This window comes from Aotus nancymaae, unplaced genomic scaffold, assembly GCF_030222135.1.
Source record: "Aotus nancymaae isolate 86718 unplaced genomic scaffold, 86718_ANA_hifiasm-v0.15.2.pri h1tg000040l, whole genome shotgun sequence".
Classification (NCBI taxonomy): Eukaryota; Metazoa; Chordata; class Mammalia; order Primates; family Aotidae; genus Aotus; species Aotus nancymaae.
The window spans coordinates 22,029,841-22,174,019 of record NW_026988454.1 but is presented as its reverse complement, the minus strand read 5'-3'; the positions used below and the strand labels follow the sequence as shown (position 1 = coordinate 22,174,019).

At 37.6% G+C, this 144,179-nt stretch overlaps 1 protein-coding gene and 1 pseudogene across 3 annotated transcripts; one reads left to right on the top strand and one right to left on the bottom strand.

Moving 5' to 3' along the window:
• Positions 1-14,330: 14,330 nt before the first annotated feature.
• Positions 14,331-15,085, top strand: LOC135268288 (rho-related GTP-binding protein RhoV-like; annotated as a pseudogene).
• A 38,760-nt stretch (positions 15,086-53,845) lies between these two features.
• EPM2A (EPM2A glucan phosphatase, laforin) lies at positions 53,846-140,635 on the bottom strand. Of its 3 annotated transcripts, none has more exons than XM_012452848.3 (4): positions 140,335-140,635; positions 101,927-102,101; positions 62,906-63,147; positions 53,846-56,249 (listed from the first exon to the last, which is right to left on the bottom strand). In XM_012452848.3, exons 1-4 carry the CDS (start codon positions 140,633-140,635, stop codon positions 55,972-55,974), a joined length of 996 nt encoding a protein of 331 aa, XP_012308271.3. In that variant the 3' UTR covers positions 53,846-55,971. The 3 variants fall into 3 exon arrangements, with proteins under 3 accessions (XP_012308271.3, XP_064216668.1, XP_064216667.1); XM_064360598.1 differs by having other exon boundaries at positions 140,382-140,400; XM_064360597.1 differs by lacking the exon at positions 62,906-63,147.
• Positions 140,636-144,179: the final 3,544 nt, after the last annotated feature.

Sequence of the window (144,179 nt, the reverse complement as noted above, 5' to 3'; positions counted from 1 at the left end):
GATAGTCCTTTACCCTTTGTTGCTGTCAAATAGTAAAAAAAAAAAAATTATATCAAGTAATAATAACATTGGCTTAGAAATTCACATTGACATAGGCACAAGTAATCTGACTTTCAGGTATATGCAATCTATGTTTGCTTATAAACAACTGTACAAAAATGATATGTTTTACTATATAACTCATAGTTTGAGTAAGACCTCATGTTTGTATAATGCTTTACAGTTGTCAAAGCACCTTACCATAAATATTTTGTTCCAAATTCTAAGGAAAATATATGTTCAGCAATGCTATGTAACAAGCTGGATGCTGGGGACACAAAAGTTCTTGACTTCTTGAGCTTATAGCTTAGTAGGAGAAATAAAAACATCCACTAATGATGGAAGTACAGAATGACACTTTCTATGATCAATACTAAGGGAAGTAGTATGATGTAGTAGTGGGCCTGAGACCCAGAAAAACCTGAGTTTTCTGTTCTTGTTCAGCAATGTACCGGATATCTAAACTAAAACTCTGTATTAGTAAGGATTTTCCAAAAAAACAGAACCATCAGATGGATGGATAAATAGATAGATAATAGATAGATAGATAGACAGATAGATAGATAGATAGATAGATAGATGATAGCTAGCTAGCTAGATAGATAGACAGATACATAGATTTTAAGGAATTGGTATCCTAGTTCATATTCTGTTGCTACAACAGAATACCACAGACTGGATAAATAATAAATAGAAATTTTTCAGTTCATGGTTCTGGAGGCTAGGAAGACCAATACCAAGGAACCAGTTCTGGCAAGATCTTCCTTGCTTTCTCATGATATAGCAGAAGGCATCAAACGGTGAGAGAGGAAAAGTGTGCTCCTTATATAGCCACCAGTTTCATCAGGCGGTCTACTTGGATGACATTATCTAATCCTAATTACCTAAGACCTCACCTACAATCAGCATATGTCTTGGGGGACTCATTAAAACCATAGCTCGTATGATCGTAGAAGCTGGCAAGTCTGAAATTTAAATTCTGTTAGAAAGCAATTATGCCGTTTGGGTTCCAAAGGCAGCCTCAAGGCAGAATTCCTTCTTCATCTAAGGACTTCAGTCAGGCTTTATTCTTAAGCCCTTCACCTGATTTGATGAAGACCACCCACCTATGGAAGGTAATCTGCTTTACTCAAAATCTAATCATTTACATGTAAATTGCATCAACTTACCACCATAGCCTATCTAAGTTGACACATAAAATTAACCATCACAGGCTCACTTCTTCATCAGTAAATGGGAATAATATCTGCTTCATAGGATCCCTGTATGATTTTAATGGGATCATTCTTTTAGTGTTTGGCACAGTGTCTACAAGAAAGCCCGTGTTAGCAGTCATCATGTTAGCATCACTGGTGTTAGTTCATCCTCTGCTACTGTCCCTGGTAACTCTGGACCAGCTCCAAGGCAGGGGTTTAGGCCGTGCACAAACTTCCCCTTCTCTCAGCCTTTGAGCATATGGCTTCCTATGCCCAGAACATTTAAGCCAGTCTTTTACATGAACTAGGTAATCTAAATCTAGCATGACTCATAAATTAGGTTGAGCCAGGAAAAATTGGAAATCTTTGACCATCTTTGACATGAAAATCAGCAATTTTATATGGTTCAGCTTAATAAAATTAAGCTACTTTGTAATACCATCAGTGTGTATTAAAATGAAACTCTAGGCCAAAATCCAAAAATAATTGAAAGTAAATAGGGAAATTAAATGTTAATGTGCAAACAAAATCTCTAAAATTCCTTAAATTCCTTTCTTTCTTTGTCTCTCTCACACACACACACACACACACACACACACACTTACAAATAGTTGCACGTGTGTGAATTTTTCTATTTAGACAATATATAATAGATACGTATATGTATTTATGTATCACATGAAACAAGGCCAGTAGCCCAATCTGTTCCTCTAATCTAACTTGGCTTGGCTCTCTCATCTGTTTTCCCCCTCCTACCTTCTGGTTTTATTCCTTTGTTTTTCCTTAAGTAGTTCCCTGACATTTCTGAGGAAAACAACTCAAACTTGTTGTGCCTACCTAAGGCACATCCTAGCAAAGAGGACAGCTCTATAATAGAGGGAATTAATTAAGATACACATTAACCTTTTCTTTTTGCCGTTATAGCATTTTATGCACATATATAGTCTATTTCCAGATTCCACTACTTTTGTATCTGCTTATATTTGTGTTCTACAATTACAGCCACTCTATTAAATGAAAATAAAAACGAATTTTTACACATGAGATTTTTGTCCCATGACTGTATTTTTAAGAAATAATGCTTGTTGTGAATAGCACATACAATAAAAGCATGCCAAGATTCCCTAGGCCTCAAACTGTGCCTGTGGAGATCCCTTCAGCTGACAAGTTAGAGAATACACTTTGATTCATCTAGTGGGAAGAAGAATTAACCACTATTGAAGTAATTTTAGTTTTTTTATTTCCTTGTGCAAAGCCAGCAGGTACAAATTTATTTCTGATGAGCAGACAACTTGCAAAGGTTACTTGACCCTGATGTAATAGAATTTTCTGAGCTCAGAAGACAAATAGCTTGTCTAAATTCCCCTGCTGGCCTCACCATGGCTTTAAGGTTAATAAGGAAGTATTTAGAAGGCAGAAAGTATTTAGAGCTCTGGGAAGTGAGGTAACAAGAGAAGGGGGAGAAACACTTATAAACATAAAGTAATACTGTACAGGTAATGAGAGCGTTCCCATTAGACTTGAGAGCAGTCTTTGGCATCAAGCTCTATGAAGGCTTCCTGGAAAACTTTGAGAAGCAGACAACCCTGAAGTGTGCAACTCATCTTATTATATTCCCAAGGTAGTACTCTCCTTGGAGTGACCATCACCTGTTTGCCGAGAAAAGCTTATCTTCCTCTCATTAAAAATATATGCAGCCATATCACATAACAGCTGTGTCTCTGATTTCCATTCTCTCTTTAAACATATTTGAAGTATTTACAATGATAGTGTGTTTGTAGTTTCATTTATTTGCAACAATTATTTAAGAAGGTCTGGTGATGTATATATGGAAATAAAATACACAATTATGGAAAAAAACAAATCAGACGACCTTCAGCCCATAGCAAATTATGTTATATATAAGATCTATTCTATCTATAGTGAAACAATGCATTCATATCAAGACAGAAAATAAAAGCAGAGCAATTTTAACAGATTGTCCGTGCATACTTCACTATATACACACAAAAGATCTCTAAATATGCAAGCATCATATCTTTGCAATAGTGTTTTATTCAGTATTTCTATTCATAAATTATATATTTAGAGAGTAACTTCTCAATTCACTTTCTGACAGAAGTTCCTTAGAACCACTGGCTGAAATATAAGCTCAACTGCATCGTAATAGCAAGAATCAGAGGGTGAGGGATGAACCTACTGGGTACAATGTACACTATTTGCATGATAGTTACACTAAAAGACCAGACCACCACTATGCAATATATCCATTTAACCAAACTCCGCTTGTACCCTCTAAAGCTATAAAAATAGAGAAAAATATAAAAATGTCAAAATTTTACAAAGGAAGCAGTAAAGAAAAGGTAAGAGCAAACAGGTAAAATCTCAAGGGTAAAGGGTCATGTTACCTTCTATTTTACCAAAATTGTGTTCTGCATGTTGGTAAAGAGAAAAACGTACTAGGCTACATGAACAAATTTGGATTTTTTCTTTTATTTATTATTTTATTTTTTAATTGACAAATAGAAATTGCATACATTTACTGTGCACCGCATGTCATTTTGAAATATGTATACATTGCAGCATGGTTAACCCAAGGTAATTTGCATCTGTATTACCTCACATACTCATTTGATTGTGAGAACACTTCAACCTACTCTACTCTCTCAGCAGTTTTCAAGAACACAATATGTTGTTATTAACTATAGTCATCATATTGTACAATAGATCTGTTGAACTCGTTCCTCCTAACTAAACTTTTATATCCTTTGACCAACATCCCAAACCCTCCTTGCCTCTCCAGCCCCTGGTAACCACCAGGGTTTTTATTCCTTTGTTTTTCCTTAAGTAGCTCCCTGATCTTTTCTCTATTTTTATGAGTTCAATGCTTTCAGATTCCATATATAAGTGAGATCATGCAGTATTTGTCTTTCTGTGCCTAGCTTATTTCAATTAACATAATGTTCTCCAGGTTCATCTATGTTGTCACAAATGACAGGATTTCCTTCTTTATTAAGCCTGAATAGTATTCTATTGTTTATATATACTACATTTTCTTTATTCATTTACAAATAGAAGCTTAGATTGGGTTCATATGTTGGGTATAGATCTCATGAGATCTTATTCTCTTATTCACTACCACGAGAACAGTTTGGGGGCGGGACTGTGAGGCCTCCCTAGATACATAGAGCTGTGAGTCCATTAAACTTCCTTTTCTTTATAAATTATCCAGTCTCTGGTATGTCTTTATCAGCAGCATGAAAACTGACTAATACAGGTATTGAAAATAATACTGCAATGAACATAGGAATGCAGATATCTGTTTGACATAATGATTGCATCTCTTTTGGATATATACCCAGAAGTAAAATTGTTAGATCATATGGTAGTTCTATTTCTAATCTCTTGAGGAACCCCCATACTGTTTTACATAATGGCTATACTAATTTATACTCCAACCAATAGTCCCCCACCTCTACTCCTCTATTATGTTTTTATAAGGCTGGCAGGCTGGTGCATCAATTTCCATCATTACAACTCTATTACTGGTAAAATGGATTTACTAGAGAGGAGAGATGGTCATTATTTGTCCAGTGTATATGTCTGTGAGCCAGGAGCTGTCTGAAGGCAGAGATGTTGCCTTAATTTTTACAATCCAGAGGTAGGCAAAATAGTTTAGTAAAAAGAGATCATCAATAAATTTGTATAATACATAGAAGTGCATCAATCCCAGTTAGTCCCAGGGTGATTTTGTTTATCTCATCCCTCACAATCAGCAATCTATCTGGAGGGTGATTATGATGGGAAATAGAGAGAAGGTGGACAGGCAATGCATAGAGCCTAGGGCATTATCCAAACAGACCAGAACTGAGTAGAGTGTAGGTCCTGGAAAGCCAATAATCAACAGAGCAGAGGATTTTAAATAAATAAATAAACCCTGATTTATTCCAGTTTTCACTTCTTGACTATGTGATTTCAGCCAATTCCCTTTCTTACCCTTGGTTTCTATTATCAAAATTACAGATTGTGTAAAAATTAAAGATAGCATAAGCCTGTATGAGACTAACAAATAACAGATAGAGATTAAATTGTAAGAATTTGAAATTATTTATAATTATTATTACAGTTGTCTTTAATATCATTAATGTCAATAAACAATTACCCCCAGGAAAGATAGTTTTTTTTTAAGTGACAGTAAAAAGGGAGACAAAGAGAAAATTCTTCTTCACATTTTGCCTGTGGATGGCTCCTTTCCAATAATACTTTCTCCTTTAAAAAAAAAAAAAAAAGGTGCTATTAACAAGTAAACACCAAATCACTAAGGTAAATTAATTGATACCAACTTTGTAAGATGCTAATTCCTACCCTCCCCACCCTCCCAAATTATCTGAGACTGATTTCCCCAACAATTACTGTAAACACATTCTGCTTTCTGTGGTCACATAACCCAAACTCTTCAGATGCATAATTCATAAAGCCAGGATTAGTTTTTTACTCTAAGTCATTATGATATAATTAAACAAAAAAAAGATAGGCTTCATTCAATTTTTTCAGTGAGAGGTTCAAAGGCACCATAAGCCGTTGTAGTTGAACATGCAATAATAAGAAGGCCAGTCCTGGAATGTTAAAGTACATTCAGCCAGGTTCTTCTTCACATGAAGTACTTGGACAAGCAGTGGCAAGATGCTGTGGGTAGACCTTGGCCTCAGAAATCACCAAGAAGGGCAACAGTTAGGACAGCAGCAAAATCCAAGTAGAATGAACAATTTGCCTCAATGATAACTCTCCTCTCAGTAAATCATTTCTGCTTAGGCTATATTCCACCAATTTTAGAGTCTTTTTGATGCAGTCCACACTTTTCTAGGAAATGCAATCATCAGAAATGTCTCAAAACATGAGTCATAGAGCATTTATCATATAATAAACTGGAACTTATTTTTCCAGTTAATGAGAAACTATTCAAATCAATTTGTAAATCAGGGTTGAACAAATTTCTACTGTAAAGGGCCAGAGAGCAAATATTTTAGGTTCTGCAAGCCAGATTAACTCAACTCTGCTTTCACAGGACAAAAGCAATATGTAAATAAATGAGTGTTGGAAACAGGTTTATAACTTCAGGAAAAATCCACACTAAGACAATGGATCACTCAGCAAGGCTAGTTTACTTCCTGCAGGAAGGGTGCAACTTGCCAGCAGTCTTGCCATGAGAGCACACCCGAACAAAGGAGACAGGGACATTTATAACTTTCATAACCTGAAGCAATCGCCCTATTGCAGTGTTCAGTTTCCATTGGCCGGAACAGGATCTCACATCTATGCTTGACCTGATTGGCTAAAACCTTGGAAATTTCCTGAATAGACAAGGGGGAAAGAAGACAAGGAAGAAGAGGAAGCTAGACAGGAGAAGGTCAGGAGGATTTCCAAACAAGCAATGGCATGCACCAGGGTTTGGAGCTTGCCCGGTTGTGTTCAGACATACCAGAGTGAGTCAAAGTAGCTGATTTAAGACATAGCTGATTTAAAGAATATATATACATGGGTATATGTTTATGCTAATAGAGGATAATGGCCATACAGCAAGAGTTTGTAATTCCTTATCATGTAGTCTAAGATATAAACTTTGAAGAACTTTCCCGTCTCTCACAGTGGGCATGGCTACATATTAACCAAAATAGGTGAAGGGCAGGATTTAGGCCACAGGCCGTAGTTTGCTGACCCTTGCAAAATCCATATCAACATCTAAATCGTGCTATAAAAATTAATTACCAGTTAATCAGTATCTGGTTGGAAACTTTATGAAACAAGTATGGATTTTTCACCATCTCCAACTTACTTTAGCAATTTACTAATTTCATTACTATGAGTATATGAGGTACTCGTTTGCTTAATGAATAAAGGAATGTGAAGCATCAAAAAGCAATACTTCAGACATGCTATGCATCTCCCTATCCTGTAAAGTTTCTAAACTCTGTGAAGCACATCTGCCACCATATTACATGGACACTTTATTATTTAATTATTTTAATAACCAATTTTATTATTGTTGTGTGTTGATTAGTGTTTTTATTGTTACCATAAAACTAGTTCATTTAACAAAATTTACAGGGTGCATAATTGCTTATCCAGAAAATCTTAAGGACCAATTTATTCTGTAATTTGGCATTTTTTACATTTTACAAAATTTATATAGTATATATACTGTAGTATATGTTCCCACACCCCAAATTGTGCGGGGCAGTACAATGTAATAAAAAAACTAGTATTTCTTCAGTGAAATATATCAATATTTATATTAAGTAAAATAAATAAAAGTTGTAGTACTCTGATCATTCTAAAAGCATGATTTGAGAATCCCTAGAGATCCCTAAGACCTTTCTGAGTCTGTGAAGTCACTATTACTTTTACAGAAATATTAAGACATTTACTTTTTTACTCTCATTATCTCATGAGTGTGCAGCAAAGTTTTCAAGTGGCTAAATTGCCAAGTTTGACCCGCAGACTCTGGCCAAGCAGCAGATGACGGAAGTACACATATAAAGGTGTTCTTCCTGTGAGAGCACAGCTAGAGAATCCCACAGCTTACAGACCCTGAAGAGGGGGTCTGGCCATGAAGCCCTGATATGCCAGAGACACTTGCATTTATTTTAGAACAGATTTAATACAAAGGTCTCCAGCAAACACCACCTGTGGGTAATTAACATTGCCAACCCCCTAAGTAGAGATCAGTCATGCACACAGATGATCAAAGGTTGGTTTCTGGGGGAAATAGGTAAACAAGCTACTTAAATAAACTTCTCTACATTCCCTTGTTATATGCTCTTTGCTATTAGCTCAAAGTAAGAGGATTAGGCTGCCATCAGCCATAACCTTTCCACAAAGCTTTTGCGAAAACTTCCAGCCTTCCAAGAAGCTTTACGTCTTTCTTACAATTTTTCCCACCATCCTGACTCATCTCCAACACTAAATGACATGTGATATCACAGCAGATTGAATGTAGAAGCACATTCAAAAATCCGGCTGCCTTCTGTTAAGCAAGAACATAAAGAGACTTGCAAGATTATAAAATGTCAGCTTACGCCTGTAATCCCAGCACTTTGAGAGGCTGAGATGGGTGGATCACAAGGTCAAGAGATCGAGACCATCCTGGCCAACATGGTGAAACCCCATCTCTACTAAAAATACAAAAAAATTAGCTGGGCGTGGTGGTGCACACCTGTAGTCCCAGCTACTCGGGAGGCTGAGGCAGGAGAATTGCTTGAACCTGGGAGGCAGAGGTTGCAGTGAGCCAAGGTCGTGCCATTGCACTCCAGTCTGGTGCCTGGTGATGCAGTGAGACTCTGTCTCAAAAAAAAAAAGTCATTCTTCTTATTAAAATTTTGGTTTGGGAAAGCATAATTATTAAAAGTAATGGCAAAGCTGCAATTATTTTTGAAACAGCCTAATAGTTCCTTAAAATGTCATTTACCTCAATGTGTAATGGATGTATTATTTCTCTCTCTCTGTCTCTCTCTCTCTCACTCTCTGAGACAGAGTCTCACTTGGTCACCCAGGCTGGAGTGCAGTGGAGTGATCTCAGCTTACTGCAACCTCCACCTCCCAGGTTCAAGGAATTCTCATGCCTGAGTTTCCCGAGTAGCTGGGATTACAGGCTCACATCACATGCCTGGCAATTTTTGTATTTTTAGTAGAGACAGAGTTTCACCACGTTGCCCAGGCTGGTCTCAAACTCCCGGCCTCAAGTGATCTGGCCACCTTGTATCCAAAGTACTGGAATTAAAGTCTGTGCACCTAGCCTGGACTTTTTATATTTGAACAAACTTATACATAAATATTTTTAACTTTCCAATTTTCTCCACCATGCCTGAATACTGAGAGAAAACACAATCTTTCCATTTTAATTTTTAATATGATAGCAAAGGATAGACATTATTTACATGAGTAAAAGATCTTTAAGATCCTCAATAATTTTTAAGAATGACAGAAGTCCTGAGATTAAAATATTTATTAACTGCTATAACAATGTAAGGTCAGTTTGGCTGAAGTTTAGCTACCAAATTAGATCTGAAAAAACTTGATTTTCAGAGCATTCAGAGGTCACAATTATAAATCTAGGCTTTTTAGGATATTTGATGAAGAAGACTGCCCGATGTTTTTCTTTCTTTGTTTTTATTATACTTTAAGTTCTGGGGTACATGTGCAGATCTTGCAGGATTTTTACATAGGTATACACATGCCATGGTGGTTTGCTGCCTCCATTCCCCCTTCACCTACATTAGGTATTTCTCCTAATGTTATCCCTCCCCAGTCTCCCCACCCCCTGCTTTTCCTCCCCTAGCCCCACAACCCCCAACAGACCCCAGTGTGTGATGCTCCCTTCCCTGTGTCTATGTGTTCTCATTGTTCAACTCCCACTTATGAGTGAAAACATGCGTGTTTGGTTTGGTTTTCTGTTCTTGTGTCAGTTTGCTGAGAATGGTGATTTCCAGATTCATCCATGTCCCTGCAAAGGACATGAACTCATCCTTTTTTATGGCTGTGTATTATTCCATGGTGTATATGTGCCACATTTTCTAAATCCAGTCTATCTTTGATGGGCATTTGGGTTGGTTCCAAGTCTTTGCTATTGGAAACAGTGCCACAATGAATGTACATGCACATGTGTCTTTATAATTGAATAATTTATAATCCTTTGGGCATATACCCAGTAATGGGATTGCTGGGTCAAATGGTATTTCTATTTCTAGATCCTTGAGGAATCACCACACAGTCTTCCACAATTGTTGCATTAATTTACACTCCCACCAACAGTGTGAAAGTGTTCCTATTTCTCCACATCCTCTCCAACATCTTTTGTCTCCAAATTTTTTAATGATTGCCATTCTAACTAGAATGAGATGGTATCTCAATGTGGTTTTAATTTGTATTTCTCTAATGACCAGTGATGATGAGCATTTTTTCATATGTTTGTTGGCCACATAACTGTCTTCTTTTGAAAAGTGCCTGTTCATATCCTTTGCCCTCTTTTTGATAGAGTTGTTTTTTTCTTGTAAATTTGTTTAAGTTCTTTGTAGCTTCTGAATATTAGCCCTTTGTCAGATGGGTAGCTTGCAAAATTTTTTTCCCATTCTGCTGGTTGTCGGTTCACTCTAATGATTTTTTCTTTTGCTGTGCAGAAGCTCTTAAGTTTAATTACATTCCATTTGTCTACTTTGACATTTGTTACCATTGCTTTTGCTGTTTTAGTCATGAAGTCCTTGCCTAAGATGATAAGCAACTTCAGCAAAGTCTCAGGATATAAAATCAGTGTGAAAAATTCACAACCATTCCTACACACCAATAACAGACAAACAGAGAGCCAAATCATGAATGAACTCCCATTTACAATTGCTACAAAGAGAATAAAATACCTAGGAATACAACTAACACAGGACGTCAAGGACCTCTTCAAGAAGAACTATAAACTACTGCACAAAGAAATAAGAGAGGACACAAACAGATGGAAAAGCACTCTGCACTCACGGTTAGGAAGAATCAATGTCATGAAAATGACCACACTGCCCAAAGTAATTTATAGATTCAATGCTATACCCATCAAGCTATCATTGACCTTCTTCACAGAACTGGAAAAAAACACCTTAAACTTCATATGGAACCAAAAAGGAGCCCACATAGCCAAGACAATCCTAAGCCAAAAGAACAAAACTGGAGGCATCATGCTACCTGATTTCAAACTATACTACAAGACTACAGTAATCAAAACAGCATGGTACAGGTACCAAAGCAAAGATATAGACCAATGGAACAGAACAGAGGTCTCAGAAGTAACACCACACAGCTACAACCATCTGATCTTTGACAAACCTGACAAAAACAAGCAATGGAGAAAGGATTCTCTGTTTAATAAATGGTGTTGGGAAAACTGGCTATGTGCAGAAAGCTGAAACTGGACCCATTCCTTACACCTTATACAAAAATTATGTTTAATTCCAGATGGATTAAAGATTTAAACATAAGACCTAACACCATAAAAACCCTAGAAGAAAACCTAGGCAATATCATTCAGGACATAGGCATATGCCTGTTGTTTTCCTAAAGCAAAGTCCCAATCCTTGATATATTGAATTTAGAGGCCTTTCATAGACTGCAAATACAAATGTCTACAGGTAAAAAGAAGATGAATTAATTACATAAACAAGGCAAGCAGGGACAGATGAGGTCATGCAAGGACTGTACCATTTTACCAAATCTTGGAATTCAAGAGAAATTCGAATCTAGAGTTTTATGTAAAATCTCCTGATTGCATTTAAAATGTAAATAAGGTTTTTTTTGTTTTTTTTTGTAACAAACAAGACACTTAGCAAATAAATCAAATACATCTGTCTTCATTCATATCACACTCAGGCACACAGAGAGGACCCAGGCACATCTTAGGGCTACTGCCTGCCCTGAAAAGATGTTGACTAAATGTTAGTTCCTTTCTCTTCTCAAGGCCATGGACAGGGGGAACTGTTTGCCAGATTTGGAAGCAAGTGGTATGAGGTAGCTGCATGATTGACTGTATTATTAATGCTTGCTCAACACTAAAACCAAACATTTTAAAGGTCAGCTTTGTGAAATATTTTAATTGCCCATAGATTTCATTTTGAAGTAATCACACTGAATTTTCTCTTTATATATTTGTTCCAGGGATATAAGCAAATTGCTTTACCTTCTAAACATCAATGATATTGATTTATAAAATTGATTTCAGTAATACAGTTCAGAAAATGTTTTACTAAAAATATTCTGAAGAACACAGGTCATGGGATGTCAATAATTGCTCATACACAATTGTATGGTTGTTTCCTTCCTAGGTTCCTATCAGGTGAAAAAATACTGTGTTAATTGTTATATATAAAGCATTGTTTAATAATAATATGTCTTACCTACCTGTTTGTTTGCCTTTTAAATAATTGAAGCAGTTAGTATTTTCTAATTATTAAAAAATGCATGTTCATTGCTGAAATTTTAAAAAATGTGAAAAATTCATAAACAAAAAAAGTCATCAGAGATCTTACTATCCAGAGGTAACCAGGATTAAAGTTTACAAATATAGATGTAGATAAATGTATTTACATGCATGCACACATATTGTGTGTGTTCACCAAATGTATACATAAACCGATATACAAACACAAAATTTTATTCATGTGCCCCATAATGAGGTTTCAGTGAATGATGGACTGCATATACTAAGGTGATCCCATAAGATTATAATGGAGCTGAAACATTCCTACTGCCTAGTGACATCGTAGCTTGTAGTAGAATTTATTACATGTGGTGATGCTGATGTAAAACAAACTTACTGCGCTGCCAGTCATATAAAAGTATAGCACATACAATTATTTAAGTACATAATTCTTGATAATGATAATAAGCAACTATGTTACTGGTTTATGAATTCACTAAACTGGACTTTTTAGCATTATTTTAGAGTGTACTCTTTCTACTTATAAAAAAGAAATCAACAACACACGTTAACTATAAAACATCATCAGCAGGTCCTTCAGAAAGTGTTCTAGAAGGCAGCATTGATACCATAGGAGATGACAGCTCTGTGCGTGTTATTGCCCCTGAAGACTTTCCAATGGGACAAGATGTGGAGGTGGAAGACATGATATTGACGATCCTGACCCTAAGATAATGTGTGTGCTTACGCCTTCATTTTCAACAAAAGTCTAAAAAGTAAAAATACCTTAAACATAGAAAAGAGCTTATAGAATAAGGATGCAAAGAAAGTAAATATTTTTGTACAATGGTACAATGTGCGTATTTCAATTTAAATTTTATTATAAAAACAGTCAAAAAGTTAAAAAATGTTAAAGTTTATAAAGTAAAAATGTTACAGTAAGCTAAGGTTAATTTATTACTGAAAAAAGAAAAATGTTTTAAAAATCGAATGTAGCCTACGCATGCAGTGTTTATAAAGTCTACAGTGGTGTATGGTCATGTCCTAGGCCTTGACATTCACTTAATACTCACTGACTCACCCAGAGCAACTTCCTGTCCTCAAGTTCCGTTTATGGTATCCTGTAGAAATGTAACCATTTTTTATCTTTTATATCTTTTTTTACTGTAACTTCTCTATGTTTAGATACACAAATACCAATTGTGTTTCAATTGCCTACAATATTCAGTACAGTTATATGACGCGCAGGTTTGTAGCCTAGGAGCCATACCCTACAACATATAGCCTATGTGTGTAGTAGGCTATACCATTCAGTATTGTGTAAGTACACTCTATGATGTTTACACAGTGACAGAATAGCCTAACGGCACATTCTCAGAAGACATCCCCATTTCTAAGTAGCTTGTGACTGTACAATAATCTTCTATATTTATTCAGTTTTGGCTCCTGTCTTATTAATGAATACTTTTGTATATTCGAATTTGAAATGGCATTTCTCATTTTCTAACATACAGCACTGAAACCAAACAAGGGGAGACTGTAGCAGAGCCCTACCTATCAAGTATACACAAATGGTAACTATTCTTACAAATGACAGCCATGAGTCAGGCAACCCCTAACAACAGACCCACTGTTTTTCTCCCATTCCGTGACATGTATCTTCTCTTGTTTGTGTAACTGTTGCGTGACTGAATGCATGAACTACTTCCCAGCACATAAATCAATTGTGAGGACCATAAGAACCATGAGATGAATCAGTCTTTATATCAGACAGTGTCTCATGTTTTTCTGTACGCAGAAACCCAGTTGTTGTTTACATGTAGCAAATTCTATTATGATCTGAAATTACACAGTTCTAATGAGAACACATGGACACAGGGAGGTGAACAACACACACCGGGGCCAGCTGGGAAGTTGGAGGGCCAGGGGAGGGAGAGCATTAGGAGAAACACCTAATGCATATGGGACATAAAACCTAGAAGATGGGTTGACAGGTGCAGCAAATCACCATGGCACATGTATACCTATGTAACAAACCTGCACATTCTCCACATGTATCCAGGAACGTAAAGTAAAATTGAAATTAAAAAAAAAACTAGGACACGCTCAGTCAGAGGCAGCCAGTGGAACCTACTTTCTCAAGCGCAACGAAGCCGGGTCCCGGGCTGGCCCCTCTGCTGCCCCCGGAGCGGGCTATGCCGCCGCGGGAGCTGAGTGAGGCTGAGCCTCCCCCGCTCCGGGCCCCGACCCCTCCCCCGCGGCGGCGTAGCGCGCCCCCAGAGCTGGGCATAAAGTGCGTGCTGGTGGGCGACGGCGCCGTGGGCAAGAGCAGCCTTATCGTCAGCTACACCTGCAATGGGTACCCCGCGCGCTACCGGCCCACGGCGCTGGACACCTTCTCCGTGCAAGTCCTGGTGGATGGAGCTCCGGTGCGCATTGAGCTCTGGGACACGGCGGGATAGGAGGATTTTGACCGACTTCGTTCCCTCTGCTACCCGGATACGGATGTCTTCCTGGCATGCTTCAGCGTGGTGCAGCCCAGCTCCTTTCAAAACATCACAGAGAAATGGCTGCCCGAGATTCGCACGTACAACCCCCAGGCGCCTGTGCTGCTGGTGGGCACCCAGGCCGACCTGAGGGACGATGTCAACGTACTGATTCAGCTGGACCAGGGGGACCGGGAGGGCCCAGTGCCTCAACCCCAGGCTCAGGGTCTGGCCGAGAAGATCCGAGCCTGCTGCTACCTGGAGTGCTCAGCCTTGACGCAGAAGAACTTGAAGTATTTGACTCGGCCATTCTCAGTGCCATTGAGCACAAAGCCCGGCTGGAGAAGAAACTGAATGCCAAAGGTGTGCGCACCCTCTCCCGCTGCCGCTGGAAGAAGTTCTTCTGCTTCATTTGAGCAGCTATGGCTGCATAGCAAGTGGTAGGCAGGAGGCCAGAGACTTCTGGGACCTGGGGCACCAGGGCCTTTGCGGGAGCTACTGGCAGGTCCTGGCCGCCTCATGGGACTCAGTTCCCTTCCGTACAGTCAGGGGACATGGGCCTGTAACTGCCCACTATGATATGCCCCGGTGAGCCTAGGAGGGAAGGCTGTGATTTGGATTTCTCCAGTCAAAGCTCACAGAAAAAGCCTGGCACTTTGATTTTCATGGGATGGTCCTAACAGAGTCAGTCACCTCCTAGCAGTTTGGGATCCAGTTCCCAGTTTCTTATCCTGGGCCCTCAGGTCAGCCGGTCTGAATTAGGACTCTTCCTTGGCTCAGGGGTGAGGAAGAGCTTGGGAAATGCCTGGCATCGTGGAGGGCTGGAAGGGGTTCAGCCCTGATTTGGAGAGAAGTTTGGGATGGGGTGGGCGAGAGATTGAGAAGACAGAGCAGGAAGGGACGCCTTGGAACCGTGGGACTGATGGTGGATTAGGGCTGGGCCTGGAAGGAAGATGACAAAGAAGAGGAGAGAGGGAAGTGGGGCAGATGAGGAGCAGGCTGACACCTGGGCCACCCTCAACCCCCAAGGCCAGGGAGGGCGGGACTGGCCCTGGGAAGAACTGGGTCTCTGGGCTCCCTAGGCACTGCCCAAACTGGCTGGGCCAGGAGTGGGGCAGGAAATGAGAGTCAAGACCCAGCAAAAGGAAGGGGAGGAGCTGCAAATTAGAGCCTGAAGGAGGATGGAGTTCGGGAGCATCCCTTTCCTCAAGGGCACACAGCCTAGAAGCAACAGCAGTTCAGAGTCTGCAAATAAAACCTTAAGTCTGTGGAAAAAAAAAAAAAAAAAAAAAACTATACATTTTTAAAGAAAAAAATACAAAAAAAAAAGCTTTCTTTTGATTAAAAAAAGTAAAAAAAAAAAAGACAAAAAGGAAATATCTATACATAATTAACATACCCATTACCCCATATACTTATCCTTTTTTTGTAGTGAGAACACCTAAAATCTACTCTTTTAGCAATTTTCAAGTATGCAATGTATTGTTGTTTGCTTTTTTGTTGTAAAATGTCTTTTTGGAAACATTTTATTTACCTAGAAAGGTAAGCAGACATGTTACACCAAAAAAAAAAAAAGTTCTTTGGGAGCCTTTGGTAAAGCTGGGGTGAGATAAAACAAATACCAAAGGATGAATAACAGCATTGAGTATCATGCCCATTTGATGAATTAAATAAATCACTAGAGTGGCAAGTATTAAATACTAGTCTACAACCTCAAGTGTACAAGAAATAGCACATATATTTCTTTTCTAGATCAACTTAATTCAGGACCAGACTGAAAGGAAATTCAGCTTGAGTCATGTGGAAGGCTTGAGTTGATGCAGCATTCAGGTCTGGGGAGGCCACCAGTCCCCTGCCCACATGAGTTATTCTGTGACACTATTGTCCAGTCTCCATGATCTCTTTAGACCCAAGGATTCTGCTGCTTTAAAGTTTTTCTTAGAGTTTTACACTCCATGCAAAGGCTGAGTGCTGGCACATTAAAGTGTTAAAGCCTTTTTTGAAGGCTATAATGTGGAAAATGATGATGAGATAGAAAAATATGAGCAAAGTTCTAGGTTGATTGGTAGAGAAGGCCTGTCTGAGGGGGTGTGTCTTCTGCTTGCCCCATAGAAGGTGAGATCAAATGTCCCACTCAAAATTGGTTCCAATGAGGATGAAGCCACATGGGCACTGAGAGTGTTGAAAAGGTTTATTTATTCACATAATGAGGCTTTCTGTGGAAAACAAGGCAGACATTCAAGTTGGTCTGACGTGGCTTGAGAAAAGGAAGAAGCATGTGGCTTGATTTTGTGTTACACTTAGAGGGTGGGGCCGAGGCAAGGTTCCCCAGGTGTATGGGGTTGTGTGGTTCAACCTTTCCCCTGTACCTGTGTGGAGTGAATGTGCTGGTTTTCTTATTGGCTTGCCCAGAGGAGTGGGTTTGGAAGCTGTCCCTGGTTAAAGACAAAAAAAAATGGAGCTCGACTCCTTATTCCAAGGAGGCATGTTAGTTGAGACCGAAGGATGAAAGAACTGGAGTAAGAGCATCCCAGACAAAAGGAATGCCCGCAAAAGCCCATGGCAGTGAAAGTCCTTGAACGTTGGAGAAACAGAAAGAGGCCAGAGTGGCTGGAATCTGACAAGCAGAGGAAGACAAGGTTAGAGAGGCCAGAGCATGCAGGGCTCCCTGAGTCATGGCTGTGAGTTTGGATTTCAGAGTAAGTGCAATAGAAAGCCATTAAAATCTGGTAGCTTGATGTGAAATCAGGATTTTATTGCAAGCTTGATAAAACCTGATATCTACATATAGTGAAAAAGGAAGCAAGGACAAATCAATGGAAAGTCTCTAACATTATCTTATTTATTTTAAGATTATGTACGCAGATAAACCTAACTCTCTTGTGCCAAAAAGTTTGGCCTAAAGTTAAGGACAGGCTTTGAATTTCTTGGCCTCCTGCTTATTTAATTCAACTTGCATGCAGATATATATGAATATATACATACACAAATGTGGGGGGTGCAGGGGGTATGGAGGAAGCTTGGAAGTAGACACTGAGATAAACTAACATCAGAACCAGGGCTTACATTCAACTGGAAGGGGATCCAGCTAACCTGTAGCACCTTAAATTTTCCTGATGCTCATTTCTGTTTGTACCACTGCTCCTGTACCACAAGACTTGAGCAGTTCTCAGCATCATCCTCTGTCAGTGGGCATCTCTGAAGAGGCCTCCCTGATAAAGACAGCATTAGAGCACCAAATCTGTGCAGCTCATGGGTGACTCTGCCCCTCTTCTTCCTTCTCTGTCACATCTAAACTTTGACTTCTCTGTTTGCAGCCTTTCATCTGTTTCATGGAGTGTCTCTTCCCTCTCTCTGCTTGACATATTCAGACTGGCCATCCTTTATTAGAATGCCCATTCTATGATCCCAAAAGGTAAAGCCCTTGGTTTTTTATCTTACCTGCCATTTGACTCTGCCCAGAAAGTGACACATTCCCATCACATGACACTAACAACTGTTAATGGCAACATGACCTCATGTGATGTACCAGGTGCAAATGAGAGGTCACAGCAGGGCACCCGTGCAGCTGTATCTTCACCTATGAGCTCAAATGAGGCAGGTCTTTATGAAGCAGTGGGGAAAAAAATCTTTAGGTAGTAAAAAATAACATGAATTAAACTTTAGATTCAAACTGGAACTCTGGAAACCCTGTGATCCTAAAACATGTACTTGCTTATGTGCCTCACAGCACCAGGCCATCTGCCAACCTCCTTCCTAAGCAGAGCAGCTGCCAGGGCCAAGACCAAGAAACTTCACAGTAATTTATTTGCTTTCTGAGCCAGACAGAATCCAGGGACCCAGAAAGGAAAGTCCTGAGTGAAGACGAGAGCACTGCTTTTTTTGGAAAGAGCTTGGAACTCTAAGATCCACATAATCCTGGAAAAAAGGTGGGTATCAAATGGTCCTGGGATGACTGTGCATCTTCCTTATCCCTGAGAGACTCTGGAAGATCAGGGTGGGTGAACTGAATTTTCTCTGTGATGAGGCAAATAGAGCAGAATTAACCTTTGCACCTAAAGAAACAGAAATCAGGAATGGGTGCACACTGTGGACCACTGCTGCATAAGATATGAGCCCCATAAAACACTGGTGTGCTTCTTCAGGAAAACAAAATATGGAAATTTCTCCTCTAAGGCAACATCTGGGTCAGTGAGTACTATTTCCATATAAGAATGATGTTCTTTGAAATTAGGAACAAGAATGAATGAATGAATGAATGAATGAATGAATGCAGTAGTAACTCTATAATCCAAGTCAGCCTCTTCTTGGGTGAATGATTTACCAAAATTATCTGCATAGTACATCTCCAAGGAACACATTAGTGGAATAATACAAAAGGCAATGACAGAAATTTGGGAGGCTCAATTGTTAGTCCTAGATCTGTCATTAATTCTGTGACATTAAGAGAATCCCTTCATATATTTGCGAATTTTCAAACTTCTGAAATTTGAGAAATTTGGACTAAAAGAGCTCTAAGCCTCTTCTGTCACTAATATTATATTCTATTCCTTTCTGAAGAATTGTTTTGGTTTATGCCAGAAAATGCTAACTGCCCCTCTGGACAGTTCCTGGATTGTGGCCAGTTTTCTTATTCAGATAAGTTATGTTTGCACACCACCTGTATCTTGAATTTTCTCCACCTCAGCGTTCTGCTCTGAGTCTGTTCTGTCACCTGTATAGTGACCCTAACACCTTATTCAAGGTGAGAGCAGTAGTCTCAATTATCTGCCAAGTGATGATCATTTTGACTACCATGTCAATTCCTTTTCTAAGCATTAACCAGTGAAAGTTATTGAAGGTGAGCTGCTTTTTTGTGGCATAAGCTTAAGAGAGCAAAAAGCCATTACCAACACCCTAAACAGCCAAGAACATTCTGAAATTATCTAGGGCTACCTTACCAAATGCCAGTAAATCTTTTGTTCTTAATAGGGGTCAAAAGAAGCTACTGATGTTTTACTTTTTTAAAAGATGGGATACTCTGCAGTGTTTTAGATTAAGAGTTTTAGGCTGCTGCCTGGCAACAACTCTAGAGACAAGAGTAGCTTAGGATCTAAAAAAATCTAGTAAATTAAAAAAGAAAATTGTCCAATGCCTGTGTCAAATTCATTCTGGTTTAGTAGTTCTATGAAAGGACAATGAGTATTTTCTTTCTTAGAAATTACAGAAAGAGTAAGTTAACTTTGGTAAAGGAGAAACATGCGTGATGCACTTGCCATAAACTCATCGTTTACAAGTTAACACTCTTTTACATTCATGTAGCCTTTCCTACACTCCATCCTATTGACTCTCCTCAAAATCTAGGGAAGTAGGTGCAGCAGGAAGACATTCAGCAGTTATTACACAGTATCCCTTTTACACAAGTTTTTCTTAAACACTGCAGTGACCCAGAGCTCACTACTCATTAGATAGATCAATACTTTTTTTTCCAAACTATTATATATTTGAAAAGTTTTTAATGATAAAGGGGATATCACCACCGATTCCACAGAAATACAATCTACCATCAGAGATTACTACAAACAACTCTACGCACATAACCAGTAAACCTGGAAGAAATGGATAAATTCCTGGACACTTGCACCCTCCCAAGATTAAGCCAGGAAGAAGTTGAAACCCTGAATAGACCAATAACAAGGTCTGAAGTTGAGGCAGCAATGAACAGCCTACCAACCAAAAAAAGCCCCGGTCCAGATGGGTTCACAGCCGAATTCTACCAGACATACAAAGAGGAGCTGGTACCACTCTTTCCAAAACTATTCCAAATACAAAAAGAGGGAATCCTTCCCAGATCATTTTATGAGACCAACATCATCCTGATACCAAAACCCGGCAGAGACTGAACAGGAAAAGAAAACTTCAGGCCAATATCCATGATGAACATAGAAGCAGAAATAGTCAATAAAATACTGGCAAACCAATTGCACAGCACATCAAAAAGCTTATCCATCACAATCAAGCAGGCTTCATCCTGGGGATGCAAGGCTGGTTCAACATAGACTCGTTTATTACATACAAGTCTATAAACGTAATCCACCACATAAACAGAACTGAACACAAAAACCACATGATTATCTCAATAGATGCAGAGAAGGCCTTCACACCAATTCAACAGCCCTTTATGCTAAAAACTCTCAATAAACTAGGTATCAATGGAATGTATCTCAAAATAATAAAAGCTATTTAACAACAAACCCACAGCTAATATCATACTGAATGGGCAAAAACTGGGAGCATTCCCTTTGAAAACTGGCACTAGACAAGGATGCCCTCTCTCACCACTCCTATTCAATATAGTATTGGAAGTTCTAGCCAGAGCAATCAGGCAAGAAAAAGAAATAAAGGGTACTCAATTAGGAAAGGAGGAAGTCAAATTGTCTCTATTTGCAGAAGACATGATTGAATATTTAGAAGGCCCTAACATCGCAGCCCAAAAACTCCTGAAACTAATAAGCAACTTCAGTACTCAGGATACAAAACCAATGTGCAGACATCACAAGCATTCCTATACACCAATCACAGACTAAAAGAGAGCCAAATCAAGAGCAAACTCCCATTTACAACTGCTACAAAGAGAATGAAATACCTAGGAATACAACTAACAAAGGATGTAAAGGACATCTTCAAGGAGAACTACAAACCACTGCTCAAGGAAATAAGAGAGGACAAAAACAGATGGAAAAATATCCCATGCTCATGGTTAGGAAGAATCAATATTGTGAAAATGGCCATACGGCCCAGAGCAATTTATAGATTCAACACTGAATCTGGAAACCAACGTTGTCAGAAAACTGACACAAGAACAGAACATCAAACACTGCATGTTCTCACTCATAGGCAGGTGTTAAACAATGAGAACACATGGACACAGGTAGGGGAGCATCACACACTGGGGTCTATTGGGGGGGACTAGGGGAGGGACAGAAGGGGGTAGGGAGGTTGGGGAGGGATAACATGGGGAGAAATGCCAGACATAGGTGATGGGGGGAGGAAGGCAGCAAACCACATTGCCATGTATGTACCTATGCAACAATCCTGCATGATCTGCACATGTACCCCAGAACCTAAAGTGCAATAATATATATATATATATATAATTTAAAAATAATAGTAATAATAAATTAATTTTAAAAAGAACTGAATTTTTCTCTAGGTCACTTTCAAATGCTGCTCCTCAATCTTCCATATTTTTTATACAGTCTTAGCTGGGAAAATGAACACTAGCTACTGCCACACACAAGGCTCAAATTCTGAGTGGCCTAAAGCAACAAAAGTTTCTTTCTTGCTCAAGTCAAGTGCAATTTAGGTTGGAAAGCCAGCTCTATCGTGTAGCTTCATCACCTGGAACATGTTACCACAGCAGGCTAAAAGAAATTTGGTAGAGGTGGATTGGTTCTTTTTGCATCAGTCCATAAGTAGTACCAACACATCTGCTCCTAGCCAGTTGGCCAGAACTAGCCACAAGGCCCCAGCCTAACTGTAGGGATCCTGGGAAATGTAAGAAAACACACAGAATTTAGCGGATGTTAATTGTATCTATGAAACTATTTCCCCAACCAAGCACACTGATTGGAAGGATGAGGCAGGTACTAAGATTTGAGGCATCAAATTTATATTGAATTCTGGAGCCAGATCATGTCAAAGAAAAGCTAGTGCTTCGTGCTCTGATCATGCAGAGAGAGCTCAGCCATCACTCTCTCAGAGTCTGACATCCAGCTCTGCTGTCTTTGCGCAGTGCCCAGACTAAGATGGTCAGCAGAGGATTTATATACTTCCTACTTCACTTCTTTACTGACTTTTCTCCAGCACAGGCTGGGTGTATAGAGGGCCTTGTAGTCCAGTCATTTACATTTGCTGTTACCTCGGAGCATTTCATCCTCCTATTTTCAGACATCAAGAAATTGACAGCATGAACGAAGGATGCCACATAACTAATGTCACTTATGTTAACTAAAATCATGTTAATTAAATGTATTATTATAGCTCTACAATAAGTGTACTGTTTTGTATTTCTGGTATTCCCAAGGGACTGAGCATGAGATTATATTTAGGGAATAGATGTAAGACTTCTTCACTAGGCCAATGAAACTCTCAGTTTCAAGAGAAACTGAATCTCAGAGAGATTGAATGATTTATCCATATTTGCATAACCTGTAATGTAAATGATAAAACCAGAACAGGAAACCAGGATATGTGACTTTTTTTTTAGATGGAGTCTTGCTCTGTTGCCCAGGTTGGAGTGCAATGGCATGATCTCAGCTCACTGCAGCCTCTGCCTCCCGGGTTCCAGAGATTCTCCTGCCTCAGCCTCCCTGGTAGCTGGGATTACAGGCATGCACCACCACCATGCCTGGCTAATTTTTGTATTTTTAGTAGAGATGGGGGTTTTACCAAGTTGGCCAGGCTGGTCCCAAACTCCTGACCTCAGATGACCCACCCGCCTTGGTCTCCCAAAGTGCTAGTATTACAAGCATAAGCCACCACACCCAGCCCGGGATATGTGACTTCTAATCCAGTGCAAGGTGCTTTGCTAAAGGCATGCCAAGAACTAGATTCCAGTCACCTCTGTGCTATCCCTTTTCAAATGTTGAGATGCCAACCTGACTCTTCAGAGAAGAAAAGGAGAGACGCCAGGCCCACTCTGATAATAGAAACTGTGGTGTTAGCAGCAAGCCAATAATAGGCAGAGGCAAATGTACATTTACATTATGCAGAAATTAGTAGCATGATGAGGACAATAAGAGGCCTTGGTTGGAATTAATTGCTTCCCTGTAGGGTGTTCAAGCCACTCTAGTTTGCCGGTGCCGAGACTATAAATGAATTTGCACTGGAGGTGTGACTGCAGCCAACACAACAGAATTGAAAGGGGAGGAGGCAGCCATAGGCATGGAGTTTTCAAAACCAAATAATATGTTAATTGTTGAAATGCTGTTCAGGAAAATTCACACCACTTTAAAATCTTGAGACTCAGAGAGAGAAAAAAGCAAAATAGCACTATGGCATGGATTCTGTCCTGACTCCTGCAAATTGTGAGTAGTCAACATCCACTTTTGTAATAGCAGCCTGATGGGTATATCAAAAGCCCTTGTTAAGCAGCTGTCAATTCTGTAAACATGTTTTACTCTTTCACTGGTACTACCATCATTACAAAATAGTAACTGGGCAGTCCATTTTGATGTGGGGTACAATTACTGATGAGAGAGTACATTCATTACAGTACATTCAGATGACCTCATATGCCCCCAGCATGCTATCCCATGGCAGAATCAGGCATCAGATTACAAAAAGCTTTGGATAAAACCAGAAAATTCATGAGACCTCAGTGGCAATGGCAAATGCATCATAGGTAAGAAATGAATTAATTTTCACCTACGGCATTTGTATGGTAATCTTGTAATCTCACCTAGTTCTTGATCATTCTGGAAGGCAAAGCAATCTCATTTGTCCCCATCTAAATGCATTGTTTAAAAGCATTGATTGATATAGTCCCTGCCTTCGATTTATATAGTCCCTGCTTTTTTATGTATAGCAATAATTGCTATGAGTTTTTGCATGAATATGGCCAGATTTTAACAATGTATTATTTGAGACTTTAGGGTATTTGTAAAGGAGGCTAGAGAGATAATATTATCCTCATATTTTAAAATGAGGAAATGAAATGTGAGAGTCAGTAAAGTTAGGTACTTTGCTCAGTGTATTATTCAGGGTTATCTATCTATCTGTCAATCTAGGAGTTTATTATATATCTATATCTACAGACATATCTATAGATACATATAACTAAATATCTATATCTATGTATCTATATATGTAGCTAAATATCTATAGATATCTATATAGATACATATAGCTAAATATCTATATAGATATAGATAGTTTATTAAGTGTTAACTCACATGATCACAAGGTCTCACAATAGGCTGTCTGCAGGCGAGGAGCAAGGAGGTCCAGTCCGAGTCCCAGAACTGACGTACTTGGAGTCCAGTGTTCAAGGGCAGGAAGCATCCAGCATGGGAGAAAGATGTAGGCTGGGAGACTAAGCCAGTCTCTCTTTTCACATTTTTCTGCCTGCTTATATTCTAGGCACTGGCAGCTGAATAGATTGTGCCCACCAGATTAAGGGTGGATCTGCCTTTCCCAGCCCACTGACTCAAATGTTAATCTCCTTTGGCAACACCCTCACAGATACTCCTAGGATCAATACTTTGTATCCTTCAGTCCAATCAAGTCAATACTCAGTATTAATCATCACAAGTCCAACTCTTGTCAACTTGAATCCACACACATCTCCTGAGATCATATATAATCTTCAAATAAAGACAATAAGGTCATAATAATTGTGCCTAACATAATACAACTATCCTTCATACAAGCAGAAATGCACCAATCCCCAACCCAAAGTTATTACATAAAGTTAACAACACTTAAATGCTAATCTGAAGTCAATAAATCTTATGCCACATGGTAAAGGAGAAAGGACATAAAATGAAGATATTTTCTTAGTACAAGTGTATACATACGCAAACATGTTTTTAACAAAAGAAGGAGGAAATACTCATGACAACTACAGTCCTCATTTCTGCAGCTGGTCATGTGGTTGTAGCTGGTATTGATGACTGCCGCCTTCTACCACCCATTCTGTATTCCCTTTGCCTTCAGCAAGCACCTCAGCAGGTCATAGTATTTTTCCGGGTGGAGTGACCCAAACCTTCATTCCTGAAGGGTCTGGGTCATTTGTAGTCCTGCCTGGATTGGGCTATTATAGTTTCCCATTGACCTTAATTACAGGGCATGGTAAAACTAAGAGATGCCCTAATGGATGTCCTGTATTCCATGCATACTCTTCCTCACCTCTGTTGTGGAGTAGTAGACTGATTTCGTCTGATAGTTTGGGTCAGTCACCCCAGCCAACACTGTAACTCCCTCCTTAGCCTGTTGACTTAAAGGTAGGAGGAGTCCAAAGTGTCCATGTGGCAATCTTAACTTTCAGTTTAACGCAATTATTGTTGTATCTCCTGGTGGCAGCATTCCATCATCTGGAACTAAGACCTCTAGGCCAGCAGAACATAATGTCACAGGAATAAGAAGCAGACATTTTGTTAGCGGACCACTAGGGGTGATAGTGAATGGTGTCACTTCCACTTCCACTCCTTGACTCTTGGACCCATGAATCCTGGCTACAAGAGAAACAGTACCATATACTGGACTCTGATTCAGAGCATACATGGTGTGATCATTGATATGCTTAAGTATCGCACGTTGCTATTTGATTTTGGGTTTTATTTGTTTGTATGTCTCAGTGTTTTTTTTTCTCTTTTACCTCTTCTGTCTTTTGGATTAATTGAATTTTATTTGCATTCTGTTTTCTCCTCTTCGTTGGCTTGTCAGCTAATTCTGTACTGTTACTTTATTGGTTGCTATAGGTTTATATTAGCTATCTCTAACTTGTAACGATCTATATTCAAGTGATATTATAATTATTAACACATAATATGCTAACATTGTAATAGTATACTTTCATTTTTGTTATGTTATCTTAAAGCTTTGTACATTGCCATAGATTATAAGCTGCAGACTACATTGTTAAAATATTTTTAAAGATTCAATTATGTTTTAAAATATTTATATAATAAGAAAAAGTTCTTATAGATTTACCAAAGGAGTTATCATTTTAAATATTTCTTGTTTCTCTCATTAGATTCATGCTTTGATCTGGTATCACTGACCTTCTGCCTGAAGGGCTTCCTCCAAAATCTCATGTACTATAAGGCGCCAGAGATGAATTCTTTCAGATTTTCTTTTTGCTTTTATATAAAACAAGTACAATTTATGATTTATAATTTATTAAATGATAGCATTTGAAATACAGCTTAAAATATTTAAAACAATAAAGAAATATAACTGTAACCTTGAATAACACGATGATTGGGATGTCTCAGTCTGATATACTCTTGTATTCACATTTAATTGGCTGCTACATTTAAGAATGGCATTTTATTTTTACTATATCTGAATTCATATAAGAGAAAGTTATATTGTTCTTTAATTAAATTTTATTTTATTTTTTTAACTTTTATTTTCATTTCAAGGGTGCATGCACAGGTTTGTCATATAGGTAAACTGCAAATCAAGAGGGTTTGGTGTACAAATTATTTCATCATCCAGATAATAAGCCTAATACCCAATAGGTAGTTTTTCAATCCTCACCCTCCTCACATGCTCTACCCTCAAGTGGGCCCAGTGTCTATTGTTCTCTTCTTTGTGTCTATGTAGACTCAATGTTTAGCTGCCATATATAAATGAGATCATGTTGTATTTGGTTTTCTGCTCCTGTGGCAATTCACTTAGGATAATGACCTGTATCTCCATTTATGTTGCTGCAAAGGATATGATCTCATTCTTTTCTATGGCTGCATAATATTCCATCATGTATACGTACCATATTTTCTTTATCCAGACTACCATTGATGGGTACTTAGGTGGATTCCATGTCTTTGCTATTATGAATAGTGCTTTGATGAACATAGGCATGCATATGTCTTTATGGCAGAATGATTTATATTCCTTTGGGTATACACCCAACAATAGGAACGCTGGGTAAAATGTTAATTCTGTTTTAACTTCTTTAAGTAACCACCAAGCTGCTGAACTAATTTACATTCCTACTAGTAGTGTGTAACTGTTGTCTTTCACTGCAACCTCATTAACATCTGTTTTTTTTTTTTTACTTTTTAGTAATAGCCATTCTGACTACTGTGAGATGGTATATCTGTGCGGTTTTAATTTGCATTTCTCTAATGATTAGTGATGTGGAGGATTTTTCATGTTTGTTGGCTGCGTGTATGTCTTTTTTTAAAAAGTGCCCTTTATGTCTTTTGCCTGTTTTTAATGGGGTTGTCTTTTGCTTATTACTTTAAGTTAATTGTAGATCCTGAATATTAGACCATTGTCAGATACAACATTTGCAAATATTTTCTTCCATTCTGTGGGTTGTGTGTTTAATCGGTTGATAGTTTATTTTGCTGTGCAGAAGCTCTTTAGTTTAATTAGGTCTAATTTGTCAATTTTTGTTTATGTTGCAATTGCTTTTGGCATCTTTGTCATAAAATCTTTGCCAGGGCCTATGTCCAAAATGGTTTTTCCAAGATTTTCTTCTACTGCTAATACAGTTTTAGGCTTTACATTTAAGTCTTTAATCCATTTTGAGTTGATATTTGTATATGATGTAACGAAGGGGTCCAGTTTCATTCTTCTGCTTACAACTGGCCAGTTATCCCAACACCATTTATTGAATAGGGCACCCTTTCCTCATTACTTATTTTTGTAAACTTTGTCAAAAATCAGATGGCTGTAGATGTGCAGGCTTTTCTCTGGGCTCTGTATTCTATTCCATTGGTCTATGTGTCCATTTTTCTACAAGTATTATACTGTTTTGATAACTGCAGGCTTGTAGCATAGTTTGAAGTCAGGTAATGGGATACCTCCAGCTTTATTATTTTTCCTTAAGATTGCCTTGGCTATTTGGGTGTAAAGTTGCTCATAACAGACTCTTATGTTTTGTTTCTTTTTTTTTCTTTTTTTTTTTTTTGTATTTCTGTGGGGTCAGTGGTAAGCTGCTTCTATGTGTGATGTTAGGTTGTAAATTTGAGATCTTTCTAACTTTTCCATGTGGGTGTTTGGCACTATAAACTTTCCTCTTAACATTGCTTTAGCTGTGTCTGAGGTTCTGGTTTGTTGTATCCTTGTTCTCATTAGATTAAAAAAAAATTCTTGATTTCTGCCTTAATTTCATTGTTTACCCAGAAATCATTCAGGAACAGTTTGTTTAACTTCCATGTGATTGTATAATTTTTTAGCAATCTTCTTAGTATTCATTTCTATTTATATTTTGCCATTGTACAAGAGTATGGTTGGTATAATTTTGTTTTCTTTTAAATTTGCTGAGAATTGTCTTATGGCTGATTACGTAGTCAATTTTAGAGAATGTGCCATGTACAGAGGAGAAGTCGGCACATTCTACTGTTTTGGGATGAAGAGTTCTGTAGATGTCTGTTAGGTCCATTTGGTCAAGTGTCTAGTTCAGGTCCCAAATATCTTCTGACTTGTAGAATTTCTGCTAAATGGTCCACTTTAGCCTAACAGGGTTCCCTTTGTAGGTGACCTGTCCCTTCTCTCTAGCTGCCTTTAATGTTTTTTCATGTTGACCTTAGAGAATCTAAAGACTGTATGTCTTGAGGATGATTGTCTTGTATATTATCTCTCAGAGGTTCTCTGGGTTTCCTGAATTTGAATGTAGGTTTCTGTGGTGATATTGCAGACATTTTTGTGGATGATATCTTCCAATATATTTTACAAGTTGCTTGCTTCCTCTCTCCTTCAGGCACACCAGTGATTCATAGATTTGATCTGTTTGCATAATCTCATATGTCTCAGAGGTTTTGCTAATTCTTTTTTATTCTTTTTCTTTATTTTTGTCTGCCTAAGTTAACTTGGAGAACCAGTATTCGAGCTCTGAGATTCCTTCCTCACCTTGGTCTATTCTGTTGTTAATTCTTATAATTGTATTACAAAATTCTTATAGTGTGTTTTCCAGCTCAATTAGATCAGTTTGATTATTTCTTCAAATGGCCACTTTGTCTTTCATTTCCTGTATTGTTTTATTGTATTTTTTAGAATCCTTGGATTGGATTTCAACTTTCTCCTGAATCTCGATTATCTTTGTTCCTATTCATCTTCTGAATTCTATGTCCACCACTTCAGCCATTTCAGCCTAGTTAAGAGCCATTGCTGGGGAACTAGTTTGGCATTTGGAGGCAAGAAGACACTCTGGCTTTTTCAGTTGCCATATTTCTTGGAATAGTTCTTTCTTCTTCGTATGGGCTGATGTTCTTTCAATCTTTAAAGTTGATGGTTTTTGGATGGGTTTTTTTTTCTTTTATTTTCTTTGATGCCCTTGGGGTTTTAATTGTGATATAAAGTGGGTTCAGCCACTAGCTTTAATTCTGGAAGATTTCAGGAGTTCTTGGCTCAGCTCAGCACTCCTGTACTGTGTTTTCTAACTCTGTGCCAGTAGGTTCCTGGCTTTGTTCTCTGCCCCCTCAAGGTTAGAAACCTGTTGCACTGAAGGGGCTGAGTTGTTCCCAGTCCACTGGCCTCAACGTTCCAATGGGGGGTTGCCAGCCAAAGCACTTTGTAGGAGGAGTGGGAGGGGATCCATGCTTGCTCACATGTGACAGCAGCCATGGTGGCACAGTGGGTTGCATACAAGTCAGCTGAGCCAGTGCACTGGCAGGAGTGGGACAGAGGCATTTATGCATGCATTCACAGTGGTGATGATATGGCAGGGTGTCCACATGTCAGTGGGGCCACAACAGGGATGCCTGTATGTGTGCACACACTTGCAGTGGCAACGCAGCAGGGGTGGGACATTAGTGTAAGCAGGAGCACTGGCATCCATGCTCATACTCGCCCTGGTGGTGGCAGTGCTGGTGGAGTGCAGGCAGGGTGGTGATGGGGGCGAGGTTCAATGTCTGTGGAGTCTGTGGATGTACTTGTGCCAGCAGAGGCAGCAACTGTGCGGTTTGCTAGCAGGAGTGGGTAGGGCAGTATACTGTGCTTGTGGTCCTTTTAGCAGTAGTACCATGGTGTATCTGAACACATGTCCTATCAGGGAAGAAGTGGGAAGGCCCACTCATGTGCATATATCAGCAAAGCAATGGGGGGTGGCTATGGTAGAGTGCATTAAACAAAGTGTCATAGGGAGGATGAAGTGATGGGGGGAAGCTACAGGTGAGGTTGTTGTGTCAGTGGGGTCCAGTCTGCTGGAGCTCTCCAATGGTTAGGTGTGGTCTGCCAGCAAAGGAGGTATGATGAAGGTGGCCCCTGGGAACCACCCTGATTGGGCTTCCAAGGCTGTACTGCAAATGGGTGTGGCCAGACTGGGGACTTGGAACAGGCTGGTAGACAGAGGTGAGCTCAGATGGAACTGGCCCCATCCCACAGGCAAGATTGCCCTGCTCTGTACAGTCTTCCAAAGGCTAAAGCCACATAGAGAAGCTTGGCCAGTCTTGGGGATGGCCATCACTGGCCATGCTCCACTGTATCCATTCTTATGCCAAAACCTCTGGACTTTCTAAGAAATTGTCTCTGCTAGCTCAAGTGTCCCCAGGGGTCATAGGTTCTCCTGCAGCTAGGATTCCATAGGTCTGTGGCAAGAGTGAACCACTCTTTGACTGTTCAACTTACTCCACCCCCATGAGTCACAGAGGGCCAGGAGAAGGTCCTGGTGTTCAGTAGCCCCACACAAGGTTCCCAGCTCCCTCCCACTTCAGTCCAATGTCTACATCCTCCATCCATTTTCAATGCCTTCCCTCTAAAGATCTGCTAGGAATGTGCCAGTCTTCCCAACATCCTGTCCTTCAGTAGGAGATGTTCCTCCAGGCTGTATCTAATTGCTTTCTTGGCTCTCTCTCTTTCAGACTTTTTCTATCAAAAATATCTTCATTTTTGCCTTTATTTTAAGGATATTTTATAGGATATACATTTCCTTGGTTGATTATTTTCTTTCACTAAATATATTGTTCTACTGTCCTTTTAATTACATAGCTGATAAAAAATATTCATCATTCTTTTCATTTTCTAAATATAATGTACTGTTCTTCTCTGAGTGCTTTTAAGATTTTTTTTCTTTACCACTGATTTCTTGTTGTCACTGATTTCTTTAACACTTTCTCTTCATCATAAGACGACTATGATGTACCTTGGTATTCTTTTGTTTGTGTTCATTTTGTTTAGAGTTGATGGAGTTTCTTGGATCTGTAGACTTATAGTTTTCATCACCTTTGGAAAAAGTTTGGTCATTATTTCCTCAAATAATTTTTTTACTCTTCTAAGAGAGTAAAAACTTACCAGCATATTAAGCTTCTTGAAGTTTTCTCACAGCTCAATAATGTTCTTTTCATTGTTTTTCAATTTCTTTTTTCTGTCTGAGTTTTATTTTAGAAAGTTTGTATGATCAAGTTCACTAGTCTTTTTTCTGCAATGTCAAATACCATTCATTGTATTTTTCATTTCACACATTATAATTTTCATTTCTGGAAGTCTATCTAGATTCTTTCTTACGTTTTCCTTCTCTCAACTTTTCTAATATCCTTGTCGACTCAACCTAATATTATGAAGTCTTATTTATGGGTTATAATTTTCCGTTTCCTTGTATATCTGATAGATTTTAATTGTATATCAGATATTGTAAATTTTTTCTTTGGGTGCTAGATATTTTTGTGCATTTATAAATATTTTTGAGTTTTGGTTTGTATACAATTAAGTTACTTGGAAACAGTTTGATCTTTTGGGCTGTTGTGTTTAAAATATATAAAGCAAAATTGCAACTGTTTTTAGTTTATGTCTAATTTTGCCTTATTCCTGATGCAAAACCCTTCTAAGGATTTATCCAATTTTTCACGAATTATTAGGTTTTCCAATCTGGTTTCTAGGAACAGGAACTATTCCCAGCCTTGTAACCAGAAATTTTCACATCTAGTTTTTATCTCTCACTATAGTCTTACCTTTCTAGTCCACTGCCCCACAAACTCTAGCTGTTTTAGTCAACCCACACCCTCAGTTTCATCTCCTCAACTCAAGGAGCACTTTGAAGTAGAACCTGGCTTCACCTGGGTTCTACCTTCTTGGGTTACATGTAAGCCTAGATACTCCTGTAAGTGCTAAACTGCAGTAGTCACTGGGCTCAAGTCACTTGTTTCTCATCACTTAGGGGATTACTGGTTGATGTAATATCTTGAAAATCATTTTTCCATATATTTTGTCTAGTGTTTTGCTTGTTTAATTTAAGATTATATTTTTCCTGTTATACTATCTTCACAGTTCTTTTATAAAAAAGAATTTAAAGTCTTTTTTTATTATTAAGACTTTAGAGATTGTATTCTTTCAACCATCTGAGATAAGCTTTGGTGCTCAGAATAGGTGGCTTGCCCTCAGGCAATAAAGTAAGCAGCACACAGGTTTAATAGCAGGATACCGTCAATATCAAAATATCTTTTTAGAACTGTTTATCCTTTTAAGTTATATTAATTTTCTCTGTCATTGCCTCTATAGTTCAGGTATCTATTTTTTTGAGCATCATTAAAATGAAAGAAGAGAGTAGTGAATGCCACTATATTTGAAGGTAAAGTGATATGGTTAAGTTATATGCAAACTCAAAGATGCATGCTTTTATTTAGATCTTTACTGTGTTCCCCAATATGATCCTTCCTATTTAGTTAATAGTAGTTTCCAAGCATCCTCCATAACCCTAGCCTAACTTACAAACAGATACTTTTAGAAATTAAAAAAGGGATAATTCTAGATATACCTTCAACCCTGCCCCCCCAAAATGCATTCTGCTTACTCTACCTAAAACAAACCTGACATGAGTTCTGATGGTCCTTACTGCCAATCTTCTTTAAAAAGTAATTGATAATCAATTCTTATTCCTCATAGTATAGCTACCAACCTGATGGCAATGTCACCCAAATCTCCTAATTGCCAAATCCAATGACTGTTGTTAGATTTTTTTCATTTCCTTTTATATATGACCTCACTAAAATATTTGAAACCCCTGAAAACTCTTATACTCTTGAAATATTTTTATTCCATTCACTGCTCCTCAGGTTCACTCATCATATCTCACCTAGACTGTTACAATAGCCATGTAATTATAGAAGGCATTCAGTAATTGGTAATAACATAATGTAACAGAACATTAAAAACGGTCAAATTGGAGATGCCTCATATGAAAGAAGTATTGTCATCCTAACGTGTTGGGATTTTTTTTGATTAATTAGAAAAGTAAATCCAAACCTGTTTCTATTTTGCACTCATTTTATTCAATAGAGAACCCTGTTGCAAATGGTTCAGAATATACGAATTACTAATATGTCTTTAAGTGTTATTCCTCATTCAGGGAGAGGAAGAGTAATGGCCTGATGTTTACTCTCACATACACACTTTATAATCCACAACAGAGGACGAAATATTGAGAAACAAGTTGCACAAGAGTGAAAAATATTCTTTGCCCAGACTGCTGTGTTTATTCTCCTGCTGTGATCCATTAGTAAACAGCTGTTCCTTGACTTCTGGAGATAAGATTTCTCTCAGTACAGCAGAAAGAAGGGACCCATTTTTTCGAACAGCTGAAGGCAGGGCCAAAACATGATTTATAATTCCTTGCAGTGTATCACACAAATTATATAACCAATTCATATATTCCAATTTTCATTAAGCAGAATTTTCACTTAATCTAATTTGCCTATCTTTTCCAAAAGGTGAAAAAACAAGAATTTGAGTTAAAGAAACTTTTAGTGATGTATGAAACATAACAAAATATATAAAACCTTAAAGGGCAAGCCATTTTTCTTAAATAAATTTATCCTATTCTCAATAACTCAACCGATGAAATTTGGAAATGAAGATTTTATGTTGGTGAAACCTTATAAACAAAACACCTGAACTAATATTATACATGTACAAATCAGAGAGTAGTGTGTTTGGAAAAGCACTTACAGATTCAATACTCTTTCATTCTTTTGCAAAATTTATAAAGGACACACCTATTAATTGTGGACAATGAATACCAGAAACCTCAGAGTAACTGTCTCTGATGAACTAGAATGAATTAAATAGATGCCTGGAATATCCTAATGATATGCCTTTATTGCCAAATACAGGATTTTGTAAAACTCATTGAATATGGTATTGATATGTTTATCTTCTGGGAAAAAATATAATCTTGTGGTTTAACATTCTTTAATATTGGAAAGAACCTAATGAAAACCATGAGTACTGTAGAGAAATAAATTAGTTTTACTTTAGAGGCCTATTTATTCTTCATTTAACAAGAATGAGCAAATCATGCAATTTATGGATTAATTCATTAGAGAAGAAAATTGAAATTCTTCATTTGGAACATGTTTAATTTGGGAGAATTAAGTCATTTTTGAGAAATGTCCTTCAGAAAACTTTATTCCAATTTTCATTACTGATCCAAAAAGTAATTCAAAAGTAATTGAAATTTGGGAAAAGTGTTAAGAAAAATGTTAAAGTATGAAAGTTTAGGGAAAATGACATTAATTAGCACTCACTGTTCTATGTTATTTTTTTCCTTTGGACCATAAATGTATTGTATATAAACACTCCCATTTTGTCAATATAAAAATCATCATCACTATTCATTCATTCATTCAAACTACTTTTGATCACTTATTAGAGCCCAAGAACAGTGCAAGATGTTAAAGAGTTTAAAATGATTAAAGTATAGTTTGTGACTTATGTTTTACAGCCTATAAAGTTAAAATTTCACTATAAAAGGGAAACAGGTGAAGAGTCAGGAAAAATATATTGTGCCAAATAAATCAAGCCTATCAGGATGAAGAAAACACATGGTTATTTGAGCAGGGGAACTTTACTATAAGGAGTTGTTAACTAGTAGAAGGTAATAAACTACTATAAGGTATGGAAGAGGATTCTAAGAAGTCCAGGCATCGCACAAGCAACAGAGAAGCTATTACCCCTAGGCTGAGGAAAAGGGGAAAGCAAAGGAACTAATAACTAGGAGAAGACACTGCCCCAATCCTGGCTGCAATCTAGATCTCTTCCAAAATAACTATCTATGACAGGAACACAAAGCTTACTGGTGACAAATAATCTTGCCAGAGAGAAAGGGACAGTGCTGTTCTCTAAAAACAGCCCAAGTTGCTGGAGTGTCTGAACCATCTGGAGCTGATTTATAGAAGCAGTTCACCATTGCCAAAGAGTGTGAATGGATTAGAGCTACTTGGAAGAGGTTGTTCATGAGGAAAGTATGGCCTGTTTATTTATAAAATTCCATTTTTATTAAAAGGGGGCTGAGTATCATTGCTGGGGAATGTGCACAGAGTATATTGGGGATGGTAAAGAAGTAGATAATCTGAAGTAGGAATCAGGCAGAGGGACTTTGTGAAAGACATATTTAATGAGAATTTGTCTGAAGACATGGTGTGTAGTGTGTCACTGTGGTCTTTCCAATGCCTCTATAAATCTTAAGTAGAGACTACAAAACTAACAAAAGGAAAAGAATAATAAAATGATCAGTTAAATTAGATTTCATTTTTAAACTAGTGAAGGGTCTGAGTTTTACCAACTGTTTAATGTTAGGCCAGAAGAGGATCAAGTGTATGAATGAAAAGATCAATAATATCTGGGCTTTTTAACCAATGCATGGTCGCTGTACAATTCAATTATTTTTTTACAATGACAAAATAAAACTTTTAAAAAGCATCCTCAACATCCAGTTTCAGTTCTGACATATAGAAGAACACTCCTATCCTTAAGATAAGAATTTTAAAAACCTAAACAATCTGAAAATCAACAATCTCATCAGAGAATCAAGGTTATATGGCAAGCCACCACACAAAATCTAGAAAGACAGCAGAATACAGAGAAACATTGCGAAGCTCTATTTACCCAGAGCACGGGTTTCTGGAGCTATAAATTATAGAAATACTTAAATGGTAATATTGACAACTTGCTGTAGCCTAATTATAGACAAACTTGAGAATGAGAAACTCCTACAAGCCACAGTCTTAGGAAAATCTTCAGGCTTTTGTGGGTTTTACCTCTAGGAATCTCAACAGGTTCTCATGGTCAAGAGCCAAGAGGAAACCCCCCTCACAGTTCTGTGAGAGGAAGAGGGGAGTAGCCACTTTTAAATATACCAACTGTTCTATATAACAAGAAAGAGATTTTACCAGAACCTAATACATCTGGGGAAAAGGAATTTATTCTTCTCCAGCACCCTCTAGCCTTCCTATCTCACTTACGTGGAGGACAAAAACTGAAAAAAAAAATCGTGGCATTCACAAGCCAAGAATAAAGGCCCACAGGCCCACTAAAAGACTGAAATTTAACCATAAGATTATAGATGACATCCCCTTCCCCATAACTAACCACCACATCTATGGGGTCCCTATATAATAATAATAGATTACACATTAAAGGGCTACAAGGCACTGACTTAAGAACTTCTTAGGGAATTCTGAAGATAACAGGAGAGACCAGAACAAGGATGTTAGAGGAATTTGAAGTCTCTGGCACCTACAACAAACATGAAACACGAAACACATCCTACCTCCTGGTCAGATTAATATAAAACCTCACACTAAAGGCCCATTTACCACAGTTCATTTTGCCCAATACATCATGCTCAGCTTCAATAAATCATAATAATAACAGGCATACTAAAAGACAAAAAAGAAAACACAGTATAAAAAGTTCAACCTAGCATCAAAGCCAGGCTCAGATATGGCACAAATTACTAACATACATTTTTAATTAAATGACTTTTTGTCATACCTGTATAAATGCACTCTTTCCCATGTTATATGAATTCTCTGTGCCTCTTCCTAGGAACATAATTACTTTCTTATTTTCTATTTAAAAATTAAAATTTATTTTAGTTTTCCCATTGATAAGTTTGATCAATATTTGTTTTTTTTTTTTTATTTTGGATGTATACAACAACATTCACACACAAATGTGCTTGCTGTTTGTAGTACTGCTATAGGTCATCTTTATTAAGATTTATTAATCTTAATACATTCTAGTTCATGGATTCCCATCAATACAGGAAAAATGTATTTGGTACATTGACAATTATACATGCCGCATGATCCAGTACACATCTAATAAGGGAAAACTTTCCTTTTGACTTGACACTGATGATAACCAGGTCATCTGCTTACAATATTACAGATCTGATGATTGGAAGAATTTGCCCCAGACTAGCTTCCTATTCTATACCTTTCAAACCTTGTTCTCCTCCATGACCCACACACCTATGGTGCTGCCCCTGCAAGATACATTCATATTGTACGACCTCTGGCCCTGCAGCTTTGTGTCGTAATGTCAGATGAGTCAGCACTCAGTACCATAGGCAACAGGAATTTTTCTGGAAGCCATTCCTGTACTAGGATGGTTGTCAATAGTTTAGTTTAATTTTTCCAGAGTCTCAAAACTACATAAATATATTCTATTAAATGCAAAGTAAATAACCCAATTTCATTTACTGTTAGATAGATTTCAAAAATTCTTGGAGCCACTTCAAAACCATCTGACACAGGAAAAAGTTTTATGGAGGGGAAATTGAAGTAGAAGAAAACAGCCGTCTTAACTTATTGAGATTGGAATACCTGACTTTTCCAAATTTGACAAAAATATGTGACTCAAAGGAATACATTGCTTGAAACATATCTTAGGTTTTGGAAGGAACCCACACAAGTCAGCATAAGCCTCAGTAGCTTCATGGAATCCTGCCTCTGTTCATGAGACCAATTTTGGAAGACAGCTATATATAGAATTCATGTCAATGAAGTGGGCAGAGACATCCCAAGTCCAGAGACAGAATGACAGAATTCTTTGTGCTGGCATCTCCACCCAGGTTGGCAGGGCACTCTGAAATGTCTGCATTTGGCAGTGGAAATGACAGCATCTGCTGAGGTCACCCAATGTTGCAACTTGGGCATAATTTCTGGCTGTGACGTTCCCAAACTTATGAAATTCTTTATCTGCACAAACTAAACTGCTTAGAAGAGAATCTGTTATTTCTAAATTAAGGGGAAAAAAACCTTAACTGTTAAAGTAAATGAGCCTGACCCCTTCAACCTGCAGATTGTCAATGGAATTGGATAAGAAGTTATTCTTTTCTGAACCCGGAGCTCATCAGGCTCTTTTCTATGTACTCTTGAACTGTATTCTTTCTTTCAAAGCACTCATTTCAGTTTTACTGCACATTTTTATGTGATTAATTGATAGCTGTCTTCCAACATATTAAGAATCCTGAAATCAGGAACTATGTCTATTTTAGTTTCTGGTACTTATCTCCTGGCATGTAGCAGGTGTTCAATAAATGTCAACTGAAAGAAAATGAAAAGTGCTTATTAAATAAATCCACTTTCCTCTTTTATATTTATGTTATGCACTTAACCATTATTACCACATTTAACACATTCTATTGAAATTGTCTGTTTATGCATCTGCATATTCTATTAGATAAGCTCTTAGAAGGCCAATATTATTTCCCATCTAAAAATCTCCAGTAAGTACTCAACGTATGTTTATTGAACTGATCTATGCCATCAACTGGAAATTAGTATCTCTGTCATGAATTTCAAATGGCTTAATTAACTTCTTCAAGAGTCCACACTTTTTTTATTTGTAGAGTGAAGAAGCTATTCTTGAGATGATCTCTTAGAATATTTTTGAGTAACATGTAAGCTATATGACTCTAAATACAAAATACATTCTCATATTTCAAAACACTAACAATATCTTAAACAATTTAAATGAAAGCAAAAGACCTTTGGGGTACATTTGAAGATGTTGGAAGATTTTTCATTAAAATACATAGGATGAAAATGTGTTTATTATTTGATTTTTACTCAACAGATTATAGACAATAAAATATTTGTTCAGTAAAGTCAACCTGAATAGCCATTAAAAAGTTTATGCTCTTTTGGGACCATGTGGAAAAATTCCAAAAATGTAAGGATATTATTTTAGAAAATAGTTTGTCGTTCTTGCGATTTTCAGAAATATTATTATGCCTGCTGGATAATATTACCATATACAAAGATATGAAGGTTTCTTTCAGGAATTTAATATCATACTCAAAAAAGAATATATTAGATGCTTGGGCACCTTGACTATTTAGTATATCTCACTTTAAAAAAATTTGATTTCTAGAAAAGAATAAAACACATATATTTGAATAACTGAGTTGTAGCTTTCACTGGCTCTTATAAATGCAAATTTTATATTGAATCTGCAAAAAAAAAAAACAACCACTGGAAAATCTAACCCAGATACAGGAAAGTATCTTGAAATAGTCTATTCACATGAAATACTGTTTTCCCCATAAATGAAGGCTTTCTCCCATTTAGTTTTATTGCAATCTTAAAATTAAATAATTAATGAGCAATAAATTACTGAGAACTATACAGTAGTTAGTGGCAGTTACTCCAGAGCCTGAGAATAATTTTCATAAATCAAATAGTTTATCAGAATGTTTCAAACAAATAGAGGAGAAAATGGAGGCAATTTGAGGAGAATGGGTAAATGAGAATAACTGTGGTATTTTCTTCTCACACCACCATGCAGAAAATGTTCCTTAGTCAACAATATAAAAATGGAATAAAGCATATTACCTCTAGCTATTTTTAATTTCCCTTTTCAACCAATGGTGAGAGTGAAAAATATAAGGTACATGGATGGTTTGCTAAAAAGATCTTAGTTTGAAAAACATGAACAAGGACCATGAGGCTTTAAGGATCACCTCGCCTAAACTGTCATCATATCTAATGGAAAAAGGATAATCATTGTTTAATGGAAAAGCAAGAGAAAAGCAATTTTAAATTAAAATTTTGCCAGGGACAGATTGTATATTCTATGGTCTACTTATTTCAGAAAACTTATATCTAAAAGTCAGAAAGTGCCTTTAAATGTCAACTTGCATTTTATTTTCCTTTTAGAGTCAGCTTAGAATTTCCAACACCAACAACAATTATTCAGCAATTCCAATTCCAACAACAATTTCTGTAAGAGTTACAACAATATGCCATAACTAAAGTGTCCTTTGGCTTAGCATATTCTTACCTGAGTATTTAAAGGAATTTTTTCTGTTTCTGTCTTTCACAGAAACAGTAAGAAACATACTCTTGGACACTACCCTAACTTTCAATGCCACTCTGGTTCCTGATGATATACCACAACAGTGTACTTCCAAGCTTAGGCTGTTCCATTACGCTTCTCTCTTGTGTAAAACAGAATTGCACGGAATTCTTGATTCTGAAGTTCAATCACAGGAAAATGTAGGAATATGATTGTGCTGACTGCAACTCTCAAAAAGGAATGTATATGGCTCAGAGGTAGACCAACCTCACTGTAATTTAAGAAAGCTAACAATCAAAAGAGAATATTCTTAAGCAGAAAAAGATGCATTTTATAGCACTGCTTTCCAGATACAAAAAAGGAGTGGTGTTTCTTGGTATCAAATTTTTTATCATATTTTAATGCTTATACCAATTAAATTTTAAAAGATTAAAAATTAAAAATAATTCATGGTTGAGATGAAATTAAAAGTCTGCTTTCAGACTTAGAAGAAATAATTCAAAAAATAATACATCAAATAATGGCATATATAACAAGGTTAGGAAAAATTGTAGGAATAAAACTACAGGAAATGTTCGTTGCATGTTGGGTGCATAGTTAAAGAAATAATATATAATTCTAGCTATTCAACTCCTAGCCTTTTATCCTATAGGATATTTCTCTAATCAGGTGACTGGCTATGGAAATTTATATACACCAACTGATAATTCCCTTAGCAAAAGTTTAAATTATTATGGAATTTCACATTTCGCCAAAAAGAAAAAGAAGAAAACAAAAACTAAATTTATAAACAAAACCAGAAAAGTTTCACTCCACATGAAGGAAAAAAAAATTACTATGGTTCTTGTATTCCCTATTTAGCTATTTCAGTGCTGTGCACAAACTTTTGTAGTGAGGACACATGTAGAATTTAATATGGAATTTCTTAATTGTTTATTTTTCTAGACATCTTCATTATTTTTCCCAACTAGTATTTCTTTCCTTTTTTTTTAATTATACCTTAAGTTCTGGGGTACATGTGCAGATCTTGCAGGATTGTTACATAGGTATACACATGCCATGGTGGTTTGCTGCCTCCATTCCCCCTTCATCTATATTAGGTATTTCTCCTCATGTTAGCCCTCCCCTACCTCCCCACCCTCTTCTATCACTCCTGTAGCCCCCAACCGTTCAACAGATCCCAGTGTGTGATGTTTCCCTCTCTGTATTCATGTGTTCTCATTGTTCAACACCCACTTATGAACAAGAACATGAGGTCTTTGGTTTTCTGTTCTTGTGTCAGTTTGTTGAGAATGATGGCTTCCAGATTCATCCATGTCCCTGCAAAGGACATGAACTCATCCTTTTTTATGGATGCATAGTATTCCATGGTTTATATGTGCCAAATTTCTTTATCCAGCCTATCCTTGTTGGGCTTTTGGGTTGGTTCCAAGTCTTTGCTATTGGAAACAGTGCCACAATGAACATACTTGTGAATATGTCTTTATAATAGAACAATTTATAATCCTTTGGGTATATATCCAGTAATGGGATTGCTGGGTCAAATGGAATTTCTATTTCTAGATCCTTCAGGAATTGCCACACTGTCTTCCACAATGGTTGCACTAATTTACACTCCCATCAACAGTGTAAAAGTGTTCCTATTTCTCCACATCCTCTCCAACATCTGTTGTCTCCAGATTTTTTAATGATCGCCATTCTAACTGGTGTGAGACGGTATCGCAATGTAGCTTTGATTTGCATTTCTCTAATGACCAGTGATGATGAGTATTTTTTCATATATTTGTTGGCCACATAAACGTCTTCTCTTGAAAAGTGTCTGTTCATATACTTTGCCCACTTTTTCATGGGGTTGTTTTTTTCTTGTATATTTGTTTTAGTCCTTTGTGGATTCTGTTATTAGCCCTTGTCAGATGGGTAGCTTGCAAAAATTTTTTCCCATTCTGTTGGTTGCTGGTTCACTCTAATGATTGTTTCTTTTGCTGTTCAGAAGCTCTTAAGTTTAACTAGATCCCATTTGTCTATTTTGGCTTTTGTTACCATTGCTTTTGGTGTTTTAGTCATGAAGTCCTTGCCTACGCCTATGTCCTAAATGGTATTACTCAGGTTTTGCTTTTAGGGTTTTTATGGTGTTAGGTCTTTTGTTTAAATCTTTAATCCATCTGGATTTCAGCTTTCTGCACATGGTTAGCCAGTTTTCCCAACACTATTTATTAAACAGAGAATCATTTCCCCATTGCTTGTTTTTGTCAGGTATGTCAAAGATCAGATGGTTGTAGATGTGTGGCATTGCCTCTGAGGCCTTTGTTCTGTTCCATTGGTCTATATCTCTATTTTGGTACCACACCATGCTGTTTTGATTAGTGTAGCCTTATAGTATAGTTTGAAGTCACATAGCGTGATGCCTCCAGCTTTGTTCTTTTTTTGCTTAGAATTGTCTTGGCTATATGGGCTGTTTTTTGGTTCCATATGAAGTTTAAGGTAATCTTTTCCAGTTCTGTGAAGAGGGTCAGTGGTAGCTTGATGGGGATAGCATTGAATCTATAATTTACTTTGGGTGATATGGCTATTTTCATGATATTGATTCTTCCTAACCATGAGCATGGAGTGTTTTTCCAGCTGTTTGTGTCCTCTCTCATTTCGTTGAGCAGTGGTTTGTAGTTCTCCTTGAAGAGGTCCTTGATGTCCTTTGTTAGTTGTATTCCTAGGTATTTTATTCTATTTTTAGCAGTTGTGAATGGGAGTTTGCTCATGATTTGCCTCTGTGTTTGTCTGTTATTGGTCTACAGGAATAGTTGTGATTTTTGCGCATTTATTTTGTATCCTGAGACTTTGCTGAAGTTGCTTATCATCTTAAGGAGATTTTGGGCTGAGATGATGAGGTCTTCTAAATATACAATCATGTCATCTACAAATAGAGACAATTTGACACTCCCTCCTTGCTGGGCAGAGCATCTCTGAAAAAAAGGCAGCAACATGTCAGGGACTTAGAATAAAGTCCCAACTTCCCAGGACAGAGCACCTGGGAAAAGAGGTGGTTGTGAGTTCCACTGCAGCAGACTTAAACATCCCTTCCAGCAGCTCTGAAGGGAGCAACAGAACCCCCAGCACAGCACTTGAGCTCAGTGCCTCCTGTGACTCCCTGACCCCCATATATCCAAAGAGACACCTCATACAGGAGAGATCTGGCTGGTATCTGGTGGGTACACTTCTGGGATGACAACCAGAGGAAGAAAAAGGCAGGAAGCCTTGCTGTTCTGCAGCCCCCATGGGTGATTCCTAGGCAAGCAGGGTCTGGAGTGGACCTCCAGCAGTCCTGCAGCAGAGGGGCCTGTTAGAAGGAAAACTACAAAACAGAAAGAAATGGCTTCAACATCAACAGAAAGGATACCCACTCAGAGACCCCATCCAAAAGTTAGCAACTTCAAAGACCAAAGGTAGATAAATCCACAAAGATGGGAAGAAACCAATGCAAAAAGGATGAAATAATCAAAAACCAGAATGCCTCTCCCCCTCCAAAAGACCACAACTCCTCACCAGCAAGGAAACAAAACTGGATGGAGAATGAGTTTGACAAATTGACAGAAGCAGACTTCAGAAGGTGGGTAATCACAAACTTCTCTGAGCTAAAGAAACATGTTCTAACCCAATGCAAAGAAACTAAGAACCTTGAAAAAAGGTTTGATGAAATGCTAACTAGAATACCCAGCTTAGAGAAGAACAAAAACAACTTGATGGAGCTTAAAAACAGCACGAGAACTTGGTGAAGCATATACAAGTTTCAACTGCCGAACTGATCAAGCAGAAGAAAGGACATCAGAGATTGAAGATCAACTCAATGAAATAAAATGAGAAGGCAAGATTAGAGAAAAAAGAGTGAAAAGAAATGAACAAAGCCTCCAAGAAATATGGGATTATGTGAAAAGACCTAATCTGCATTTGATCAGTGTACCTGAATGTGACGGAGAGAATGAATCCAAGCTGGAAAACACTCTTCAGGACATCATCCAGGACAACTTCCCCAACCTAGCAAGGCAGGCCCACATTCAAATACAGGAAATACAGAGAACAACACAAAGATATTCCTCAAGAAGAGCAACCCCAAGGCACATAATCATCATATTCACCAGGGTTGAATAGAAGGAAAAAATGCTAAGGGCAGCTGGAGAGAAAGGTCGGGTTACCCACAAAGGGAAGCCTATCAGACTCACAGGGCATCTCTTGGTAGAAACCCTACAAGCCGAAGACAGGGGGGCCAATAGTCAACATCCTTAAAGAAAAGAACTTTCAACCCAGAATTTCGTATCCAGCCAAACTAAGCTTCATAAGTGAAGGAGAAATAAAATACTTTATGGACAAGCAACTGCTGAGAGACTTCCTCACCACCAGGCCTGCCTTACAAGAGCTCCTGAAGGAAGCACTAAACATGGAAAGGAACAACTAGTACCAGCCACTGCAAAAATGTACCAAATGGTAAAGACCATCGACACAGTGAAGAAACTGCATTAACTAAAGGGCAAAACAACCAGCTAGTATCAAAATGGCAGGATCAAATTCACACATAGCAATATTAACCTTAAATATAAATGGCCTAAGTGCCCCAATCAAAAGACACAGACTGGAAAATTTGATAAAATGTCAAGAACCATTGGTGTGCTCTATTCAGGAGACCCATCTAACGTGCAAAGACTCATATAGACTCAAAATAAAGGGATGGAAGAAGATTTATCAGGCAAATGGAAAGCAATAAAAAGCAGGGGTTGCAATCCTAGTCTCTGGCAAAATGAACTTTAAACCAACGAAGATCAAGAGAGACAGAGAAGGGCATTACATAATGGTAAAAGGATCAATGTAACAAAAAGAGCTAACTACCCTAAATATATATGCACTCAATACAGGAGCACCCAGATACTTAAAGCAAGTTGTTAATGACCTACAAAGAGACTTAGACTCCCACATAGTAGAAGACTTTAGCAATTCACTGTCAATATTGGACAGATCAATGGGATAGAAAATTAACAAGGATATCCAGGACTTGAACTCAGATCTGGATCAAATGAACCTAATAGACTTCTACAGAACTCTCCACCCCAAATCCAAGGAATATACATTCTTCTCAGCACCACATTGCACCGCTTCTAAAATTGACCACATAATTGGAAGTAAATCATTCCTCAGCAAATGCAAAAGAACAGAAATCATAAAAAAAAAAAAAAACCAGTCTCTCAGATCACAGTGCAATCAAATTAGAACCCAGGACTAGGAAACTCACACAAAAATGCACAACTACATGGAAACTAAACAACCTGTCCTGAATGACTACTGGATAAATAATGAAATGAGGGAGAAATAAAGATGCTCTTTGAAACCCATGAGAAAGAAGACAAAATGTACCAGAATCTCTTGGAAACATTTAAAGCAGTATCCAGAGGGAAATGTATAGCACTAAATACCCACATAAGAAGTGAGGAAAGATCTAAAATTGACACCCTATCACCACAATTAAAAGAGCAAGAGGAGCAAGATCAAACAAATACAAAAGCTAACAGAAGACAAGAAATAACCAAGATCAGAGCAGAACAGAAAGAGATACAGACACAAAAAACCCTTCAAAAAATCCATAAATACAGGAGCTGGTTTTTGGAAAAGCTCAACAACATAGACTGCTAATCAGACTAACAAAAAAGAAAAGACAGAAGAATCAAATAGATGCAATAAAAAATGATTAAGGAGATATCACTACCGATTCCACAGAAATACAAACTACCATCAGATATTACTACAAGCAATTCTATGCATATAAACCAGTAAACCTAGAAGAAATGGAATTCATTACTGGACACTTACACCCTCCCAAGACTAAACCGAGAAGAAGCTGTATCACTGAATAGACTAATAACAAGGTCTAAAGTTGAGGCAGCAATTAATAGCCTACCAACCAAAAAAAGTCCAGGTCCAGATGGGTTCACAGCCAAATTCTACAAGATGTACAAAGAGGAGCTGGTCCATTCCTTCTGAACTATTCCAAACAATACAAAAAGAAGGAATACTCCCTAACTCATTTCATGAGACCAACATCATCCTGATACTAAAACCTGACAGAGACACAACTAAAAAAGAAAATTTCAGCCAATATCCATGATGAACATTGATGCAGAAATTGTCAATAAAATACTGGCAAACCGAATGTAACAGCACATCAAAAAGGTTATCCATCACGATCAAGTAGGCTTCATCCAGGGGATGCAAGTCCAGTTCAACATATGCAAATCTATAAATGTAATCCATCATATAAACAGAACCAAAGACAAAAACCACATGATTATCTCAACAGATGCAGAGAAGGCCTTTGACAAAATTCAACACGCCTTTATGCTAAAAACTCTTAATAAACTAGGTATCAATGGAACGTATCACAAAATAATAAAAGCTATTTATGACAAACCCACAGCCAGTATCATACTGAATGGGCAAAAACTGAAAGCATTCCCTTTGAAATCCAGCACTAGACAAGGGTGCCTTCTCTCACCACTCCTATTCAACGTAGTACTGAAAGTTCTAGCCAGAGCAATCAGGCAAGAAAAAGAAACAAAGGGTATTCAATTAGGAAATGAGGAAGTCAAATTGTCTCTATTTGTAGATGACATGATTGTATATTTAGAAGACCCCATTGTCTCAGCCCAAAATCTCCTTAAGATGATAAGCAACTTCAGCAAAGTCTCAGGATACAAAATAAATGTGCAAAAATCACAACTATTCCTATACACCAATAACAGACAAACACAGAGGCAAATCATGAGCAAACTCCCATTCACAATTGCTACAAAGAGAATAAAATACCTAGGAATACAATTAACAAAGGACGTCAAGGACCTCTTCAAGGAGAACTACAAACCACTGCTCAAGGAAATAAGAGAGGACATAAACAGATGGAAAAACACTCCATGCTAATGGTTAGGAAGAATCAATATAATGAAAATGGCTATACTGCCCAAAGTAAATTATAGATTCAATGCTGTCCCCATCAAGCTACCATTGACCTTATTCACAGAATTGGAAAAAAACCACCTTAAACTTCATATAGAACGCAAAAAGAGCCTGCATAGCCAAAACAATCCTAAGAAAAAGAACAAAGCTGGAGGCATCACACTATGGGACTTCAAACTATACTACAAAGCTACAGTAATCAAAACAGCATGGCACTGGTACCAAAACAGAGATAGAGACCAATGGAACAGAACAGAGGCCTTGGAGGCAATGCCACACATCTACAACTATCTGATCTTTGACAAACCTGACAAAAACAAGCAATGGGGAAAGGATTCCCTGTTTAATAAATGATGTTGGGGAAACTGGCTAGCCATGTGCAGAAAGCTGAAACTGGACTCCTTCCTTACACCTTATACAAAAATTAACTCCAGATGGATTAAAGATTTAAACATAAGACCTAACACCATAAAAACCCTAAAAGAAAACCTAGGCAATACCATTCAGGACAAAGGCATAGGTAAGGACTTCAGGACTGAAACACCAAAACCAATGGCAACAATAGACAAATCGGATCTAATTAAATTTAACAGCTTCTGCACAGCAAAAGAAAAAATCATTAGAGTGAACCAGCAACCAACAGAATGGGAAAAAATTTATCAAACTATCCATCTGACATAGGGCTAATATCCAGAATGTACAAAGAACTAAAAGAAATATAGAAGAAATAAACAAGCACATCAAAAAGTGGGTGAGATATTAACAGACACTTTAAAGAAGGTATTTATGCAGCTAAAAAACATATAAAAAATGCTCATCATCACTGGTTATTAGAGAAATGCAAATCAAAACCACATTGAGATACCATCTCATGCCAGTTAGAATGGTGATCATTAAAAAATCTGGAGACAACAGATGCTGGAGAGGATGTGGAGAAACAGAAATGCTTTTACACTGTTGGTGGGAGTGTAAATTAGGGCAATTTTTTTGGAAGACAGTGGTGATTCCTAGAGGATCTAGAAATAGAAATAGCATTTGACCCAGCAATCCCACTACTGGGTACATACCCAAAGGATTATAAATCATTCTATTATAAAGACGCATGCACAAGTATGTTGATTGTGACACTTTACAACAGCAAAGACTTGGAACCAACCCAAATGCCCATCAATGATAGACTGGATAAAGAAAATGTGGCACATATACACCATGGAATACTATGCAGCCATAAAAAAGGATGAGTTCATGTCCTTTCCAGAGTCATGGATGAATCTTGAAACCATCATTCTTAGCAAACTGACATAAGAACAGAAAACCAAACACCGCATGATCTCACTCATAAGTGGGTATTGAACAATGAGAACACATGGATACAGGGAGGAGGAACATCACACACTGGAGTCTGTTGGGGGTTGAGGGGCTGGGGAGAGATAGCAGGGGGTGGGGACGTAGGGGAGGGATAACATTAGGAGAAATACCTAATGTAGGTGAAGGGGGAATGGAGGCAGCAAACCACCATGGCATGTGTATACCTATGTAACAATCCTGCAAGATCTGCACATGTACCCCAGAACTTAAGGTAAAAAAAAAAAAAAAGAACAACACAGATTGGAGAGAAGGGCACAGTATAAATCGTAAGGACCCTTATATATTTGATATGGCTTGGCTGTGTCCCTACCCAAATCTTACCTTGAATTGTAGTTCCCATAATCCCCGCATGTCATGGGAGAAACCCAGTTGGAGGTAATTTAATCATGGTGGTTCTCATGATGTGAGTGAGCTCTCATGAGATCTGATGGTTTGATAGGAGGTTTTGCTTGGCATTTCTCCTTCTGCTGCCATGTGAAGAAGGATGTGTTTGCTTCTCCTACGGCCATGATCGTAAATGTCCTGAGGCCTCCCCAGCCATGCTTAACTGTGAATTAATTAAACCTCTTTCCTTTATAAATTACCTCATCTCAGGCATGTCTTTATTAGCAGCATGAGAAGAGACTAATACAATGTCACATTAAGGATTTTTTACTTTTTTTCTGAGACAAGCCATTGAGGAATATTAAGCAAGATAGAGACAGTGTTATATTTGAAGTAGAAAGGTTTCTCAGGCAGCAGTGTCAAGAATGATCTGAAGAAGGGTAATGATTATAAGAGGAAGATACGCCAGGATGCTTTAACAATCCAGGTTAGAGCTGACAGTGGGGACTAGCTATATTTAAGAGACATTTAGGAAGCATAATTAAAATAATTTGCTGAATGGTTAGGAGGGTGGTAAATGGAAGAGAGATGGCAAAGATGGCATTCAAGTTTCTAACTTGGGCAGTTAGGGGGAAGATGTTGCCAGTGTCTATCCAACAGAGAAAGTAGGGGAGGTCTGGTGAAAGAAAAAAAATTTTAGTTGGGGGAATATTGAGTTTGGGAGATATCCTGAAAGATGTTTTGAAAAAAATTTGATATATAAGCCTGGCACTCAGAAGAAAGCGGTGGAATGGAGATTGAGATTTGGGGGTCATTACTATAGACAGTAAGAAAATTCTGGTTTAAATTGGCAAACACACTACTTCTCCTGACACCTGAATGGAAATTACAATATAAAATCTGAAGACAGAAATTCACCTGCAACAATGAAGAGGCAGTTAAAAAGGATTACTAGCAGATAAGATAGCTCAGCATGATAGAATGATCTTGGAAGTGAGCTGATGGATGAACTAGAGCAAAGGAAGATGTGACTCAGAATATCTTATGAGGGGTTGCAGTACTGCAGGAGAGCTGGGCACTCATAAGCTCACTGGAATTTTGAGAGTAACTGAGCTTAACTCTCAGTAGTAGTGGGATCTAGGACAGATAAGAAAGCTAGAAACGGGGTGCAGCGGTAATCGTAGGTCTGCCTGGCAATGAAGATTAAGTCCCCAGCAACATTTCTTTTTTTGCCTTCCTCACAATTAAAAAAAAAAATGTGAGAACACAAAAAGAAAAAGGAAATATATCTAAAACAACTCGTAAGCATAGTCGTAATCATGTCAACATGAAGGCGGTATAAATGCCAGTGGACGTAAGTCAGTGTTAAAGTTATTTGTAAGGAGGAAGACATAATTATCAAAAATAAAAGCAAGAGACATATAGAAAAGGCAAAAACATTTTTGAAATAAAAAAATGAACAAAGGCAAACAAGTCCAAATATTATCAGAAATCACAATGTATACACATGGCTTAAGCCCCTGAAACATGTGAGGTGCTGAGCCGTAATTGGCATTGTTTAAACACCCGTCTATAATTTTGCATTGATTTTTGAGGACTGCAACCATTTTAATTTTTATATTGTTAAAATATGTCCTTTAGTAATATTGGTATAATGCCTGATATAGTAACAGTACAGGAATTCACCCTGTATTTTATTTAAATGGCTCCAATTTTCTGTCTGTCTCTGCCTACTCTTTCAATAATTCCCTTTTATAAGCTAAACCTGTAAATGGGAAACTCAACCCAATCTGGTCCCTCTTTTCACATTTCCACTCCCCTCCAATCTGCCTGGTTTCTTTCACTCACTCCCTATAGTCTTCAGGTAGTGAAATCTCCATTGATTTGTGCTTCCTACAAATTCAAATGTTGAAGTCATCACGTCCATTACTTCAGAATGTGACCTTATTCAGAAATCAGGTGATCACAGATGTAATTTATTAAGATAAGGCCACACTAGAGTTGGATGGGCCCAATTCAGTGTGGCTGCCGTCCTTTTAAAAATGGGACACATAGACACAGATGCCCATACAGGGAGAACACCATGTGAAGATAAAGGCAGAGAACAAGGTGATGCTTCTACAAACCAAGAAGCATCAAAGGTTGCTGTCAAACCACCAGAAGCTCGAACAGCAGCATGGAACAGATTCTCCCTTGCAGCCCTCCGGAGGAACCAGCCCTGCTCACCCTTTCATCTCCAACTTCTACATTCTAGAACCATGCCAAGAACAAATGTCTGTTGCTTAAGCCTCCTAGTCTGTGGTACATTATTATGGCTGCCCTAGCAGACAGATGTTAATATGAACAGAGATTATAATGGGTGGTTCATTAAGAGCTAACTCCACCAAATCTGAAGTAAAACTATCTTCACTTGCCTCAGAATAAGTTCACCTTCTCCCTAAACTCGTTTCTTTATCTGTAAAATGGGATAATATCCTCTGGCATTTTTGGAATGATAGGGTAGGCTGATATATGTGAATCACTTAGACAACAACTGTAACGGTGCATGCTCTCAATGGTTATTAGCTATCTTGTCCTTCACTCGTTTAACCATGTCAGGCTCTGTTACAGGCACTCTAGGTACATCACCAAACAAAACAGATATAAATTTCTGCCTTAATGATGCAATGAAGCTTACACTGCAGTGACAGCATGCAAAAAATAAAACTAATAAGTAACTTACGTAATATGTTGACCATTAATAAGTTCTACAAAGAGAAATAAAGCAGAGACAGTGGATAGAGAAGGCTGAGATGGGATCAGACCATTTTTTATAGGGTAGCCCGAGGAGGCATTATTGAAGGAAGGAGAGTAGCGAGCCATGTGCATGCCTGGAGTAGCAGCATTCCAAGGTAAAGAGAACAGCAGGAGCAAGTGCCCTGAGGCCAGATCCTGCCTGGAATAGTCAAATAACAGCAAGAGGGCCAGTGTGGCTAGAGCAGAGTGAGAGAGGCGGAAGGCAGTAAGTAGGAGATGGTGGATAATAAGTAGGAGATGTGTACAGGGCCTCAAAGGGCTTTGACTTTTACCCCGAGTGATGTGAGAAGTCACTGGAACTTTTAAACACAGGAGTGGCATGACCTGAGTTACATTTTTATTGAAGCACCCTGACCACCGTGTGAGAGTAGGTTTGATAGAGGAAGGGTCTCGGAGAGAGGGAAGGCCAGAAACAGGGAGACCAGGTAGAAGACCATTTCTGAAATCCAGTCTTGGGATCACACTGGCTCTGACCAGCATTGTTCAGTAAAGGAGGAAAAACACAGAAACTGTAGATGCTTTAACAGAATTTCCTGATGACTTGAATATGACATTTGAGAGAAAGAGGGGAGTCAAGGACGACGCTGAGGTCTGGGTCCTGAGCAGCTGCAAGTGTATTTCCATTCACGGAATCAGGGAAGACTTTCAGAACAATGGTTTAGAGAAGGAACAGAGTTGTTTTTACTGTTGTTCTTCCTCTTTCTTATTATTGCCATTGTTATTGCTATAATGAAGGTAGCTTTGTCAATCCTTTCCCCTTTACTCTCAGTCTCATCTTCTATTAGATTTTCTTCTTTTTCTAGCAGGTACTCAGCAACGGCACACCTGTTCCGTGATTTGCTCAGCATGTTACATTCAGCTGCTTCCTTTTCCTACTGCGATGTAGTCCCACAGACAAATAAGTGGATACTTAGCACATCTCTTTCCTGGGCACGTAACCTTGGATCTCCCCCTCTGCTTCTCTAGTCACACCTTCTCTCCCTTACCCCCACACAAAACACCTGCCTTTTCTTCTTTTGGAAAAGACACTGCTCTTTACTTTTTCTCATTTTAGCCATTTTTCTTTCTCTTACTCCAATTTTTATTAATCTTTACACCACTGCTTACCCACTAACAATACTGTCTGCTCTCATTCCTATTAATTCTCCTATGACTTCTCAGTGTCACAATAAATCTCCGAACCTTTCTTCCTGACTTATCCTTTACCTTTGGTCCCCAGTTACAACTTCTGTGATAGGAAAAAGTCATTTGATGTCTCTGGGTCTGTTTGCTCCTCTGTAAAACAATGGCATTAGATGAGATTATTTCTAAAGATACTTTCAGCTTTAACTTCCAATCCAACTGATTCCATGTTTAGCTCTTCAGTGATTTTTCATGTGTGACAAGTTCCATTTCATTTCCTATTTCCTAACTCACTTTCAAATCTCTCCTTTCATTACTTTCTTATCATTTCCAAAGTCTTAACCACGTTTTTCATCATTATTTCTTATACCAAGCCAAGTGGTTTTTACCACACCTTAATGATGGCCAAAGAGAGTGTTTTGAGTTGTGCTTTAGATTTTTCCTAATGCTAGCAAGCAGAATACGGAAGGATAGTATTTCAAGTCTAAAAGAAAACAACCTCATTCAGACATTCCTTCACTGTGATTGAGATCTTCTTATATTGCCTTTGAGAAATCTGGGATTGAAAAGTTTTGTTAAACACCAGTGACAAGCAACTCATGGCATAGTATCTGCTTTGATTTTCTCAGACACTCTAAGTTTTCATCCTCACTTCTCTGTGGTCCCTGCCTTTGACTTCCTTTGTCATGTAACTGCCAATTTTGATTGTTAATGAAAGAGGAAGGGTGACAAGAAAGAAACAATTTAGCTCAGCGGCTTGCCCCCTTTACAAATAAGGAAACACAATTTGTCCTTCTAGATTTCAGACTAAGCTGCTAACATGTCTAAAATCCTGTACACAAAGATCTTTGTAAATGCTTTTATTTAGCAAAATTTTGGGGTGACTTTGAAGTACATTAAACATCCCATTCATTGAGGAAAAGACAGTTTATTCCAAAACATTCTTTAATAATCCTAACCTGATTTTGTCTATAGGAGAAAAAAGGAACAAAGGGAAAAATCCACCTGAAAAAAAAAATCTTTGTATCATGGAAATTATGAAGCTGGATTTCTTAGACATTAAAGAAATTCACACAGACACACACACAATTGGTTTAAAAATTCCATTTTTGAGATTAAATTTTCACAACACATTATGACTGCAATGAGTTACTTGAATACCAATTGTTACATCTAGTTATTTTTAGCAAGGGAGCTGGACTTCACATTACTCAATGCTAGCTTATAAATTTAACTTCGTAAAATTATATGGGAAATGTGTCCTATCCAGCTGCTTCTGCCCAAAGCAAATGTCATCCTCCCTAAGTGCCACAGTGATATCTCCCCTCCTCTGAGCTCCACCAAAACTTACCTTGTATCCTTCTTGTCCGCCACACCTCCTAAATAAGAGTCCCTTGTATCTATCATATGTTTTTGTGGAAGAAAGGAAATGCAGAAAAATAAATAAGCATCATAGTTTAATAGGAAAAGGATGGGCTTTGAGTCAGACAAACCCAGCTTTGTATATCACCCACCTCATCTATTTATTATTCATCATGTGACAACAGGAAGTTGATTTAGCCCCTCTGAGACTTAGTTTCCCCATCTTTATAATGGAAATAATGAGACCTTCTTCACTGACTATTGTGAAGATTAAACTGGTTATGATTGTAAATCACCTTGCACATACAGGCCCTCGATTAAAAAAGCCACTGCTCCTTATTCTAGCATAACACTCATGGTCCAGTCCTGCATTACAGCCGGTTGAACACAGGTCTGTTTCTAGGCTGCACACTTTTGAAGGCAAAGTTGTTCATCTCTGTATTTCCTGTAGAACCAAGACGGATGAGCTGCATAGTCTGGAGGCTCAGGAACTGCATATTATACTAAATTGAGGGCTGAGCCAGGAGGGCCGAGGCTGTGAATCAATTATCCGTGGATTTGGTCATTGGGGTTCTTTTGGTAGTATATTTCCTCTCATAAGCTTCTATTCTGGCCTTAAAACAGCCAGTCACGTTTTAAATTACCTTGCACAAAATACAACCACTTTCCTAGATTCTTTGGCAACTGATCAGAACACGATTCTGTGTCTCACTATAGAAACTCCTGCAGGCATATCAACCAGACCCTGAGAAAGACAAAACCGAATGCACTCCACGATGCTGAGAAAACAAATTAACAAGGTGTGTTGAAAAAAGCGCTGAGTCAAGTAAATACAGATTATTAACTCCAGCTTGCCCTTGACTAGTCATGAGACCTTCGGCGAGTTACCTATGCTCATTAAGCTTCAATTTAACTTTTTGATGTCTCAACTCTAAAAAATAAGGGTATTTTTGATTTGTTTGGCAGTTTTGAAGGAAAAAACAACAAATGAGAGAGAATTCTACTTTGGTTGTTACACAGGTTGCTGGGTAGAGAAGGAAGGTGATGACTTAGAACAGACTTTAATAACCGTGACGCAGGATAAAATACAAGTCCCAAAAGCCATTATTTTTTAACATAGTGAGCTCTTCTTTTGTCATGGTTCAGGCTTCTCAACTTCCGTCCTCCTTTGGCAACTGACCAGCTTACACACACACATTAGTGATGAAATCCACATGGCTCCCGATCTTTTCCTCTGCATGACAAAGAGTTTCAGTGCAACAGGAAAGTGCTGTCATGGATCCATCATGCAACACATGTAGTGCTGTGAATCAAAGGCCTCTTCGCCTGCAGGCAGCAGGAACTGTATGCATTACGCTTCTGTCTGACGCACAGCCTAACTGCTTCAGGCTTCTTCTCATGTGTCAGTCACAGCTTTCTTGTAGACTATTTCAAAGACACAGCCCAAAACAAAGCATCATCGAAAGCCATCCCCAGGTAGAAGTGGTTGGCCTGGGGGAAGTTACACAGTCCTTTCCATTCAGGTAGAATCCTCGTTTCTAGGTCATTTGACCAACATCACCCCAGGCTCCTCAGGGAAATCGGGAGGCAGCAGAAGCAGGCTGACCAGCTACAGGCTACAAAGGGAGGAATGAACCATCCCAAATTTCTGTAAAAAATCTTCTTGTGCCCGGGCCAAGGCCTCTTCATCAATGTAGACGGCCGGCCTCTTGGCCATGAGGAAATACTGCACCTTCCTCAGATTCCAGCCCATCACGTACTGGAGCCAGCCGCAGACGGCCGCAGTGGAGCGGCCCACCCCAGCGTTGCAGTGCACGTACACGGTGTGTCCGTTCTCCAGCAGCGCGTGCAGCAGGCACACCGCCTGGGGCAGCATCTGCACTCGGCCTGCGGTGGGGAAAGCACAGCACACATGTGAATGTGAATAATGAAACCTCCAGATACGGCTGCTGAGATCTCCTCCAGCTCAGCCTCACATCACAGGACTGCACGGAGCAAGGCAGGGATACAAGAGTTTGCTTTCTTCCTTCATTGTGAAGGAAAAGGTGAGGCCACCTTAAAACTCGATAATAGAAAAGTGGAAAGGGCACTCCAGAGGCGAGAGCCCTCTCTAATCCTTCTCTCAGTATTGCTGTTCCTTTAAGTGACTTCACCATCGATGCAAACACCCCCCAAAGAAAAGTGACCTATCTCTTGTCATCAGAATGCACTTTCACATCAAAAGTGTTTGCAGAGATTGGTCAGAGTTTTAGAGGATTTAAAAAAAAAAAATCAGTTGTCAGATCTGGCCACCTGAATTTCAGGGAATCCAAAAGTATCTTCCAGCTAAATGCAAAACACAGAAGTGGCTCGTATTAGTTAAAGGAATCAATCTGTTCATTCAACATATGCTCACTTTCATTTGTTCAACGGAATGGCTAACATTGTTCGATACAGATGGGAGAGTCAATTGTTCATTTATTCCCTCGAGATACAATGAATGCTAAAACTGATTTAATTTCCATGTTTTCGGGGAATTATATAATTCTCTAATTAGGGGTTTATAGCTATTATCACTTCATGGTTACTATTTTGATGACTGGATTATTCAAATGTCTTCTCATCAGGCCGGGAGAGGATGCACTGTGCCCTGCTGAGGCCTGGTAGACTCTGCTTGCTCTTTCACTCTGCAGGACAGAGGTGCGCCCCATAATCATTTCTTTGAGCTCATGGATGCCTTAAGTTTCTCCTGCTCACAGGTTCTCAGTACAGAGGTATTTTGTAAGTTGGGTTTTTTTTGTTTGTTTTCAGGGGGCGGTCAATGTAAATTATTTCAAAGGGAAAGGAAGAGGGAAGTGAGTCCTGGGTTAAGCTCCACGCTCATGACTTGTCATTCTCTAGCTACAGGAACACCGTGACCCCAAAGGATCCTCTGATGGTCACACATAAGAACCCTGTGTGGCCTTCAGGTTGGCATCCTCATTGGATGACCAAAGAGGTGGGAACACCCCTCTCTCAAAAGATTTCACCTGGGGATCTGCGGTGAAGCCTAGAATTCCCCATGACAGCCACTACCGTGAGTTTAAACTTCCCTCTTTAGATGTCCTTTGTTGAAATGCAAGGCCCCTGAAGGAGCCAGCATAACACACTGTGATCAGGCATCAGCACCTGAGAAGGACAGAGTTTACCAAGGACCACAACATGGCTTGAAGGTCCCTCAGTGGCCATTCCACTCAGCCAAGCATCTACCTCAGCTTCAGGCTCAGCAAGCTCTGAGAAGGAGCAGAGGCCACATGGAAGCCAGGATAATAATCTAAAGCTCCCTGCTGTGGCTGCCTCTCCAGATACTATGTCCCTTGGCAGGAAACAAAGAAGCATCACTTAATGTATATTCAAGTATTCCTCGGATGCCCAGTATGTGAATAGAGCAGTGGTCATCTGCAGTAAGAGCTGCTGGACTCAGAGTCCCAGCCCCTGGCACTCGGCGCATACAGCATCAGTGTAACCAGCCTGCAAACAAGATCCTCCCTGGTCCCAGTCAAGATCCCTTCCCCAGACCTGCTCTCTGGCCAGAGGTTCCCCTAGGGTGGGTCTGCAGCAAATGGCACACATGATGCAATACATTGCCCTTTTCATTTTATCTGTAAAAGATTTTTCAAGAGGTGTGAACACAGCCTAGAAGTTACAAAGGAATTTTGTTAGTTTGAGGTTCTGTGATCTCAGACACATACTCCTGAAAGGTACAAGTCAGCTAAATACAGAAGCTCCTAAGGCTCCCAGCTTCACCCAGATTTCAGCATCGGGGCACAGCCATTCATAATCTTCTCCCAGAATCACTCAAACGCTGCACTGAAGGGTTATCAAATATTAAAACAACACAAAGAACAAATAAATAATTAAGAAGGGCACCAGAGCAGTAGCCAGTCCAAGGTGCCCACTCATTTCAGCCTGGCCTCAGCTGGAGGCCGGGTTGATTTAGATCTCTTGCGACTGCAAATCCCCCTCTTTTGTTGATGGTAGATAACATTTATTGAGCCCTTTCTACCTTCCCAGCGCTGTTGTAAGCATTTTACATGCACTAGCTCATTTACAACCACCTCTTAACAATTATGAGGTCAGCACTATTGTGATCCTCAATTTATATATGAAGAAATTGAGCACAGACGTTTGCCCAAGGTTATTCCCTAAGTGGCCACTCAAACCCAGCCAGTGTGACTCTGAAGCCTCGGGTCTTAACCACTGTACCGTGGTCCTTCGCTAATCTACCTGGTGAATGGTACTTGATGGCCCGCAGCTTGTCAATCTGGATTCTCAGTCAGTCCCTCTGCACTCACTCACCAGCCCATGCTGCTGCTCTTTCCCTGGGTGAGAAAAACGTCCTCCCTGGAAATTAACACTTCTGCCCTATCCTAGAGGAGCCCTCTCAAGAGGACCATCTCTCTCTGCTTGAAAACTACTCTAGGAAGCCTAACCTAACATAACCAACGAAGGAATAAAAAGAGGATCCCAGGGAGTGTTCACCTTGACGTACCAGGTTCAACAGAGCAGTTATAGATAGGCTCCATGTGGAATTTAATTTGATAAGACAGTTCCATTCGTAAAAACAATAAAACCTCAAGAAAGACAGAAAGCCCAATCATTTAATGTAAAATATTCCAAACTTTAAATGTTGACAACTGAGATGAAAAACTATAAACCCTTTGCAGGTCAAACAAGACATTCTACCCTCTGTGTTTCTGACTCTGAAATTTAATACAGGCCCCAGTTCTCAGTAGATGCTCCATGCACACTCATTAAGTGCAGGAATAAAAACAAGACTAGAAAAACAGCAATAAAACCCTATTTGATCTGAGACACTACTAGGCACTTCTAACCTAACTTGTGGCTCACACCTGGTTCCAGGCTAATCTGACTCTGGAAGGATTAAAAGCTTCCTGAAAGCACTATTGAGCCAGCCAAGGTTTCGAGGAGAGGGAGGGACAGAGCATTTGAGTGGGCAAGTGAAGTAGCCTGAGGTATTAGGGCCTGAGATAAGGGAGAGGGGTCAAAAGGCCCTAAAGACATGCTTTATCCAAAGTTGATCTTGAAAGAAATCCACAGCTTTCAGCCTTTCCAATTCTCTGTCTCTCACTCTCTCTCTCTCTCTCTCTCTTTCTCTCTCTCTCTCTCTCTCTCTCACACACACACACACACACACACACACACACACGCACACACCCCTTTCCTTTCTTATTTCAGAAGCAGATATATGATGAATATATAAAGTGGGGCATATCTTTTTTTTCTATCTTTGAAGTGTAATATAGATAGGGTTCATCTTATCTATAACATCCTTTGGTAGAAACTTAAAGACTTAGAACTAATCCTACAGTCTCAACCTTGTGATTTTCAAAGCCCTTTCATATCAATCACCTTATTCTACTGTTATAGTCCTGTAGGGTAGAAATTCCTATCCTCATTTTCCTGATGCAGGAACTAGCCTGCCGATATCCTCCCAGCTACCTAGTGGCAACCAGGCTTATGCCAAGGTGTCCTGGCTCCAAGGTCAGCATCTCTGTGCAACGGCAGAGCTGAATTCGGTGTGTTGAGTGAGGGGAAAGAAGTCAGACTTTGACAACAGAGGACTTCACAAAGCATATGAACTCATTTGGGAGGCAAGGGTAGACACTGGTTATAAATAGCGCTGCAAGGACAGAGGTCAAAACAATCTGAATATCTTCTATGCAAAGAAAATTTTAATGAGCAGATTTGTTTCATTTTTTTTTTTCAGGTGAGTGTTAGATTTGGCAGATTTTCATTTCCTACGTGAAAGACACAAGCCAAAATTTAAAAAGAAATCTACACCACCTTCCACACACGACAAAGTGTACAAGAGTAAGGATCGATGGCACAATTGATTGTAACAGGTCTGTGACAACCAGCGGTGACAGTCAAGCCTAACAAACTATCTTTCTCAGACTTCAGCTGACAGCATAATGCTGCGGCTCAAAACACTTCCAAGTGGGTTTTTCTCTAGAGTTCTAAAAAATATTCAGCTGATTAATCTATGAGTTCATTGGGCTAATATTGTAAACCACAGAGATTGGTCTATTTGTGAAAAGTTCCCCTGTCACGCTCAAGTGGTCATTAATCCTTCAGTTACTCCCCGAGGTTAGACCAAGCCAAAGAAATCCATTAGTGGGTCTTACAGCTGGCCCTTTATCAAGTGGGAGCTTGCATTTTGCAGCTCTCAGGCTGCCCCACTGTCTCAGCCTGGAAGAAGTGACGCTGTGCACTAACAGATACAACTGTGACCTGGTGACTCACTGACCTCAAAAAAGGTGTGAACAGAACTACAATGGGTCCTTGGGGATACAGTTTTCCCTCCGGCTCCCGCAGAGTCCAAAACTAACCAGCAAATTACCTATCTGTCAGCAAAGCCTTCAGGTAATCAGTGTGTGTGCTGGGATGGGAGGGCGGGGGATGCATGGCACAGCTGGCAGCCCAGCTTCTCCCAGCCTCATCTCACATCATTCTCCAATGGGATAACAATGCTGTCAAATCAGATTCAGAGATGCTAACATCAAAGTGCTCTCTGGAAGCTATGGTCCTGCAAATCCTGTCTTCTCTGTTTTGAAACCAGGAAAACCAGCTGGACAAGGTGAATATCACCTAGATTCAACCAATGTACGTCTTCGCAAATTAAGCTGTTTTTGTTTTTGTTTTTTCTTCCTTGAAGAAGGGCAGCGCTCTTACAGCTAAATCATGCTTCCTTAGATCAGTTTACCAAGAGGAATAACCAGACTGTCAACAGCTCTCTCCACTTTCAAAAACAAAAATTATACCCCATCCCCAGTGATGATTTAGCTTAGACACAGACCCACAAAGGGGACCAGCCTGGCCAGGAAGACCACCTGATCTCCATAAAGTGCGGAGGTGGGCGAGGCCCAGGGACATAGGTTTCCTGTGGTCCTCATTGTCATCTTTCTTGCAGACCTTTCACTCTTGGGGAGATAAGCTACTTCCCTTGCAATTTATAGGCTTTGCCTAACTCCAGATGATCGTGAACATAAGGGGTTGAAATTACATGGGTCTGAAGAACCTGCCTGAAGCGTCTGTGTGAGAACTCAGGGAGAAGCTTCATAGCTGGCAAAGCTGCTGTCTGCAGCAATGTTCTGGGCCTGACTGCCAGCCTTGAAATTCGGAATGGGCCTCTTTTTACTTCTATGACATGGGCAATAACTTTTTTGTACCTCAGTCTCTTCCTCTGCAAAATAGAGACAACTACAATATCTGCCTGGAGTCTTATTATGAGAATTAAATAAGCTAATTCTTGTAAATTGCTTAGGAGAGTGTTTTGTACATAATATACATTTGGGGGAAGAGGTCTAAAGATAGAAACATCTCTGAGCTGCACATCACCGCCCTTCTTTCCCCAGGATAGGTGGTCACCAAACTCCTCAGCCTCTGCCGTTTCCAAAGCTCTCTGCTGCCCCCTGCTGACAGCGGGCTTGATACTATCGGTGTGACTTGGTTCTCTCCTCCACTGACTGTAGTTATTCCCCATTCCAACAAGTACCCTATTCCACAACCGGGCTAAAATCCATATCATTCCTCCAAAATTCCATGCTTTTGTGCCGTGGCCTGTGCTGCTGCTCCCTGCTAGCGTACCTTTCTCCCTCCACATCTACCTATCAAAGCCATGCCCACCTCAAGTGCCATGGCGTTCATGCAGTCTCCCTTTGTCGCTGCCCGGAATGTGCTCTTGCCGTGCATAACCCTCCTCCAGCACAGTCCTCACTCCTCTCTGACCCCTTCCTCTCTGTGCTGTAACTAGTGTGGAACTAGTCTTACTGCACAACTGCTTCTTCCTGCCATAGGATAGCGTCTAAAGCCCTTTTTGTCGCTCAAATACTGCAAGATCATTTTTCCTCATTCTCTGATCCACAGCCACATTGGTCTTTGAGTTTTTGCAACGCTCTTTGCTCTCTCCTGCCACAGGGATTCTTTTAAGCCGCTGCTTCTGCCTGGGACACTCTCTCTACTCACTCTTTCTCCAGCCCTCCCTCAGATCTTAGCCCAAACAATACTTTCCAAGAAATCCCTCTTTGACCCCACTTCCTTGGCCTGATTACCTGTACATCATCTCATAGCAATATCTATCTATGTATTTTTCTAATCAAAAAAAATTCATCATAGTTTTAAAATTCTATTTTTAGACATGTAATTAACATTTGCCATCCCTATAGGACTATGAGCTCTGTGGGGGCAGAGGGCATGCCCGTCTTTCTTTACTGTTGTGTTGCCAGCTACCAGCATAATGCCACATACCCAGTACATACACAATAAATATGTGTTCAATGAATAAACAAATTAAAGAAGCCACATTAAACAGAATCTTAGCCAGTGTCAAAAACATATGCATTATATATATTAAATCTAAAATCTTATATATTTTCATTTTTACCATTTTTAAGATACTAAATTAAAGATAGATAGATAGACAGACAGACAGAGAAAGAGCCAGCAAGAGTCCCTCTGAAACACAGTCAGCAAGGAGGCAGAACAGTTCTTCTGATCCTTACCTTCAGTGCTCATATCTGGGGTTGGCATCCAGATGTAGGCCAAGCCTTCTTCCTTATATAGTTTAATCATAGTGTCTGCAGTCATGGGCTCTGGGTAGCGGTTACAGCCTGAGGAATTCTGTACAATATCCCATTCCGTCTGGAAATTCATTACAGCTGTAATCCCCAATTCATGCTTCAGTTTGATGGTTACATGTTCCACTTGACGAGGGCAGCTACCCAGCCAGATATTTGGTAGAATTCTAATGAGAACATATGGAGTCAACTATTACTAGTAGTTCTGATTTGAGGTTTAAGGAGCTGAATAAAACATGTAGTATTAAAATATAACTAACCTTTAAGTCTGGCACAGAAAAAGCTAGATTTTTTAGAATGTGAACACCAATGTTATTATGGAAAGAAAGAACACTAAAGTGTTGATGCTTTGGGGAATGCAAGTAATTCAATTAACTAGAACGCCAGGAAATGGACATTTGCAAACAAAATCAAGCAATATGTTAAAGTAAGTCTACCAAGTTGTACCTATTCCATAAATGCATATATGGTTCAACATGATAAAAATCCATCCATAGACTTCAAATACTAACAAATTAAAGGTGAAAATTCCTATAATTATATAAATAAATTCTGAAAAACAAATTTCAGCAGGCATTCCAGTTTAAAAGTCTATGTAAAAATTTCAAATAGTATGAGACTTTTAAAATATGCTAAAGAGCAGAAGCTAAGCAACAACAGACTTCTTTTAAATAAAATTAGAGTCACGTTTAATTCCATTAGTACCCAGCAGTGTTCTATAGGTTTCATCTAACGCTACAAGGTAAGAAGGAGAAATCGCAACATAATTTCCTTTTGGAAATTCTCATTGAGGTTTATTATGGAAAAAAATAATGAAATGAAAAAGTTAAAAACTCAGAAAATTTTTAATAACCCTTTAGCAGGAACCCAAGCAGAAAAAAATAAAATAAAATACATGTATCCTCTCCTGTAGGGTAAGCAGAACTCAAGTTTTAGAAAGACAATGCTGGATCTTGTGAGATATTCTCACTGAGGATGGTTAATGCTGACATTAGAGAACTGTGCAATTGACTTCTCTTGTTAACAACATTGACAGCAGCCAACAGGAAAAGAGCGAAAAACAAAAACAGGCTGGGTGCAGTGGCTCACGCTTGTAATCCAGCAGTTTGGGAGGCTGAGGCGGGGACTGCTTGAGGCCAGGAGTTCCAGACCAACCCACCGAACATGGCAGAAATCACCTCTCTGTAAAATTACAAAAATTAGCCAGGCATCGTGGCGCATCCCTGTAACCCCAGCTACCTTGAAAGGCTAAGGACTGAGAATTGCGTGAACCCAGGAGGCGGAGGTTGCAATGAGCAGAGATCACACCACTGCACTCCAACCTGGGCGACAGACCAAGACTCTGTCTCAAATTAAAAAAAAAGAAAGATTTCATATAACATTTAGTAATAATTGTCTGATGCTAGGCCAAGTTATTTATCAACTCTAACCTGTTGGTGTACTCATCTTTAGAATAGTCTAAAAATAACTCATAAAAAATCTTGTAAGGATAAATACAATTAAATAATATACCTGAATTGGACTGAAACCAGTGGATGCACAATAAATGCAACTGGATTTCGTGTCTAGCTATAGAGATTTACTTATTTTTGTAATTTACTTTGCATTACATTGTAAAGACTAGTTAATGTTTCATTGTTTCAGATATTATTTATTTGAATGTTACGGAATAGGAAATACTCTATTTTTTATATGAAAGCTGGCTTTGTTTTTTGCTTTTTTTCCTTTTGGTGGTGGTTGTCATTGTTGATGTTAACAGGAGAAGCCAATTAACTAATCCTCTCGTGTAGTCATCACCCATATTCAATGAAAATTATCTCATAAGATCTGGCACTATCTGTCTAAAGCCTGAGCCCCGCTTTCCTTATGAGAGAAGATAAACTTTTTCTGCTGTGTTCTTGTCTAAAGGGTTATTAGGAATCCTTGTGGAAATCCTTATTGTGGATTATTATGGGAAAAAATGATAAAAGTTAGAAATTGAGGGAAGACTTAATGGTGATGGAAAGAGGGGCATGAAATCCAAGGCCTTCATCTTATTCTTGACCCCAGTTAATTCTTACATACTCTGCTGGACCCAGTGGACTGAGAGGAAGGCCTTGAGCAAGGACACTCGCAGGGTGCCCAAGAGCTGTGCTTCACCAGGACATGGATAGTTGAGCATTCGGAGAAACGTCACAGCTGCTTGGTGACTGCACCTTCCCTCTGGCTATTGAGTGAGATCTGCCTCTATCTAGATGTCCCATCCCTGTTTCCAGATCCTTTAAAGATCCCTTCCCCAGGGACCTGCTGGATGCCTAGCGAGGTGACAGTGCTGGGCTGCCATATATATACTTCGGGGTTTAACTGAGCACACTAAATCTCCTAAGCTGGAAAGGAGGGAAGTGGACACTTCAACCATATAAACAAGAAATGGAACCTATTATAAGACAGTAATGAATTTTTTTAACTGGAAAAAATTTAAAGAGGACTGGTAAAATATTAAAGAGAATATTCATGACAGGCAAGCTAAAATCCAAATACTACTCAGCATTTTCTTGAATATTGCACTCTTTGAGCGAGTACTAGTTAGTATTTAGCAAGTCAGTAAATTCCAAAATAAAATGGCTGGCTGATTTTTCATACAAGATTACATAAAAGCTCAAGAATAGTTCATAGAGATATACAAAGGGTAAATTAGGACATTTGAGCCTGCAACGTAAGAAATCAGAGTCAGCATATCCCAAACCAGAGTCAGTATACAGAGTCGCATGTTGTTGCTAAAAGAGGTGTTATTCTATCATCTCCTTCAGCCCTGGCCTTCAGATGTTTTTAAGATGATAGGGAAACTCAGAACAAGTCAAAGATAAACAAGCCTAGAGCTGATACCTTAACACATATATTTCACACATAACATTTCTGGTGGAAATAAGCCCTTAAAATATATCCAGCTATGATGGAAGTCAGAGTCCATATTTAAAATTTCTGACATTTTAAAACAAGATGTTCTAAACCTAGGAGACAGACAACTAAAGATAAACTCTGAAAACAAACACTATATTGAAAGACAGAAAAGTAAGGTTATAAAGTGATTTGTACTGAATCATCATATGGGACTCAGAGACAAAGACTGGGTCTGCTGGAAACAAACAAATCAATGGATTCTGCTTAATCAGACAGCTACAGTTTGTTTTCCAAAAGTAGGTGATATACTTCTAGTTACAGGATTCACTGGGAGTAAGAAGATGCTTTCTAAAATGCAATTAAACTTTTACTCATCCATTCAAAAGAGGATAACTTGATACCATTAAAAATCCATTTTTGCTCATCTCACCTCATTTTGGTATTAATGTTATTTGAAACAATTTTTAAAATCAGAATTTTTAGAGTAAAAAGAAGCTTGTTGAAATATGAGATTAGAGAATAAAAATTCTCTACGAGAGTAGCTTTAATGCAAGACATACCAAAATTCAAAGATATAATGGAATAAAAGTTATACCTTACAATTATAAATTATGTTATAAAACTTCCAGAGACTTATTTCATAAATAATCCACTATCAATAATGACTCAGAGATTTCTGGCAGCTCCACTATAGACTATTTGGAAATGCAAAGAGATGCCAACGGAACCAAAAGGGTACTGTTACTCAGTCAACCCAGGACAGAAGTTCTCAAACCTGGCTGTACATTCAAGTCACATGAGGTACTTTTATAAACACATTTATTACATTATCTCTGAGGCTCCACCTCAGAGATACTTACAGAGAGGCCCAAGAGTTAGACCTATAATTCTGTAAGTTGTTTGATTTTTGGTCTGTTTAGAAATTAACTAGATTACATACGCATTTGCTAGGTCTCCATATGCATGAGAAGCTAATATACAGAGCTCATTACCTTTTTTTATTAGCAGTAAAAAATATGGAGATGAGAGAAGATAGGCTTCCTCAGTCTGACATATCTACAAATTAAGTTCTTATCTTTGTCCAAAAAATAGTGTCAAGACTGCAAATGATTCCCAGGTAGTGAGGAGTGAGAAATTATCTGTTGTGAGAGACAAGGTGTATCCATGTGTTTAATGCACAGTATCTTCTAACTGGTCAAAACTAAATCTACTTCTGAGTCACGGCAAATATTTAATATAGTCCTATGCATAAGAATATACTTTTGTAGAAAATAATTATTAAACTAGGGTTTTGACCATTTCTGCTGTGCTATAACCACATTAAATATAAATAAAATCTATCCTAGTAGTATTACTACTAGGATAGATTTTATTTATATATAATCTGGTTAGTATTTAACTTAGCTAAAGACCAAGGAGAAGAATAGATGGCTGACATTCTAGAACCTTACTTTCTTGGACTGCAAATCAAAATCAATTTAATTCATTTGAGTGAATCTGGATTTGTGGTTCCAGGTCATCACATCATAATACTACAATATCTGTTTCATTCATCAGGCTTGGACCTGTAGTCCAACAGGTACTGAAGCATATGAATCAGAGCCTCAGCTGTCAGTCAAAGGAAGCCTCACTGTCAATAATGAGTACATCTGGCAGAATGAGCATCCGAGCACTTTGCAAAAATTACCACAGGGTATCGACAGGAGAAGTGGGTATCAAAAAGACAAAAGGTATTGAGAGAGAAGTCCGTTCTAAGGACTTCGTATTAGAGCTTCCATCACTAATGGCCATGAGAAATGACAGAATAAACTTTTGCTGAAGGCGAAAATTAGCATTATTTTGTGTCCATAGAAAGAAAAAAAGAGACAAACCACAGGAATAATGGAATCACCTTTTGTTTACTCATCACACCTAAAGACCCCAGCTGTTGAATTGCAGTGCCCTCTTCCTAGCCATACAAACGGAGCACCATTTCAAAAACAGAGAAAAGAGATTTTGCTGAAGCTCATTACAAAACCCAGCTAAGAATTTAAAAGCAAAGAAACAAAAAGCACATTTCCTAAGTTGGATAATTGTGCTGCATTTATCTTATTTAATATTTTATGGGCAATTCAATTAGAAATTAAAATGTGATCTGGCTTTTAAATAATGAGTAAAGGGGAAAAAATTCTATCTGTCCTATAATTTAGATCTCATTAGTGGGAAAGCAAGAGAAACATTAAAATCAACCTCTAGTAAGCTCCAGGCTTCAGTAGCACATACAGCTCCTTCTGCTGAAAATTTGCCCTCTAGCATCCAGTGTTAAGTTATTAATACCAAACCTCTACCCTAAAAGGGTGCTTGTAACAGGCTCCAGTTAAGGCTGAATAACTGCTCAAAGACAAATTCCAATTCAGAAAGTGATACTAATTAGCTTCTTTATTAAAAAATAGTTTTATTATAGTTTGCTTATGAGTCGTAGACTATGTATATAGAGCACATGTTAATTTCTGTAAGTACAGTTTATTTCTTACATTTTGGAGATGTACTATGTAGTTTATAGCCATATGAATGCAAATAATTTTTGACACAATGCTTTTTCCATATTATAAAATGCTATATCATTAAATTAATTATAAAGGCCTATTACAGATTTAATTGTGACCCCTCCCCAAACTCCTATGTTAAAGTCCTAACCCTTAGGAACTCAGAATGTGACTGTATTTGGAGACAGACTCTCTACAGAGGTAATCAAGTTAAACCGAGGTCATTAGAGTAAGCACTAATCCCTAATGACTAGTGTCCTTGTAAGAATGAAGAGTTTGAACACAGACATAGAGGGAAGACAATGTGAAAATACAGGGAGAAGATGGCTTCAAACAGATGCTGCCACTAGACCCTCAGAAAAAGTCAACCCTGTGGACACCTTGATCTCAGAACGTCAGTTTCCAGAACTGTGAAATAATAAGTTTCTATTGTTTAAGCCATACTGTCTGTGGAACTTTGTTAAAGCAGCCCTAGCAACCCAATGAAGGTCTAAACATTCAGGCTTAACACTGATTCATTCAAACATCCAGACTCTTTTCAAATATCCATACACCAGACGTCCTTAAAGCATTGTAATAGATCTTTTTCACCATTTATCCTGATGTTTGGAATTGTTGTAAATACAACTAACATTTGATGATGGTTCCCGAATGCTCTCTTTACCCAATACTACCCTTCTTCCTTCCTTCACTGATGTCCTTCCGTCTATCACCTGAGCACCTCCCACATGGAGGAAAAGATCACCAGACCCCCAACTAAAATCACTGAAATATGTGGGCCCCTTCTTCTAATGATTTGGTACTGAAGTTCTGGGGTGTCTAGTTTTAACAAATGTGGTACAGTCCTGGATCCTCTTACATGGCTCTCAGAGAATAAACCTCAATGGAGAATCCCTTAATATAAGAGCACAGTCTCTCAGACTCACAACTTCTTAAGACTCTGAGGCCAAGAGAGTTTGGCCCTCTTCTTTTTGAGGTTATACTATCTTGAGATTTTATTTATATGCCAAATCAACAGATTATAGTGGTAAATAAGGCAACTAGTGCACTTTGCTTCCTTAAAGGCAATCATGAGGCAGCACAAAGATTGAGGAAAATAACCAGGCCAGGACTTGGTTACCTTGATACAGATTTAAACAAATGTGCCTTGAAAATAGACTCTTGTTTGTTAATGTTGTTTCCAATGCTAAGAATTCCTTGAAAAGTTAAACTGCCATATTTAATTTTTTTTTCACTTAGTGAATTTGAAAAGACTTGTTTAAAATCAATCTCTTGCATATTTAATTAAGATCCACAAAAGACCAAGGATTAAAAAATTAAATATGTCACATTTTTTGTATTTGTTTTAAAGTCATTCTGTCACTTCAACAAATATGAAATGATGCCTGCTTTTTGCCAGTAATTCAACAACCAATAGTGAGCAACAGTGAGCAAGACAAAGTATGCCTTCATCGGAGCCTGCATTCTTTGAGGAAGACAGGTAACAAACGAATACATTTACCAAATGCCTACATTAGATAGAATTAATCTGTAATGTGCTTTTAAGGATATAAACATGGATTTTAAAATAGAGATTTACAGGGGAGTGAGACTTCAGATAAGACAGGAAGGTGCTCTCTGAAAAGGTGACATTAAAACTGAGATCTGACATCAGAAGAGGCAGATACACAAAGTCCTTAAAGCGAGAGAGTGAAGTATACTTTAGGAACTGCAAGAAACCTGGGTACGTGGAGTGTGGTGAACAAGGAAGAATGTGGGATGAGATAAACTAAAACGACCATGCAATGCCTTATTGATAGGCTAGGGAATTTATATACTAATATAAAGGCATTGAAAAGCCAATGAAGGGTTTTTAAGCAGAGGAGCTTTTAAATGGTGACTCTGGCTGTGATATGTAACTTTGATTGGGCAGGGGGTATAGCAGAGACTAGAGAGGAAGAGGGAAGACCTTTCGGAGGGGTATGGCTCGGAATACAGTTAGTGGTGCAGACAGAGAGGTGGAGAAGTTCAAGATGTACTTTAGCAGTAGAACCAACAGAACTCGCACATCAATTGGATGCAATTGTTGAGGAAAAGAGAGGATTGAAATGTGACTCCAAAGTTACTAGTGCAAATTATAATCTAAATTTTCTGAATCAGGTCTACTCTCAATAAAACTAGTATCTACAAGTTTCTTTACTATATATTTTTACAAGACTCAGAGTTCATCAACATTTTATTTATTAGGCATCATGTAAATGGCCTGCATGTGGCCAAGCTTGATGATAATCAAGCTATTCAATTCCTTTGTTTTCCCTCAAATCTTTATTTTTATTATGGAAATGTTAATAAAGTAGGGTTTGATTGAAGTAAAAACTTTATACACTGGATATGTAGCCCATCAAATTTATGGGCCAAATTTAACTTATACTTTATGAGTTAAATTTAATTCATATTATAATTTATGGTTTAAATTTAACTCACACAGAAATACCACTGTAGACAAAGTAGTACACAATGAAACAGATTTATTTATGTAATCAAGTCACTAAAGAGAATTTTTTAAGTTATTCTTTGGATTTGTGGGTCTTTATTTCAGCTCCAAAACAAAAATGAATTTAGAAAACAAGACAGTTGGAAAATGAAAAGATCATGATTTTCCTTTTTTAATGTTAATGTCTCTTTCACTGTTAACTATTTAATTTGTTGAAATACAAGGAATCCCTGGGATAAAAGGGGATTCTATTAAGTACTTTGAGCAACAACATTATAATTTTCTGAAGAAAAAATAGTTTGGGATAGTTGTATGATTATTATTCATCTAGGCCAGTGCATCTCCAATATTAATGTGAAGATGAATCATGTGGAGATCATGCTACGATGCAGATACTGATGCAGGACACCTGAGTTGGAGCCTGAGCGTCTGAATGTTCATGAGCTCCCATGTAACACCCATGCTGCTGGCCCGTGGACCACAGTTTGAGTATCAACAAATACTCTAATAATTTCATCTAAATACTATGATATTATTATACGTTGCAATAGTGCAATACAATTTATAATGTCCAGATATACTGGAAAGTTAACTAAGTAAGATCCTCCTGCTAGAGCAAACAGAAAGACAAGACAAGCATTGTATCTTTATTGTTGATGCTAATATTAACCAGGTTCATTATTGTAAAACATTCTATTAACTATAGATCATTTTAAAATCTCTTTTGCCTTCTTTCTTGAATTCCCAGTGAGCAAACTGCAAGAAACCAAATGGCTGTGTTTAGAGAATGACCTTCATTGGTTTTAAATCATTCCCCTTTTCTCTTACTTACAGTGCTCACTGGCCTCTTGATAGAAGCCTGTAATTTCCTTTTGTGCTATATTTTTAAATGCAGCATAAGATTATTTTTATATACAGATGCTGAAAATTAAGGAAAATACACATAACATTTAAAATTTATGGGGCATCAAATCATTTAAATGGTTGAAAACCAACACAATTAGCAGTGCTGCAGTCAATGATGTCAAAAATTAGATAAGGTTCTAGAAAGACAGACAATAAATGCTTCCTCTTCCCTGTGAGATGTGAGTAATTAGGATGGTAGGAACAGAGGAGAAATGCATACTAAAAATATTATAATATTGGTGCCTCCAAAATCCCTGGAAAGTTTTGCTTCTTTCATTCGGCCTGAAGTCAGAGTACTAAGAGTATACTTTATGACATTCAGAGAGAAATCATAATAGTTACTACCTCCCAAGGTTGTGAAAATCAGAAAGGCCTCTGTCCTCCTTAAGTTACCCAAAAATCCTGAAGATCCATAGGTACGGGAAAAGAGAAACTCATCAGTAACACTTGATCTATGTACTTTATTACTAACTAGGAAAGACTGTAAATAAGCAATTAGGCATGTAGCCTCATACAATTCATGAGGAGAATTAAGTACCAATCCTACCCAAACTGAAACTGTCATATTTAAGTTGGTATCTCTCAAACAACTCTAATTGTCATGAGAGTGCATTTTGTTACACACGTTCCTGTGTGCAGTTAATTCATCATGGCAAGGTCTTCAGAATACAGTTTTAGTTAAGATCATCTCCTCTACTGAACATAACTAGCTTCTACTGCATGAAGTGCTTAATTGGTAAAAACTGATCTTAAGTTTTTATCAACTACAATTGCCTCTTCCACATTTCATAGCCCAGGACATTGACATTTCCCTCTTGTCTTATGCAAATGTTTCAATATTTTCAAAAGTTTGGTGGTTGTTGTTGTTTATGAGACAGGGTCTCCCTCTATTGCCCAGGTTGGAGTATGACACAATCATGGCTCACTGCAACCTTGAATTCCTGGGCTCAAGTGATCCTCCCACCCAAGTAGGACTATAGGCATGTGCCATAATGCCCAGCTGATTTTTTTTCTACTTTTTTGGAGACGAGGTCTTGCTATGCTCCCCATGCTAATCTCGCACTCCCTACCTCCTAACTCTTCTGCTTCAGCCTCCCAGGTCACTGGGATTACAGGTATAAGCCACCAACCTGCCAAAACTTTTTTTTTTTTTTTGAGACAAGGTCTGGTTTTATCACCCAGGCTGGAATGCAGTGGCATGATCTCAGCTCACTGCAACCTCTGCCTCCCAGGCTCAAGTAGTCCTCTTGCCTCAGCCTCCCAAGTAGCTGGGACTACAGGTATACACCACCACACCTGCTAGTTTTTGTATTTTTTGTAGAGACAGGGATTCGCCATGTTGCTCAGGCTGGTCTCGAATTCATGAGCTCAAGCAATCCAGCCGCCTTGGCCTCTCAAAGTGCTAGGATTACAGGCAGTATGAGCCATTGTGCTCAGCCTTGGCAAAACTTTTAAGGGCATTTATTCTGCATTTACAACTGGGGTTAATTGTGTGGAAATCTCATCTAAGCTTGGCATTCTCATATAAGTAGAAGAGTATGGATCTCAGATTTTCTGATATCACATTCATTTGTCCCTTAAACAATATAAACTATCCATAGACTCTTATTAAGAGAATTCACTCCAGCGGCCAGAGACCCAGCACCTACTGACTCCCACCCGGCACAATTGCTGTTTCACAGACAGTTTAACATACATTTTCTTTTTTCTTCCTTTTTTCTTTTTTTTTTAGATGGAGTCTTTCTTTGTCATTCAGGTTGGTGTGCAGTGGGGGTGTGTGTGTGTGTGTGTGTGTGTGTGTGTGTTTAGTAGAGATGGGGTTTCACCATGTTGGCCAGGCTGGTCTCGAATTCCTGACCTCGTGATCCACTCATTTTGGCCTCCCAAAGTGCTGGGATTACAGGCATGAACCACTGCGCTTGGCCATGTACACTTTCTTTCACTCTCTATTGAAAATTCCATCAATAGGTGATTGCATGTATCCTGTTGATCACTTCCATTACCCTACAAGCTCCTATTTTATTCTTACCATGTTTCCGACCCCTTCATAAACTCTGTATCCCTCACATGCCTTTTAACTGTGAGTGTTTCTTGGAGTTCCCAACTCTGGTCTCTCTTCAATTTATATACTCCTAGATATCTCACTGACATATGTGTTTTTACTGTCATCTATATGCTGGTAAACTCCAAATCTATTATCTATAGCTCAGACCTCAACCCTCTATTGGAATTCATAAGAGACAAATAAACTCATCTTCATTCTCTCCTACTCTTTGCTCCCTACCTACAAACCTGCAAGATTCTTCTCCATTGCTCCTAATCTCCAGAAATTGTTCCATAGCCACCCAGTCATGTAAGCCACCTTGGCTTCTCCCTATCCCTTCCCCCAGAGTCATTATCCCACCATAAAAATCTATCTCCTAAAGACCTGTAGAATGTTATTGGTTTCTTTCAGATCTACAACACTTAAGAAATGAATTATACCAACTGCCTCCAACAGTGACCTCCCAGTCTGTCTCCCTTACATACTGCCACTAGAGTGATCATTCTAAAGCATAAAGCATGTGAACCCCCCATCCTAAAATACTGAGGTGAATACCCATCGCTTTAGTATAAAGTTCAATCCTTTGGCTTGACTCTTTGAAATCTAACTCCTATGTGTGTCACGAATCCCATGTCCTCATATGAACCTCAATTTAGGAAAAGTATTTGTAATTTTCCTAAAGAGCCATGCACTCTCCTTTCCCTGCTCTTATCCCGCTATCCTTCCTCTTGGAACACATCCTCCCTTGCATTCCACTGTTCATCTATTCGACGAAGCCTACTTGATCTTCCTTCATCCCCAATAGGCTCACTTTGCTCTTCCTTCTTTGTCTTCCCATGGCATCTTATACATACCCTTGTTAACAGACTTGTGCAAAATCACACACCTTTATTTCAGGCTCTGGCCTCTCTTGCTCTGAATAGTGAGTTTTCTTAGGCATTTCATCATCTGTATTGTGATCTCCTTGAGAACAAGGTATTCCTCAGAGTACCCCCAGCACTTAACATTATATCCAGCATATAGTTAAAAGCAAATAGGTGAAGGAAAGAAGGAAGGAAGGAAGGAAGGAAGGAAGGAAGGAAGGAAGGAAGGAAGGAAGGAAGGAAGGAAGGAAGGGAAGGAGGGAGGGAGGGAAGGAGGGAGGGAGGGAGGGAGGGGAGAGTAGGGGAGGAGATGGGGAGGGAGGAGATGGCAAGAGAGGCAGGGAGGGAGGGTGTAGAAAAGACTTTACTAACTCAAGATATTCTAGAAGGTTCATTTAGCTATCACCAATTGAAAACACTTGAGTTTCACAAAACTGTGGTAGACATTTTCAACTGTGTTATACCAAGGACGTATGTGTTATTTGTTGAATTTAGCTCAAAAATAATAATTTTCTCTGCAGACAAATGTGAAAGCTGTTTTTAGCCAGAATATAAAACTATGTAACTCAACACGTTTCCTTTCTTACTTTTACTGCCAGAAAAAGAGACAAATTTAGTGTTCAATAGTAGTAATTAGACTGCCTCAAGTCCCTGGTAATTTCTATTCTATTTGCTCTCATAGATGGTCTATTTCTATGCTAAATTCTTTTTCTATACATTCTTTCTTTTTTAAAGTCTTCTGTTAAAAATGATGATACACTTGTAAATAGGTGGCAGATGGTAGCAAAACCTAATTCTCCAAAACACTTCTTTCTTCAACCTTGTCTCTTGCATTATGACAGTCTCATAAAAGGTAGAGACCAGCCTCTATTTGAACCAGAGAGATTTGTAGCAACCTATCAGAATCCCCAGTCTTTGGTCCGTCTAGTTCTACAGCTATGCTTGTCAATCCAAAAATCTCACTCACACAAAGTGTATTGAATATTACAGCCACCAGTACAATTCATTTACAATAAAGTTCCATTCATGCTTGGAGTGTATTCACACTTTTATTAATTATAATCCATGGACCGTAACTATTAGTTCCATTTCATGCCATGTAGCATTTTAAATGTTAGCTGTTAATGCCGGCGGACAAGTTGAGCATAATGACAAATGTGATTCTACAGCAGTAGTTCACAGCCCTGGCTACATGCTGTGTAGAGACCTCTTGGAGGTCTCCTTCAAAATATCTCTGCCGAATCCTCAATTAAGTCAGAATATCTGAGGCAGTGGGGTATCACCCAGAATAATTTTGTCTAGACACTCCCAAATGATTCTAATGTATATTAAGGCTTAGGAATCAGTGATTCAGAGCCTGGGAGAGAGATCAGAGTTACAAATAAATATTTGTCATCTGCCCCTTGTTGGGGGATTGGCTATCAGAATTTTAAAAGTAAAAATAATTCTACCTTTAAAAATCAAACTTTGTATTTACCTCATTGAAATGAAACTGGTTATAAAAATCTGAAGTACAAAGGGAAGTTAGAGGTGATTATTCATTTTCAGAGGATTTTCTATCTTGATAAGGATTCATTTAAGCATTTCTTCAAGTACCAGGTAGTGATTTAATTGATTTGTAGACTTATCTCAGTTATTAATTATGATTGTGACCTTTGCAAAGCCACTTGAATCTCTCTAGGCCTCTCTTTTCTAATGTGGACGCTGAGAGAACTGGATTAAATAAGCAGTTTCCCAGCTTTCACAGTAATTCTCACAGATGTCGAGATGTGACGTGGAGGTGGGAGGGTGGCTCAAAGCTGGAACCCTGGAGCCAGGCTGCCTACATTTAAATCCTGGCTCCACTAAGTATGTCACGTTGGGCAGGTACTTTATCTCTCAGTGCTTCAGCTTCATCAACTATAAAATGGGATTAATGCATATCTCACAGTGTTGTGAGAATAAATGAAATCATACAGGTAAAAGCATTCAGAATGGTTCTGAGCACCTAGCAAGCAGTATTAAAGTGTTAGCTATTATCCTATTATGAATATTACACCCAAAAAAAGTCAGGGACTTGAGAATGCTAATGTGTTGGTAAGCCTATATGATTGGGCAAATTATGTAACATTTCAAAAATATGTTTGACCAGTTAGCTTTTGGTTGTGGGAAGACAGCTCTCTATGGGAACGTTATCTGGGGAAAGCTGGGCCACGTGACTGGTATGACCCTTTAAACTCTAACATCATTTAATTCATTTCTGTGTCCTAAAGAGACCAGAAAGCTATAGCTCATGGGCCAAATTCAGTCTTCCACCTGTTTTTGTAAATAAAGTTTTATTGACACACAGCCACGCTCATTGGTTTACATATTGTCACAGCTACTTTCCCAATGCAAAGAGTTGAGTGGTTGAGGCAGAAATCATTTAGCCCAGAAAGCCTAAAATATATACTACCCAACTCTACAGAAAAAGTTTGCTGACCCTGCCTTAGATGCATAATGTGTTGAGAAATCTATAGCTCTACCCCACAGTAAGTTAATCATCATGGCAAATTTTATGCTATGAATGGGCATTTATAGTCCATCTACCCAGTTGCCTGTAGCGAGAAAAGAAACATTCATCAAATACAGGGTACAAAGAACAAGCATCTATGGGGGTGGAGGCTCTCAATGATAAGGATAAACATCTGCTGGAGAGGATAAACAATGAGGATCACAGAAAAAAGAGCTGCTGATGGGAGGAAAAGAAAGCAATGAGGAAAACAGAAGGCAACTTGAAGGCTTTGGCCCTGGTTAGATATGCTTTTGTATGATGAGCACTTTCTCTTCTCATTTCCCCAATAGTCTATATACCCTCTCAAAAATATTGATGTTTTTGGCCAGGTGTAGTGGCTCACGCCTATAATCCCAGCATTTTGGGAGACCAAGGTAGGCAGATCACCTGAGGTCAAGAGTTCAAGACCAGCTTGGCCAACATGTTGAAAGACCTGTCTTACTAAAAATACAAAAATTAGCTGGGTATAGTGGGACACACTTGTAATCCCAGCAATGTGAGAGGCTGAGGCACAAGAATCACTTGAACCCGGGAGGTGGAGGTTGCAGTGAGTGGAGATCATGCCACTGCACTCCAGCCTGGGCAACAGAGTGAGACTCTGCCTCAAAAAAAAAAAAAAAATTAGATGTCCTTTTTAATTACTACTATTAATCAAGTACAATCCTAGGAAATTGTTTTTGTTACACTATCTGATTCTTAAAGGATAGGTATTATTATTTTAACTTTATAAATAAACCAAATTCTGCAGAGTTTAAGCAGCTTCATATCTAATCAGTGATTGACCTTGTAGTCAAATCTAATTTTATCAGTCTCAGATTTTCCACTGTGCCTCAAATGAAATTATTCAGTTCTAGAATTTCACTTAAAGGCAGATAAATGTTACTTAAAATTCTGATAACCAGGATTTCTCAGGCACTGTGCTAGACAATTGTTTATCATGAAGCAAAGCTTTACAATTTCTACTCATGCTCATCATTTCTTGCTCTCTACAGATTTAGCTCTTGGGTAGGGGCTGGGGAAACGGGGAATGGAGAGACAAGGGGAAGTAAGGAATCTGCCGGCATCTTGCATGGATAGCAACACGGATGAAATTTATCTTAACATGAAAGAAAGGGATTTTATTCAATATGAATAGAAACACAGGAAGCAACTGAAGAATAGACAAAATGCACTGTATGAAAATGGCAGCTGCAAACCTTATCTCTTATATTCCATTGCAACAAAGACCAGTCAGCTTTTCTTAGCCAAATGTGAATTAGAGGAAATATAATTTAGTGTTTAGAAAATATGCCTAATTTACCACCAAAGCCATACAATTTGTCTTGAAGTAAGGAATTCTACATCAGCTTTTTAAAATGATGGTGATTAAATAGACTACAATATACTTCAAGTGTTCTTTTCCTTTCATTATTTGTGGCACCCTGATGAAAAGTAATTATGCTTTGGCGAATTTTCCTCTTAGATGTAATTTGGACCACTTATCCGAGATTCTCAGAAGGGAGCTGACTTGACAACTAAAAGAAAACACCTGTTTCTATCAATGTAAAGGAAGCTGGTCCCGAGAGTCTTTTCCTCTACTTAGCAATGCACAGTGTTTCTGCAACCAGAATTATTGAGTGAGGTACTAAGGAAATGCCTTATGTATCCAGCATTTCCCTTCAAAGAAATCAGGATTTAAATCGTGTACTTTTTATACTTACATGAGGAAAGAAAGAAGAATGCTCATGATATGAAACAACCAAAAGAGAAGAGGAGTGGGAGTGCGGCAATGATTAACGGTGCTAAGATACACAGATATCCACCCCTACACACCAACACACCTTCAATAAGGATGCCCCTCAGCTACTCAGGTGGTTAAGAAAAATATTATATAATTTGGGATTCTGTTATTTTATTATACAAATCAAAGGGGGTCTGCAGAAAATGCTGTATGTTTTATTTCCAAGACTGTCTATGTGGGAAAATTCTACCCACCCTCTTCTCATTGGTATTTAAAGCAGGCAACTGGGATGATATTTGTTGTTCATAAAAGAAGGATGGTCCCATCACATTAATAAAACACTAAATAATTCAATTTTCTGACTAAGACCTGTGGAGCTTCAAACCTACTTATAAGATATTTTGTTATTCCTTTTATGACCTATAAAAAAGGCCTGTGCAGCTATTACCTACCTTTTCCATCCTGCTTTAACAAGTATCGAGAAGCACTTTCACAAATACAAGCATTTGGTTTCACTGCATTCTTGAGATAAACATCAACAAGTAAAATAAAGATAGTGCCAAAGACCTAAAACATTCAATTTAGATGGATCTACTGAAAATCAATTAATGGACCTCAAAACAAAGGCTTTTCTTTGCCTGTGCCTTGCCACCTCTTTTTGTTTGTTGTCAATGGAAATCTAACTTTCTGATGGAAACTGTTGAAGGAAAATGCTGCGACAAGTTATTTGGGTTATCCTTGTGACACACTAGAACTTCTGTATCCTGTCAACTTTCTGAAAATGTTTACAAGACAGAACATATGAACTTTTAAGACTTTGTACTGAACTGTAATATACATTAAAAAATACACAAGTAATCAATTTTTTTACAAAATGAATCTATCCATGTAGCCAGCACCTAGATCCATAAACACAACTTTCACCAGCCTCAAGAAGACACCCGACATACTCCTTTGCAATTATCACAAGGATAACCACTATTCTGGCTTACAAGAGCACAGACTAGTTTGGCCTATTTTCATGGGTACGTGAACTTCTATTATCTTACTTAATCTACAAGCAGAAACACAGGCGTGGAGACATGAAGCAATTTCTACAATGTCTTGCAACTCGTGAAGTGTAAAATCTAGGTCTTTCACGTGCTTCTACAGAACTGCCTGTGTCCTCTAAAAGTCCTCCTAATAACTAATGAAGAGAGGAATTTATATGATCAGCCTATCTTTTTGCATATTAATTTCTGACTGCTTTAAATATAAGGAATAAAAGGTATTCCCATCTCAAGACTTTATCTATATCAGAACTTGATACTGGGCCCACTGAACTCTAGCAGCTCATTATCTAGGAAAAAAGATTAAACATGGGAAGAGAAAGTAAGACAAGAGATGTACAATTATCATCAAGCCTTTTGCTGATTTTTTTTTGGCTCAAGCCACAGCACTTGATATGGCTAGGCTTTGTGTCCCCACCCAAATCTCATCTTGAATTGTAATCGCCACATGTTGAAGTAGGGACCTGTAATCCCTGCGTGTTGATGGAGGAAGGTGATTGGATAATGGGGGTGGGTTTCCCCCATGCTGTTCTTGTGATAGTGAGTGATTTCTCATAATATCTGACAGTTTTATAAGGCAGTTTTCCCTGCTATTGCTCACTCTCTCTCTCATCTGCTGCCATATAAGATGTGCCTGCTTTGCCTTCCACCATGATTGTAAGTTTCCTGAGGCCTTCCCAGCCATGTGAAACTATGAGTCAATTAAATCTTTTTCTTTATAAATCACCCAGTCTCAGGGAAGTTCTTTACAGCAGTGTGAGAATGGACTAATACAGCACTCAACTGTCATTATTTTTGTGTTAATCAGGATTCTCCAGAGAAAGAAAACAAATAGGACATGTGTATATGTATATTAGGAAAAGAAATTTATTTTCAGAAATTGACTCCCCTGATTACAGAGTCTGGCAAGTCCAAAACCTGCAGGGTAGGCTGGCAGCTGGAGATCCACAGAAGAGCTGCAGTTCAAGTCCAAAGGCAGTCTGCTGGCAGAATTCCCTCTTCTGGGGAAGTCAGTCTTTTCTTAAGGCCTTCAACTGATTGAATGAGGCCCACTCACATTATGGAGTATACTCTGATTTACTCAAAGTCTAGTTATTCATATATTATTCTCATCTAAAAAGCACCTTCTCTAGAATAATGTTTGACTGGCTATCTGGGTATCATGGCTTAGCCAAGTTGAGACATAAAATTAATTCTCACAGATGTGTACCACATGCGGCCTCCCAGGCGCTCTTCTGATCTTGTCTAGACTTATTTAATATATATTTTGCTGCTGAAATATCCAGGCCTTAATGCCTTATCATTTTAAGCGGATGGTAAGCTCCAGTAAGGCAGGGAGCTTTTCTTTAACTTCTTTTATCTTCCACTGTCCTGATCTCAGAACTCACTGTATATCTGTTTATCAAGTGATATATATTTTTAAGTGTCCATTTTAACATTTTCCACACAGACTATGCAATCTTAATACTGTAAAAGAGCACAGACAAGCAGAAAATCATTTCAGGACTAGGCAGCGGAAATAAAAATGTAATAATTTAACTTTCTGTGTTACGGAAAATTTTCTTGATTATAGGAAATACAAAAAAAGTTTTGATCTGCCATCTTGAAGTACAACCGAAATTCTCTGTTGCTTACAGAGCTTTAAGTCTGTCAAGTTCATTATACCTGACCTAGATTCTAACTCCTTTATTTCCACAGAAATTGTAGGTATAAGTACTCTGTTCACTGATACCACTTTCTCGTTATATAAAAGAAAGTTTAAGAAGAAAATAAAATGGAGAGTTTATCTGATGGCTTGGTAACTGTCTACTGAGTTGCTAATATTAACACAAAATCAATTTCTGCTTAGGTTTAGTCCTGTATTTCAATAAAATTGTTTTTCAAAGCTCCTGAAGTTTTAGTTAATATTTCTGTGTTTCCAGATTCTCTTACTTCACTTGTATAAAGTCGAACTTCTACAGATTTGGGCTTTTGCCACCAATGATAATATTTGTTCATAAGTCTGTTTCCTGCCCAAGACTGTCAGCTTCTTGAATGTACATTATTTACAACTGTGAGTGACTTTTTCACTCCCCAAGACTGCACACATTGTTTTCTTTGATTTGGTTTTATTGAATTTGTGTGTACAACCATGTGTAAGCACAAGCAAACACACATCATGCTTTGTTGATGCTGCAGCAAATCTAGACTTTTCTAAGTTCCAGGATCCTGTTTATTTCAAACAGCACAATTTTGCTGTGAAATAAAAGCAGGAGTGGCTTTTCCAGTGGTTTATGACCATTATATGCTATAAAATCTATTTAAGTGCCCAAATGTCTATTGTTGTACATGTTGGATATTGTCCAAAGGAGCTAGAGAAGTGCAGAGTAGCTATCAAGTATGTTTAAAATTACTTGTGTGTAACTTCTATGACTAAGAAAAAAATTCCAAAGAACTCTTTAATTTTGGAGGATCTACTCTTCAGCCAGGCACTGAATTAGGTTGCAAAGATACAAACGTAAATAAGATATGGTTCTTAACTTCAAAAAGTTCAGAAAAAAGTGAACTTTAAAATGATGTTAAAATAATATTTGAAAGGTAGAAGTCATAATTTCTTTTTATATGACCCCTTCCTGACACCTTACACTAAAATTAACTCCAGATAGATTAAAGATCTAAATATAACACCCAACACCATAAAAACCCTAGAAGAAAACCTAGACAAAACCATTCAGGACATAGGCATAGGCAAGGACTTGATGACTAAAACACCAAAAGCAATGGCAACAAAAGCCAAAATAGACAAATGGGATTTAATTAAACTCCAGAGCTTCGGTACAGCAAAGGAAACAATCATTAGAGTAAACCAGCAACCAGGGCCAGGCACGGTGGCTCACGCCTGTAATCCCAGCACTTTGGGAGGCTGAGGTGGGTGGATCACGAGGTCAAGAGATCGAGACCATCCTGGTCAACATGGTGAAACCCCATCTCTACTAAAAATACAAAAAATTAGCCAGGCATGGTGCCACGTGCCTGTAATCCCAGCTACTCAGGAGGCTGAGGCAGGAGAATTGCCTGAACCCAGGAGGCGGAGGTTGCGGTGAGCCAAGATTGCACCATTGCACTCCAGCCTGGGTAACAAGAGCGAAACTCCATCTCGATAAATAAATAAATAAATAAATAAATAAATAAATAAATAAATAAAAATAGAGTGAACCAGCAACCAACAGAATGGGAAAAAAAATTTTGCAGTCTACCCATCTGACAAAGGAACAAACCCATTCAAAAGTGGGCAAAGGATATGAACAGACATTTTACAAAAGAAGACATCTATGAGGCCAAAAAACATATGAAAAAATACTCATCATCACTGGTCATTAGAGAAACGCAAATCAAAACTGCATTGAGATACCATCTCACACCAGTTAGAATGGTGATCACTAAAAAATCTGGAGACAACAGATGCTGGAGAGGATGTGGGGAAATAGGAACACTTTCACACTGTTGGTGGGAGTGCAAATTAGTGCAACCATTATGAAAGACAGTGTGGCGATTCCTCAAGGATCTAGAAATAGAAATTCCATTTGACCCAGCAATCCCATTACTGGGTATATACCCAAAGAATTATAAATTGTTGTATTATAAAGACACATGCACACGTATGTTCATTGTGGCACTGTTTACAATAGCAAAGACCTGGAACCAACCCAAATGTCCATCAACGATAGACTGGATAAAGAAAATGTGGCACATATACACCATGGAATACTATACAGCCATAAAAAATGATGAGGTTGTGTCCTTTATAGGGACATGGATGAATCTGGAAACCATCATTCTCAGCAAACTGATACAAGAACAGAAAACCAAACACTGCATGTACTCACTAATAGGCAGGTGTTGAACAATTAGAACAGGTGGATACAGGGAGGGGAGCATCACACACGAGGTCAGTTGTCAGGGGGCTAGGGGAGGGACAGTGTGGGGAGGGTGGGGAGGGATAACGTGGGGAGAAATACCAGATATAGGTGATGAGGGGGATGAAGGCAGCAAACCACTTTGCCACGTATGTACCTATGCAACAATCCTGCATGATCTGCACATGTACCCCGGAACCTAAAGTAAAATAAAATAAATAAATAAATAAAACAAAATTATTTTTTAAATAATAATTTAATATCAAAAGGGCCAAAATTCATGAGAAATTTGGTACCTGAAGAGGATGTTGCTTGTCAGGCTTTAGACATCCCTAAAGTTTTAAATAAGAGTTCCTTCATGGATTGCCATAGATAAAAATATTTTGTGTGTTTTTTTTCCTATTGAAATGGTCCCAAAGAAACAAAAGGATATATACTGGAAATTTTAAAAGGAAAATAAAAGAGCACTAGCATTCACTAATTCAAAAATTGCTTTTAAGGTAAGTTATAAATACATAAATGTGTGATGCTGGAATTAACTATATCATAAAGCAGGAAATAAGCTTAATTCTTAGTGTTGAGAAAGTGTTTTGAGGATGTATTACTTCTATTACTGGATATCTTTAGGGGTTTAATCCAAAAATGCAATCTCAAGACTCATCTAAGACCTATTTTTTCTGCAAGATTTGAAATGTAAATGTTCAAAGAAAATCAAGAAATCCACTAATATGCAACAGTAAAGAAGTTAAATCTTTAGTTTTCAAAAATCTATAATGATGATAAAAATGAAGCCATAGAAAGAGAAGTCTCAAGGTGGCTGACTAGAGGCATCCAGGACTCACTTCCTCCACAAAGAAAAACTAAACTAGCAAGTAGCTAACCACATTTTGAACAAAGAATCTAAGAGAGAACACTTGAGTTCAACAGGGAAGTGACAGGAAACACTGGAGACATGGAAGGAAAGGGACACCAGGAAGCCAGCTCAGGCCAGATAGGAGCCCAAAGAGCCTCTGCAGTGTGAAGAAAGGGTGCGAGATCTCCAGCAGTCCACTTCCCCACCGGCAACTCCTGCAAACCTCACCACAGGAGAGCACCTAGACCCCAGTGGGTCTAGGTGCTCACCTAGACTAACATAAAGTCTTTCTATGGAAAAATTAACATGCATCATTAAACGACTTTAATATTGGGTATGCAAAGTGTGGACATTGAGATTTGGCATACAACAGTGAATGAAACAAACAAGATCTCAACCCTCATTACCAGGGAAGGATTCACAGAGGAGGTGGCATTAGAGAGAGGCCTTGATCAATATCAGGATCTCGCAACAATGATGACATGATGTCAACATCATAGAAAACGGTTGACATGATTATAGTGCTGTTGCCAAAGGAGTTGTATGAGGCTGAATGGGATCATTTTCTCACCCAACGTATCTATTTATGTTCTTATTCTCAGGATACCAAGTACAGTACTAGAAGTCTTGGAAAAATTCTTGATCTACAAGACTCTTTTAAATTCCTTTATGGCCTGGCAGTATGGAATTTGTCCAGTCTTATAAATGAAAATGTACTACTAAAAATAAAATATTCTCTTGGCTTTTATGTTTATTTTTTTGGGGCAGAATTTGTTTTAGAGAATTTCAATAATAGTTTTAAGATCAACAATAAAATTTGAATAGCCAGAAATTACAATAAAGAAAAAATAAGCCTATCATTTTTTCCTATTTTTTATTTGAAAATTTAATCCTTCTGATTCTTTATCCAGGCATGCATTGTAAATATTTTTACAAAAGCTCTTCTTCCTGTTTAACTGACAGTATTTATTCTCACCATTAGATTCTATTTAGTTTTTCTTTCTGACCTTAGTCTTCTTTCATTTGAAATCTTCTCTATTTTCTTTATTCAGTTTCCTCCATCTTCTATGCTAGTCACTCTTAATTATTTGTTCTGTAATAATAGATGTACCTTTCAATACAAGAGACATTTTTCTAACAACCTCCTTGGTCAACGGCGGTCAGAGGCTGCCACAGGGCAGATTTTTATTAGAACTTTAGGAACACATAGCAGCCTACTGTTAAGATTTTCAAGTTCATTTTAAGGACCAATTTCATGTTCTAATCAAAAGACTGTCATTTCACTTTTAAGACAGTAGAAGATTTATAATCTCTGTCCCCAGCATCTGCTGAACTCAGACTTATGGGCACTCAGGTGATGTGTTTCTTTGGACTGCCCTTCAACTTTGTCTTCAACTGATAATACCAACCTCCCATCAGCTTAGTATATCATAAGACTGCCTGCTTGCTCAAGTGTCTGAAATAAAACTTCCTTTTTTCTCAAGATACTAACTACATTTACGTACACTCTATATTTACTATTTTAATTTTCCCCCAAAAAGCTATTTGCATTAGCAAGAAAGCAGCCCAAGACAGTGTCTTTAAATAAGTTGAAGAAATTAGTCACATCAACAAAATACTTTAAGCCAAATTAGATAGTAAATACTGTCTGGATCTCTCCACACATGCAGTCATTCTTTAGCATCTATTTATTTTGCATTGGATGTATAGGTATGCTCCATTCAATGACTGACCTGTTCTACACTCTATAGCATTTGTTAAATTCAGGGGCTGTTTATTTTTAATGAGGATCTGTAGTTTGGATTCACCATTTACAGCACAATAGATGTGACTTTTGCTCCTAAATTTATTATTTCTCCCTCTCATTACTATTACTAGAAGTCTAAGACATTTTCTATAGAGATTTAGTTGTTTTTGTTAAAAGCAGAAATCCCAGTAGATGCTTTTCCTATTCTATTCATTTAAAATACAACCAAAAGACCTTATTTCAGTCTTATTCTGTAATAGCATAACATGAAAGTTATTTTCATTAAAATTTAAGTTAATAAACAATACAAAATATCTACTCTAGAATGACATATGCCTTTTAAGGCTCTTTAACAAACCATGATATATAAATATATATCATGGTTTTATATATATATATATATATATATATATATATGCAAGATTTTATATGATGTTTTCTGTGACATTCTATGATATACACATATATATGTGTATATATATGTGTGTGTGTATATATGTGTATATATATATCTTGCTTGTATAAGTTACAGTAGTGAAAAGCAAGATATATATGTTTGTGTGTGTGTGTGTGTGTGTGTGTATATATATATATTGCTTTTATAAGTTAGAGTAGTGAAAAGCCACAGTAGTTTTCTAAATTTAAAATTCAAATCTCGAGCAGTGGTTTGTAGTGCTCCTTGAAGAGGTCCTTTACATCCTTTGTTAGTTGTATTCCCAGGTATTTTATTCTCTTTGTAGCAATTGTGAATGGGAGTTCACTCTTGATTTGGCTTTCTGTTAACCTGTTATTGATGTATAGGAATGCTTGTGATTTCTGCACATTGACTTTGTATCCTGAGACTTTGCTGATGTTGCTTATCAGTGTAAGGAGATTTTGTGCTGAGACAATGGGGTCTTCTAAATACACAATCAGACTTCCTCCATTCCTAATTGAATACCCGTTATTTCTTTTTCTTGCCTGATTACATTGACTAGAACTTCCAATACTACATTGAATAGGAGTGGTCAGAGAGCGTATCCTTGTCTACAGTGAGATTTCAAAGGGAATGCTTCCAGTCTTTGCTCAATCAGTATGATATTGGCTGTGGGTTTGTCATAAATAGCTTTTATTATTTTGAGACACATTCCATCAATACCTAGTTTTTTGAGAGTTTTTACCATAAAGGACTGTTGAATTTTGTCCAAGGCCTTCTCTGTATCTATTCAGATGATCATGTGATCTTTGTCTTTGGTTCTGTTTATATGATGGATTACATTTATAGACTTGCATATGTTGAACCAGCCTTGCATCCCCAGGATGAAGCCTACTTGATTGTGATGGATAAGCTTTTTGATGTGCTGTTGAAATTGGTTTGCAAGTATTTTATTGAATATTTTTGCATCCATGTTCATCATGGATATTGGCCTGAAGGTTTTTGTTGTTGTTGAGTCTCTGCCAGGTTTTGGTATGAGGATGATGTTGGTCTCATAAAATGATTTAGGAAGGATTCCCTCTTTTTGTATTGTTTTGAATAGTTTCAGAAAGAGTGGCACCAGCTCCTCTTTGTACATCTGGTAGAATTCGGCTATGAACCCATCTGGACCTGGACTTTTTTTTATTGGTAGGCTATTAATTGCTGCCTCAACTTCAGCCCTTGTTATTGGTCTATTCAGGGTAATGGCCATACTCCCGAAAGTAATTTACAGATTCAACGCTATCCCCATCAAGCTATCAATGACCTTCTTCGCAAAACTGGAAAAAAAAAAAACACCTTAAACTTCATGTGGAACCTAAAGAGAGCCCACATAGCCAAGACGATCCTAAGCAAAAAGAACAAAGCTGGAGGCATCACACTACCTGACTTCAAACTATACTATAAGGCTATGGTAATCAAAACAGCATGGTACTGGTACTTCAAACTATATTACAAGGCTACAGTAATCAAAACAGCATGGCATGGTACTGGAACAGAAGCCTTGGAGGCAACATCACATATCTACAATCATCTGATCTTTGACAAACCTGACAAAAACAAGCAATGGAGAAAGGATTCCCTGTTTAATAAATGGTGTTGCCAAAACTGGCTAGCCATGTGCAGAAAACAGAAACTGAACCCCTTCCTCATACCTTACACTAAAATTAACTCCAGATGGATTAAAGACTTAAACATAAGACCTAACACCATAAAAACCCTAGAAGAAAACCTAGGCAAAACCATTCAGGACATAGGTATAGGCAAGGACTTCATGACTAAAACACTAAAAGCATTGGCAGCAAAAGCCAAAATAGACAAATGGGATCTAATAAAACTCCAGAGCTTCTATACAGAAAAAGAAACAATCATTAGAGTGAACCAGCAACCAAAAAAGTGGGAAAAAAATGTTTGCAATCTACTCAGCCGACAAAGGGCTAATATCCAGAATCTACAAAGAACTAAAACAGATTTACAAAAACAAACAAACAAACAAACAAAACCATTCAAAAGTGGGAAAAGGATATGAACAGAAACTTTTCAAAAGAAGACATCTATGAGGCCAACAAACATATGAAAAAATGCTCACCATCACTGGTCATAACAGAAATGCAAATCAAAACCACATTGAGATACCATCTCATGCCAGTTAGAATGGTGATCATTAAAAAATCTGGAAACAGCAGATGCTGGAGAGGATGTGGAGAAATAGGAACACTATTACACTGTTGGTGGGAATGTAAATTAGTTCAACTGTTGTGGAAGACAGTGTGGCTATTCCTCAAGGATCCAGAAATGGAAATACCATTTGACCCAGCAATCCATTACTGGGTATATATCCAGAGGATTATAAATCATTCTGTTATAAAGACACATGCACATGTATGTTCACTGTGGCACTGTTTATAATAGCAAAGACCTGGAACCAACCCAAATGCCCATCGATGACAGACTGGACAAGAAAAATGTGGCACATATACACCATGGAATACTATGCAGCCATAAAAAAACAATGAGTTCATGTCCTTTGTAGGGACATGGATGAATGTGGAAACCATCATTCTCAGCAAACTGACACAAGAACAGAAAATCAAACACTGCATGTTCTCACTCATAGGTAGGTGTTGAATGATGAGAACACATGGACACAGGGAGGGGAACATCACACACTGGGGTCTGTTGAGGGGGTAGGGGAGGGACGATGGAGGGTAGGGAGGTTGGGAAGGGATAACATGGAAAGAAATGCCAGATATAGATGATGGGGGAATGGAGGCAGCAAACCACTTTGCCATGTATGTACCTATGCAACAATCCTGCATGATCTGTCCATGTACACTAGAACCTAAAGTACAATAAAAAAAAATTCAAATCTCAAAAGTAGTTTTGATTTTTAATTAAATTTACTCGAAGACTTGTCAATGGATTAGCTGCCTTTCTATAATTTTTTTTTGTACTGTGAAATCTCCATTTTCCTATTATGTTTATAAATATTTGTTTCTCAGGCTTAGATAATTTTTCCTATACAAATTCCAGAAAGATTTTTCAGGCTATGAAGTTGGATATGCATGAAAAGTAAATGACATAAGATGTGTTAACTCATTCAAACTGTTCCAAAGGAGATGTGATGCAGTATCAGTCACTTGACTTACAAACTAAAAATGATTAATATAGGTCATTTCCTAGTAGCTATTTCCATGTCTGGGGTCAAAAATATCTACCATAAAATTTCCAAGTAAATGTTAATCCAAACATTCTAATCCTCACTAACTTTCTGTGTGGTGTCTAAAATTATTACCCAACCAATCTTCCCACAAGATGGGGTGGGATGGGGTGGGAGGATTCACATAAACTACCATATGAATCATATTCTCTGGAATTGCGCAAGGCAACAGTCCTGTACACAATACTCTATCAAATTTTATTTTTTAATAATGACAAAAATCTAAAGCACAATTTTAAGGCAGCATTGTACTTTACCCAGAAGGCATTTTCTGTACTTCTACAGTATAATTATTGAAAAGATTTTATTAGGATGAGAAAATCAGAGTCTAAGGTAAATACAATCTTTGTTAATTTCCTTGCTTCATAAAATTTTAAGTACCATCGACTCTCCCTTTATTAAAAATAATTGCTCCTTAAAATTAAATGTTAACTAAATTTTTGAAAGCAAGTCACATACTAGATGTAGCAAGATTTAAACTAGAGATCACTTAAAGAAAATAAGTTGAAAAATCACAAAGAAGAAAAAAGTAACTGAATTTTGTTAAATGAAGTTTGGCCCAAAGCTGCCTCATTACATATTTTAAGTTTAGCTTAAAGGTTTCTCCATGCCTAGTGAACTGTAACCTAACTAAATATGTAAACAGACTATAACCTACTCTTGTAGCAACTGTAGAGGTCTAGCCAATCACAGGCAGCCAGCTGTTCAAACCAAGTTCAAACAGGGCAAATGCTGAGCTGTAATCAGTTCAGATGTTTCTATACCTTACTTCCATTTTCTGTACTTGATTTTGCTTTTTTATTTAATCCATGAATATCATCCAACCATGTCACAGAGTCGCTTTGAACCTATTCTGGTTGCAGGCTAGTGCAGGTGGGAGGTGGGGAGCTGATTTGTGAATTATTCTTTGTTCAATTAAACTGTTAAATTTAATTTTTCTAAAGTTTTTCTTCTAACAATGATATCACAGTATTACATATTTTGTCTCTAGCAGTGCTGGGATTACAGGTGTAAGCCACCATGCCCGGCCCTGTTTTTATCACAAAGGTATTCTTCACTTTGCTTTCCCTTACATTTAGACAAGTCTACATTCTCAGGATAGAGCTATGAGGTGGGATCTCTTTTCAGCCTGAATTAGTAATACCTAAGGAATTATTTTGGACTAGATATTAGGCTACAAAGTTAAACAAGGCCTAGTCTCTTCTTCAGAAGCTAATAGTCTCATGCTAGAGACTCTGTCTCAAAATAAAATAAAATAATAAATTTTTAAAAAATAACTGAATGAATAGAATGAAAACAGATCAAAGTCACCTAATCAAAATATTTAGAACAGACAGTACAAAACGTTGTAAATATGTGTTTAGACTTGGACTTCAATCCCATATTGTGGCCAGTTCATAAAATATCAAGAAGATAGTAAAGAAAAGGGGAAAGGGCATTAAAATAGGAAGAGCGGACAGGAAAAGACAGAGAGGTTAGAGAGAGATACAGCAGCAGAGGCCCTGAAAAACAAAGTGGTGTGAGGGTCTGGGAGAGAAGGAGACTGGAAATCAAGACAATGGCAGAGAGGAAAAAAAGAAAGGGTGGCATAGAATGGGCAAAACCTGATAGATGAGGTGCATTCCTAACGTTTTATAAATCCCCTTCCACAATCTGCAATTCACCAGGCCATAAATTTCAGCATTTAAACTTTTCATACTCACCTTTGAAGTGTGAATTAACTGGTGCATTACTGTAAAGAGTTTTGAGTATATACTTTTTCTACTTTTTAATTTTTTCTATTCATAGTGACCAGAACAAAATCATGCCTCAGCTATTATTAATTCAGGCTAAAGAGAAATCCCACCCCATTGCTCTATCCTGAAAGAATGAAATTGTTTAAATGCAAGGGAATCCTTTCTAAAAGTGAAGAAAAACTTTGTGATGAAAAACAAACACCATCTAATTTCACTTTAAGTTGAAAAACTTTAACAGTGCGTAATACAATACTGGGAACATGGTGTATAATCAGAACAATACTTCTAAACTCAGCTTTTTACACATTTTTTCTTTCTAGTAGGGAATGGTGTTAAACAATCTCATAAAAACGTATTTTGAAACAAGGCATTCGAATGTTCAAATCTATTTTCCAATTTTTATTCTACTTGATTTACTCTTTTTACTCCTTCTTGACTTAATTCACAGTATCTGATTTGATTATCCTGAATTAAAGAATGGCTCTTGAAACCCCATCAACTGTAAATAACCATTATTCTGACTGAGCACCTTTGGTCAATGCATGAGATCACTGATCTCTATCACAATGGTTCTTTCCCATTCACTGCATCTCTGAGCTCTGTTTTCTTTGGAAAACAGTAAGTCTTCATGACATCCAAAGAGAAAAATTAAAAAGACTTAGAACAGGAAAGATATTTTACAACTTATCAAAACAAGATAATAAAGAGTTCATGTTTCAAAAGAAGTCTGTGAATAGAAAAGTTATAATAGGGCCTTTATGATATAAAAATAGTCAAGAGCAACATTAATTCTAATACCTGGTAAGTAATATTTTAACTACTGGTTAAAATATTAACTACTGCTTTAAAATATTAACTACTGGCATTTTAACTACTGGTTTTTAACTAAACCCTCCTCCAAGGGTTTGATAATCTTTCCTAGCTGTTCTGCCAAAGAGGAGACTATGATCTAAGAAACAAGTCATTTGAAGCCAATCTAAATAATCATAATCAATGAATGGCAAAGTGACCTAAATACACCTTTTGAAAACAAGATATAAATGTTCCTTGATGTATTCACTGACCCTAATATAATCAGCTGGGCTTCCTGAAGTGGACCTTCCATAATGGTTTGCATAACAAATTTAATTCTAGCACTAAAAAACGTCATATAAAATTCTCAGTCTGCCAAACTCCCAGTTTAGCATGTTACTTAGACTTCCTTCTGATCTGGCTAGAGTCACAGAGAAAACCCTGGAAAAAGGCTAGTTGAGCTTGTCAAAAATATTCTGTCTGTCTTCTGTAGTTGTTTAATAAGAGAGAATAACTCTTCTTTGGTTGTTATGGCCACTGTCATATTGGAATTGGAAGAGTTTTATAAAAATTAAAATTCATGAGTCAGTACGTTTATATTCCCTTAGTCACCCAATACATATATCTCATTCAAACCTATATCTTCTCTCTCTTCTCATTATCATCTGATGACCTTGCTTCCTATTTCACCAAGAAAAGAGCCATCAAAAATTGAACTTCCACATGCTCTCACTGCTGCTTCAACCTACTGGATCCATGTCCAAGTTCTCTGCCTCCTCCTGGGACTAGGGATGAATCGTTTGTTCTCTTGATTCAGTTCACTCTTGCTTACACACAGATTTTGCTCCTACAGTTTTCTCCTTTCTCTTCTTAATCATTCATTTTTCTCTGCTCTCTGGTATAACGTTTATTAACATGAAAATATTCTGCCATGGCTCTCATGTTATGAATTTCCTTGCCCTTCTAACCTTCCCTCATTGCTCTGCTCCCTTTTGTAGTAAAGTTCCTTATTTTATAGTAAAATTGCCATATTTTACCCACATCACTCATGACTTATAATAAATCCAGTTTGCTTAATTTATATGATAAAATAGTTCTCTTTTTACTACCATTCCTATGACACAACCTGAGATCTGGCAGTCCAGCTCTCTCCTTTCCAATCTTCCTTTTTTTTGCCAGGGGTCTAGACATTTCCATCACAATTTAAATAACAATGCTGTTGATAATACACAAGGCAGCACAAAAATCCAGCTGCTTCCTTTACAATTGTACTGATTCCAGAACAGCACCATCAGCCAAAACTGATTTATTTCTTCACACACTTTAGCTGATAGGTTTTAAATGACTCTTATGCAACAAGAATTAAGGGAATATGTATGCACTAGACCATATTACCATTAGGATGCTAATATCTATCACCAATATTCTTTGATACGGTGTTGAAAATAAATCATCCTAAAATAATGACATATATTATATAAAATACATATTTTTCCTAATATATTTAAATGTTTCTCTTATATAAAAATATATTTCTAAAACATAAGAAAAGGAGGATATCTAGCAATTAAATTGGCCATATGAACAGCCTTATTCAGATAGAAAAAAGGTACTCTTAGAGAACTCTGCCACACCCAGTTAATACTCAATTAAAATCATTCCCCAATCAGAAGAATTCAACAAGAAGGAGAAGCATGTCTGTTTCCTTTCCTACTGGCATGAACAACTGTAATTTTAGTCTCAAGGCTTAAAAGAATCTCAAATCATTGAATCAGATGGAAATACCAATTGAAATTAAGTTTCCTCCTTTGCCCAGTAATGTTTTGACTCTGAACTACAGAAGTAGGACTATGGAATTATGTCCCATTGCACACAGAATTCTGTGCCTATTCTGTTTACTCCAAAAAAAAATTCTTGTCAAAGTTTGATTTATAAATGTGAGCAATGTGAAAAAAGTCTTATCATTATACGAGAAGCATATACATACTTATTAAAAGTCATTTATATACTGGCTATAAAATATGTGTATTTCCAAATATAGCTGCTGTAGAGTTGGACTGAATATACGTCTTGAGCTACAAAAATGAGGGAAAGGACCATCTTGAGGCAGCACTGAAATTCAGACATCTGGTCACTGGATCTGAAAGCAGGGAAGCTGATAACGGAGTGGCGTCATTGTGAGTCAATACTACATGTTGGCAAAATGTGATATAAGCCTTAGCTTTTGAAATTAACATTGATATTAATCAGGGATTAACCTTAATTATTTCCAGAACTATACTTTTAATAGTCATCTAGTTCAACCAGCTCACTTTGCAAATTAGGAAATTAAAATTTCTAGAACTGTTATAGGATTATTCCAATGTTACCCAGGAGTAAATGAGAGAGCTGGGGCTAGAAACCTAGCTCCTTACCATGTCTCCAAATTAATTAATTCCATTCATTAAAAAGAATGCCAGATAAAATAGTATTTTTAAATGTGCAAAATTATTGTTCCAGTGTTTAAAATAATTTTGAGTTTCAGAAATTACTGTATAGAATTTCCTTCTGAGCCAAAGAAGTTAAAAGTATAAACATGCTTTTACATTTTCTAAACTGTAACATTTTTGAAAGAGTGTGATGTGTGATATTCATAAAATCTAATTTATGCCTCTTGAAGTGTGTTTAATTGGCAATAAGCCTTTTCAAGGTACAGAAATTACAGTCCTTAACCACTATCATCTCACTAAGTTAGCTATATGTGTCCTTTAATGCAAATATTCATTCTTCTGCATGAAAAATAATTCTATTGAAGAGGGAGGTGTAGTTTGGTCCTAAGTGTAGCCTGAATATAAAAATGCACATGGATTTTTAAAATCTCATTCTAGCATGAAAGAATCTTACCTGGGTCAAAGAAACAGAGTACAAGCTAAATGTGGATTTAATATTTATTGAGCTATTTACCAAGTTTTATATTAGACATTTTGAATACTTTATTTCAGTTTAACTATATTGTACACAAATTGATTCCACACATCTAGGATCTTTCACCAAATTCTTGACTCTTTCCCCAAATCCCTTTAAAACATACGCCCCTAAGATCACAGAAATGAAAAGACGATAACAACAAAATTAAAGAAGTTGGAAGGTAATTGGTTAATTGTTGAAAAATTTAACAGAGCTAAAACAAATAACAAAGTCCAAAGGCCAGCAGTAGGGAATGGTGAAAACCAACTAGAATGATACTACAGAATCCCCAACAGGCTCAGAAATGGGTACCACCAGGTACTTTTGGATATGAGAAAAAGAAATAAGAACTAGTTGAAAGTCTGTTTAAGAAGCAACCAGATGCCAGATTCACTTTTATACTCTCCTCAGCTGGGAAACTCCCTCCCCAACCCTGGTAAAAGACTGGAGGTTTATTCTCCTGAAAAGGTTAAATAAGTCTCTGGACTGGGGGAACCCCAGCACAAGGAAGGAATGCCACACTAAAAACAGAGGAAGTAAGTGTATTATGTACATTGGAAGCAGAGACTGCCTCAGCCAGCCTCCCATGCTCAGGTCCCAGTACAGACCTTCATCACCCTCCAAGTAGGAGTTTGGCAAAGTCTTGTCTAGGGAATAAAAGCAGTATAGAAGGAAAGATCTAAAGATCTGATATCAGAGGTTTCCCATCTAAATAGGGCAGTTGGATCATGTAGTCACACACCCACCCATGTGCTCAGAGCCTCTAATCAGTGCTTTTGACTCCCACACTTAAAAAGAAGCCAAGAACTAAGAATTTTCAGGCACCTGAGGAAACCCTCTAATGTGAGCTACAGACACAAACTGAAGAGAAAAAAACAATTTGGAACACATAAAAACAATGTCAGGAAAAGAAATTTATTTTTCAAATGGAAAAACAATTCTTGGTGTCTTTCTAGAAATAATCTAACCATGATAAAAACAGAATATTATTTGTAAGACACTCAAAACGTATTTTCCTTGAAAATAAATAATAGCAGAAATACAAAACTAAATAGCAGTGTGGGTAATAAGAAAAAAATGTTAAAAAAGAAAAAAAGGAATGCAAAATATAAAAGACAAGAAAATGGAAAACTCAGGCCAGAGATCCAATATTTCAGTAATAGCAATTCCAGAAATAAAGGGGAGGAAATAGTCAAAGAAATAATTGAAGAATTTTACTTTTTTGCAGAATTAAAGTCTTCTGCACTGAGAGTTTAGCAAAATGGATAAAATGGGCCCATACCAAGAATGGAATTTCACACTATTGGAAATAAAAAGATCCTGCAGGCTTCTTCATTTACAGAAGGAAAAACAAATACAAAAACATATGAACAAAAAGGATCGGGAGACATAATCGCTTTGACTTCTCAATAGCAATCCTGAGATTTAAACATCTGCAAACTCTTTGGATGTTAAATAGCATTTACATAGCCATATGAATGTACATGTGGAATACTGATCTCATGAAAAATATGGTATTACTATATTGGGAAGACTGAACAATAGGATGGATGTGGGAGGAGAAGAAAAGAGAGCTAGATCTTCCTATTTCATGTTGTATAATCAATAGATAATACCTAGATCTAAAACTGAACAGTAGCAATATAATCATATTATGTATAATTTACCTGAAGTGAAGTAGCAAATAATCAACTTAAAGAAATGAAAGTGGTTGCCTGTGGAAAGACAAAATTGGGGGAGCTTGGGTGGTGGAAAGAATAGGCAGAAAGATCTGTTTTTCTCATGATAAAACTTGTAGAATCTGATATATTCTTTAAACATGTGTATGTACACCTTGGCTAAAAATCAAAAACTAAAATGTAGCACATAAAACTCTCTAGATAAATCACACCATGGAAAGGGTACTAATTTCTATCAAATGATATCTGTAATCCCTCTTTAGAGACAGGTGCCTCTCAGCTTATATATGCATTTAAATATCGACAAGTACCAGAATGTCCTCTTTTACAGGACATGTTCTTTAGGTTGCCATATGTCCTGGTATTCCCAGTAAAGTCCTATTTTTATATCTCTTGTTCAGGCTAATTATGTAAAGCACCTCATTTTACTCTCAAAGCATCCTGGTTGGAGAAAGTTAGGTGGCTACCCTAAGACTGCTCTCTCACACCTCTGTACATGTGCACTTGCTATTTGTATTAGTCGGTTTTTATGCTGCTAACAAAGGCATACCCAAGACTGGGTAATATATACAGGAAAGAGATTTAATGGACTCACAGTTCCACATGGCTGAGGAGGTCTCACAATCATGGTGGAAGGCAAGGAGGAGCAAGTCACATCTTACGCGGATGGCAACAAGCAAAGAGAGAGCTTGTGCAGGAAAAATCCCCCTTATAAAACCATCAGATCTCATGAGACTTATTCACTATCACAAGAACAGTATGGGAAAGACCCAACCCCATGATTCAATTACCTCCCATTAGGTCCCTCCCACAAGGTCCCTCCCACAACACATGGGAACTGTGGAAGCTACAATTCAAGATGAGATTTGGGTGGGGACACAGCCAAACCATATCACTATTCTTCTTACCTTGAATTCCCTTTCCCAAATTTCCTGAGAAAAAGAATCCTTCACATTTCTGTTCAAGTTCTACATCCTCACAAAGATTTCCTTGAACTAAAGATTTTTCCCATCCCTTTTTACACTGCATATATAACTTCATTACAGCAATTATTTAACTGTTTTACAGCTGTTTATATATTGTCTTCCACTAGAGGATAAGTTCCATGAGAGCAAGGATCATGTCTCTTCATTGCTGATGGTGCAGCACTCAACACGGGCTGCACAGAGTAATCCATACAATTCTTACTGAATAAATGAAGTTACCGTTTATCCTATTATATAACATTTAATTGTTATATATATATGCTCTGAAAAGCCTTATCCTTATAAAGGATACTGACAATTCCATTCTTATATGATTTATCTCAACCATAAAAAAAATTCTAGCAATAATTCCATTCCTATATTCAAACTAAATAGTGAGAGTTTGTAATTACAAATTCTTAGTTGAGTTTGAATGCCTCCATTGTATATATGCTCAAACATATAATCTACTTGTCTGTATCTATTTCAGCAGCTAAGATAAATTCACAACTAATCTTAGCATATACATTGTCAGATGAACATGGCAAACAGAATTCGATGTTTACAATTTGATAATGAAATATATAAATGCCTTTCTGACTCTTTTCTTTTAAACTGAATTCAGATTTTCATCTTGTCCAGTTTCATGTGAAGGTGAATTATGGATGGAATTTTTAAGGGGCATTAGACTAAAACAACTGAAGGTGAATAAAAATATTCCTTTTATATTCTAAACTACTGTCCTTTAATGCATGTAAAATTCACATGGAGATGTTGAAAAATAAAGATTCCCAGGACTTGGGGGGTGTGTGTGTGTGTGTGTGTGTGTGTATTAGATTTGATATATATTATACTCCAGGTATACATACACACATATTATTATATATTATGTTAATATATAATATGTTATATAGTATACCTACATTTTAATATATTATTATTTATAAGCATAGATATATTTATACCTGCAGTGGATAACAGGTTGAATTACCTGAGAATTCAGTAGGATAGAGACTTGGATGTAAAACTAAGTTGCTTTAAAGAAAATAAAGAAACGTAAGCTCTCTTGCATAGTTGAGTACATGAACTAAGATTCATTGTCACCTGCATATACAACTCTGATACTGTACATGAAGCTGAAGAAATACTTTATTTAGAAATTAAAACATCTGCTTGGGGAGCAAAGGCTCTCAGAGTGAGAGGTATACCCCACAACAGACCCTCCTTGTCTTTTCATTCAGGATAAGGTGGAGGAAGCACCCAGGTGGGTTGTCTGATTTGAGTCTGTTGAGAAAGATGGGATCTGCCCACCTGAGCACAGCTTGCCCTCAACACCTCTCACAGGTATTATTGGCCAGTAATAGTAGAAGAAACCCATGACAGCCATATGCAACAATCAACCTAATCTTTCACGTCGTAAATATGTACAATGAAGAAACATGTTACCTAACACATTAACAACACAAAAACAGAAACATCAAAATGAATGAAAAACAATTGAATCAGGAGAAAAATAGATAGTTCCAGTAAGAGAAGAGAACTTTAAAATAACTCGTATTAGTATTCTAAGAAGGATTCATGAAAATATTCGTTCATAAACAAGAACAAACTAATATGCAAAAAGTGAATAACAGAGTAAGTAAAAGTCCATGAAAATTAAGAATACAATTACTGAAATTAAGAAAAAAATAATTGGTAGTTGAAATTGGAAAAAAAGAAGCCTCCCAAAATATAAAGCAATAAAAAAGATGATAAATACAAAATATAAATCCAACAGGTCCAACATCCATCTAAGGAGTGTCTTTAATGACAAAGAGCAAAGGCAATCAAGGGGAAGAAATAATTATACAATGGAAAATATCTCTAGAGCCTAAGACATGACTCTTCAAATAAAAGGGTTCATTCAGTAAATGTGGTTTAATTTAAAAGAACCCATAAACACATCCTCATTAAATGTCAGACCACCTCAAGAAGTACTCCTTCTCCTACTTTTCTCTGGATCTTCTGCTTCTCCTTGACTTCTAAATTGTGTGAACCAGGATTCAGTATTTCTGCTTCTTCTTTTTGTCTCTTTTATACTTCACTCATTTACTATTGTCTCATCTAGACGCATCATTTTGAATGTCATCTATGTCTTGATAACTCCCAATTTTACATTTTTATTTCCAACCTCTCCCTAAAATTCCTGACATCAAATCAATTTCCTTCCTGTAATCTAACATACACTTTAAAAAATAACTAAAGTAGAACTTTTACCTCAATCCCTACTTCAAATTGCTCATCTCCCAGTCTTCCACATCTCAGTAAGCAGCAACACCATTAATTCAGTAGCTCAGCCCGTAAAACCACGAGACATGCTTAACTCCTCTCTTCCTCATTCTGTGCATACAACTCATCAGCAAAGCCAACATCTACCAGAAGTTTTAAAGAAAGATGTGTTCAAAAGCAGTACTAATTTCCTAAGACTGTTGTGAAACTGCATTTTCTCTCTCTCTCTTACCCTTCACAACTGTTTATATTAATTATATGTCTTATTCAAAACAACACATTCTTTAAGAACATGAAAATACATCTCTTTGTGTATGGTACAAACACTGTAAGTTCTACAGTAAATAACACTTACATAATATTCTAAATGTTGGCAATTGCTTTTAAATTTTAAATAATCAGTGTGAAAGACATTTACATTTACTAAGTTTAATGTAAATTCTATAAGCTTTGAAATTATAAAAGTAATTTAAAAGCAGGAGTTAGTAGGTGGAAGTAGATGTGGAAAAAACTACAGGGACAAAAAAAAAAATCTCTGCTCTTACAATGTAGGATACCAGGAGACACTGAAAAATTGATGGGTCAAGACAGAATTTGTATGATGGAAGTAACAATGAAACTTTTCAAAATATGCCTGATAAGGACTGGAGTGGGGAGAGAGGACAAGTATGAGAGAGGTCAATTTCTTATGTGTAACGGAGGGGAATCAATAGCTATTTTTAAACTGGTACATTAACAAGCAAAGTATATGCACATTGTTTAAGATTTGGATTTAATCTCCAGAAAAACTAACCAGAAAGTGGTTAAAAATAATCACTTCTGATGAGTGGGAAAGGAGAAAAGGATAATGAGCCTTAGTTTTTATTTAGCAACCTCTTCAGTGATGGAATTTTTATTATGGCATATAGTCCTGGTTTAGGAATTAAATGAACAAATAAATCAAAATATTAACAAATAATAAAGCAGATAATCACATACAATCTAGTTCTGTCTGTATTTTCACACATATTTGTTTGAAAAAGATTTTATAAGGAAATACCAATTTTTGTTTCACTGGTAGTAGCATAAAGGACACAAATACTAATTTAGGCTATTTTAGGGCAGTTTTTATTTTTAATGCACTACATAAGTAGAGAGATTGGTTAGCTACTATGTGGTCAAAATATGTTGATGTCAGGGTATGCATTTAATTTAAAAAATTCTATTAAAAAATCCTCCACATCTACACCCAGAAGAGCTCAGACACTGATTCACTGTTATTATCTCCTCAAAGTCCTACAGGTCTATAGACCCCTCCAAAGTGAGACACTGCAGTTTTGAACACAGTGAATATTTCCATTGTCCTAATGCTACCTCTTGTCCTACTTCTACGGTTATAAACACAGCACTATTTTTACCTTGAATAATGCATGGCTTGATGGCCTGCAATATTAAAATAGAAGTCTGTTGTGTGCTTCATTTCATTGGTGTGCCCAGTGGCCTCAATCCAGTGTCCTATTGGGAGACAATAAACACCATCCACCAAGTTGCTTTCATTGTAAGTGCAGCAACGGTCATGATGAGGTCCATTGCCTAGAACAAGAAGAAATGATAAACAGAGCAATTAAATCAGTGTTTTGCTTAAACACCCTCAAAGTGGCTGATACAAAATTAATAGCAAGAAGAATATAAGCATAAAGCTGCTTAATGCACACATCTCAGTATAAACAAAAAAGACTAGGGTGAGAGACAGAACAGTGGGAATTTGTAGAGTTACTTATGAAAATCAGAGTTTTTTACTACCTTTGAGTACATGGATAATAAAAAGCATGTAACTCTTTCAGAGCTTCATGGTACCTCTTGGTGCTCTAAGAGGCCATTTTGAATCATTTTGCAGCCTGAGAAGCTCCGACAAAAAGTTTTTAAAGTTATTAATACCTATGTATTATATACTTCTATCTTTCTGGTATGTAAATTTATGACTAAAATTAGGAATAAAGTGTTTTATTATCAGCTCAACCAAAAAATGCATAAAAATAAATAAATGCGTTAACAAGTAATAAAACAAATGATCACATCCAATCTACTTTACAGGTGAAATAGTTATTATTTTCAAATGAGGAAACTAAGTCTTACAGGGATTAACTAGTTTGCCCAAGATCACAGAACTAGTAGTGTGGAGCTAGGAGCAAACTGCCCCTCCTAGTCCCCCACCTTTTGGGTGCCTGATGCCTTTGTGCTGCTCCCTGCTGATGTCATATGCACAAAGATACACCCACCTTCCTTCCAGGACCATGCATCAAAGGAAGCAGAGACATATCTCTGAAAATACTATTTGCCCATTTCATGATTCTGCCCAGTATCAATTACACTAGTTGCTATAGTATGAATGTTTTTGTCCCCCGCAAAATTTACATGTTGAAATCCTAACACCCAAAGTGTTGGTATTAGGAGCTGGGGACTTCAGGAGATGATTAGGTCATGAAGAAGGACCCTCACAAATGCAATTAGTTCCCTTGTAAAAGAGGGCTGAAAGAAACCCCTCTCTCCCTTCCACCATGTGAGGACACAGCAAGTGGTCGCCATCTATGAACCAGAAAGTGAGCCCTCACCAATCACTGAATCTGTTATGCCTAGATCTTAGGACCCTGAGCCTCCAGAACTGTGAGCAATAAATTTCTATTGTTTATAAGCTAACCAATAGCTTATAAACTACAGGTTGCAGCACCCCAAATGGTCTTAGATACTGGTAAACCTTGATTTCTATAAAAATTCAAATCATGCCTTTCTTTATATTACCTACATATAATATACTGTAAGAAAAATATATAAGCAAACTAAATGCATGAGTGGTTTATAGAAATAAATCACATTTTTTATGAATACAAAAATGTGATTCATTTGTTTTTGCTTCTTGCTGTCTCACAAAATATTTAACCTAAATTTTCTTAGCATAAACTCTCAAAAAATCCTTAAATTATTTGGTGTTTCTTTGAGATATAACTCCTTCCATCAGACAGAAGGTACAGGATGACTCCCTTAATAAATCATTACTGATCTTCTTAGATCAATCTCCTCTTTTTGCTCTTAATGGATTTTTTCTTGACGACTACAAGGCATTGCAGCACATCTCTATTAACCTTCATATTTAATAGATAAAAACCAAACTATACCAGCAACCTCACTTCTAGAAACACATCCAACAGAAATATTAATAAGAAAAGAGAAAGATGCATACAGAGATGCATGTGTATACTAATACTATTTTAATATAAAATACTATTAAGCCATATAAGTTTTTTCACTCTTTTACAGATATTAATTGAGACAAGTACTGTGCTAGGTCATGTTAAGAATTCCGATATTTATCATAAGAGCAATTAAAAATTTGAAATACTCTAAGCAGGCATGTAACATAACCAGATTTTATTTTGAGGATACCTCTCTGGCTACAGAGTAAAAAAATAATTCAAGAACAATCAGAAGCAGAGAGTCCATTTAAGAAACTACTATATTGGCCTAAGTAGTTGATGATGAAGCTCAGTCACAGATATTGAAAGGATTATGCAGACCACAGGACTTGGTAATTAATTGGAAAAGGAAGGTGAAGATGAAAGGGGATCAATAAAGACTCCTAAGCCACGAGTGACTATAATTCAATATACAGTGGTACCATTCACTGAGATGTAAAATCTGAAAGAGGCTGTAAGGAAAGATCATCCATCTAGTTTTGGCAATGTTGGATTTGGAGTGCTCTTTAGATATGCAAAAGGAGTCGTCAAGCAGAGAGTTGGAGTTATTGATTTGACACTAAGACCAGAAATCTGAACTAGAAAAGTAAATATATGAGTAATTTGAGTGTAAATGGTAATTGAAATAGGAACATAGATGAGTCACAAAGATAAATAATAGTAATTGAGAAAAAAGTTCTAGAACAAAGTCTGAACGTCTTTCAATGTTTTATAGCCAGAGAGAGAAGGATAAAGTTACAAAACATGAATAGAAAGAGAAGCTGGAAAATAAATGTAGGAGTGACTAAGTGAAGTGGCAGAGCATGACTGAAAGTGTAAACATAGACTACAAATTGGATGGATGCATATCGGACTGTTAACAGTGGTTATTTCTAAAAAATGGAATTGGATAGAGGGGAACTACCATACTCAACTGTTTTGAGGTGACTGGATTAGTTACTAGGAGCAGGTGTTACTTTTTAGTTTAATAAAAGAATATCTATGGCTCCCATTAGTCAGTACAATTGACTTACAACAACTGAATTACCTATTAAAAATATAATTATTGAAGAGCTCAAATATTCATAAATTATAATGGTCAAGAACAATTATTTATATATCATCATCTTCTTAAGAATTCTTCTTTCCTAGAATGATTTTTTTAATTACGATTTTTACACATTTATGCTTTAGGCAACATTTTAAAAAGTTTTTCACAGATAGTAACCTGAGTTATTATGTTCTAATAGTTAAAATGCCTTTTAGAGGATGGGTTATTGTCTTTTTAATTTCACCTAATGAAATGGCAAAAATGAACAGTGAAATCATTTTGGTTTTGGAGATTTCTGCATGTAGAACTATAGAATAAATGTACTTTTCCCTAGTCCTTTTACTAAGTATAAGTTAAAACTCTGGAAATTATAAATAAGCAAACATAAGATAACTTTGAAAGGCAAAGAAAAGACAGCCCATCCATGAACACTGGGACCTAAGGAATGACCTAAGTATTGAGTTCCCTCCATTTTCTTTTTGCCTTATATATCCCAGAGTTAGATCTGAAGAAGCCAGCAACCTGGTAACATAAGGACAGCCAAAAGAAAACATGACAAAAGTCCACTCTCTCTAGCCAAATGAAAAGACAAGTCTAGCCAGACAGAAATCTGTTTGATAATAACTACTCTACTCCAGTCAAACCCACTGAAAAAATATGGCCCCATACCCACTCAGGCCAGCAAAGGCCAAGCAGGGAGGCAGACTTCCACTTTTGTTTGCCAAGCTGTATTGGAGCACCTCAACCCACTCACTATCATGGTGTCAGAGAAGGATGAGTAGAGGTCTGAGACTTTCAGCATTACCCTCGGCAATGTAGTGGAGTCCAAGTGGAAAAGTGGACTTCCACCTCCATTTACCAGTAACAAAGTGTCCCTCCTCCTTCCCACTGAGTTCATTTCAAAGGTAACCAAGTGGGAAGTCAAGACTCTCACCTCCTTCCCACTCCACCATCAGTGGATGCCATGTGGGAAGCAGTATCAAGGTATTCCTCCCTCTCTCAGACAGGGAGCTAGCAATGGAGGCCTATTGGAGAGCTGGAACTACCATCTACTCAGGGAGGAGTCTGTTAGGTTTGGTTATCAATGGAAACAGTGTGAGGTACCTGAGTAATAAGGTGGAACCTCCATTCTTCTGCTGGAGTGGTGTCAGAAGAATTCGGCTAAAATCAAAGGTTTACATAAGGGCTAGCCTCATTATATAATACCCAAAATGTCCAGGTTTCAATAGAATGTCATGCATCATATGAATAACCACTAAGATCTCAAACTAAATGGAAAAAAAAGAAAGATGCCTGATAAATGCCAACACCAAGAGAACAATGATGTTAGAATTATAGATAAAGATTTTAAAGCCTCAGTAACCCATTAGAACACATTTCAAATAAATGAAGAATAAGAACATCTCAGCAAAGGAATAGAAAATGAAAAGAGGAACTAAATGGTAATTTTAGAACTAAATAACACAATATTTGAAATTTTAAAATCTCAATAGATGGGTTTAAGAGCAAACTGTAAGAGACAGAGGAAAGAATTCACAAACTTCAATAGAACCATGGAAATTACCCAATCCTAACAGCGAACAACAGAGAAAGTAGGCTGAATTTAAAAAAATATAAAAATAAAAAACAGAGCCTTAGGGACTTGTGGTACTGTTAACAGAAGATCTAAATGTATGTAACTGGAGTCTTGAAAGAAGAGACAAAAGAAGTAGGGCTGAAAAGTATTTGAGAAAATAAGGCTTGGAAACTTTTCAAATTTGGCAAGACGCAAAACCTACAAATTCAAGGTGAGCAAAGTCCAGACAACATAAACCCAAAGAAATCAATACTGAGACATGACATATTTGGACTTCTGAAAACTAAAGACAGAGAATATAAAAAAAAAATAGCCAGAGAAAAACAGCAATATAAGGGGAAAATATTCTAATATGAGCAGATTTCTCATCAGAAGTCATAGAGGCCAAAGGAAGTGGTATTTTTCAACTGCTAAAAAAAGAACAACTGTCACCTAAGAATATTATACTTTGTGAATATTTCCTTCAGGAAAAAAGGGAAAATCAAAACACGCTCAATGAAGAAAAACTAAGAGAATTTTGCCAGCTGAATTATCTTAAAAATGACTAACAGAAGATGTTTAAACAAAAAGGAACTCTTTGAAAACAGGAAGAATGAACACAGTAAACAAAAATATAAGTAAATCGGCAAACATTCTAACACTATCTGATGTGGTTCTACATGTATGTAGAGGAAATATTTAAGGCAATTATATCGCAAATTAGGAAGGGCAAAGGAATGAAAAAGGAGGTAAGTTTTCTAAAATTCACTCAAACTGGCAAAAGATACCAGTCAACTGTGATGTTAGGTATATAATACATACTGTATATAGAATATGTATGTGTAAATCAAAACAGAATTCTAAAAAAAAATGTTTAATTATGAACCAGACGTGCCATACAATAGCAGGAAAAAGGAGGAAGAGAAAATAACCAGAAACAAAAAATAAAATGGCAAACTTAAGCTCTAACATACCAATAATTACATTAAATGTAAATAGTCCAAATACACCAATGAAAATACATTGGCAGAGTAAAAAAAATGTTGACAGAGTAATTTTTAAGTAAATCAATTATATACTGTCTACAAGTAATTCACTTCCAATTATACAGGCAGGAAGGAAATAAAAGCATAGAAAGATATACTATGCAAACATTAATCAAGAAGCAGGAGTAGTTATATTACTATTATATAAAGTATACTTCAGAGCAAAGAAAATTACTAGAGAGGGGAACTTATACAATGTTTAAAGTATCAGTCTAACAAGAAGACACAGCAACTTTAAATGTGTATATATCAAACATTAGGGTTGTGAAATATGTAAAGCAAAAAACTAAGAGAACTGAAAGAAATTTTTAAAATCCAGAATTACAGTTTGTGACCTCAACACCTCACCCAAAACAATTGCTAGAACAATTAGACAGAAAATCAGTAATGATATTAAAAATCTCAAGAACACCATCAACAAATGTGAACTATCTAGCTGACATTTATACAGCACCCAACACAGCAGAATGCACACGTTCATGTTCACAATACATAAACCAAGATAGAACATATCCTGTACCATAAAACAACTTTAAATTTTTAGAAAACTTAAATCATACAGATTGTATTTTCTAGCACTAACAAAATCAAACTGGAAGTCAATAATAGACAAATAGTTTTAGCTTTTATATTTAGGTTTTTAATCTATTTTGTGTTAATTTTTATATACGGTATACAAAAGGGTTCCAGTTTCAATCTTCTGCATATGGCTAGCCAGTTATCCCAACACCATTTATTGAATAGAGTCCTTTCCCCATTGCTTATTTTTGTTAACTATATCAAAGATCAGATGATTTTAGGTGTATGGCATTATTTCCGGGCTCTCTATTTTGTTCCATTGGCCTATGTGTCCACTTTGGTACAAATACAATACTGTTTTGGTTATGGTAGCCTTATAGTATAGTTTGAAGTCAAGTAACGTGATGTCTCCAGTTTTGTACTTTTTGCTTAAGATTGCCTTGGCGATTCGAGCTCTTCTTTTATTCCATATGAATTTTAAAATAGTTCTTTCTAATTCTGTGAGGCATATTATTGGTAGATTCATAGGAACAGAGTTGAGTCTATAAATTTCTTGGGACAATATGGCCATTTGAGCAATATTAATTCTTCTTATCCAGGAGCACGGAATGTTTTTCTATTTATATGTGTCATCCCTGTCTCCTTTGACCAGTGTTTTGTAATTCTTGTGGCAGAATTCTTTAATGTCCCTGGTTAGCTGTATTCCTAGGTACTTTATTCCATTTGCAGCTATTGTGAATGGAATTGCATTCTTGATTTGGCTCTCAGCTTGGAGGCTGTTGGAATATAGGAACGCTATAATTTTTATATGTTTATTTTGCATCCTAAAACTCTGCTGAAGTTGTTTATCAGAACAAGGAGCTTTTGAGCAGAACTGTGAGGTTTTCTAGGTATAGAATCATATCATCTGCAAACAGAAGAGTTTGACTTCCTGTCTTCCTATTTGGATGTGGAGGCAATTATTCTAAGAGAAATAACCTAGAAATAGAAAGTCAAATACCACATATTCTCACTTACAAGGGGGAGCTAGGCATTGGATATACATGAACATACAGAGTTAAATAATAGACATTAGAGACTTCAAAAGGTGGGAAGGTAGGAAGACGTGAGGGATGAAAAATTGCCTACTGGGTACAACGTACACTATTCAGATGGCAGATACCCGAAAAGCCTAGACTTCACCACTGTGCAATATGTCACGTAACAAAACTGCACATGTACCCCTGAATCTGTAAAAGTTAAAATTAAAAATAAATTTACTAAAATCAAAATTAAATAAGTAAACATATAAATAGCTCACTATGTTGGAATAAACTAATCTGTATTATTGGTAGAAAAGCAGAAAATTATTGGTTTAATTAACAAAAACATCTATTTCTTCAGAACAATATTAGCTACTTTGTTATTTCTTCATCAAGGTAAATGTGCAGGAGTAAGAGACCTGCTGTCTGGCACTCCAATTAAAGCTACAGAAGTAAGAAACCCTAGAATTTAAAAGTTCACAACTAACTCATTATTTTAAATAGTTCTATAAGTTTGAGTGTTTGGGTTAAAATATGTTTATTCCTTAATAAAGTCAGAAATTTTGAAATTATATTGGTTAAATGTCTACTGGATAGGTGTAGTCTCCTTAAGCAAATTAAATTCATAATTATTATTCATGTTATTTTATTTGAACTATCCCCTTTGGGTTTTAATTATTTTACATGTTTTATTTCTAGCATATGAGCATAAGTTTTGATTCTAACACATTAATCTCTAATTTTAGCTATTAGCTCACCCACATCTGATCTCTCTCATGCCCCATCTGTTACCACCTCAGAAGCTATTAGTGCATAAAGTTGCATATACATGATACAGTCATTACAAACTCTTTGGCACTTTAATATCTCTTCTACTAGCAAAAACAAAGGAAAACAAAACACACACACAAAAATATTTTTTTTAACCAACTGCCTCTTTGAGATGATGAATCCTGTTCCAGTTGAGCCCTTTGATATTTGCAAAATGCAAAGGTAGAAAATAGCTGAGTTCGGGGTTAGTCATAGATACAGCTAATCTGTCCTTCTAATGAAATGGAGACCTGAGATACAATCGAGGAAGGGGAGAATGAGGTAAGGGGTGTTAAGATTGACAAGAAGAAAAGGTAAGATGCAGAAAAAGAAGAAAGAATATCCAGCTAGAAAAATTATGCAAGAATAAATGATAGTCAAAATACCCTGATTATGAGACCACCGAAAAGCAGTTAATGGTAAGCATTTTTTAATATTTAATTTGAAGTTTTTTGCACTTCTGTAATATTTCTCTCTTCTCCTCCTCCCCAACTGTCAGTATAACCTACCACATTCAAAAATAGATTTCTAGAGTGGAAGGAGAGAATACAGTTTCTGAAATAAAAAATAAAGGAATTCATCACCCCTAGTCCTGTCTTATGGGAATTCTTAAAGTGAGTTCTTTAGCTGAGAAAACACACTGCTAATTAATAACATAAAATACATGAAGGAAAAAAATACAACGGTATCAGGAATACATAGTCAAATTCAGAATAGTCTTTTGGTTGAAGGGTGATGTGTGAAGCAATTTTATCTCTAACATGAAAGTTAAAAGACAAAACTATTAAAAACAACTGTGGCTTTGATACATTGGTAAGGGATACAAATTATAAAAAGTTGTCAACTTTGACATCAAAATCATAAAATGTAGTAGGGAGGAGTAAACGTGAAGAGCTTTTGTATTTGATTTTAGTTAATTTGATATCAGCTTAGAATAGCCTGTTATAGGTATGTTTTATGTAAACCTCATGGTAAGTGCAAAGCAAAACCCTATTATAGTTGCACAAAATATAAATAAAAGGCATTCAAGACACATCACTACAGAAGACAAACCACAAAGAAAGACAGCAAGAGGAAGAAAAAAAAAATACATGAAACAACCAGAAAACAAATTATAAAAAGGCAGTAAGAAAAGTCCTTACATACCATAATTACCTTGAATAAAAATGGATTAAATTCCCCAATCAAAAGCTAAAAAGTGACTGAATAGATTGAAAAAACAAAACACAACTACATGCTGCCTAAAAAAAATCCTCACTTTACTTGTAAGAATACTCATAGATGGAAAATGATGGAAAACTATATTCCATGCAAATGGAAGCCAAAAGAGAGCAGGAATACCTATATGTCTATCAGACAAAAAAGAATTTAAGTCAAATATCAGTAAAGAAAGACAAAGAAGCTCATTATATAATGATAAAAGTGTCAATTCTTCAAGAAAGTATAACAATTGTAAATATATATACATCTACCATAGTAGTACCTAAATATTTAAGGCAGTTATTAAGCAATCTGAAGGGAGAGATAGACAGCAATACTATAATAGTAGTGGAGTTTAATACACCACTTTCAGCAATGGACAGACCATCATTTTTTAGACAGAAAATCAATAAAGAAACATTGGACTTTAATTACACTTTAGACCAAATGCACCTAACAGACATATATAGAACATTTCACCCAAGAGCAAAATAATACACATTCTTCTCAAATATACACAGAACATCCTCCAGGACAGATCATATGTTAGGCCACAAAACAAGTCTTGACTAATTCGAGAAGACTGAAATCATATTCAGTATTGTTTCCTACCACAATGATACGAAACGAGAAATCAATAGTAGGAGAAAACTGGGAAAAGTTACAAATATGTGGAAATTAAACAACATGCTCCTGAACAACTAATAAGTCCAAGAAGAAATCAAAAGGGAAATTTAAAAACATCTTCAGACAAATTATAATGGGTATACAACATATCAAAATGTATGAGATGCAGCAAAGGCAGTTTTAACAGGGAAGTTCATAACAATAAATGCCTATATCAAAAAAGAAAGAAGAGGAGAAAAGAAGGAAGAAGGAAGAAGGAAGAAGGAGGAGGAGGAGGAAAACAAAGAAGGAGGAGGAGCTCAAATAAAGAATCCCAGGGAACCAGACAAAGAAGGACAAACTAAGCCCAGAGTTAGAAGAATAAAAGAAGGAAGAAACAACAAAGATTATGGCAGAAATAAATAAAATAGAGACTAGAAAACCAATTTTAAAAATAAACAAAACTAAGAGGGTTTTTTTTTTGCAAAGATAAACCAACGAGACAAACTCTTTCTAGAGTAAGAAGATGAAGAGAAGCCGGGCGCGGTGGCTCATGCCTGTAATCCCAGCACTTTGGGAGGCCGAGGCAGGTGGATCATGAGGTCAAGAGATCGAGACCATCCCGGTCAACATGGTGAAACCCCGTCTCTACTAAAAATAAAAAATTAGCTGGGCATGGTGGCGCGTGCCTGTAATCCCAGCTACTCAGGAGGCTGAGGCAGGAGAATTGCCTGAACCCAGGAGGCGGAGGTTGCGGTGAGCCGAGATCGCGCCATTGCACTCCAGCCTGGGTAACAAGAGCGAAACTCCGTCTCAAAAAAAAAAAAAGGAAGATGAAGAGAAGACTCAAGGAAATAAAATCAGAAATGAAAATGGAGACATTACACCTGATATCACAGAAATACAAGATTCATAAGAAACTACATGAACAATTACATGCCAACTAAGTGGATAACCTAGAAGAAATAGATAAATTCATAGAAATATACAACCCACTAGACTAAGTCAAGAATAAATAAAAAATCTGAATAAACCAATAACACATAAGGAGATTAAATCAATAATAAAAGTCACTCATCAAAGAAAAGTCCCAAACTTGATTGTATCACTGCCGAATTTTACCAACAATTTAAAAAACTAATAGCAATTCTTCTCAAACTCTCCAAAAAACTGAGTGGAGTAAGTATGAGGCCAGCATTACCCTGACACTAAAGCCAGACAAGGACACTATAAGAAGATAAAATTATAGACCAATAATCTCTGATGAACATAAATGTAAAAATCCTCAATAAAATACTAAAAACCAAATTCAACAACACATTAAAAGAATCATTCACTATGATCATGTTGGATTTATTCCTATGACACAAGGATGGTTTAATACACAAAAATCAACAAATGTGATAAAATGCATTAACAAAACGTGTAATAAAAACCATATGATCATCTCAATAAATACAGCAAAAGCATTTGACAAAATTTAAAAACCTTTTATGATAAAAATTCTCAAGAGATTAGGTATAGAGGATCATATCTCAACACAATAAAGGCTACATATGACAAGCCCACAGCTAATAGCATATTCAATGATGAAAAGTTGAAAGCTTTTCCTCTAAGATCAGGGACAAGATAGGGATATCCGCTCTCAACATTTCTTTTCAACATAGTACTAGAACTGTTAGGCAGAGAAAGTGATCAAGAAAAGGAAATAACAGGCATCCTAATGGGAAAAGAAGAAGTGAAAGAAATAGTCTGTTTGTTGACAAAATCTTACATAGAGAAAATCCTAAAGACTCCACCAAAATACTGCTAGAACTAATAAACACATTTGGTAAAGTTGCAGAATACAAGTCAGTAGATTCCCATACCAGTAATTAACTACCTGAATAGGAAATTAAGAAGAAAATTCCATTTACAGCAGCAACAAAAATAAAATAAAATACTAAGGTGTAAATTTAACCAATTTAAAGGTGAATGATCTGCATACTGAAAACTATAAGACATTGATGAAAAAATTAAAGAAAACACAAATAAATGGAAATATATGCTATGTTCATAGACTGGAAAAAAATTAATATTGTTCAAATTTCTTTACTACCCAAAGCAATCTACAGATTCAATGTAATCCCTATCAAAATCTCAACGTCATTTTTCACAGAAACAGAAAAAAAACAATTCATAAATTTGTATGGAACCACAAAATTTCCCAAATAACCAAAACCATCTTAAGCAAAAGGAACAAGGCTGGAGGCAATAACATTCCCTGGTTTCAAAAATATATTATAAAGCTATTGTAATCAAGATAGCAAACACTAGAATAAAGCAGACACATTGACCAACTGAGTTTCAACAAAGGTGTCAAGAACACACATTGGGGAAAAGAGACTGTTCAATAAATGGTGTGGTAAAAACTGGATATCCACATGTGGAAGAATGAAATTGGATCATTATCTCACATCATGTACAAAAATCAACTCAAAGTAAAGACTTAAATAGTAGACCTAAAACTATAAAACTACTAGAAAAAAAATAGGGGTAAAGCTCTCCAGCGTTGATTTGGGAAATGACTGTGAATATATAACCTTTGCAAATAACCCTGAAAGTAAAGGCAACAAAAGCAAAAGTAGACAAATGGGATTGCATCATACTAAAAAGCTTCTATATAGCAAAGGAAACAAAAGGAAGAGACAATTCATAAAGTGAAAAAAAATATTTGCAAACCACCTGTATGATAACAGGTTAATATCCCAAGTATATAAGGAACTCAATAGCAAAAAAAAAAAAAAAAAAAATGTAAAAGCGTACAAAGGACCTAAACAGACATTTCTCAAGAGAAGACACAAATGGCCAACAAGTTCATGAAAAAATACCAAATATTATTAATCATTAAATAAATGAAAATTAATATTATCATAAGATTTTACCTCACACTTGTAACAATGGCCACTATCAAAAAGACGAAAGATAAATGTTGGTGAGAATGTAACAGAGGAGGGAACATGTACACTGTTGGTGGGAATGTACATTAGTACAGCAATTATGAGAAATGGTATGGAGATTCCCCCAAACACTAAAAAGAGAACTACTATATGATCCAGGGATCCCACTTCCGGTTATACTAAAATCAATATGACAAAGAAAATGAAATCAATATGACAAAAAAAAAACTGCACCCTATGTTTACTGTAGCATTATTCACAACAGCCAAGATATGGAAACAACCTAAGTGTCCATGAACAGATGAATGGGCTGGGCAAGGTAGCTCATGCCTGTAATCCCAGCACTTTGGGAGGCTGAGGTGGACAGATCACTCGAGGTCAGGAGTCTGAGACCAGCCCGGCCAACATGGTGAAATACTATCTCTATTAAATATAGAAAAATTAGCCAGGTGTGGTGGCGGGCACCTGTAATCCCAGCTATTCAGGAGGCTGAGGCAGAACTGCTTGTACCTGAGAGGCGGAAGTTGCAGTGAGTCAAGATTATGCCACTGCACTCCAGCATGGGTGACAGAATGAGACTCGGTCTCAAAAAAGAAAAAATAAACTGATGAAACAGATGAATGGGTAAATAAAATATAGTGTATATACAAAATAGATTCAGCCATATAAAAGAAGGAAATCCTGCTACGATGCAGATAAACCTGGATGACGCTGTGTTAATAAGTCAGGCACAGAAAGATAAGTAACACATAACGTCATTCAGCCTAAGACAATTACTTCATAGTAAATAGATGGTTAGTAAAAGGCTTGGAGTGGATATGCTTGGAGAGGGAAAAGAAAGTTGTTTGTCAAAAGGTACGAAGTTTCAGTTAGACAGAAGGAATAAGTTTTTGAAATCTATTGCACAGCAGGGTGACTAAAGTCAATAATATACTGGAAATAGCTAAGAGTATAAATTTCAAAGGTCTCTCCACAAAAAATAAGTGAAGTGATATGTATGTTAATTAGCTTGATTTATTTATTCCACATATATATACTTATATCAAAACATTACATGGTACCTCATACCTGTATACAATTTTTGCCCTTAAAAATATCAATAAAATAGGAATTATAAAGACAATAAGTAACCCACACAGCAATGATTAAAACAGGTATTAGAGATAACAAGATTTTCTACAATAAATGAAAATATTATTTGCAAGGAAGTTAGAATTTGGAGGATAAGGAAAGAAAATGTAAAATACGATAGAATGATCCTAGTAATGAATCAAACATCTGGCACAGGTAGGGGTGTGTGTTGGGGGGGTTATATTTCAAGGTAGAAAACTCATTATTATTATTATTATTTTGATTACAAATAGCATTGTGAAACTTTGGATACATAAGCACCAGCCTTTCTGTACATCTGTATATGTAAACTTGTCTAGCTCTTTTAGTCAAAAATAAGCCACTCAGCCTAAGACAATTACTTCCTAGAATTATGGAGTAATTACAACTCAATGGGCTTATAACTTTGTGCATAATAGCTTGGCCTCATTAGTTCTCAACAATTAGAGTTAAGGTCATTCATATATGCTTCAAATTCTATGAGAAAATAGACAAAAGTCCTTGAGACAGTTGTTTAGCAGCCCACTATGACGTCTTAGCCCTCTCAAAGGTAAGTTTAAGATGTGCAGAAAAAGGAAACAGAAGGAGCGATTAACAAAGCTTAGCCTTGGATTCTCTCTCTGCCAAGCCTCCAGTGGGAATCTTTGAGGGAAAACTCCCAGAAGGACCTTGATCAGTTCCAGCTAAGAATTTTAGGGAAAGACTTAACACCTGTCAAACCATACAGAGCAGAAAATAGTACAACAAAAACTTCCATGATTAGAGAAAGACGTGGGTGAAATGGAGGCTTAAATCAAGTTAATTTGAAGAAACATAGTAGAAAAAAAAAAAGAGGTAAAAGCAAAATTCAATGGTGCATTTGAAAAAAAAAATACTAACAATTGAATATCTCATTGTTATGGACTGAATTGTGTCTCCCTCGCCCAAAAATTCATATATTGAAGCTCTAACCTCCCAATGTGATTGCATTTAAAGATAGGACCTTTAAGGAGGTAATTAAGGCAAAATGAGATGATAGAATGAAGTACTAATGCCGTTACGCCCCATAAGAAGAGGAAGAAGCACCAGAGATCTCTGTCTCCTCAAGCACACAAAGGAAACACCATGAAAGGATATAGGCAGATGGTGGCCATCTGCAAGTCAGAAAGAGAAGCATCACCAGAAACTGAATCTGCCAGCACCCTGATCTATGACTTCTAGTCATCAAAATTTTGAGAAAATAAACTTCTGTTGTCTAAGCCATCCAGTCTGTGGTATCTTGTTATGGCAGTCCTAGCAGATGAATAAACTCATATATGCAAAACATTCAAATTTAATCCTGTTAATAACCAAGGATGATGGAGAGCTTGTTATGTATCCAGTCCTGTGCTAGAATGGGGTAATAAATGAAGTTTAAAACATGATTCCCACAATAAATGGACTTCTCTTGATTAGGTAAAAGTTACAGAAAGCCATTAGTGAGTGAAACAAAACTAAATTATGAAAATAATTTTAAAACTATATGTTGACGGAAAACATGAACAGAGTACCAAAGGATTGCAAATAGGCCTCACCTCAAATACCACTTGCCATGTACGATGACTGGAAGGCTATGCTGAGTTGTATTCTAAGGAGCAACTGGCTCACCGGGAGAGAAAAATTGTGGTAGGCTTGTGGTGTTTCTATGAATGTAGAAAACTAAAAATGGATTATATTTGAGAAGGTAATATCAGTATGGGCTAGAATTACTAAGAAAGGATTTATGATAGAGGGAATGGGTGTTAAGCTTTATGATAGAGGAGATGGGTGTTAAGTTTTAGACACATGACAAACAGTACAACAATGTATGAATGAGTATGATTCAAATCAGGAAATGGATAAGAACAAATCCGTTTATTTCAGTGGGTAGAGTGACAACACTGGCCCACAAAACGCCCATATTAATGACCGAGTTCCATAGCCAGCACTGTAAAACAACTGGATTTCAAGACTTGGAAAGTAAAGAACAGAATTACACATCTCTAACCATTACCATATTTAAGAAGGTATTTTTTAATGCAAAGCATTTACATTAATTAACGATTCCTGATGATACACACACTTCAAAATAGTATCTCAAAGAATGTAGACTATTCTGAAAAAATTCTAAATAATGACATTACCAGGCAATTATGCTTTCATTTAAAATTAAACACAATAACAGAGCTTTCCTTGATAAATAATTTTTAAATCAAATCTGTAACTTCAATTGTTCTTAATAGGCTTGACTTGAACCATTAAGATTGAATTATTAATAATTCATTTGGTGTGGTAATAATCTAAAGAGATGCCAAAAGATTTGACCACTTGATTTAAAGTGACCAAATCTTTTTCGTAGCTTATTATACCATGACTCAAAGGATGAAACAAACAGATCAACCTATTAAAATGTCCCATCTCTGTATTATTGGAAACATTTGCTAAACACTGCAATTTACTTTCTATGTCACATGCAGAGCTGTTTATTCATGTGTTTAATAAAGTTTGATTTAATTGCTCTAATAATCTTTAATGTTGATTTTCCTACTGTTGTTAAAACAATTTTCATGGTAATATCTGGACTTTTGTTGCTGTTGTGAAACTGGCAGTTCATTTTTTTCTCTTCATGGCACTCACAAAATTAACTAGAAATTTCCCTATTCATAGCCTGAACACAAATCCAAGTCATATGTTAAAAATAGATAAAGCATATATATTAGTATTAGTCTCATTGTATAAGCAAATACTTCTAACCAGATTTTGCTACTTCATTTCATGTACCTTGAAGCCCACAAAAAAAAAAACCCTATCTTTATGCACTTAAATCCGCAAATAACGCTGAGGCAGAAGGAGATAACTTCTCTATTAGCTATAGTTCAACGGTGTCCAACATTTAGATGCAGATAACACAGAATAATTACATTCACCCCTGGAACTCTTCAGAACAATGAGAAATATTTTACATTTAATTCCATCCTAACCCAGCTAGCTAGGCAAACATGCACTTTGGCAGTTTCATAGTAAGAACATATTTTGGCATAAAATATGTCTTCAATTAAGATTTTCCAGAATGGGGACTAAATAATTTAGTAAACATTCCCTTGAGCTGATCTAGTTCTGCTGCAAAAACCATCACTGATAGCTTCATACGTTGGCTCTTCCATGGCAAAAATATTTTATGAATATTAAGGGCATATAGCTGATAGGAATATTGCATATGCACTGGAAAGAAACTAGAAATACACAGCTAATTAAAATGAAGAATAAATTGGTCAAACACAATTTTTAAAGATGAAATGCTTTTTGAAATTGAGAAACTAGGTTGTTTTAAATCCTTTTAATAAGATATTATAAACTGTGAAAATAAAAGAGGCGATAATCCTGACCATTAGTGAGTTTAGCCTAAAATCTGCCGTAATCATAAACTACACTTGTATAAGAAACAACTGAAGATTTTCTTTCTTTCAGAACTATGTCTTGTTGCAAGCAAGAGAAAATCTGACTAACAGTGACATAAACAAATATTAATATAAGACTCTGTCTTACATAACTAGAGGTGTGAAGCCAGGCAGCCCAGAACAGGTCAACACCAAGCTCTTTCTAAACATCTGCTTTGCCTTCCTTCACATGCTGACTTTGTTGTCATGCTTCTAACCTCATGTTCAGAGGGTTACCTTAGGCATCATGTCTGGAGTCCTAGCCATGAAGAAGGGTGAAGGGCCATGCCAGCTAAACCTCTGTTCCTTTTAATGAGAAAAAGAAAAGCAATCCTGACAGCCTCACCTTCCCACATCTCATTAGCCAGAACTAGGTAACACTAACATCCTTAGGCCAATTGCTAGCCAAGGGGAATAAGATTACCATAACTGGTTACAGCAATAATGATTCATTCTATTGCTACCTAGACAAATCAGGAGTCAACTGGCTGCAAAGAGTGGAGAAAAAGAAATAATGGTGATAGTGATGGATTGGAACACATTATCTTTCTCCAGCAAATAATTTTGGAGGATAAATCCTATTATCTTAGGGATCACATCTCTACCTGATTTAATTCAAAAGTATTCCATGTAATACATTTTTAATTGCACCTAATTTTTATTTAAATAAGGTGGCAGTAAAAGAATTTTAATGTACTTTTAAAACTTGCAAATTGCCACACACAAAAGAAGCAAGCAAGCAAGAGAGTATTAGTTATTTATCTAGTTCTTGATTGTGTCTGGCTTGTATAACCTCTTTGCTATAATACAGAATCTTCTCCTTCTATTCCTGGCTTTAAATCTCCCCAAATCCCTCTTCTTTCAGGTTTCCAATCATCTCTGCCCCATCATCATCTCTTATTGCCTTCCCTTGCCTCTAGCTAGCACCATGCTGACCCAACACTCTTACTTTCCTATTCATTGTTTAGTGTCCTGCAATATGTCATCTGTACTCAATGCTCTACTGAAAAAGCTTTAAACAAAGTGATCTCCTAGTTTCCGTAATAATTTTTCATATTTCTTTACCTATGTGCAATTTAATGAGAGTAACCATCCTCCGTCGAAACTCTCCCTTGTAGGTTCCATAAAACTTCTTTACTGAAAGGCAGTATTTTACAGCAGTTAAGGGCATGGGCTCAAGATTCACTTAGACTTCATTCCAAGTTGTACTATTTACTGTTTGTACAGTAATGAGAAAATCATTTAAGAAAACTGTGTCTGTTTTCTTATGTGAAAAAACAAAAGACCTATCTACCTCATAGGGCTGTTGTTAGAGAATTCAATGAGATAATCCATTAAAAGGATTTAACATAGAAACTATCACATTTGGTGTTCAACAACTCACAACTCAATATATAATATAATAATAGCTCTTAACTATTACTTTTACATCGTTCTCCTAGTCTTTGCAAAACTGTACACTGACTTGCAAAAGAGGTACACTACTAAAACACACTCAGATTATTTTAACAACAAACTTGTTCAGACCTATATGTATCAAGACAAGACTATCATAACAGTAACTCCACATGGGCTTATGTGTTTCCAAGATACAAGATTTTTCAGTAACTGACATAGTTTACAATTTCTGACCAACACCTGTCCAACCATGTTAGCTTTACCCTAAAACTGAAACTACTAAATCTTTGCTCTTTGACTTGTGATCAAGGAAATTTCTCTTGTTCTCTATTTTTATAAAATAACTTCTTAATGCAAATGTAAGAGTTAAATTTTATTAATTTCTTCTTATTGGTTTATTCCTATATATGGGACAAAATATTTTGAATAGTGCTTATCTAAAACAAAACACCAGCTATCTCTCCCAACTTCCTCTTATCAGCAAGTTTGATAAACATGTTTCTTAAGTCACTGAACATCGTGAAAATGGCCATAATGCCCAGAGTAATTTGTAGATCCAATGCCATCCCCATCAAGCTACCACTGACTTTCTTCACAGAATTAGAAAAAACTACTTTCAATATCATATGAAGACAAAAAAGAGCCCATATAACTAAGACAATCCTAAGCAAAAAGAACAAAGCTGGAGGCATCACACTACCTGACTTCAAAACTATATTACAAGGCTACAATAACCAAAACAGAATGGTGCTGATACTAAAACAGATATATAGACCAATGGAACAGAACAGAGGCCTCAGAGATAACACCACACATCTACAACCATCTGATCTTTGACAGACCTGACAAAAACAAGCAATGGAGAACGAATTCCCTATTTAATAAATGGTGCTGGGAAAACTGGCTAGCCATATGCAGAAAACTGAAACTAGACCTCTTCCTTACACCTTATACAAAAATTAACTCAAGATGAATTAAAGACTTAAACGTAAGACCTAAAACCATAAAAACTCTAGAAGAAAACCTAGGCAATATCATTCAGGACATAGGCCTGGGCAAAGAGTTCATGACTAAAACACCAAAAGCAATGGCAACAAAAGTCAAAATGGACAAACAGGATCTAATTAAACTAAACAGCTTCTGCAGAGCAAAAGAAACTATCATCAGAGTGAACAGGCAACCTACAGAATGGGAGAAAATGTTTGCAATCTATCCCATCTGACAAAGGGTTAATATCCAGAATCTATAAGGAACTTAAACAAATTTACAAGAAAAAGGCAAACAACTCCATCAAAAAGTGGGCAAAGTATATGAACAGACACTTCTCAAAATAAGACATTTCTGTGGCCAACAAACATATGAAAAGAAGCTCATCATCACTGGTCATTAGAGAAATACAAATCAAAACCACAGTGAGATAACATCTCACGCCAGTTAGAATGGTGATCATTAAAAAGTCAGGAAACAACAGATGCTGGAAAGGATGTGGAGAAACAGGAACGCTTTTACACTGTTGGTGGGAGTGTAAATTAGTTCAGCCACTGGGGAAGACAGTGTGGCAATTCCTCAAGGATCTAGAACCAGAAATACCATTTGACCCAGCAATCTCATTACTGGATATATACCCAAAGGATTATAAATCATTCTATTCTAAAGACACATGCACACGTATGTTTACTGCAGCACTGTTCACAATAGCAAAGACTTGGAACCAACCCAAATTTCCATCAATGACAGACGGGGTAAAGAAAATGTGGCACGTATACACCATGGAATACTATGAAGCCATAAGAAAGGATGAGTTCATGTCCTTTGCAGAGACATGAAAGAAGCTGGAAATATCCAACAGAAAACCAAACACCACATGTTCTCACTCATAAGTGGGAGCTGAACAATGAGAACACATGGACCCAGAGAGGGGAACATCACATATTGGAGTTTGTTGTTGGTGTGGGGGAGGCTAGGGAAGGGATAGCATTAAGAGAAATACCTAATGTAGATGACGGGTTGAAGGTTGCAGCAAACCACTATGGCATGTGTATACCTATGTAACAAACCTACATGTTCTGCACATGTATCCCAGAACTTAAAGTATAATAAAAATATATATATAAAGAAAAAAGACTTAGCAGGGAAGGACCTAGAATAGAGTGCTTCGACGTGCTACTTGTACTCACCTCATGCTCTTACTTGTTTATTAATCAGGTCACTTTAGGTTCAGCTGTTCAGCTTGCAGTGAATTTACCTAAATAATCTATGAGCCAGCCAGACTTGCTTTCTAATTTGTGCACAAAGAAATTGTGAGGGTCTTCTAAAATTGTTTGCTGAAACTAAGACACACTGTTCCTCCACTTTTCCCCTGGAACATGTGGGGATTGATATTTAATCAGGTAAAACTTCTAAATCAATTTTTAAATCTACTTCAAAAATATGTAATGATGGTGAAAATATCAGAGGTGTTTTACATGATGTGTTTCCTAAGTTTTGTTGCAAATCACCGAAAGCTATCTATCATCTTCTCCCCCAGAATTGTTAATGCTTATGTACACAGATATACAGGTTATCATTACTCTATATATTAGAAGAGAGGAAATGTGGCTTATTATTATGACCACAAGAGAAAGATATAAAGTTGTCAGTAACATATTAATTCAACTTTAGTTATTCTTTTTAAAAAAAACAAAACTTTTTTTTCTTCCTGAAAACAGCAAAGATCTGGCATAAAACAATTAAAATGTTATATAAATTTTAGCCATTTAAAAATAAAGATTTATTCTATCTACATCAAGTTTTATAAATAACTTTAAACAGCCTAATTTTTCAAAGCAACTACTCTCTTATACAGAATTCAGTGATTATGTCAGCTTAAAAATTGCATTGACAGTCTCTTTATAAGTGAAAACTAGAAATCCATTACGCTGATAAATAATTCTAATCTTCTTCATGCTATAGGATAAGACTACTGTTATACATTTATGCCATTACTTACCTCAAAACCTTTATATCAACAAAAGTCAGCAAGAAATTATTCACCAAGCTTTACAAGTGTACTTATTTAACTCATCTTGTGAGATTAATTTTCTAGGAAATTCTGACACAAAGTAAACTGATATGAAACCATGATAAAGTGTTTCGCAAACACGTCATAAACATCAAGATTTCATATAACAACTGTGTAATGGTCCTCTGATGACAGAATAAAATAGGCATCACTGGTATTATCATTTAAAAAGGATATCCATCAGCTTAATTTTAAAAACATTATTTTAAAATTGTCATAAAGAGCCAATAGCATGATTTTTGTGGGTGATCTTTAACTGATTTTAATTACCTACATCAAAGTAATCTGCTTACATCTGAGTAAAATTGAGCTATCTAATACTTCTTCCCAAATGAATCAGAAGTTCTAAATAAATTGCTAAGTTTAAGAGATTGCCCTCACATTTACTTCATTAAATATTTTTCAAATGAATGGAAATGGTTACTCTGAATTGTTTGAGAGAAAGGGATTGTATGGGATGAGAAAGGAGAAAGATAAGGTTGGGAAACAATAAGGTACTCATTTAAAATAGTGATTAAATTCTTTTCTAAAAGATGATACACAAACCATAAAAATTACAGTAGCATGCAAGGGAAATACTGCCACCTGGTGGAAACTGAATATAAAGAAAGTCAAATTCGAAAAGATTTCAAGAATTTCCTACCACTTTTCATTTGGAATAATAGAGCTTAATAATTTTCAAAGTACTCTAAAATGTATTATTTCTCAAACAATCCAGTGGGACAGATAGCAGAAGTGTTAGTACCTCTTTTCCTGAGTCTAAATTTTAAGATTAAATGACCTGACAATCCTATACTTATTTAGTAGCAAAGCAAGGACTGAAGCCCAAAGCTGCTGGCTCTCAGTTCACTGCTGTTCATACGATATTTGCCTTCCTAAAAAGCCTTTGACAACTCTACTCTTGTCCAAATATTGTACCTCACAGAGGATAAAATTGAGACTCAGAGATTATCATGTCCAAGAGGTCTTGGAAAAAATAGACTGAAGCAGTACCCAACTGCCATTAATATTCTTAGACTTCCATTTTTCCTTTGAAATTCCTATGATATTTGTGTACTATTCCATAAGACAGACATATCTCTTTTAATTTATAAATAATGCTTTTTTTCCTCAAATGTCTTTTAGAAAAACTGATACTTTAAGACAATGTTGCATCTTTATCTCATGTTAGAAACTTCCAGGTGCATAAGCACATTGAAGAAGGGAAATGGAGTGTATGCTAGTTTGAAATTTCTGGAAAGTGCCTTGCTCAATTTCATACATTTATCAAGCATTTAATGAACATCTGCTACATGACAAGCATTGTTTTTGGTCCCATGGCTTGCTGTAATTCCAACCCCAAAGTATCAGTGGCATAAAAGAGCAAAGGTTTGGGCTGGCCATGGTGGCTCACACCTGTAATCCCAGCACTTTGGCAGGCTGAGGTGGGCAGATGGCTTGAGCTCAGGAGTTCAAGACCAGCCTGGGCAACATGGCAAAACCCTGTCTCTACCAAAAACAATAAAGCAAACAACAACAACAAAATATATATATATACACACGCACAAGTTATCTGGGCATGGTGGTGCACACGCCTGTAGTCTCAGCTACTTGGGAGGCTGAGGCGGGAAGGTCACCTGAGCCAGAGAGGTCTAGGCTGCAGTGAGACGTGATCACGCCACTGCACTCCAGCCCAGGAGAAAGAGTGAGACTCTGTCTCAAAACAAACAAAAAGAGCAAGGGTTTGATAACCTCCCATGTTAGAGTTCATTACAGATTGGCTAAGGTCTCTTGTTCACATTGTCATCATTTTCATGCTGACCATCAGGGCAATTACTATTTGAAACAGGAATAATAATTTATTGGCAAAGAGAAAGGAGAATGAGACAATGAAACAGGAAGTGATACACAGAACTTCTCATATTTTACTGGGCAAAGCAAGCCACATGACAAAGATAGACTTCTTCAACAGAGTGAAGAATAATCTTCCCCTGGAGAAAGGATATGGATACTGGTAAACAGTAACCACCTACCACACTCCAACATTTCCAAGGTATACCAGGGAAAGGCGGTTCTGGGAAACATGGAGGAAAGAGATCAGATATCTCTGTATATATGATAGGAATTCAAGCAGTTTTATTTAAATATTAAAAGAAGGGGTTTGCATAGAAGGCTGGAAGACTTGGAATGCTTAGGTTTCAGATATCCAAGATGTAAATGACTACATATTCACAAGCAGAGAAAAGGTAACTTAGCATGTTTTTGAATGTTAAACTAAGACTCGAAGTCCCAGTTCTGGACAAAGTACTTTATCAGTGCAAATCCATAGGAGCTGCCTGCATCCAGTGAAGGGTCTCACATCTTATCAGGAATAACACTGCAGGGTTGCTTATTGGGCATATACACAAAATTATAGCCAGGTGGGTAGTTATGTCAGAGCCTGATGTACACCAATTATACCTAAATCAACACATTAGGGTTGCCTAACATATATACATAAAACTCACAAACAGTTGAGTGAGGACAACAAAGCCAGAAAGTGCACTAATCATACACATAACCAAAATATGTAACTTCACTAAACTGCATGCTATTTTTATAGCTCAATAACATTTGCTCCAGCTGGAAGGGTGCACGTTGTTCCTTCCCTCTGCTAATGCTAGAAGGTTAAGTCTCAAACAAGAAGCTCTAATCAAAGCCTTTATACTAAATCCAATCAACAATGATGGTCTAGGTAGCCACTGGAGTAAAACAGAGCAACTGTACCTACAATGCACTAAAAGACCAGAGCAGACACCACACAGAGATTAAAATACTATGCCCTCGTACTCCAAATCCAAAGGAGTGTATATACGCACGTGTTAGTGTTGTGTATTAATAAGATGGTTTTGTTTAAATACATTCAATAATTTTATATTGTATAATTGCTTGCTATGTTTAAGTATTATATAATAAATATAAATTACTTGAAGAGGCTACCTTCTATAGGCTAAATGTTTGTGTTACTCCAAAATTCAGGTTTAAACTTAATCCCCAATCCAATGATATTAAGGTATGGAATTTTTGGAAAGTGATTAAGTCATAAGGGCTCCACCCTCAATGGGATTATTGTCTTTATAAAAGGGTTTGAGGGCATGAGTTCATCCCTTTTCCTCTTCTGCCATGTGAGACTGCAGCAAGAAGGTATAATCTTGAAAGCAAAGAGAAAGCCAAACCTGCTAATACTGGTGCCTTAATCTTCAACTTCCCAGCCTCCAGAACTGTAAGAAATAAATTTATTTATAAGTTACCCAATCTAAGGTATTTTTGTCATACCAACCTGAAAAGACTAAGACACTACTTCTGATTGGTTTTCATATTATTATACCAAAGTCAGTGGAGTGAATGTATCATGGTTTATTATAGAACTAAAACTGCCATGATTATGTGAGAAATCCAAGGAAACAGTACAGTACTAAGACAGGAAGTGGCAGGAGATGAGCAGGCAAAAGCAAATAATTGCCAGATTGTGAGAAACCAGAAAGCCCATACTAAGAAGTTGACACTTATTTTTTAGGCACTAGGAAATCATCTGATATGGTTTGGCTGTGTCCTCACCCAAATCTCATCTTGAATTGTAGCCATAATTTCCATTTATCATGAGAGGAACCTGGTGGGAGGTAACTGAATCATGGGGGTGGGTTTTTTCCCAATGCTATTGTCATGATAGTGAATAAGTCTCATGAGATCAGATGGTTTTACAAAAGGGCATACCCTTGTACATGTCCTTTTGTCTGCTGACGTATAAGATGTGATTTTGCCCTTCTTTTGCCTTCTGCCATGACTGTGAGGCCTGCCTAGCCATGTGCAACTATGAATCAATTCAACTTCCTTCCTTTATAAATTACCGAGTCTCGGGTATGTCTTTATTAGCAGTATGAGAACAGACTAATACAGTAAATTGGTACCAGTAGAGTGGGGTGCTGCTGTAAAGATACTTTAAAACATGGAAGTGACTTTGGAACTGAGTAACAGGCTGAGGCTGGAACACTTTGGAGGGCTGAGAAGAAGACAGAAAAATGTGGGAAAGTTTGGAACTTCCTAGAGACTTGGAGGGCTCAGAAGACAGGAAGATGTGGGAAAGTTTGAAACTTCCTAGAGACTTGTTAAACAGCTTTGACCAAAATGCTCATAGTGACATAGACAATAAAGTCCAGGCTGAGGTGGTCTCAGATGGAGACAAGGAACTTGTTGGGAACTGGAGTAAAGGTCACTCTTGCTATGCAGAGACTGGCACCATTTTACCCCTGCCCTAGAGATATGTGGAACTTTGAACTTGAGAGAGATGATTTAGGGTATCTGGTGGAAGAAATTTCTAAGCAGCAAAGCATTCAAGAGGAAGAACAGCATAAAAGGTTGTAACACTTGCAACCTGATGATGCAAAAGAAAAGGGAAAAAAAATGATTTTCTGGGGAGAAACCCAAGATGGTTGCAGAAATTTGCATAATTAATGAGCCAAAGGTTCATCACCAAGACAATGGGGAAAATGTCTCCAGGGAATGTCAGAGACCTTTGCAGCAGCCCCTCCCATCACAGGCCTGGAGAAGTTAGAGGCAAAAATGGTTTTGTGGGCCAGGCCCAGGGCCCACTGCTGGGTGCCCTATAACCCACCCACTCCAGCTGTGGCTAAAAGGGGCCAAAATACAGCTCAAGCCATGGCTTCAGAGAGTATAAGCCCCAAGCATTGGCAGCTTCCAGGTGGTATTGAGCCTGTTGACACACGGAAGTCAAGAACTGAGGTTTGGGAACCTCCACCTAGATTTCAGAGGATGTATGGAAATGCCTGGATGTCCAAGCAGAAGTTTGCTGCAGAGGCAGGGCCCTTCTGCAGAACCTCTGTTAAAGCAGCGCAGAAGGGAAACGTGGGATTGGAGTCCCCACATAGAGTCCCCACTGGGGCACTGCCTAATGGAGCTGTTTGAAGAGGGCCACCATTCTCCAGACCTCAGAATGGTGGATCCACCAATATCTTGCACTGTGTGCCTGGAAAAGCTACAGACACTCAACACCAGCCCATGAAAGCAGCCAGGAGTGGGGCTGGACACTGCAAAGTCACAGGGAAGGAGCTGCCCAAGACCATGGGAGCCCACCTCTTGCATCAATGTGACCTGGATGTGAGACATAAAGTCAAAGATCATTTTGGAACTTTAAGGTTTAATGACTGCCCTATTGGGTTTCAGACTTCATGGGGCCTGTTGCCCTTCATTTTGGCCAATGTCTCCCATTTTGAACTGGTATATTTACCCACTGCCTGTAACTCCATTGTATCTGGGAAGTAACTAATTTGCTTCTGATTTGACAGGCTGACAGGCAGAAGGGGCTTGCCTTGTCTCAGATGAGACTTTGGAATGTGGACTTTTGAGTTAATGCTGAAATGAGTTAAGACTTTGGGGGACTGTCAGGAAGGCATGATTGGTTTTGAAATGTGAGGACATAAGATTTTGGAGGGGACAGGGCAGGAGGATATGGTTTGTCTGTGTCTCCACACAAATCTCATCTTGAATTGTAGCTCCCATCATTCCCATATGTCATGGGAGGGAAGTGGTGGCAGGTAACTGAATCATGGGGATGGGCTCATATTGTTCTCATAATAGTGAAGAAGTCTCACAAGATCTGATGGTTTTATAAAATAAAGTTCCCCTGCACAGACTCTCTGGCCTGCCACCATGTAAAATGTGACTGCTCCTCATTTGCCTTCTGCCATAATTATGAGGCTTCTCCAGCCATGTAGAATTGATAGTCAATTAAAGCTCGTTTCTTTATAAATTACCCAGATTCAAGTATGTTTTATTAGCAATGTGAGAACAGAATAATACATCATCTAAATATTTTGATTAAACATGTGACATCCCATCTTCATAAAAACCCTAGAAGAAAACCTAGGCAAAACCATTCAGGACATAGGCATAGGCAAGAACTTCAAGGCTAAAACACTAAAAGCAATGGCAACAAAAGCCAAAATAGACAAATGGGATTTAATTAAACTCCAGAGCTTCTGTACAGCAAAGGAAACAATCATTAGAGCGAACCGGCAACCAACAGAATGGGAAAAAAATTTTGCAATCTACCCATCGGACAAAGGGCTAATATCCAGAATCTACAAAGAACTAAAATAGATTTACAAAACAAAAACAAAACAAACCCATTCAAACATGGGCAAAGGAAATAAACAGACACTTTTCAAAAGAAGACATCTATGAGGCCAAGAAACATATGAAAAAATGCTCATCATCACTGGTCATTAGAGAAGCAAATAAAAACCACATTGAGATACCATCTCACACCAGTTAGAATGATGATCATTAAAAAATCAGGAGACAACAGATGCTGGAGAGGATGTGGAGAAATGAGAACACTTTTACACTGTTGGTGGGAGGGCAAATTAGTGCAAACATTGTGGAAAACAGTGTGGCAATTCCTCAAGGATCTAGAAATAGAAATACCATTTGACTGAGCAATCCCATTACTGGGTATATACCCAAAGAATTATAAATTTTCCTATTATAAAGACACATGCACACATATGTTCATTGCAGCACTGTTTACAGTAACAAAGACCTGGAACCAATCCAAACGTCCAACAACAATAGACTGGATAAAGAAAATGTGGCATATATACACTATGGAATACTACGCAGCCATAAAAAACAATGAGTTCATATCCTTCAAAGGGACATGGATGAATCTGGAAACCATCATTCTCAGCAAACTGACACAAGAACAGAAAACCAAACACCACATGTTCTCACTCACAGGCGAGTGTTGAATAATTAGAACATGTCGACACAGGGAGGGGAGCATCACACACTGTCCCAGGGAGGGACAGCAGGGGGTGGGGAGGGATAACGTGGGGAGAAATACCAGATATAGGTGATGGGGGGATGAAGGCAGCAAACCACCTTGCCATGTATGTACCTATGCAATAATCCTGCATGATCTGCACATGTACCCCAGAATCAAAAGTACAATAAAAAAAAGAAAGAAAAACAAATACAATTCTAGTAGCACATAGAGGAAGGACTGAATAGAGAAGGAACACAAAGTAGTTCCTGTAGAAGTTATTTACATCATGTAGAAGGCATGAGGAAACAATCCAGGGCAGAGGCAGCAGGATGAAAATCAAAAGGATTGGGGACTGAAATACTTCAATTGCAGAGTCTCTAACAGTGGTCTTCCAAACCAGTTGATTATCAAAAGCATCTGGGGAAATTAGGAAGTTTGTATTCCCCAGCCAATTTCAGAACTATTAAATTAAAATTTCAAAGGATTTGGCCTAAGAAGTACTCATTACACCACAGGAGCTTATCATACAGGCAGCCCAGCGTACAAAAGTTCTATGTTTCACACATTTGAATGACTAAGCTGCAGTGTTTTTAAATCAGGAATACATAAAAAGAATCTTTACAGAGATTAATAATGAGTTGAGGTTTGAATATATTGAGTTTAAACTACTTACAGGACACCCAGATAAAAGGCTTGTAGACAAGAGGATATATAGGTCTGAGCCCAGAAGAGAGATTAGAACAAAGATACAACGTCCTAGAATTAGAGAAGGTCTTCCAGAGAAAGAATTTAGCTTGAGATAAGAGGTGATCTCATAAAAGAGCTCAAAGAGCACCTACATCTAAGAGTAGTGTGCAGAAAGATTATAACATTAGATTTGGTAAAGGAAGGATAAATATACCTAACAGATAATTCCATTAAATCAAATGTCTTTTAGAAAAAGTTTGTATCATTTTTCATTAGACTAATAGAGCTTAATAATTTTCAAGGACTTTAAAAATGCATTCTTCCTCAATAAAAATTCCAGTGGGAAACATGAGCAGGTCTTCAAAAAGTTCATAGAAAATGCACACTGTGGAAAAACTATGCATAGATTTCAAAATATTTTGGAACTACGATAAACTAATACTAACTTGGTATAACATATCTGAACCGGGTCTAGTTTGAGGCACTAAGAAGAACAAGGCGTCAGTTTGAAAACAGCCCCTTTGGAGCAACATGAATTCTCCTTAAAACTGAAGCAAGAACACACATCAAATTTATGCTGAAGTTTGGCTGGAAGAATGGTGAGATCACTGATGCTTTACGAAAAGCATCAAAAGTTTATGGAGACAAAGTCCCAAAGGAATCAGCATTTTATGTTAGATAACTCATTTTAAGAAAGGATGAGATGATGTTGAAGATGAAGCCTGCAGCAACAGACCATCCACATCAACTTACAAAGAAAAAAAATTCTTATTAGGAAGAGGACCAATATTTAACAGCAGAAACAATAGCTGGGTCAGCAGAAACAATAGCTGGGTCAGCTTACACAATTTCTATCTCAAAAATTAAACAGGCTCTCCATTCAGTGGGTGCCAAAACCATTGCACCCAGATCAGCTGCAGACAAGAGCAGAGCTTTCAATGAAAATTTTAAACAAATGAGAGCAAGCTTCTGATGCACTGCTTTCAGGAATTATAACAGGAGATGAAACATGACTTTCCCAGTATGATCCTGAAGACAAAGCACTATCAAAACAATGACTACTGAGAAGTGAAAGTGGCCCAATCAAACCACAAGTCGATGGTTAAGAGAAGATATCATGACAACAGTTTTGGCTATTCTCAAGGCATTTTTCCTATTGACTTTCTGGAAAGCAAAAGAATGATAGCATCTGATTATTATGAGTATTTTGAGAACATTAGCCAAAGCTTTAGCAGAAAAATGCCTGGAAAAGCTTCACCAGAGAGATTTTCCACCATGACTATGCTCCTACTCATTCCTCTCATCAAACAAGGGCGATTTTGTGATATGGGAAATCATTAGGCATCTACCTTACTGTCCTGAGTTGGCTTGGCTCTTTCTGACTTCTTTTTGTTTCCTAATCTTAATGAATCTGTAAAGGGAATCTGTTTTTCTTTAGTTAATAATGCGAAAAAAAAAAAAAAAGACTGCATTAACATGGTTTAATTTCTAAAATCCTCAGTTCTTTAGAGATAGACTAACAGCTGTCATCATTGCTTTAAAAGTATCTTGAGTGTAATGGAACTTACATTGAAAAATAAAGTTTGTGTTTTTTATTTTAATCTTTTAATTCCATTTTCCACAAAATTTTTTAAGTTCCTTCTTATAGTGATGTATTAGTACATCTTTTCTTGAGTCTGAGATTTCTTTATGGGCTGCAATAAAGTAAAGCACTATATGAAACCAATTCATGCATTTCAAACTGACTGCCTATTTGGTGGTTTCCTATTGCATATCTAAGGATTATCTGTAACAATGTCATCTGAGGTGATATTTTTAAAACCTGGACTCTTTCAACACAGCAATAAAAAGGCAAATAAACCCACTGAAAATGAAAATGGACAGAGGATTTGAATAGACTTTTCTCCAAAGAAGATACACATACATATCTTCGTGTGTATAGAAGATACATACACGTCTATCTTCCACATTGACGTACGGCACATCATCAGTCATTAGGGAAATAAACATCACAAGATCCCATTTCACACCCTCTATAATGACTAAAATTAAAAATACACACAATAACAAGAGTATGGAGAAACCAAAACTCTCATACACCACTGGTGAGAGTGGAAAATGGTGCTGTCACCTTGAAAAGCAGTTTGGAATTTCCTTAAAAAGTTAAACATAGAGTTACCATATGACTCAGCCATTCTACTTCTGGGTACATACCCAATACAGTAAAAACATATGTTCACACAAAAACTTGTATGCAAATGTTCACAGCACCATTATTTTAAAAGTGAAAACTTCCTCAACTGATGAATGAATAAAGAAAATGTGGCACACTTATGCAATGAATATTACTCAGCAATAAGAGTTAATGAAGTACTGAGGCATGCTACAACATGTACAAACCTTGAAAACATTAACATTAGTGAAAGAAGCCAGTTACAAAGGGCCACATATTGTATGACTCCATTGCTATGAAATATCCAGAATAGGCAAAGCCCTAGAGACAGAAAGTACATCAGTGTTTGCCTGAGGATACAGGAGGGAGGAAGAAAGATTAACTGGTAATAAGCATAGGGTTTCTTTTTGGAATTGCAAAAATGTCATAGAATAAGTGTTGATAGTTACATCCCATTTTGTGAATGTACAGTGTCCCTCAGTACCTGTGAGTGATTGGTCCCAGGACGACCAGCAGATACCCAAATCTGCAGATCCTCAAGTCCCAGATACAAAATGGCATAGTATTTGCATATAACCTATAGACATCCTCCTGGATGCACTAAGTCCTCAGTTAATGTGGTAGATAGGTTCTCAAAAACTATGACTTTAAGTGAAATGATGCACAACAAACCAATGTTACCGTAGCTAAGTGATATAAATAAGAGTAAAATTTCTAAGGCGTATTTCTGGTCATAAAAACATCACCAGACTTCTCAATAAATATCCAAAACACTTCCCAGATTAAACATTGAAGTAAATGTGAGCTATACACATATTTAAGAAAGATGATTAAAGATGAATGTATTAGTCCATTTTCACACTGCTGATGAAAGATACCTGAGATTGGGCAATTTACAAAAGAAAGAGGCTTAATTGGACTTACAGTTCCATGTGGCTGGGGAAGCCTCACAATTATGGCAGAAGGTAAGAAGAGGCAAGTCAAGTCTTACATGGAAGGCAGCAGGCAAAGAGAGAGACAGCTTGTGCAGGGAAACTCCACCTTTTAAAGCCATCAGATCTCATGAGACTTATTCACTATCAAGAGAAGAGCAAAAGAAAGACCTGCTCTCATGATTAAATTACCTTTCACTGGGTCCCTCCCACAACATGTGGGAATTCAAGATGAGATTTTGGTGGGGACACAGCGAAACATATCAACAAGTAAGAAAATTATTTAACCAATTAGTGGTGAGTCAGTGAGTGACTGTGGTAATGGTGGTAGTGATGGGTTACATTAAGAAACAAATGTTCACAAAGTAAAAAATGAGCACCTCCTGCCACCACTCAGGTCCAAAATGATCACAAATAGGGAGGCTCACTGAGTACTTTGGTAGCATATTATTTGTTGTCAAGCATTTGTATGATTATCATATACTTTACAGATTTTTGTTTGACATTAATTTGTATTCATGTTTTCATTCATCAACCCAATTATTCCAGTTCAGGATTGAGGGTGGCCAGAATTCACCCCTGCAGGTGCTAGGCAGGCACCCACCCTAGACAGGACACCCTTCCATGGCAGGGCACTCATGCACACCCACACTAACTCCGATTGGGACCATATAGACATGTCAAAGAACCTCACAGACACAGCTTTGAAATGTGGGAGGAAACCAGAGGACCTGGAGAGAACCCACACAGACACAGGAAGAACATGCAGACTCTGCACAGACAGGGGCCTGGCAGGAAGTGGTCTTTTTTCTCACTAACATTGTAATGAAACAACTTTGAATGAAAGATGTTATTTGAGGATATGTTGTTCTTTAAATCAGGAGTCCCCAACCTCCAGCCAACTTCCTCTGTTAGGAACCAGGTTGCACAGCAGGAAGTAAGTGGGTGAATGAGTGAGCAAAGCTTCATCTGTATTTACAGCTGGTCCCCATCACTCACATTATGGGCTGAATTCTGCCTGCCTCCTGTCAGATCAGTGGCACAGTAGATTCTCATAGGAGCATGAACCCTATTGTGAACTGCACTTGGGAGAGAGCTAGGCTGCAGACTCCTTATGAGAAGCTAATGCCTGATGATCTTTGGCTGTCTTCTCCCACCCACAGATGGGACCATCTAGTTGCAGAAAAACTCAGGGCTCCCAATGATTCTATATTATGGTGAGTCATATAATTATTTCATTACATATTACAATGAAATAATAATAGAAACAAAGTGCACAATAAATGTAATGTGCTTGAATCATCCCACACCATCCCCACTTCCCCAGTTCGTGAAAAAATTATCTTCCACAAAACGGGTCCCTGATGCCAGAAGGTTAGGGATTGCTGCTCTAAATCATCTCTAGTTACTTACGCTATTAAATACCTAATACAATGCCTACCCATCACTCCACTTGTGTGGAATCAACACAGTACTTGACAGACAGCAAATTCAAGTTTTCCTTTTTAGAATTTTGTAGAATTTTTTTCTGAATATTTTCAATCCAAGATTGGCTGAATCCACAGATGCAGAATCCACAGGGACAGAAGACTGGGTATCCTAAAAACCACTGAACTGTACACTTTAAACGGGTGAATTCCACGATATGTGAATTACATCTCAGCAAGCTGTTATAAAAAACATGAATTTCCAGGATCCATCCATGAGGATTTTGTAGGTCTGTGATTTGAAAAGCTCCCAAGGTGATCCTAATGCATTCCAGGATAGGGCTCACTGGTGTGCCTAGAAAATTCACTAGAAAGTTACTTCACGTTTTATTTTTGACAGAAAAGAAAAAATATCACTAAAGATTGCTCTAGGTAAGCCAAGCGGCAAGAGAGGCTGTCCCTGCCCACGTCCTTGATATGATGTAATAAGAAAGGCACTTCAATTCCATGTCTTCCCAAAATCCCATAATCCAAGTCTAAATGAGAAAAAAACACCAGAAAATTCCCAATTGAGAAACTTTCTGCAAAATACCTGATGAATGCTATTCAAAACTGTCAAGGTCATTGCAGAAATACATAAAGCCTGAGAAACCATCACAGTCATAATGAGGGAATGTATCAATTTCTCTTCCTGGGTCCACAAGGGACGTGGTTTCAAAGGTAAGAACTTTCCAGTGACTTGCCTGACCTGCCTTCTTTCACGTCTCCATCCCAGAGCCTAGAGTTCTTTGTCTAACTTTCATGCGCAGGAAAGGTAAACTGCCAGGTGAGCTCCCTTTCTTTAGAAAGCCCCCAAAGAGCTATGGGAGGATTGTGGGCCAGGCAGCCAATCTGATGTCAAAGTCAAAGATCAATCACTCCACTGGAAGTTTGAAGGAACTCCTCTCATGGGACAAGAACTTGAGTGCGGCAGGAGTAACTCCCAAATTAAAAGACCCCCTGCCCCTCACCTGTGTAGACTCCATCTCTGGATCCCCTCCCACAAAGTGTGGGAGTTCGTTCTCTCTCTCTCTCACTCACTCTCTCTCTCCCACTACTTCTCTTTCTCTCTCTCTCTCTCTGCCTAATAAATTGCTTTTCTGCAAAACTCTTTGGGTCCCATATTTACTTGAATGAGCCTACTGCACCTGTAGGGCCTCTTCACCCATTCCTGGGGGAGGGAGGCCAAGAACCTGGAACACCCAGTTACAATAAAGAATAAATGTAATGTGGGCATATAGATAAGGTCTTGGAAGAGAAAAGATATGTTAGGTAAAAAATAATAAAACATGAATGAAATCTGGATCCTAGTTAATAACCATGTATCACTATTGGTTCCTTCTCACAAGTGTCATACTATAAAATATTAACAATACAGGAAACTGGGCAAGGAGTATATAGGAACTCTCTATACTAATCTAAAATTATTCTAAACAGTTTATTGTTAAAAATACATGTAATATAATTTATCATACATTAAAATAATCCACAAATAAAGCTCAGCTATGGTTACTCAGAAAAGGCATGAAAAGTAGTCAGATATTATCAATAACTGTTAGAAAAAAATTAGTCAGTAGAAAGTACATTCAAATATGACACATATAAAGAAATTAGACAATAAAGACTGGCTATATCTTCAACATAGTCACGAACTTAAAGAAAAACATAAGCTAGATGAGAAGAAAAGGAAAAAATGCAAAAGAATACTGAATGGAACTTCTAGAGATGAGAAATACAGTATCTGAAAATAAAAATTCACTGGATGGGATTCACAGCAGATTAGACCTAGAAGAAAGCCTCAATCTTCTCATTTATATAACAGTGAAACGAATATCTATCTTGCAGTGTTACTGTAAGGAAAAAGGGTAATTTAATTGAAAGCACTTAAGAAGTAATTAGCCCATGATATAAAAAAAGAGAAAACCTCCATTTCTTTCTGTTCTGTGCCCTATTCATCCAATAAATATTTATTGAGCAGCTACTATGTATCAACCACAATTGCAGAATATAAAAGAATTAATAAAATATACAGTCCCTACACTCATAGAGCTCACAATCTGGTAAAAGACAAAAACCAATAAACACACAAATAAATGTTGTACATGATCTCTTTTGTTTTAAACTGTACCATGCATTGTTAGCTGCCTATCTAAGATCCACTTTCCTCATTCTTGGTAATCAGTACACTAAGTTTCTTCAGGAAAGGAATGTGCTCACCTGAATAAAGCACTTTCCCAGTGATATTGTGTTCTCACCCAAATCTCATGTCTGAACAGTAATCTCCAATGTTGGAAGGGGAGCCCGGTGAGAGGTGAGTGAATCATGGGGCAGACTTCCTCCTTGCTGTTCTTGTGAGAGTTCTTATGAGATCTGGTTGTTTAAAAGTGTGTTGCACTTCCTCCTTCTCTCTCTCTTCCCCCTGCTCCAACCATGTAGGATGTGACTGCTTCCCCTTTGCCTTCTGCCATGTTTGTAAGTTTCCTGGGGCCTCCCAAGCCATGCTTCCTATATAGTCTGGAGAACCATGACTCAATTAAACTTCTTTACTTTATAAATTACTCAGTCTTAGGCCATTCTTTATAGTAATGCAAGAAGAACTAATACAGAAAATTGGAACTGGGAAGAGGTGCACTGCTATAAAGATACCTGAAAATGTGGAAGCAGCTTTGGAATCAGGTGTTAGGGAGAGGATGGGACAGTTTGGAGGACTCAAAGGAAGACAGGCAGATGAAGGAAAGTTTAGAACTTCCTAGAGACTTGTGAATGGTTGTGACCAAAATGCTGACAGTGATATGGCTGAGGCGGTCTCAGACAGAGATGAAGAACTTATTGGGAACCACAGTAAACATCACTCATATTATGCTTTAGCACAAAGACTGGCAACATTGCAGCCCTGCTCTAGAAATCTGTGGAAATCTGAACTTGAGAAAGATGATTTAGGGTATCTGGTGGAAGAAATTTCTAAGCAGCAAAGCATTCAAGATGTGGTCTGGCTGCTTCTAACAGCATATGCTCAAATCTATGAGCAAAGAGATATACTTAAAAGGGAAGCAGAGCATAAAAGCTTGTAAAATGTGCAGCTTTGCCACGTGGTAGAAAAGAAAAATCCATTTTTGGGGAAGAACTCAAGCTGGCTGTAAAAATTTCCATAAGTAAAGAGGAGTTGTATGTTAATAGCCAAGGCAATGGAGAAAAGGCCTGGAAGGCATTTCAGAGACCTCCATAGCAGCCCCTCTCACCACAGGCCTGGAGGCCTAGGAGAGAAAAGGGGATTCATGGGTCCAGGGCCCCACTGCTCTGGACAACCTCTTACTATGAATAATAGTAAGACCCTGTAAAGGAAGGATAAACTGAAGAGTGTATCTTTCAATTCTGTCACGGTAAAATAAAAGAATAAATGCTACTAGACCATAAGCCCAGTGGGGTACAAAAAGAGAACAAGGATAATATATAAACATATTCCAGTCGAATCTTATTTACGGATTCTTTGTTTCTACATTATTACAGGCTAAATGGCCCATTTTTTACATATCAACTTCTCAAGAGACATTCATTTCATTGACTTCAACTACTGAGTCACACCCACTCCAGTCTTCAACCTTGCACATTTCCTCTAAAGAAACGGGCTGCCTCAATTCAGACATTGTTGGTGGGAACCGATATTAGTATCACCTTTTCAGGGCATAATTTAGCAGTCTTATTGAAGTATTAAAAAAAAAAAAAAAGACTACATTTTGACCTAATAATTTCACTTGTTTGAATCTACTCTACAGAAACATTCCCGAATGTTCAACGATAACCTGCAAAAGGAATTTCAATTAAGCTACTACTGTCTATAACAGAAAACTGAAAAGAACCTAAATGCACATTGGTAGATGCAAAATAATGTGCTGCCATTTAAAATATATATCTACATGTAAAATAAAGATGTCCCCAACATATTGTTAGGCAAGAAAAGAAAAAATTCAGAATTAGATATTACATAATTTTTGTTTAAAAAAAGTATATGCATATATCACATACATAAATGTATACAGGCAGTGTATTTAAGATGCGTGCAGGAAACACTGTAAGTTTTCACTATGCATATTTCTTTATCATCATTATTATTATTCTATAACCAGCATGTATTGTTTTAGTATTTTAAGCAGTCAGGTCAAGTCTCAATTGTCATATATCTGGGATTAAAAAAGAAAAAAATCCAACATTCAACGTCTTTCCATTAGTTCATTCTCAAAATAAGAAAAAAAATCTATACAGTAAGTAGCACTTTGCAGTCTAGAATTAGCGAAAACGCTGGTTTCGCTGGTTGGATCGTTTTTTTAGTGAACTAGGGCAGGAAAATGAGGACACAGAAACCAACTAAGGCGGAGTTGGGCAGTGAAGCCGTTCGGCGGCGCGCGGCCGGGCAGGCCAGGGACCCGCGCAAGGAGGACTCGGAGGGCGAAGGGGCCCTGGGCGGGAGACAAAGGGCACCGGCCCCTGACGCAGGCGCGGTTGGAAAGAAACTGGGGACTGGGTGTGCGGAAACCAGGTCGGAGAGGCGAGCGACCAAGGGGGCGGGAAGGCGGGCGGGAACGCTGTACGGGTCTAGGGAACCAGTAGGAAGCCGGAGGCGCGGCTAGCGGCGAAAGCGTAGTCCGCAGAGCAGGGTCAGCCCGGGGCGCCCAGCGAGTGCGCAGGGATGCGGGCAAAGAGCCCGGGACGCGCGCCGCGGGGGCCTGCGGGGCCCGTCCGAGGCCGAGCTCCCGCTCCTCGCCGGGGGCCGGCGCCCACTGCCAGTACCTTCCCAGGAAAGCTCTCCTCCCGGCTCCCGCTTCAGGAACTTGTACCAGAACGTGTCCACGCGTCCCGGCTCCGCCCCGTCCTGCGCCGCCTCCTCGGCCGCCAGCTCCACCTCCCCGAGCCAAAGGCCCGGCTCCTGCAGCGCCAGCGACCCAGCGCCCGCCGCGGTGCCCGCGGGCCTCATGAGCACGGCCCCTCCCGGCTCCCAGAGCCCCAGCTCGGGCCGCGACCCCACGACCAGCAGCTCTGGCCGGGCGCCAGCCACGGCGGGCGGCACCACCACCCCGAAGCGGAAGCGCATGGCGAGCGGCCTGCGGCGCGAATCCCCGGGCCCCGAGTCACAGCGGCCGGCAGGCGCTGCCTGAGCGCGAAGCGGCCGCGGCGATTGGGCAGCGGCGCAGGAGGCCCGGGCACAGCCGGGAACACGTGCTGTTCTGCGCCTTCTTTGGGCTGCATCACGCGGCCCCCGAGCCCAGACCGCGTCCAAGCCGGCGGGAAGGGGTCCCGGAGCCGCCAGTCGCCTCTTTCTGCACCGCAGCTCCGCGGGCGGCTGATTTCCACTTGTGGGCGCTGAGGAAGCGGCTAGCCGAAGAAAAGGAAGAGAAAACGGGGTTCGGGAAGGGAGGAAAACTTCTAAGCCAGGCGATCGTCCAGTCCTCTTTCCAAGAGACTGGAAATTAACTTCACGAGGATCGTGAGGAAAGAAATGGCCTCCAGACAGGGGCCTCCTAATTGTGAAACGGGGGAAGATCTTGGACCCGCTCTCTGAAACGCTCCATATTTTAACCAAGTCTCTTACTCTCATGGGTCTCAGGTTCTTTATCTGTAAAATGAGGGTATAAAATAATCTTTCCAAACCCTTCCAGCTCTAAAGGGTATCTGATTAGTGGAGATAACCCAAGACATAGAGCTGATGCAAAACATTACATACCATTCCCCTGTCTGAAAAGCCACATGATCACCTTCTTTTTTCAAAAACTATATTTTTAGTATGTGTAAAGTAAGTTTGGAGTAAATACTTTCAAGTCCTTTTGAAGGTCAAAACAAAAACTAATTCTGTGACTATAAATGTATGCATTTTTTAATGGAGTAATTATTTTTTAAGCCCTTTGTTTAAAATTTACTTTCAGTAAGCCAGCACTAGTTTTTCAGCTTAAAGCCTTTTTGGGTCAAGAAACAGGTTTTTTAGCTATCCGGCCAAAACCCAAAATACTGTATATCTTGGTCGGGGAATTTCAATTTGTCACTGCCATAAGACAAATGTCCTGATACTTTTATATTATTTAACAAAGTTATCCTTGTATTCTTATGTTTATATATTCACTAACATTTAACATAACACGAATCCGTTATGTAAATTAAAGACACAGGCATTTTTACCAGTATTTGGAATTTTGTGAATAGCAAGGGGGGAAAAAAGGCCAAAGTTTCATGCGTTGAGAATATCATAAGTAAAACAAAGTGAAAAAAATGTAAACTACACAAACACAATCTCTTGTGGAACACTTAGAAAACTTATAATACAGTTCACTCTTGAATATTGACATTCCACTCAAAGTTTGGTTGGTTGCTAAGCTTAAGGATAAACACTATGAACAATGTGAAGACAGAAAGGCTGGCCAACTGATTCAGTAGCAAATCAGACATTAAATCACAGTGGCATGTGAGCCGGTTTATGCAAATTGCTGTTACAAGATATTCTTAGAGTAAGTTTAGGAAAGTGAGAGTCATTTGGCGATGCAAAGAGGATTTTGTCTGCAGTGGAATCCAGACTCTAGTGAAAGTTCTTATTCCTTCAGGACCCAGGAGCTGACAGCTCCAGACTTGATTGTGCTCCACTGTGCTGCCTATGTTGTGTGCCTCCCACATGGCGTTATTCCCTCCAGCTCTTCCAGAGTGAGTTCTGCCCATTCTGTAGATGAAACAATAGCAGAAAAATTAAACAATATGTTTGTTCAACAGACACTGTTTACTTCTCTCTCATCATAAAGACGTTGAATAATTTTAACCATTGGAAGAAGTAACTCTCTTAAAAGCCCCTAAACAAAATACATAGCTTATTTTATGGCAATGATTTAAATAAGGTATAAATTGGATGGCTGCTCTGTGTAGTAAGTAAAATGCAACTGGAAAGGAGAACAAGACCAAAATAGGGCTTAAAGGACATATTTCAAACTTTGATCATATTTTGATAGCCAGTCATTTGGGTATACAAATATTAACCATGATAATATCCATTGAGCCTATAGTATGGGCCAGGCACGTGGTTTTTGTACTCGTATTATCTTATTTAATTCTCTCACCAATCCTATAAGGTAACTACAATTGTTATTCCCATTTTAGATGTGAGGATGCTCTAGCACAAAAGGGTCCAATACACAGTCTAAAGCAAGGAAGGGGCAGAGCCAGGGGCTAAAAGGCATGCATTCAGCTTATAGATATAGATTCTGATAAGGAAAATCTGTTGCAGAATGCATCTAAATTCTAGCATATTTAAATGTTATTCTCCATCAGCTCTTAATTTTAAAAAATTAAATTCCAGTGATTATTTGTTGTAACTAACTTCATCCTTAGAAATTATGGAGACATGAATCATTAGTGGCAGTCTAAACAGATCAATGAATCTGTAAAGACACAAATATCTTAGCATTTGAAGAGAATTCACTGCATGTTCTAGGAAATTATAATTTTTGTGCCTTTTTATACCTATGTGTTGGGAATGGAAACACAGATTTAAGAAGCCAAGGTGAAGAATTTTACCAGTTTTTAAATTGTGTTAGTTTTAGATCTTTTCCCTTGTTGGGTCCTCCATATGAGATTTCTGTTTACGTTTCAAAGAATCATGGTATTTATTAAAACAGATTATTTGTGAAATCCATTTGAGGTCAGATTCTTGATGATATGGGGACAAGCTAAATTTAGAGCAAGAATCAGTCCAGTAGAGTAACATAATTCTGATAATAATTTTTTTTTTAATTTTATTTATATTGTTCTTTTTTGTTTTGTTTTGTTTTTATTTCATTTTAGGTTTTGGGGTACAAGTGAAAAACATGCAAGGTTGTTGCATAGGTGCATACGGGGCAGTATGATTTGCTGCCTCCCTCCCTTTCACCTATATCTGGCATTTCTCCCCATGCTATCCCTCCCCAACTCCCCACCCCCCCACTGTCCCCCCCCTCCCCCCAACAGACCCCCGTGTATAGTGCTCCCCTCCCTGTGTCCATGTGTTCTCCTTGTTAAACACCCACCTATGAGTGAGAACATGTGGTGTTTGATTTTGTGTTCTTGTGTCAGTTTGCTGAGAATGATGTTTTCCAGGTTCATCCATGTCCCTACAAAGGACGTGAACTCCTTGTTTTTAATGGCTGCATAATATTCCATGGTGTATATGTGCCACATTTTTCCTGTCCAGTCTATCATCGATGGGCATTTGGGTTGGTTCCAGGTCTTTGCTATTGTAAACTGTGCTGCAATGAACATTCGTGTGCATGTGTCCTTATAGTAGAACGATTTATAATCCTTTGGATATATGCCCAGTAATGGGATTGCTGGGTCTAATGGAATTTCTATTTCTAGGTCCTTGAGGAATCGCCACACTGTTTTCCACAGTGGTTGAACTAATTTACACTCCCACCAACAGTGTAAAAGTGTTCCTATTTCCCCACATCCTCTCCAGCATCTGTTTTCTCCAGATTTTTGAATGATCGCCATTCTAACTGGCGTGAGATGGTATCTCAATGTAGTTTTGATTTGCATTTCTCTAATGACCAGTGATGATGAGCATTTTTTCATATGTTTGTTGGCCTCATGTATGTCTTCTTTTGTAAAGTATCTGTTCATATCCT

Bases quoted from the DNA above. Each gene is read 5' to 3' on its own strand.
- EPM2A (XM_012452848.3), bottom strand. From the start codon at position 140,635: ATGCGCTTCCGCTTCGGGGTGGTGGTGCCGCCCGCCGTGGCTGGCGCC. The intron at 63,148-101,926 runs GTAAAAATAGTG...TGTTCTCATTAG, and splicing joins CAAGCCATGCATTATTCAAG to AATTCTACCAAATATCTGGC. The intron at 56,250-62,905 runs GTAAGGATCAGA...TCCCCACCGCAG, and splicing joins CCCAGATATGAGCACTGAAG to GCCGAGTGCAGATGCTGCCC.